Source organism: Cervus canadensis, chromosome 12, assembly GCF_019320065.1.
Source record: "Cervus canadensis isolate Bull #8, Minnesota chromosome 12, ASM1932006v1, whole genome shotgun sequence".
NCBI lineage: Eukaryota > Metazoa > Chordata > Mammalia > Artiodactyla > Cervidae > Cervus > Cervus canadensis.
Window position 1 is genome coordinate 22,325,778 of NC_057397.1, and position 144,179 is coordinate 22,469,956.

At 43.0% G+C, this 144,179-nt stretch overlaps 3 protein-coding genes across 11 annotated transcripts; 1 reads left to right on the plus strand and 2 right to left on the minus strand.

Moving 5' to 3' along the window:
- Positions 1-8,741: 8,741 nt before the first annotated feature.
- PLAG1 (PLAG1 zinc finger) lies at positions 8,742-58,080 on the minus strand. Of its 3 annotated transcripts, XM_043484075.1 has the most exons (5): positions 57,902-58,080; positions 26,975-27,079; positions 18,908-19,006; positions 15,609-15,967; positions 8,742-15,100 (listed from the first exon to the last, which is right to left on the minus strand). In XM_043484075.1, the coding sequence occupies exons 4-5, from the start codon at positions 15,848-15,850 to the stop codon at positions 13,843-13,845; spliced, it is 1,500 nt and encodes a 499-aa protein (XP_043340010.1). In that variant the 5' UTR covers positions 15,851-15,967; positions 18,908-19,006; positions 26,975-27,079; positions 57,902-58,080; the 3' UTR covers positions 8,742-13,842. The 3 variants fall into 3 exon arrangements, with proteins under 3 accessions (XP_043340010.1, XP_043340009.1, XP_043340011.1); XM_043484074.1 differs by lacking the exon at positions 26,975-27,079; XM_043484076.1 differs by lacking the exons at positions 15,609-15,967; positions 26,975-27,079.
- A 397-nt stretch (positions 58,081-58,477) lies between these two features.
- Positions 58,478-71,518, plus strand: CHCHD7 (coiled-coil-helix-coiled-coil-helix domain containing 7). 7 transcript variants are annotated; one of them, XM_043483713.1, is made up of 7 exons: positions 58,522-58,626; positions 59,765-60,009; positions 61,710-61,779; positions 63,125-63,223; positions 67,712-67,748; positions 68,385-68,496; positions 69,165-71,518. In XM_043483713.1, the coding sequence occupies exons 3-7, from the start codon at positions 61,726-61,728 to the stop codon at positions 69,412-69,414; spliced, it is 552 nt and encodes a 183-aa protein (XP_043339648.1). In that variant the 5' UTR covers positions 58,522-58,626; positions 59,765-60,009; positions 61,710-61,725; the 3' UTR covers positions 69,415-71,518. The 7 variants fall into 7 exon arrangements, with proteins under 7 accessions (XP_043339647.1, XP_043339650.1, XP_043339652.1 ...); XM_043483714.1 differs by having other exon boundaries at positions 58,561-58,626; positions 59,957-60,009; XM_043483712.1 differs by lacking the exon at positions 59,765-60,009 and having other exon boundaries at positions 58,478-58,626.
- Positions 71,519-109,260: 37,742 nt separating this feature from the next.
- On the minus strand, positions 109,261-125,548 carry LOC122451358 (epidermal retinol dehydrogenase 2-like). The gene is made up of 7 exons (XM_043484130.1): positions 125,394-125,548; positions 120,872-121,218; positions 115,995-116,126; positions 113,767-113,866; positions 111,717-111,861; positions 110,550-110,675; positions 109,261-109,565 (listed from the first exon to the last, which is right to left on the minus strand). The coding sequence occupies exons 2-7, from the start codon at positions 121,202-121,204 to the stop codon at positions 109,472-109,474; spliced, it is 930 nt and encodes a 309-aa protein (XP_043340065.1). The 5' UTR covers positions 121,205-121,218; positions 125,394-125,548; the 3' UTR covers positions 109,261-109,471.
- Between the last annotated feature and the right edge of the window lie 18,631 nt (positions 125,549-144,179).

The following is a 144,179-nucleotide window of genomic DNA, read 5'->3' on the forward strand; positions in this document are numbered from 1 at the left end:
GAGTAGATCCCTCTCCAGGGATCTTCCCAGCTCATGGATTGAAACTGGGTTTCCTACGTTGTAGGCAGATTCCTTACCATCTAAGCCATCAGGGAAGCCCCTCCATAAAAACAAAAACAAAAACAAAACAGCAAATGTAAAAGAATTGAAACCAAACAGAGTGTGTTCTCTGATCACAGTGGGATTAAACTAGAAAGGAATAACAGAAAGATAACAGGAAAAATCTCCAAATACTTGGAAGCTAAATTATACTTTTCAAAACATTCCATGTGTCAAATAGGAAATCTCAAAGGAAATGAAAACCAACAACAACATAGAACTGACATGCAAATAGCATATGAAAATTTGTGAGACACGGCTAGCACAGTGCTAAGAAGGCAGATTTCACCCCCAAATTTCATGTTAGGAAAAAAGATAAGTCTCAGATCAATAGTCTATACCTGCACCTCAAGAACTTAGAAAAAGAAGGGCAAATAAATTCAAAAGAAGCTTAAAGAAGGAAATAATAGAGATCAAAAAACAATGTGATTGTAAGCAAGGGAGAACATCAATGGAATAAAATCTAGGTCTTTGAAAGGATCAACAACATTGACAAACCTCTAGCAACATTGTCATTTATCAAGAGAAAAGACAAATTCCCAATATTGAGACTGAAATGAGGAATGTTACTACAGACTCTGCAAACATAAACAATATTACAAACAACTCTATTAATATATGTATAAATTTGGGAAATTAGATGAAATAGAACAATTCCTCAAAAAATATAAATGACCATAATTCACTCAATAAAAAGTACATAATTTGAATTGCTCTTTAAGTATTAATAAAATTGAATTAAATTTAAAAACTCTCCCAAAAGAAATCTTGAGGCCCAGATGGTTTCACTGGAGAATTCTCCCAGACTTAAAGAAAAATTAGCACACAGACACAAAAAAAGCACAGATTCTACAAAATCTATTCCAGAAAATAGAAGAGGAGAGAACATGTTCCAACTCATTTTATGAAGTTAGTAGTACTTTGATATGGAAACCAAAGACACTACAAGAAAAGGAAACTATAAGAACAATATTCCTTTCAAGAGTTAATGCAAAAAAATCCTTCACACAATATTAATAAATAGAATTCAGCTGCATATCAAAAAACTGTACATCAAGACCAAAGTGATTTTGATTCAAGGCATGCAAATATAGTTCAGTATTTGAAAATCTAACCATGTAATCCACCATATTGGTCTGAATAGGAAGTCACATCAGCATATCTAAGGACATATAAGTTCTTTGTTGTTGTTTTAGTCCCTAAGTCCTGTCCAACTCTTTGTGACCCTGTGGACTGTAGCCCACCAGGCTCCTCTGTCCAAGGAGTTTCCCAGGCAAGAATACTGGAGTGGGTTGCCATTTCCTCCTCCAGGGGATCTTCCCCACCCAGGGATCGAACCTGTGTCTCCTGCACTGGCAGGCGGATTCTTTACCACTGAGCCACCTGGGAAGCCATGTAAGTCCTTATGTGAGGGATGGCTCTGCCTGCTTCTGGTAATAAAGTTTAACTGCAGCACAACAATGCTGATTGGTTTACATTTTGTCTATGACTGCGTTTGAGTGACAGTAGCCACAATGAGTAGTTATGATAGCAATCAGTTGACCCACAAAACCTAAATTATTTCCTCTCTGACCTTTTTCAGAAAGTGTGTTGACAGAGCTCTAAAGCAATGTCCTGTGTGCTTCTTTAAAACTGGGTCACTTCCCTGCCCTCATTCCAGCTGGTGGGGAGGGGATAGGAAATGTGACGTCGGTCCCCTGCAGCGTGTAACACTATCACTTATGTTTTATTGGTGACAACGTAGCTCCACAGCCAATTGAGCTGCAAGGGGGTTTTAGGGGTGCAGTGTAATTGGCCCCAGCTAGACATGCCATGAGCCCGGCTACTGTTCTTTCACAGTGGTAAGGGAGTGGATTTGGAGGCTAGCTACCAGTCTCCCCATAGCTAAAGAGAGCTTTCTTTTATCTTCTGTCTTTCTCTTTCAATAATGAAGAATTTTCAAGTCCTAATATTTTCCCAGCATAACTTAAACATTGACTTTGGAGGTTTAATATGACACATTCTTCTTTTCATGGCTTTTTTCCCCATGTAATTTCAGTTTGGATTTTTTTGTTTATCCACGGAATATTTAGGATGATGTTTCTTACTTTTCCAGTCGTTACCTATTTTTTAAAGTCATAGCTTTTTAAAAAAATATATATATATTTATTTTTTTGTCTGTGCCAGGTCTTAGTTGCAGGATCTTAGTTGAGGCACATGGGATCTAGTTCCCTGACCAGGGATTGAACCCATGCCTCTTGCAGTAGAAGCGCAGTCTTAACCATTGGACCACCAGGGAAGTCCCTGGAGTTGGCGCTTTTGTAATATATGCATATGTATTTTATTTGCTTACTTATTTGGCTGCACTAGGTTTTAGTTTCAGCATTCAGGATCTTTAGTTGTGGCATATAAGCTCTTAGTTGCAGCATGTGGGATCTACTTCCCTGACCAGGGATTGAACCCAGGTCCCCTGCACTGGGAGAGCAGAGTCTTAGCCACTGGACCACCAGGGAAGTTCCTGAAGTCATATTCTTATTTATTTCTAATTTTATTAGTAGGACGTGGCCTTAACACTTATCCTTTTGAAAATGTGTTTACCTTATTTATGATCACACACCTAAAAGATTTTGTAATACCTGGACATACATATGACTGTTGATGTATTCCTTCAAATGACAAAGTTTTATTCACTATATGCATCAAGTTTGATGGTATTATTTAATTTTATGTCCTTTCTTATTTTTTTCCATCTCGATCTGAAAGGATTACCAATCTCTCTCATTTCCAGGTAGCCCAGGGGTAAAGAATCTGCCTGCCAATGCAAGAAACACAAGAGACACAGGTTTGATTTCTGGGTCAGGAAGATCCCCTGGAGTAGGAAATGGCAACCCACTCTAGTATTCTTGCCTGGAGAATCCCATGGACAGAGGAGCCTGGGGGGCTACAGTCCATGGGGGTTGCAAAAAGTCGGACACAACTGAGCACAAATTGACTCTCATTGTGTGTAGAATAAGCAAAAAAAAAAGGTTCTCCTTGAGTGGTTTTTTACTCACTGGCCTAACTGCTGAGGGTAAATGCAAACTAAAATTTGAATAAGATCTAAGATTTCCAAATAATAATTTCTATTATGAGAACTTATCATAGTACTTGTTACATAGTAACATCTTAAGAACCCTACCTACTTATCTCTAGATAGTCACTCAACTTCCAGAAAGTTTAAACAGAGCTAACAATTCCACAGAGCTTTTGAAGTACAAAGTTACAAGAATTGGAATCATCAAAGGTTCTTCTCTAATTTTGGTCCATTGCAGTGAACATGTTTAGAGTGATTTCTGAAAAAAGGGTACACTATTATAGAATTTGCTTATTTCAATGCAGCAGGGCAGAACAAAATGTGAGGTTTAAGTATGATCACACAGTCTTCAGTGTATCAAATAAGCCTTTCTATAGAACAAAGATAACCCGAGCATTACGACCGTCATATAAAATTTTTTCTAGGATCAAGAGTACTTCTGTTAAGCTATGTGTCCTAATTATTAAGATGGCTGAGAAAGGTCAAAGCCATCACTGCCCTTGAGGTAACAAATATATGTTCATTATCTGCTGTATACAGACTACATGGACAGAGCTTTGAATTCAGGGGCTTAAAAGAATTAAAAAAAAAAAAAACAACAGACACATCCCTGAGAAGATCAAATAAAAGTTCATAGGGAAAATAAGATACTTTTTAGTGGGTGAAAGCTGAGAAGGTACTGTGAATGGAAGAGTGATCATCAAGAAACAGCTAGAGGGAGGGTTTCCCTGGTGGTCCAGTGGTTAAGACTCTGTGCTTCCAGTGCAGGAGACGTGGGTTCCATCTCTGGTCGAGGAACTAAGATCCCATATGCTGTATGGTGAGGTCAAAAAAAAAAAAAGAAGAAGAAGAAGAAAGGGCTCAGTTCAGTTCAGTTGAGATGCTCAGTCATGTCTGGCTCTTTGCAGCCCCATGGACTGCAACACACCAAGCTTCCCTGTCCATCACCAACTCCCGGAGCTTGCTCAAACTCATGTCCATTGAGTCAGTGATGCCATCCAAGCATCTCATCCTCTGTCATCTCTTTCTCCTCCTTCCTTCAATCTTTCCGAGCATTAGAGTCTTTTCTAAGGAGTCAGTTGGTCAAAGTATTGGAGCTTCGGCTTCAGCATCAGTCCTTCCAATGAATATTCAGGACTGATTTCCTTTAGGATGGACTGGTTGGATCTCCTTGCAGTCCAGGGGACTCTCAAGAGTCTTCTCCAACACCACAGTTCAAAAGCATCAGTTCTTCGGTGCTCAGCTTTCTTTATGGTCCAACTCTCACATCCGTACGTGACCACTGGAAAGACCACAGCTATGATTTTGTTGGCAAAGTAATGTCTCTGCTTTTCAATATGCTGTCTAGGTTTGTCATAGTTTTTCTTTGTCACAGCCAAGTCCTTTTCTTCCAAGGAGCAGGCATCTTTTAGTTTCACGGCTGCAGTCATCATCTGCAGAGGATGGTAAGATTCTGGCATGTGGAATTCACAGGCATGCTCATGCTCGGTCGTGTCCCACTCTTTGTGACCCCATGGATTGTAGCCCGCCAGGCTTCTCTGTCCCTGGGATTCCCTGGGGAAGAACACTGGAGTGGGTTGCCATTTCCTCCTCCAGGGGATCTTCCTGACCCAGGGAAGGAACCTGGGTCTCCCGCATTGCAGGCAGATTCTTTACCAACTGCGCCACCTGGGAAGCCCTGGAATTCAGAGGCAGGAGCAGAGAAAGCAGGCATTCCAGGGAGGGATAAGCACAAGGAACAGTGAGTGGCTTCACATGAAAATAACAGAAACACTAAGAGGAGGAAACGGGCAGACCGCTGTCTAGAGTGGGAAAGAATTTTCAGGGTCCCTTAAAGCACTGACTGGTGCTAACCTGAAGCTCTTTTAGTAAATGTCGAGGTTAGGAATAACCACAGAAATAGGATATGAAAGGATTCAGGACAGAAAATACAATAGTAGGTGCACTTTACTCCTGTGAAAGTTAATGTAACTTAGGAAACTGGGAATAGTTGAACTGGTCTGCCTGCATTCTGTAAACAAAATGGTCTTCAAGATGTTTCTAAGGGTGTGTATTTATTACAGCCACTTATCACCACTACGTAATTCTGGGGTGGGAAAAGCTGACATAGCTTAAAATCTGAAATAGGGCATGGTTTAGGCTGTTAACCTACTTACATAATGCACATTCCTAGGACATGAAAATCTGGTTACAGGAGTGATCTTAGAAATGTCACCAGGTGTATGTAGATACAAACAGCAGGTCAATTATGTGTTTTTAGAAACAGCATGAACACCACATTGAAAGGGGCTCCAAGAAAAAGATGAGAGTTCTCTAATTACAGACTAAACTAAAAGTTAAACCTTTGCAAAAATGCTGCCACCTTAAAACAGGAATCTTCCACAGCTTATGTGAGGCACCATTACACTTCCAACTCTCATCTCTCCCGGAATCTCAAGATCTTGACTGAGGTATTACTACAAATGGAACATGTTTTCCAAAGGATTCAATTTATGAACGTTTCCATGTGTGCGTTAGGATAAACATTGGTTTACATGTCAAGTATGCCTCTACAGGGTAAAGCAAGATTAGCCTGCTGACGTTTTTTAAAAGAAAACTGGTTCATTAGGAGAAAACCATTTTCATCTGCAATAACTGCAGTTATTAATAACACAGTCCTACTGTAGGGCACAGGGAACTATACTCAGCATCCTGTGATAAGCCATAATGGAAAAGACTATGAAGAATGTGTATATATGTGTATCTGAGTCACTTTGCTGGACAGCATAAATTAGCACATTGTCAAATCAACTGTACTTCAATAAGTAAAGTTTTAAAAAATCATGGCAGTCAAAATACTAGTATGTAAAAGGAGAGCCGGAGGACTCCTTTATAGGTACAATCTCCGTTAGGCACTGTGCTGTTTCTCTCTTTTCTAAAGCAGTCAGAACTTGGGACCTTTTAACCAGTTTTTCTTTCTTAGCATAGTTCTTTACAATATTGTGTAAGTTTCTGGTGTAGAGCAAAGGGCATCAGCTGTAAGTCTACATCTATCCCCTCCCTCTTGGACCTCCTTCCATCCCCGCCCAGCCCCATCCCCTCACGCCTTCTAGGTCATCAAAGAGCAGAGAGCTGAGCTCCCTGTGGTTTATAGCAGCTTCCCACTAACTATTTCACACGTGGATATATGTCAATCCAATCTCTCAGTTCGTCCCACCCTCCCCTTCCCACTGCGTCCATGTCATTCTTTACGTCTGCGTCTCTGTTCGTACCTTGCCAATAGGTTCATCTGTACCATTTTTCTAGATTCCACATGTATGTGTTAATATACAATACTTTTCTCTCTGAGACTTTGGGAATTTGCATTCTCTGCTATTACAGTGTATCAGAGAGAAAGATGTTCTCATTTCTTTTGAGGTAAAACCAGAACCTCTGAAGAAGAGCAGTTAAACTAGCTGTGTTAGTGTTTTCCAGAGAAACTGAAGCCATAGGATACTGCATAGAGATAAGAGATTCACTATAAGAAACTGGTTCACACGACTGTGGAGGCTGACAAGTCTGAAATCTGCAGGGCAGGCCAGCAGGTTGGAGACTCAGGGAGGCTGGGGACCCATGCAGAGCTGATGCTGCAGGTCGAATCTGAAGCCATCTGAAGGCAGAACTCCCTTTTCCTGGGAGAATTTTTTTTTTTTTTTCTTATGGCCTCCAACTGATGAGATGAGGCCCACCCACATTATGGAGGGCAGTCTGTTTTATTTAAAGTCAGCCGACTATAAATGTTAATCACATCTAACGAAGAACCTCCACAGCAACAGCTAGACCGGTGCTTGACTAGACCAGGCATCCAGTCTGGGTACCACAGCCAAGCTGGGTGTACACGTAAAATTAACCATCACGCTAGTCAGGAGTCAAACATCTTCAGTAGACAGATTTATTATTGACCTCTGTGTTGAGTAGAAAGCAGGTGAAGTCGAGACATTCTGGGCTTGGTTGTTTTTAGTTTTAGCCCGAAACCGCTAATATTTGATCATTTTTGATCTACAAAAAAGGGTTAACTGGGTACAACTCAATACAGCGTTTACACTTTCCCACTATTGTAATGATGGTGTCATCTTCATTCCAACACTTTATCAGGAAACCAGCCTCTTTCTATAAAGCTGACTCCTTGGAAACAGCCCAGGACTTTGCACAAAGAGGTGCCTTCTGCTTAAGAAATGCTCATTTAAGGAAAAGTGGCAGCAAAAACTCAAGCTGTCTCTAGTTAGATTGAAGTTTTCCTCCCCTTAATGATAAACCATCAGTACGAACTTTTCATCTAACAAAAACCGGAATGAAGAAGTCTTTTAGCTCCACTGGATCTATGGTGCAATGCTTATGCTTAACGCTGTACTTAAACTGCACTTCTAATTGCTTTTCCATAAGGGAGAATATACCTTAAATGAATTAACCCCAAACATCCTTTTTCAGAGTATTCTGACTATAAAAAGCAGTAGCATTTTCCCTTCTATAAATAGTCCTTGAAACATTTCATATGTGTGAATTTAAATAAAAATGTATGTAGTGTTAATGCTAAGAATTAACAAAGAAATGCTTTTAGATTTGCTGGAATTAAGTATGTGAAAAGAGGAACTGCCAAATGGGGAGTCGCCGTGTATTTTCTTTACCTTACTGAAGGTAGAGGACCTTAGGACAGGAAAGTCAAAGGTGAAGAAGCAATTTTTCCTATCATACTGAAAGAGGTGCTATGAGAAATCAAAAAAATATTTTTTTTTCCTGCAACTGGTTCCTGGCCAGATTATTAATTGCATTTTCAGAATTAATCTCTTTCTTTCAAAGATGCATCACTGTTTAACTGATGAATTTGAGATGAAATGACATCTGTGAGCTCATCACTCTGGTCCAGGTGTATGGTCAAAGGAGGGTTTTCAGCAAAGTTTTAGACAAGTAGCCCAAAGAGAACGTCTAAAAAAATAATTTACAGGACTGATGGACAGTAAGTGCCAAAGGAACGCTTAATGCCAATTTTATCTCATATGAATAAGAAACATGATTGACCTATACATTCTAACAGCCTTTGGGAGATTCTTTGTTTGAATTCTCGCCTGAATTAAAGTTTTGATGCACAACATTTTGACTTTTTTATTTACAATTTCTATCCTTCCTTTCAAGGTACAAAAGTTTTAAAACAAAACAAAAGAAACCCTAGAACTTTACATTTCAACAACCAAGTATTGTCCTAGAGGAAGCTATTAGAATCTTATATTTATCAAATGAGAAAATATTTAAAATTCAAAGAGAAAAAATGTTATACCAAATAGAAATTTATCATCTGTTAAAATTTCAGGAAGATCTACATTATCTAAAGCCATTCTATAATTTTTATTCATATATTTTTGTGGAGTTCACATATCTTTTTCTTACAGCAAACATAACACTGTAGGCCATGAGAAGCTGCAGTACTATTGTTTAATTAGCAGCAAATGAATATTTTATAACTGGGTAACTGGACAATAAATAGCCTGCTTCTTTGGATGTGGATGTTTAAAATGTAGTCTCGCTGCAGCTTCATAATGTGATTGCTATTTTACAGAGCTTATACACACACAGAAAATATGATCTTTGTCTATATTTTATACAAACACAACAGTAGTTTGTGAATACATTTTAAGTACATGATATACAGGATAAGCCACTTGATTTCCCGGTATCACAGAAGAGCGAATTTTAAATGCAATAAAAATATACATAATGCAGCCTGGAATGCAGTTTCTCTTTTCTATTTTGACTCAAAACTTTATCATCAGAACATTTTTAGAGTACTAGTCCAAACACTTTTTCGTCAGCTAAAAATACAATTTCAGCAGTCCAGCTTATGTTCAGGCATGATGCAATCCATTTCCGAATGGATGCCCAGTTTTTGTTAAATTCAAAGGGCTGTTAGTAACGTACAGCACGTTCTTCACTCCACACCGTATTATAAAGCCCGTGTTTCTTTCCGAGTCACGGTCACCTTTGTGGACAAAGCTGGGTTTGTTCTGGTATAACATTTGCACGTCCAAGGTTTCCTTTTGCAAGTGCACATGAATACATTGTGGTGGGTGGTGTAAAAGTCTTGTTAAAGACAAATGAAGTCACAGTATAAAAATATATTGTACACGTTTACACCTAACGCAGTCCTTTTTATTTTTCCTATGGATAAAAAAAAAAATACGACTGAACGAGACAGAGAAATCTGTAGCACCATGAAGAGTTGTATCCCAAGTTACATTAGCAGCATGATCCAACAGAATATTGAAGGAGTGTTTCTGAGAAGATACACATTCATTCTGGGTCATCTGTACCACTGAAGCTTATACAATGAAGTGTTTTACACATTAGCAATAGTTCTGTCCTTTCTAAGTTAGGTAACTTATCAAAAGACACTGCCTTCCGTCCTCAGAGGGTTGACAATATTGCAGAAGGGCCAGGGGTGATAGGAACGTGCCTTGCCCATTGTGGGTCGTATCATCTGGATGTATATAGGATCAGAAAGGAGCTCTGCATGGGTTCTCAGCACAGAGCTACACAACACAGCTTAACATGGATCTATGGGATCACCACAGACTATCTGTGTGATTGACATGGCTGCTGACACAGTGTGAGAAAAATAAGACAAGGTCTCAACGTAGGCACTCATTTCTCAGAGGTAACAGTCTGCCATTGCTAATGAAGAATACATGACGTCTAAAAGATCTCCTCCAATGTCACCTGGATCTCAGTAGGCTGGAAGCAACTTGGGTGAATATTTTTTTTTTTTTTTTTTTGTATTTTAACTTACATACTGGGAAGACAGTGTGTTTTGAGACACGTAAACCTTGTAAAAAAATAAACCATTGTAAAACCTTATGAAAAGACACACACTGATTCTGTGCAATATAGCAAATTGATAAGAAAACACTGTAAAACTGTACCTGTTAAAATACCGTCTACCATTCTTGAACACAAAGCATTATATATCAAAGGCCTATATATCTATCCTCTAATGGCACTTGAAACAAATTATAATAAGTCTTAAAATAAAAGGCATAACCTATAAGAAAGTTTTTCTGTAAAGGTTTAGATTCGTTTTGAAAGTGCTATATCTTGTAATATGTGTAGTATAGAGGCTGACCAAGCTCTATTTTTTAAAAAAATATTGGCCTATATATGTGTATTGCTTACTAGATGAATAATCCTGAAAATATGTACTTTTTAACATTCATTATTAGCTTAATAAAGCAGTCAGCTCTGGCTCATGTTTTCAGTCAGTATATGGTTTTTAAAAACCGCTACTGTCCAAATTAACACAATATATCACTATGTTGCACAAGTGACGAAGAAGAATAAAACACAAGCAACACATCCGCAAAAATACATAGTTTGGAAGAAACACCTACATGAAATTAACAAGTTGCACAAAGAGTAGCGCGTGATCAGTCAGGACACGAACAACGAAACTTGGTAACAGGGTTGTAAGATGCATGTTGTAGCAGTGACCAGCAGCTATCAAGGTGATGTTTGGGTCCATCCGTGGAGAATATTGCTTATAGTGTCAGTATCCTTCCATGCTCGTAAACTTCAGTATCTGGTGATCTTAATTTGTACAAACACGTGGAAGGTCGAACTGAATGAGGTTCAATATCTTGTCTGAGGTCCAAATTCTAAACTGAGATATTTTTACTTAATAACAATCCCTTTAAAAAACAAACCAACCAACCAACCCAAGCAAAGGCACTACTAGAAATTTCGAGGATGATGATTCTGGCCACTGGAGAATGAAAACGGAATTGGCAATCATTATTTTTAATCACATCCAGTTGACATCGAAAGTGTCAATTTTCTTTTTAAGGAAAAAAAAAAAAAAAAAGAGCCAGTTCGGTGTTACAGCCTTGTCAGACCATTGTGCAATTAAAATAAAATGAGTCTACCTCATGTTTAATAGAGATTCTCTCAAAGGGGGTTTAGTGACCACTACAGTCAGTTTAAAAAATGAATGAGCTGAATTCCCTCTTACTTGGAAGTGTGATTTCAAGTCTGTGGGAAAGCAACAGGCAAAGGGGTGTGTACACGTGAAAATAGAGTCCACAATTTCAGCCCTGGTGCCCTGGAAGGTATGCTGGGCGAGAATTAGGCTAAAAATATATATATACACCTACATGGCGCCATTCCCCATTTCCAAAATGCTTTATTTAATAAATCCTGGTACTCCCTTTTTACTTTTTTATTAGCAGTGAAATACAGCCCACCAAAAGGCCAACATCTCAGTTCGTTCATCTGACTTCTCTTTAAGCAAATTTTAGACAAAAATAAAGTAGTGCTTCCACACTTGTGATTCGTGATTTCTATTTAAAAACAGGTTTTCTATTTATTTGTGCTCTGTCACCAAAATTTTTTTTCTTTTCTTTTTTCTTTTCCTCTCAACGGTGATTAAAGCAATATTGAACACTAATCATTCAACTAATGATTTAAGTAAGCAATCTGTTTCATAGAAACTAAAGCGGGCCGCAACACAGCAGAGCTAAAAGCCTACTTTGAGAGCAAACAGTCTCCTAGGCAAACGCTCAGGAGCAGTTTGAAAAATTTTTAAATGTATTTCCTTATTAACATATATAATTTTAATGCCTTTGGAACACACTTTTTTTTTAATAAAATGTAACTTTTAATAATAAAATTTAAATACATACGTATAAAAACTACTGCTCCTGGGATTTAAAAAAAACAAAACAAATAGGAGCATGATAAAAATACTGGAGCCAAAGCTCCGTACGAGAGCAACTCTGATTCTATGAAGTGCGATACACGTGTGTGTACATATATATCATATATAGTGAAACCCCCATTTACATTATTACAATTTACATCTCTCCACAAATTATACTATTCCCCAATAGTTTAAATAACGCATTATATTCAGTAATCTGCACTCATCTTTAGAACTTCTTGGTAAACATGGAGATCCGCAGTGATAGCTGGCCCTGTCAAAGGGAAGAGAAGCTTCCACACAGGGCTCATGAGTGCTCAGAAATATTTTTTTTTTTTTAAAAGAGATATATACTCTTCTATAAACCCTCCCTCCTCAAACCCACCCCGACAGACAGGGTCCCCAAATAAGGTGTTAACAAGTGCTTAATAAGATATGTTTCTTAGGTTGATGCCCCCAACCGATTATTGGAAAAATAGCATAATAGTTTGACCTTTGAGAAAATGTGCTGGCTGTCTAAAGCGAGGAAAGCCTGTGATAACTACTGTGTTCACGGAACACCACGCTCCTGTTCACATCACCGAAGACAGGGCTTGTTTCACTGTGCTCTCCTCCCTCCCTCTGTGCATTCAGCTTCTTTGTGATGTCCCTCCCACTTTCCCAGGGACTTGTAAAAGTGGGGTTTACAGTATTTTCTTTTAGTCACTTAAATTTTGTGATCCTTCCTCAAATAGTTTTTGAATGCATTTAACTTTAAAGCCTCTGCCCAAAAACAGCAGGGAAAATGAATTAACACTGATGAGAAAGATACCACAGTGCGGGGTGGCGGTGGCTGGAGCGCAGGTTGTTCTCTTTTCTGCTTTTGGTGCTCAGGGAGAGAAAACTGAATCAAAGGGAGCAAGAAGTGATGTAAGTGATATGCTATGACCTGACCCCTCATTTCCACCCTGGCAACAGGGGACGTGGTCCCCACACAAGTCCCTAGCAGAGTGGCAGGCCTGCCTGGGGTCTCTCACCCTAGAAGATGGGACTGCCCCACCCCCGGGATAAGCACACCTGTGTTCCCCAACAGCTCTGGACTCTGGACCAAATGTGTAGTGAGATGCCAAGGGAAATGGCTGGCTGTCCTCGACCTACCCTCTGACCATGAAAGATGGAGAAGATGAAAGAGACGCACCTAAAGACTGACGCTGAAGACTCTTGACGCCATAGACTATTAGCATGAATGCAACAGCAAGACAGCAACAAGGATAAAGCGTGGCAAACATCCTGTGTACTAATTTAAGGCCAACTCTTAAGTAACATGGACTGCCGGGTCACCTTCCTAGGGGGTCTCTGTTTGCTACAAACACTGGTGCGCTTTGTGTCTAGGATCTGTTTTTCTTACACGTGCATGAAAAAGACAGCAAACATTTGAGCCAGACAATAGCAAGTCTTCAAAATATACTGACCTGAAATTATGGTAATATCTAAGAAACATATGCTATGTCCCCAGACTGGATTCTAAATTCATTTGAAGCATTTGCTTATTAATCCATTTAGAGGCTAGTAAAATTTTTTTAAACTCTCAGGTCATTCATGTACATTTTAGAAAACTTACATTCTGTAGCAAAATATTTTTAAGGAGCCAAATGTCAAAAGGTAGAGCCATTGATCTCGGACAAAAATGCAAAGTTTAAGATCCAACAGTAAGTCAGAACATGGGATTCGTAAGACTTGACTGCTAATAATGGCTTTCCTATATGAGAAATCGTCTTAAAATATGACAGTTGGCAGTGAATCAGGACAAAATACCCAGGTAAACATAGCTGAACACAAATGGTTCTGAAGCTCATTTAAAAAGCTAGTTTCTATTTTATACTGGCTTAATGAAAATTGGTACTATACAGAAGCAGAAACTGTGATACTGTCTTAAAGTAGGCACTAAAACCAGAATGGTCAGCTAAGGCAGGGCTGCACGTACGTTTCGGCCATCGATGCGCACGCTGGGACTCTACTGGAAAGCCTGGTGGAAACGGGGCAGGGTTGTGCTCGTGCTCAGACTACTGGTGAAGGCTGCGGACAGCGAGTGCAGAGAGCCCAGCCCTATGGTGCTGGCAGGATCCGGCAGGTCCTGGCTCTGCGGGGGGAGCTGAGACACGGAAGAGTGTGCCTCCTCCTGGGAGTAGCTCATCCCCAGGCTCCCCACCGAGATCGGGTTATAGGGAGGGCCGTTTAACGGTATGAAATTGAACAGCTGAGAGAAATCCAATGCTGGTGTGTTCAGGGGGTCACTGATGGAGATGGAGCTTTTGGACAGGGAGAGGTCCCCCGCGCTGTCCTCCAGGGACCCGAGCTGTGGCTCCAACCCCAGTTTGGACGAGGACGCTGGAGAGTCCTGGGAGGAGGAGGGCATGCCGCCCTGCAGCTCCATCAGGTAGCTCTCAATCTCCCCCTTCAAGGGCTGTTCTTTTTCGGGAATAGAGATGGCGTATGAGGTAGAACTGAACGGGTACTTGAAGGAAAGGTGGTGGGAGGGGTGGACAGCATCCATGTCTATGGGGCACGTCATGCCCAAAGGCAGGGTGGTGATCATCTGGTGGGCAGAGCCCGAGCTCTGCACGGACTGGAACGGAGTGTTGTAGAGGTTCAGCTGCAGCGTGCTGGGGAACGGCTTGGACAGCAGCTCGCTGGAGGGCAGCGACATCACCGGGAGGAGCTCGTCCTTGATGGGCACCGACACGTTGCAGGTGAAGGGATCCAGGAAGTCCACGGGCTCCGTCTTGACCTTCAGGAGCTCCTGGTTGTGGCTCTTCTTCATGTGCCGCGTCAGGTGATCCTTGCGCCCGAACCTCTGAGCGCAGTACTGGCAGAGGAAGTCCTTCCTTCCCGTGTGCACCACCATGTGTCGGCGCACGTCCTTGCGCGTGTAGAAGCGGCGGTCGCAGTGCTCGCATGGGTGCTTCTTCTCCTTCACGCCGCCCGCCGACTTGCCCGCGTGCGACTTCAGGTGCTCCAGCAGCACGCCGGTGCTCTCGAACGTCTGCAGGCACACCTTGCAGGTGAGGTCGCCGCTCGTGGCCGCGTGCAGGGCCAGGTGCCGCTTGAAGCCCAGCTTGGTGTTGTAGCTCTTGCCGCACTCTTCGCACTTGAACGTCTCTTTGTTGGGGTCGTGCGTGTGCAGGTGGTTCTTCAGGTGGTCCTTCCGGTGAAACATTTTCTCGCAATAGTTACACTTGTGGGTTTTCTCGGGAGAGTGCGTAGCCATGTGCCTTGAACACAGACATATTCTGTCAGCGTTATGGTAAGAACGGCCTGGCCTCCCTGTTCAAACGGAAGCTAAGCTGCTAGGCTAACACAGACCGGCCCTACTCACGGACACTCTCTAACTCGCTACGCGTCTGCTACAAAGGGTAGTTAACACACCTAAACACTGCAGACCTGGAACCATCTAAGTCGCCACTTTAGTTCTCGCTGGTTTTTAGTGATTGCATACGCAACTGAGCAAGACAGAATATACTCACGTTAACGTCCATACCCTTCTCTTGCAATTTCTTTGTACAAACGGACATTCTACTCTCGTTTAAGCATTGCATTAAAAAAGATCCAAAAGCACTAACACATAAAAGTCTGTGACTTAGAATGCTAAAACTAATCTACTTAAACATTTCTCTCTGCAAGTCAGCGGAAAGAGGTGGATACAAATATATACGTTAACAATGGCTTCAAATAGCCAACATAATAGAAAATAGAATCTGAAAGACAAATAGAGTTTAATACCTTTGTAATTTGTACTTAGAAACAAAGGCTTTCGTGCAGTCTTGTTGTATGCACTTGTAGGGCCTCTCTCCTGTGTGAGAGTAGGAGTGCACCTTTAATTTCTCAACACTGTTAAAGGCCTTGTCACACAGTTGGCAAGGAAAGTTTTTTCTTGGTTTGGTTTCACCACGCTTACGTTTCCCTGAAGGGACTTTCTGGGTATCTCTTACTTCTGACAAATCACCAGGAATGACAGTGGCCATCGCAGCCTAAAGCAGGCCTTCTTGTTGGACACTTGGGAACTGCCCAACTCCACTAAATGATTTAGCTTTAGGTGGCTTCTCAAGTTTCATGTGGTCGTAAAAGAAAGCAAAAAGGGACTGGAAAAAAAAATAAGAAACAACTAGTTTGTAACTAGATTTAATTTTTAAAAGTTTTACTTGCTATGTGATGCTTTTGAATTAAAAAAGAAAGAAGAAACCATAAAATGGATTCAGCTGGTCTAATGTAATATCTGTAGGCTTCTTTTATATTTGTCAAAATACATATTAAGGCATTGCTCAGAATGAACAGTTCACAGATCCCCTGAGATCCCACCTGACAAACGTCGTACTCAGGGAGAGCAGCAGGGAACCCTCGGGAATTATCAGGACGTGCCACTGAAAGTAGCATCATTAAAGCTTCACTTTTTACAAGGACCCAGAGAACATAAATCTCGCTGAGAACATAAAAATGTTTCCACGTATGTTTTAATGTCTAAAAATCCTCTTAATTTGTGCGAGGTGGCTCTAGTCACAATTTGTGTTGTAGAAAAATAAAGCTAATCAGCCAAAAACTCTTTTAGGCACCTTGTGAACCATTCAGTCCAGGGAAGGAGTTCTCAAGACAGAGACACCAGAGGCCTGAAAGAGCTGAACTCATTGCCCAAGGTGAAAATCAATTCTTTACATCAGTGTCATCACACGCAGAGGGGTTTCTGACTCAAGAGTAGACATGACTTGTCTTCAGGACAAATATGCATTCTTGAGGTGGTGAAATGTTTTGGTGTTATGTTAGGTGAGGGTCATGGCTCCCTGTCTCTTGGGTGGAAGCAATGATTTGGCTGAAGTAACTTTCCCCACCGTCTTTCACATCACAGAAGACGACGCTGTTCATCGGGCACCCAAGGAGAGCGGATGAGCCAGATACAGGGGACTAGTCTCTGACACACCTGTGACCTGTGACAGGGGTGAGCACAATACTTGGGCAGGGGTACATCAGTGTGGAGGTGTCAGTTCGAAAAAGGTGGGTCAGAGTTTCAACTCACTATCAGTGCTTTGAGAAAGAAAGAATGAAATGTATATCGTGTATGGCAAAGCATATGTCTACTTAAAAACTTACATTGACTGAAACCCTTGAAAACTTGTGGACAAGAGATAGTAAATATTATCAACTGTATTTCTCAGAGGAAGAAACCAGTTCCCAAAAGATCCATTTGATATTAAAAAGTTAAACGATTCCTCAAGGTTCGTGAATGCTAGTTTTTAGCAGGGTACTATATTTCTAAGAGACACAGAACTAATAATACTGGCAACCTCTTTCAAAAAGATCTGATTTTAAATTGAAAATTGGCAGGTGGCTAAATGTTATCAACTACTGATCAACTGGATTTCTCATCCTATTATATATTCAAAAAACAATGAAAACCAGTTTTTTTCTATCACTTGTGTTTTGGCATCAGACTGACACTTGCCCTCACTAAAAGTGGATGGATTTAACCTACATTTTTGTAAAATTAAGTGTACATTGCAATTGATCCTATTGTATTTTAATATAGAGGATGTCCCTAAACAGTCAAAATACAGCAATCATCGCTCATGTGACTGAAGTGTAAAGCATGTGCATGAGTTAGTCGGCGTCTGATTCACATAGCCTTTCTTTTTCGGTAGGCAGACACAACAAGGCTTTCCTTCACGCCTGTTTCCTCTGCAGTTTAAACATGACATTAACACTTTTTTCACACAACTGCAGGGTACAAACTCAAGTTCCCACATACTGTGGAATTATGTGAGAAATAAATATCAAAAGATATTGGAAAATAACCCACATATTTTCAAGTACAATGTGACCGTTACCAAGAAAGACCTTAGACTTGGTCATCAAAAGCCACAAGAAGGTGAAGAGACTGAAAAAACACAGAGGGTTATTGCAGAGAAGACAGCATTTGTACCCAGCGATTGTGTGAAAGCTGGATAAATCTTAATTACATTGAATTAGTGCACAGTGCTTTTTGGGTAGACTATATCCTTCTACTTTTCTATCTATTCATTCTATTAATTTTTAAGAGTTTGCTATTTTGAGAAACTCCAACTAAAAATCTTAATTTATCTACTTAAAAGTTGTAATATGTATTAGAACTATATGTAACTCTGTTCTGTATTTTCCAAGTCTATATGTGCTATCATACTTTTCATAATTTAAAAAATAAAAAAAATTTTTTTTAAAGTGACATTAACACAATTAATGCAACTGACATCACTACTGCTAACACAATGTGTTCCCTCTGGTTTTAGATTTTTTTGAATCTTTTTGAATCTTGTTCTTTTCCTGTTACATTTTCATTCAAGACACAGCTTCTCTGCCTCTCTCAGAAATATCTAAACAGCTATTCTGCTGTAACCAGTAAAGACAAGGTAAGTTGGTATAAAGCATTCTGCCAAAGCAGGAAAAAAGAGTAATGTTGACTATCTGATTTCCTAACATGATGCTTTTGTGCATCTATTTAGAATGGTGTGGGAAACAAGCTGTTAAATTTTGCAACTGTTAAGTCAACAGGGAATACAAAGTATCTAAACCCCCATGTATAACTAATATCTGAAAATATTTCAAAGACTGGTCATATTTTGCCATTATCATGTTAGAAGAACCTAACCATAATTGGGCAGAGAATTCCAGTTGAGAAAAACAGTTTTTAAGTTACTGAAAAAAATGTACAAAAACTGCATCATGATGCAGCAAACAATTGATCCTATGAAAATTGGTGACACTCAATACGGAGTAACACAAGAATTCTGTTATCTTTGGATGTACAGACTGAGCAATGAAGAATTGCATATTTCAAATATTACACTTTTCTAAGACCAGCTGAAATTTTTTCATGGCTAACAATATCATTTAACTCAATATATTGCAAAACTTAAATTACTTACAGTGCATTTAAAAACTATAGGATAAAGTTGTGACTCAACATTGTATAAAAATCCAAATTCATAATATGCATATCAACCAAATACGTCAAAGATACATGCATAGAACTGCAGTGATTTTTGTTCAATGCATACCTGATGATGGATGGACGAAGCCTCAGACCTTGATCTTAGCCAGTCCCATTGACTCTTCGTGGAAGAGAGCGGAATCCAGTCCTTCCCATTTTGGCCAACCTATGAAACAAAAAATAAGCATGGACTACACTCTAAACGGAACCAGTCCGTAAGTGATGGAAAATACGGGATCAGAGAATGGCAATTTCATGACACATGCTTTCATTCAGTACTCGGCTGAAGAGTCATGCATTAATTTTCACCAGTTGCAAATCTTTATTAGTTCTGAGCACATTTACATGACCAAATTAAGGCAGAAATGAAAAGTAAGACAGTATTACCTAGATAAATGGCATCTCATGATGCTGAATGACCCCACACTTCTTCCCCAAATTCAATTTTTTAATCCTAACTCGCCTACTCAGAGAAATGCCTATTAGGGTCACTGTAAACCAAATGGATCAAATTTTCATGAAGCTCAGCACTACTCAAGAACAGACAAGCTCGGTTCTCTCTTGGGGACAGTGCACCAGCAGCCTGAGCTCAGAACAGCAGCGGGCTCCCTAAGGAGAGCACCTCCCAAGCTCACACTGCCTGTGCTTGTGCAACACGGGCTTCTCTAAGCTACACGTGTGTTACCTGCAAGAGCCCACTTTATTTCCCAGGATGCTGCAAGCACTGCATGTGACAACTGCTGACATGTGGCAATAACCTTGCACTCCTTAGATTTCAAAAGCATGCAAGGGAAGTTAAATATAGGTTTGCTACAGGAGAAGGGGTGTTTTAAGAGATCGATGTTGAAAAATCTTAAAATATCTTAAAAATGCCTATTAGTAGCAAGATCCTTAGGAGACTAAGAACACGCATAAAAAAAAATCTGCTAATAATTCCTGATTGTACAAGTAAATCTGAAAAGAACAAATAGCAGAAATGGTCAAAGAGAAGGGGAAAAAAAGTAGAATTCTTTATTACAGTGAGTACAGGGCACAGAGAAATAAGTAAACCCTAAGTGGTTTAAAGATAACAATTCAGAAATCATGATTATGAGAATCTGAGGAGAATATAAATCAAATACTTGAAACAAAATAAGCTTCCCCAATGACAAGCTAAATGACAATAATTTTACTTAACATTCTAAGTGAAGTGAAGTGAAAGTCACTCAGTTGTGTCCAAATCTTGCAACCCCATTGACTGTAACCTGCCAGGTCCCTCTGTCCATGGAGCTCTCCAGGCAAAAATACTGGAGTGGGTTACCATTTCCTTCTCCAGGGGATCTTCCCGACCCAGGAATTGAACCTGAGTCTCCTGCATTGCAGGCAGATTCTTTACCGACTGAGCTATGAGGGAAGCCCTAAGATTCTAAACACACATCTAATTAATTCCCCCTGAAATCAAGTTTTCAAATACTTTAAGAATTTGATGATCTGCAGATACAATATTTAATAGAGGGCATTCAAGCATCAATACAAAAATACTACAGGTATATGTGAAAGCAGTTATTATTCTCATAGTTTAAAAGACAAGAGAAAACAAAAATTTAGGCTAATAAAGGATGCTCAACAAAGTTAAAGCAAAGGCTCCATTTTTTGGAAAAGCACAGAACATGCATAAATGGAAGAACTGAATTCTGCACCTCAAAATTGCAAAATGATAAAATAAACTTGGTGAATACTTACTTGCCCAGGGCACATACTGGGTTTTTGGTAGGGTAATTAAGAATATGAAAGCCTTTGTTGCACGTTATGCTAATTCAATAATATAAATGCCTTACATAGTGGAGGGTGTTTTCATCTCTATTACCTCCCTGGAACTCAACAGGTCTAAGAGGCAGATGCTTTTATCACTATGTCCATTTTAAAGTGAGAGGCCCAGAGAAGTTGAACATCTTGACAGCATATATGTGGTCAAGAAGGGGCCAGTGTCCTATGTCGGTCTTATTTTACCGCTCTGTAAAAGGGCAGGCTGGCAAACCAATGTGCAAGTGGATAAATCCTGTCATTACACTTAAAAGGCATGAAGGAATAGGGGATGGTCCTCTTTTCTCTATCAGAGCTGCCAATATGACTCCCAAACAGACACACCTTTAAGATTTAAAAAGCTTGTTTTAAATGATGACAGTTTGTAAAGTAAATTTAAGATAATTTAAATAGCAGTTAAAGTAACAAGTAGCATATCTGTCTCAGTGGATAGTGATTCATAGGTAGAAACAAAAATCTAAAACCAAAGTAGACTAGTGAACAATAAATTTAATTTTTTTCTTTTTCCCCCAACCAATATAAATTTTACTGCATCTCAAATACATCCATAAAATTTTTATTTATGCTTACTGTTCAATGGCATTTGTAATAAAGAAAAAACCCTTTAGAGTCAAAATAATTCAGTACAGCTTAAAATTACATCTATTTTGATTTGAAATGTTACAAGAGTCTACAAATTACCCCGCTTACATATTTTACAGCCTGAAATAAAATAACAGACATCATTTTCATTCATTTTATCACAAAACATAATTCCAAAGTCATGGTTAATTTCCCTGAATTCAGCCTAATTATTTTGGGTTCTTATGAGTGGCTAATTATTTCCTCAAACAAAGGAAACCAGAAGCTGTTTAGAGTTTATAACTATTTGGCTTGGCATAATAAACATAAATATACAGTTTCCATTCATGGATTCCTAACTAAAATGTCAACTAAAATTACCTGTGTATTCTCTTTTATACTGTTAAGAAAGTCTTAAACAAACCATCATGACTCCTCTGAAAAGGCTGCAATGAAATTCGCACTCCAGTTTTTCTTTTTTACATATCGAAGATGGGTTACCATGCTTTTCCAAATAATTAAAGTTCTTTGTCTTGATCTAAAGAATCATGGAGCAAGGTAGAAAACGTACATATACCTATTTTAAATTACCCTAAGATGAAGTAACACTCTTCAGAATACCTGCCCAGTTTTTGCTGGTTTCAGAACAGATGTTATTTTTCCTAGGGCGACTTTGCATACACAAAAACAATAATTAAAGGGAATATAGTGTGTGCGTGCACACACACAGGTTTATTATCTCCCTGTGTTTTACATTCTGAAATGGTGACTCATGCAGAAAAATAACAAGCGAAATGAATCATACATCAGAGGGTCTACTAAAATGAATTCCTATGAGGATGCTGACAAAAGAAAAAGCTTGAATTAAAACTATTTCTGTACTTTGTACTTTAAGTTTCACAGTTCTGATAGTCGTTTCTCTGAGAGCTGTGAGTTTTGACAACACTTACCTGCATCGATAACTCTTTCATGTTTAAGCTAGAAGTCAAGCATATACTTTGCTAATTAAGGGCAAAAGCCATCATAATCAAAGTTTCAGTCTCCTTTATGCTAATCATAAAACACCATTAGTAAACAATTAAGAAGATGTCAACATTTGCTTAAAACATGTTTTTCATGTATAGTAAACAAGTGGGTTGGAAAAGGAAATTTACTAGTAATTAATACTTCATATGTATAAAACACGATAAAGCTTTGAATAATGTGAAAGAAATTACTAACACGACAACATAATTGAAGTCAATTCTGAGGGGCAACAGCATACCTAGAACACTTCTTTGATACGGTATGGTAATGTGCAAATTTTTACAGCATTCGGTTTGTGCAGGTCTGTAAAACCCCTTATTAAGAATAATAACTTATCTTTTAAGTATAAAAACCTAAAACAGAAGTAAAAGTAGACTGTAGGCAGCATTGGGGCAGGAGCTGTGTTAGTTCTATCTACTGCTGTTTCCTATAAAAGGAAGTAAAATTTTTGTTGAGTGAATGAAAATAATTAAAGCAAGACAAGTGCTTTCCAGCAAGGAAGTGAACTTACAGGCTCAATCCCCATGGCAGACGCAGGACAGAATGCAGGTATCTAAGTTCAAGTAAAAAATAATACAGTGTGGATATAACTTGGTCCAATAAACTAAACTTAAGCCACTAGAAAGGGACTTTGTAAACAGCTGTTTGTAAGGCCTTAGATTAAAACAACAGTCAAGTGAAGATAAGTGAAAGTTGCTCAGTTGTGTCTGACTCTTTGTGACCCCATGGACTATACAGTCCATGGAATTCTCCAGGCCAGAATACTGGAGTGGGTAGCCTTTCCCTTTCCAGGGGATCTTCCCAACCCAGGGATTGAACCCAGTAACTGCAGTTAAAACCTGTCTGAAATACTCATTTTGTTTCACAGAACAAGCATTCTCTGACTGACTTTACTGCTAAGAAATCAATTAGTATGAGTGTATAATATCAGTTTGGTCCCCATTCATTCCTAAAGCAAGTTTTTAAAGTGAAGACATGCCTGGAGCCTGCGTCCGTGCCTGGCATGGAGCAGAAGGATGGCTAGACGGTTAGGCGGTTAGAGAGTCTGCGATGCCACACGACAGAATGGAGCAGGGCACGTGCCCAGAAGCAGGAGACACGGCAGTGAGCAGGGCTGTGCCTGACCTGGCCCGCCAAGTTGTTGGCACCCAAATGTCTCATTTTACACCCGGAATACTGATAATCACAGACTTAATCTTCCTATCTTTGATGTCATTAATGAAAATCGGTCAACTATGAGGACGCCTTTTTGAAACTGCTGTATGTGTTATTTTCAACGTTTGAGCAATTCATTAAAAAGCAGTTCTAGGACAACCCTTCTGAAATTTACCACGCGATAAAGCCCTACAATATTTCGAAAGACTTTTACATTTAATATACAAATACTGAAAGCCGACAGAGAAGTGAAAGGAACTGCAGACCTATTTGTGCTTAAGAACCAAGAGGAAAAAGTCAACGAATTCCAAAGTGGCATCAACAAACCCCGATGTCAGTTCTCTCATCTGCACAATGAGGGTGTTCCTTTTGGGGCCACCTTGAACTTGGGTGTGGACTGTTTTATTTTATTTTCTAGAGTCCCCAGAAGAAAGAACAGATAGCTGGATGAATAAAACAGACTTATCCAAATAAATTTTATCTTTCAATTCAGAAATGTCTTCCTTGGTTAATTTATGTGGTTGTATGTGTGTATGTGTGCTTAGTCACTCAGTTGTGTCGACTCTTTGTGACCCCATGGACTGTAGCCCACCAGGCTCCTCTGTCCATGGGATTTCCCAGGCAAGAATACTGGAGTGGGTGGCCATTCCTTCCTCCAGGGTATCTTCCCCACTCAGGGAATGAATCTGGGCCTCCTACACTGAAGGCAGATTCTTTACCATTTGGCCACCAGGGAAGCCCCTTTTTTAAATGGTTGTATATTCATATCAAAATTTAAAAAAAAACAACTAAAAATTACAGATGGGTGCTATATTCGAGCATTTTCACTTTCTTCACCTAGACAATTAGTATTGGCAACAGGAAATGAGCACACAATGATGCAAAAGAGAAGCAAAGATGCCAGAGAAAGAGCGAGAGAGCGCCAAAAAATCTCAAGTACACCTGCATACAGAGTTAAGATTGCTTAATCACAGTTTTATTTCTAGAGGTTTTCTTTTCTTTTTTTTTTTTTTTTGCATAAAGCATTCCCAAAATACTAGTGCTCAGGCTAGGATTATAAAGCAGGCGCCACAGGTCAGCTCAATCTGAAAACTGCACGTGTCTCAAATTGGGATGACTTGTTTCTCTGTTTTTCTTACCACTGACCCCTTAAATTCCTGGGGCAACAAGAAAAATGCTGGACACCAACTATAAAAATGTTCACACTGAACATTTGGAGGGCTGCCTCTGTGCATAGACAGTTAACAGCCTACTGCTATTAAAATGACAAATACAGCATCACCCAGGCTTCGAGTCTGACCCCCCCAAGCACGCACACTCAATCTGTCTATACGTTCAGAAAGAGTACACATGAAAACAAAAGGGGTAAGGAAAGAGTTTCACTAAGCTACAAAAGCTCGTGCAGAGAATTAGCTGTGAGCCATCTTAAAGTCGGGTGCACTGTGGATGTCGGCCTGTGCCGCGATACACGGCAAGGCACAGATGCTGGGAAGTGTGACCAGACAGTGAACCCACCGAGGAACCCACACCCAGGAAGTTTCCACCTGCGCCCTCACCTTGTCCTCCCCAGGTTGTGTCCGTGTGACTGTCTGGGGGCAAAATCACTTCGACTGATTCTTACCGAGTTGAAGGTGAATGGGATTCGTTCCAGGCAAGCCTGTTAAACCAGGGGCGGCCGCTGCCCCCGCCGCCAGAGGACCCCTGCCCTCCCACAGCTGTCACGATTAGAAGAGACCTGACAATTCTATTCCTTGACCAGTTTTACTTGAGATGGGGTGAACTTTTTTCAGAATGAAAATTTTCAGAACTCTATGTCTCTGAGATTCTTATGTCTAACACAGTGGGTCAAGTCCTTGTTGAAATGACCTGTCTCTCCCCCAGGACTGTAAATTCTTCTGCAGGGAGAGACCACAGGTCACCCCCTCCATATCCCTGGCACAATGCCAGATGCTGGATGAATGTGCGTGGACCACACTTGAGTCCCTTTAAGGAATTTCAGGAATCAAAGCAAGCAGGTGAACATGTTGTGGGGTTCCTGAAATTTCAAGTGAGTTTCAAAGCAAGCTGAGAAGACAAGCCCCACAGGAGGAAGATGTTAGTTCTGACGCCGGGGTGGAGACCTAGTGAGCATTACAGCCGCTGGGAAGCCGTGGGTGTGGAAAGCTGTGGAGATGTGGGCACATCCCCTCGAGGCCTGCGGGTGACCCAACGGGCAGGGAGGTGCCCCTGGGCAGCACTAGGTTGGCCTGGACTTTCAGAACGTTTCTGCCATTGAATGTTCGGCTCCATAGCTCTGTGAGTACATGCAACCTGTCTCCACTGTGATTTCCTATTGGGAAATCAATGGTTTTACGGGAAAGAAAAAGGAACCAAGTGAAATTCAAAACCCTTAACAGAGGATGTTCTTCCTGTGATCTTCAATGGGGGGATGACGTTGAAAATGTCAGGTAATTTTTGACTAGTTACAGATTAAGAGAAATGAGAAGGAAGAGAATCTGTGTGAACCGAGCTGGTGAAAGAAAAGAAAGTGAAAAGAAAGTGAAAGAAATGAAAAAAATTTTTTTTCTAATTGCTCCAAAACAGCTTATTCAAAGCAAGTGTAAAAGTTACAATGAAATGGAGGAAAAAAAAAAATCCATAATCCATAACACTAGAAAACCATTAACATCTTAATATATAACTAAAAATATTTACAACATAGGAACGACTATATGTTTATTCTGACTTGATTTTTGTGCTGAGATTGGGGCATTTCAGCCAGATCAGTTTGTGGGCCTTTCATCTGATCAGAGCTCCTTCCCCATGAACTGTGAGACCCTGCCTGGCCCTTGGCCTCTGGCCATGTCCCCCTTTCCCAGGCGTGGCCCGCCTGCTGTTGGTGGAGTTCGGTGACTCAACCCCATCCTCTGGCGCTCGGCATGGCCATCTGTATCCTTCCCATCCCAGGGCTGAGGGCCCGGGCCCCTAAACCTCCATCCTGTATTCAAGGTCTTGCTGACAGACTTACCTGGTACCAAATCCACATGTGCCTCGATTTCCAAGTATGGCTACACCGTGATCTGAGCCACTGAGCTGCCCCTACAGGCTGCAGGCTCTAGCAGCCTGACTGTGTCCTCTTTCCAAGGTCAGCAAACTGCTGCTGTTCCACCGGGGTCCTTATTCTAGCATCTGCCGCATCCCACCTGGCAGGGCCAAGCCCTCTCCCCACCTGCTCGGAGGTACTCAGACCATTCCCAGTGGACAGAGAGAGATACAGTGGAAACTCTGGGCAAGACTTGGAGGAGGAAGAGTTTATCTGTGGGCTATTTGGGGAACGTGGACAAATAAGCTTTTACAGCAGCTCTGCGTTTCGTGCACGAGACAAGGGAAAAATTGCTCGTTGCCAGGATTCCGATCCTTCTGTGAGACCGTAACTATTAACGAGGTCCTGTTGAGCACGATACATTTTGATGGATCTTAGAACAGTAAGTGGCATGCTTATTATGTGGCAGGCTTTCCAAAGCTTTTAATGTCGTATCTTCTATTATGAAGAAACTGGAATAAGCGATCACTTGGAAAGCCATGCCATATAATGATAAAAGCCACCTACCGGGGGCTCTGCTCCCAAGTCTAGCAAGGCAACCTTATTAATAGACCGTCACAGAGTGAGGCATTCTGGGTGCCAGTTACGGCCAACACACCACCAAGAGGCGACCTAAAAAGAAAAGAAGAGTTAGTCTCAAGTTCCAAAAGTCACACCAGCTTGGCTAACGGCACATGAACCACAGTGCTGTTCTTATTCATTACCACTTATTCGTATTTTGATACTTTAGTGGGAAATCTACCTCAGAATCTGTTAGGAACAAATGTGAATCAAAGAAAAATATTTATAGTACATGGAAAATGAAAAGTAAAACAATCAACATGCCTTGACTCATGCACTTTCCCCTTGAACCACCATGAAATTATCTAGGTTGTTCATGTTTTTAATTCAGTAAAATAGCCCAAGTTTACTGCCGTTTCTCAGAATTGCTGCTTATTTTCTTCACTTACATTCTAAACACATGCACTATTTTTGCTGCAACACATTTTTGAGAAAAACCTTTAGGGGTGCATATTTTGTTCCGAACAATAGGTGACGGAGAAATCCTGACGGATGAGTGTCTCCTCGTGGGCTGTGTGTTCTCGGGGAGGGGGGAGTGTTGAGGACAGCGTGCAAACCTAGAGCACCCCAGAAGTGGAGGTGGAACAAGGAGGACAAGTGGCACCCAGCCGCTGAGCTGGTCTTCAAGATCAGATGAGGCTGTCACTGGTTTTAAGGTGAATCTGCAGGTGGCGAGTTCATCATCAACAAAAAGAAAACCCCAAATGAACTCTGAAGCCTCCACTGTGTATCTTGTCCTCAGCTTCATTATACCGTGCCGGTGATGGAGACCTACGTCTATGGTGCTCACCACCAGGGAGAGAGGCACCACGCGCTTCATGCACAAATGATCGGCTTCACTCCCCTGGACCAGCGGTCAGAGTGCAACCATACGTAAGGCGGCATTAGCACGACAGATCGACAGCAAAGACAATATTACATGGTGTAAGCTAGGAACACCGAGGGTCAGAAAAGGAGAAGAATGCTACAGACTTGTGCTTGGAGAGTGTACAACAAAGAAGAAGAGGGGGTGTGGGGAGCACACTGGTAAGCCAGGACTCGGGTGACCAGTGCAGGCTATGTTGCAGGCCAAGGTGATCCCTGGCTGGAGTGGGGCGCAGTCATGGACATCATAAGGGTTCAGATGAGAGAAGTGCAGCGGTGTCCGAGGCCGGGGGCTCTTACACCCATGTACTGTGACGAGAAGCAAGTGTGAGACGGCTCTGAGAACAAGTACCGGGGAGACGGGGTGGATGCGGGGAGCAAAGGCGGTGCGGGGAGGAGAAGGGGCAAGGAGTGCCCGTCCCATGGGCTGCGGGGGACTGTGCTGGATGAGCACAGAGCTGAAAACCAGCAAGCAGCAGCCTCTCCCGAGAGAGGCCGCCTGTGTGCCCGACAGTATCAACACAGGAGATGAATGGAAGGTGGACAGACAAGCTCCTGACACAATGACAGGGTGAAACCAGGCCATCTGTCGGGGCGGGGTGGGGGGGGCGGTCGGGCAGAGCTTTGAGAAGGGCAAGGTGGCAAAACCCACAAAAAGACAGGACTGCTAAGAGTCCCAGAGCCACGCTGTACTCCTGCGCAGAGTTCGCCACTTAGGAATGATGGCATCAAGTTTCAGCAAGAAAGAGGGTGGACCAGGGAGTGAGGAGACTGGGGCCAGGAGTGGGCTCCCCTCAATCTGGGTGCCAGCGGAGGGACAGGAAGTGACCTCCAGGGAAGAGAGACTTCCTTTCAGAGCTTTGTACTGTAAGAGGAGAAAAATGGGAGGGCGGTGGCTGGTGGCGGTCAGGTGCCTGGCAGGAGAGACAGGAGAGAGCTGAGGTGCTGAGGATAGAGGGGAGGGAAGGGAGGGACAGAAGACAAGGCAAAACCATGCATGAGAAAGCAGAGAGGTTTTCATCCAAGGTGATTACAGATGTGGGAGAGACATACACTCGTCCTGGCAAGTTGTTAGGTTAAAGGGGTAAGGGGCGCGAGGAGCTGGCCTAACTTGGTCAGCGTCAGCAGAGCTAAGCAAGCGGGTGCTGTGCGTGGTTGGGATGAGGGAGAAGCAGGGTGCCCGGCCTGGGGACAGTGGCCAAGGTCAGAGGGACGCTGCGGCAGACAAGAAGGGGGTGTCCAGAGCATCCTTGAGGCTTTTATATAAACAAACAAAACCTGCCATAAAAAATTAAATTTCTTACATAAGATACAAGGACGTGATGGACAGGGAGTATAACCAATATTTTATAATAATCTGAAATGGATTATAATCTATAAAAATAGTGAATTGCAAATTGTATTCCTTAACAAAACATTGTAAATCAACTACACTTCAAAAAAGAATTTAAAGATCAATTAAAAAAATTAAGTTTCTTAGCTGTTGCTGTCGGGAGTGTAAATTGTTGAAACTTTTCTGGAATATGTTGTAGAAATAGGTACTCAAAGCCTTTTTAGTGTCCACGTACGCTGATCTGATAAATATTTCTAAAAATGTAAGGAGAAAAACCGAGAAACAAAGATTTAAGTATAAGCATATTTGAAGCATATTTTAAGAATAAAATTTAAAAAAAGATAAATTGATAATGTCTAATAAAAGGGGTGAAGTAGGATATGTCTATGTGATAAAATAGTCAGCCATTAAAAACCTGGCATTTAAAAACAATGAATCACATGATTAAGCACCAATATAATGCTAAGAATTTTTAAAAGCAAGACACAGAATACACTACAATTCCAATTTTGTAAAGTACACACTTAGAACTACTCCCCATTCACCTCAGAATACCCTTATATGTCACCTGCTAAGTTATTTTAAAAAATTAGCAAGATACAGACTATATTCTTCTCTCTTTTACAAATGTCTTACTTTTACAATTAGAAAAAAATAATTTTTACCTTCCCACCAAAAAAAGCTTTTTCAAATAATGATGCTGGGGAAAAAAAAAGAACTTGTATCCATACCTCATTCCATATACAAGTACATCATGGACAGAAACATAAAACCTAAAACTATAAAAATTCTGTGAGGAAACAGAATAAAGATCTTCTGACATTCAGTAAGTCAAAAATTCATTGGCTGCAACACTAAAAGCACAACCCATAAAGCAACAAACTGATCAATTAGACTCCATCAAACTTTAAAACTGCTCTTCCAAGAGACAATGTGAAGAGAATGAGGAGACAAGCCACAAGAAGACTGGAAGAAGAACTCGGCAAATGTTTGTGATAAAGAACCTGTATTCAGGATATACACAGAACTTCTCAAACTCAACAATAACAAAACCCAATTAAAAAAATGGGCAATGTTTGAACGGACATTTCAGCAATGAAGAAATAAGGATGACAAATAAGCACATTAAAAAATGCACACCATTGCTGGATCATGAGGGAAATGCAAATCACACCACAAGGACACACTGCCGTCTACATACTAGAATGACTACAATTAAAAAAACAACAACTGACCATCTGACTTTATCAAGTGCCGGTGAGGATGCAAGACAAATGGGACTCACACCACTGGCCGGAAGGTAAAAATGTACAATCACTTTTAACAAGTTTGGCAGTTTCTTAAGAAGTTAAATATGTGCCCAGCATGTGACACAGCCATTTCACACCTATGTGTGTACCCAAGAGACAAGAAAACACATGTCTGTCTGAAGATCTGAAAATGGATATTCAGAGCAGTCCTATTTGTCAAAGTGAAAAACTAGATACAACCCAAATGCCCATCAGCGTGTGAACAGATAAACAAGCTGCAGTAGATTCAAATAATGAACTAATCACCAGCAATGAGAAGGAATACAGTACTGATACACACAGTAACAGGATGAACCACAACATAATCAGGCTGCGTCAAAAGAAGTCAGGCAGAAAAATGGGGCATGTTACACGATTCCATTTATACACCATTCTAGGAAATGCAAGCCCATCTACAGTGACAGGAAACAGCTCGGCGGTTACTGGGGATGGGATGGGATGGGTCAGCAGCATTCACAGAAGGACATGAGCAAATCTTTGGGAATGACAGTCACGCTCCCTACGTTGTCTGTGCTGCTGGTTTCATGGCTACATCCCTGAGGTCACCACCTGGAGAACTGTGCACCTTAAATGCATGCTGTTTACCAGATACCAATTATACTTCACTGCTGCTGAAGTCGTGTTCGAATTTGTGACCCTATGGACTGTAGCCCGCCAGGCTCCTCTGTCCATGGGGGGGATCTTGCCTGGGATTCTCCAGGCAAGAATACTGGAATGGGTTGCCATTTCCTCCTCCAAGGGATCTTCCCGACCCAGGGATGGAACCTGTGTCTCTTGCATCTCCTGCATTAGCAGGTGGATTCTTTATCACTACTGCCACCTAAAGCTAATAAAAGAAGGCAAGTTTTCATACTGAGAGAAACTTAAAATTGATGAGTCTCAGAAACAAATCATCATATGAATTTGCTGGAGTCTGCAAAAAAACAAAACAAAAAACCTCCACTTTTCTGTGAAATGATAAACTCATCAACTAAATTCTTCATAAATTCTTCCTCAAAATGACTAAAATCCTTCCTTCCCATTCAGAGGGGGGAAAAGAAAAAAAAAAAAGATGAGCAGGATCCTGGGTTAACTGTTAGAGTCACATTCAGTCCTTACTAGAAAGGATAAGATGTCCAGGCGGTTTTCAGAGCTACATTCTCAGCTGTCGCCCTTGGAGGAAGCCAGCGAGGTTCACCTGTTTCTTGCACGCTGGCTGGCACATCACACTCGGTGATTTAGGGCCTCCGGGAATACACTCTGCCTGGAACTGAGACCTACACACAATAAATAGTTTGGGGCAGGTTCCATTTATCAAATACCAAAGGAAGCACTCGGTGGAGAGCCGCGATTCAGCCTGGGGATAGATCTTCTAAATATATTAATTAGTGGTAACCTTAAAAAGAAAGACGTGTCATGCTGACTGGGAGGCCTGCCTTTGATTAATTAAAAAAAAACAATAAAGGAACAGTTGAGCCAAGACAATCAAAGGAGTAGGTTATCAGTCAAGCACGGGCAGGTAGGGGGTCAGGAACTGCATGGTGGGTCTGGGTGACTTCAGGCGATTTGTTGCTTTTGGTAGCCAGGAGAGAAAGACAGGAGGAAGCTGGAGATGGTGGAGGAGTCCTGTACGGGGCTGGACAGTTTAAATTATTCTAATTTAAAATTATCCTCAGTGTGGGTGCCTGTATAACATGTTCCCTCCCATCCCACTCCCATCCCCAGACAGTTTTAAATCATTCAACAAACAGCCAACCTCCGTGTGCTTGTGTGGTTTTCTGAAACAGAATTAAGTGGTGGTTTTCCTATCAGTTGTTTTAGGTTAGCATGTTTTCTTTTAAAGAAATGTGATCTTCCTTACTTAGAAACTCAGGCCGTTGCAGTGTTTGCTGATAGGTATCAATAATTAACAAAAAGAGGTTGACACCCATCAGTGTGAAGACTGAGGGTCCTCTCCCCTGAAGCCGCAGTCAGGACCCGGGGGGCTCCTTCTGCACAGGTGGGAGAGTGCCACCAGGCCCCCCACTCTCTGATAAGGACTGAGTGACCAGGGCTGTGTGTTTCCGTCAGCGTGACCAGTGTAGTCTGACGATCCATCGTCTTCACGATGCTCCTTCAGAACTCTGACTTGGAGAGGCCCTCAAAACACAGACTCTAACCCGGGTTCAGGGCCAAGAGTGTGGGGACCAGAGACACAGGCCCAAATTTCTGAGAGTCAGAACCAGGTCTGATCCTGCTGGACCCTTTCCTAAGGGCAGGATGGGACCATGTGGGCCTGTGAGCATTACCGTGGGGACGCAGCTAGATCTCTAGTGGGGTTCTCAGGGCTCAAGGTCCCTATTCGGTGGGTGACTCAGGAATTGGTGCTGACCCCAAATAGCTGGATGTGCGCTTAAAAATAAGGGTTCATTTTTTTTTTCTCCCTCTTTACTGGCACAGGCTCCTATATAGAATCAGAGCTAACAGAATCTCTGAAGGACAGGCAGGGCAGGACTATGTGTGAAGAACTGTTCCGTCATATGTGGTGTGAGATGCATATGAAAACTGATACCTGTTGAAACAGCTTACTTTTAATTGTCTCTTCTAACTGTGGTAAAAAGATTATAACACACCTGTGAAAACAGTAAGATTACTACAAACCAGAGAAAACACCTACTTTATCCAGGTAAAAACTAAACCCAAATTCCTCACTGTGAACGCTGTGACATGGGAAAGCCTTGGTCACACAGCATCTCGAATTCGTCCCCTCCCCACATCCTCCTGAAACTGAAGCGGGCTTGGCAAGGGTTTGTGAACTGAATGCCATCTTGCAGAGCCAGGCTGGTGGAGGGATTAGGGACGGAGGGAAGGAGACGGCATTCCCATGTGTCCTCAGCTAAGTCTGACACAATGAAGATGGCTGCAGTCTTGGACAGTAACTTCCCATGGTCTCAAAACAAACAACGTGTGTTTTCTGAGGTTTCTAAGTGATCACATTTGCATTATTCTCACACTCCTGCTCACCCTTTGCAGAGGAAATGTTTCTAAACATCTTTGCGACTCCATGGACCACGGCCCATGGGGCTCCTCTGTCCATGGGATTCTCTGGGCTAGAATACTGGAGTGGGTTGCCATTCCCTTTGCCAGGGGATCTTCCCCACTCGGGGATTGAACCCAGGTCTCCTGCATTGCAGGCAGATTCTTTACTGTCTGAGTCACCAGGGAAGCCCTGGTGTTTAGACGCAATTTTAACTAAATGCATTTACACCGGGCTGACCTTGTCAAACAGCTCTCTCCAGCAAATGCGGTGTTTGCCAAATTTATCTACAGGCACCTGCCACAATCCTGGACTTGCTTGTTTTGTTTTTCAAAAACTTTACTGGTATTGATGAATTGGGAGTTTGGGATTAGCAGATGCAAACTATTATATATAGGATGGACAAACGACAAGGTCCTACTGCAGAGCATTTTCAACATTCTATGATAAGACATAATGGAAAAGAATGTGAAAAAGAATATATATACACATACATAACAGAAGCACTTTGCCGTACAGTAGAAACTCACACAACACTGTCAATCAATTATACTTCAATAAATTTTAAAAGTAAGTTATAAAAAACTTTACTGGCACTGATTCTATCATTAATGCCCTGATGACCCAGAGACCTACGCATGGATTTCTCCATGTATTGACCTACGCCATATTAACACGCCTCACGGCCTTTCTGGACCTAAATATCCTTAACTGTAAAAAGAGCACAGTCAGTTACAGATTAAGTAGGCTAACAGGACGTAAGGTCAAAGTGGCCACAGAAACTCATGGTGAAGACAAAACGTGTCACAGCAGTGCCCTGATGGGTGACCCTTCTGCTTTCTGAACTGAAGCCCACTTAGATAACAAAAAAGTCAATCCATGCTGGGGGCGAGGGGGGAAGGAGCCTTCGGGGGTGACAAAAGACAGCAGAGAGACTCTTGGGTCTGCCTCTAGTGGGGTCCCTGGCGAGGCCGCAGAGAAAGTTCCTCAGAGCCAAGATCCCGCCTCTTCTCATCTGTTTCCACATCCCCGCTACCTAGAATGGGGGGTGTACCAAGGAGGTGCTCACGTCTGTGCTGAAGGCATAGGAGGAGGCAGAGAAGGGAGGCGGGGGGAAGCTGTCCTCCTGTTGGCCACGTGGACCTGTGGAGGGGTACGGCTGCCCACCCTACTTGATCTCCCTTTGTGAGCAATGAGGAACTGGCTGAGCATGTAAATGAAACTCCCTTGTGTTCCCTTGGGGCCCAGCGGCCAGGAGCACCTTGCCGGGGTTCCTGGCTGGGCCCACCCTCACCGGACACCGGGACGCTGCAGTCACTGTGCCACCTGGTGGCCAGGCCGAGAACGTCCATCCTCCTCAACAGAGGAGAGTGGCCCCCACCTGCACAGGACCTGGAAAGGGCTGTCCAAACACACTTCCGGATAAACACACCCGACTACATCTACAACAGGTCACCAGTAAGGACCCCCTGGATGGCACAGGGAACGCCACTCAGTACTCTGTAGTGACCTTTATGGGGAAAGAATCTAAAAAAGAGTGGATACATGTATATACATGTGTAACGGAGGCACTTTGCTATATAGCAGAAACTAACATGGGGCTTCCCAGGTGCTGGTGGTGAAGAACACGTCTGCCAACACAGAAGACATAAGAGACATGGGCTTGATTCCTGGATCGGGAAGATCCCCTGGAGGAGGAAATGGCAACCCACTCCAGTATTCTTGCCTGGATAAGTTCACGGACAGAGGAGCCTGGAGGGCTACAGTCCACTGGGTTGTAGAGTCAGAGACAACTGAGTCCGCATGCACACATGTAGCCTATTTTATACATGATAGTTTGTACCTCTTAATGCCTACCCCCGTATGGCCCCTCCTGCTTCCCTTCCCCTATGGGTACCCCAGAGCAGTGAGCCCAGCACGGGCTGACAGGAAGGGCGGACACTGGTCACATGGGCAGAGGAGGGGAGAATACCCCCGAGGAGGACGTGGCATCTCACATCACTCCAGCGCAGGTTTTGTTAAACGTTGTGGTTGTGCCTGGCCCTCAGTCTTGCCTGCGTAGTTCTGCCTCAGGGTGGAAGGACCTCTCTCCACTCATCAAGTCTTCTGCCAGGGAAGCTGCTGTTGTTGTTCAGTTGCTAAGTTGTGTCCGACTCTTAGTGAGCCCATGGACTGCAGCACGCCAGGCTCCCCTGTCCTTCACGATCTCCCGGAGTTTGCTCAGATTCATGCCGAGAAGAACTCCACATAACTCGCATCAGCCTCAACCTGACCGATTCCTTTAGGGCAGTGAGTAAAACCTGCCAACGTGAGAATGGGCACAGGAGACCAGACTGCTGTCCTTGGGGAATTTCAGCAGTTTGGGGCTGTGGGGGGACCCAGAAGGGAGGAACATGACCGAGGCAGGGCCAGGAGCGGCCACACCATGTCACCAAGGCACGGTGGGGGCAGGCCTGGGGCTCAGCTGTTACTTCAACACTACACATGCAGCCGCGGAGTCACCTGGTCGCAGAGGCGAGCAGTTCAAGGAATGATGACACGTGGCAAAGTGTTATGCAAATAGGAGGTATTTTCAGGATGTACTGTGATTTCAGAGTATCCTGATTATGATGTTTGAATATTTCTAATACTTGAGATTTCTAACTGACATCCCCTCCACAGTTAATAATGCAAGACACCAAAAGAGGCACCCATCTGGATCCTTATTTTTTTAAAAAAGGAATTTGGGGTAATGTGAATAATTACTCCCTTAATTTATGTGCTTTGCAAATTCTAACTCAGAATTTGGCAGGTGAGTTTCTCCCACCTCATCCTACCATGAACCTGAAGTATCTTTCATTTAAACCAAAACATCAATGATCTGAAACAAGGGGAGAGGACAGAAAGGAGGAACACAAGTCCTGAGCAGCCCAAGAAGGTGTCCCACATCCTCGCATATCACACACTGCACTGTGGAGGCAGGTGTTGGGCCTTCCCACACTCAGGGCCAATCTCTCAGGCAAAAAACCCCAACAGGTTGGGTTGCTGAGATTTTTGGTGCAGAGAAGATTAGAAACCTCAGGTGTCAAAGACAAATTAATAATGGTTGCAGTGGGGGGACTGCTAAGCATGGGCAAGATAATGAAACATAAATATACACAAGAGAAATAAAAAAGCATAGACTGTGGTCATGACCACGCTGGGCAGAGCTAAGGAAATGACCACTCCCAGGTACTACGGGCAACTTCCAGAAGTCAAACTGGCCACACAATGGCCAAGTAAAAGAAGGCATTTACCATTTTCTCCACTCATTTCACACCTGAGAGTTTACCTGAAGAAAACATGAGACACACATAATGATTTATGCACAAGACCATCCCTCACTGCATCAAGTGAAGACTAGACATAAGCTACCTGGCCGACCACAGGGAAGGCTAAGTACACATGGTGCTCATTCAAAGGATGCTCTGAATTCAAAGACGCTCCTTCAAAGGAGCCTAGCTTCTGAGGTGTATGTAGAAGTAACACAAAAGTATGCAGGCAATAACCTTTATACAGTATTAGCACAGACAATGAAGAAGGTCCCAATTTACAAAAGTATTAACACAGGTTCAAAGAAAAATTATACTAGAAGGAAATATCTGTCAGTGCTGATCATCACTGTTGATGATGTGAATATCAACGTTCCACCAGAAATAAGACAGCACATATCTAGATTTACTATACGTATATCAATGTCATTCTTACTGCTTATAGCACTTCATTCAAAATTTACTTCTTCAACATTCCACCTTCCCCACTTTTGTTTTTCTGGGAGACTTTTTAATGTGTTTGGATGCAGAAAGCAGAACCTGTTTCTCACATAAAATGAGGCACGTCAACCAACAGGGATGCAATTAACAAAATACAGACTTGTGGGAAACTCTACAGGACAAAATCAAACAAAACCCCAAAAAATCAGTTCTTCAAGAAAATTTTAAGGGGAAAAAAAAAGGAAGAGGTAACCTATAGACCAAAATAGGCTTGAGAGACATGTCAACTGACTATATAAACAGGTCTTACTGGATTTGAATCATGCAGATTAAAAAAAAAAAAAAAACTGCGAGAACTGGGAAGAACGGAACACTGTATTTGATGACATTAAGGCATTGCTGTCCTTTTGGAGCATGACGGTTGTATTGTAACTATATCTTTAAAAAGAGTGTACGTTTCAGAATTACTTACCAAAACTATACGAGTGATGGGAAATAATTCTGTATTAGATTAGTGGGCAGGAGAAAGGGTGGGCGTGGGTAGGAGGACCACCCTGTCCCCCACAGAGGTGGTAACTGCTGAAACTGGTCATGGATAGATAAGGATGCATTCTACTGTTCTCCCCACTTTAGATTTTTCAGTATTTTTGACATACTCTATAACAAGTTTTACAAAACATCTCTAAATGCAGCCCTAAACTTAACCTCCACAATAAATCTGTATGGAATGTACTACAAATTCCATGTGCTGTGTGTGTGCTCAGTCATTTCAGTCGTGCCCAACTCTTTGCAACTCCATGGACTGTAGCCCACCAGGCTCCTCTGTCCATGGGATTCTCCAGGCAAGAACACTGGAGTGGGTTGCCATCTCCTTCTCCAGGGGATCTTCGTGACCCAGGGATCAAACCAGCGTCTCTTGTGTATAAACTCTCATGGGTGCTCAATAAAACCCAGCTGACGATGATGAAGTCAGAAAAGATAATATACACGTGCAGTTTCTGACTCACAGCTTCTGTGAAGGAATCGTATCTGAAACCCTGACATATGGTCACAGGCCAACCAGCCGCTCTACATGCGCTGCTGAAGCCAGGCAATTACCACTTGAAGCTTGAGAGGATGTAAAACTAATAGAAACAAATACCTTTATTAGTCATGGCCCTTCAACTGTGTACATTATTTTCCACAAATAAATATTCTGAGAGAGGGTTTTCATGATTCAGTCTTTCAAACAATCATTTAGCATACAATGGCTGGGTCATTTTTAACTGTAATAAGAGTGAAGGCTAAATCAGTCTAGCAAGATCAGAGAACCATGTCTGGCTGGGAAGGGGTTGAACACGGAGGGATGGAGGTGGTGGGCACCTCACAGGGGATGGGCCCCAAGTCACGGAGCGAGTCAATGGACCGGCACCCAGGGGAGCATCACACAGAGGAGGGGGATGGCGAGCACCTGCCAGGCTTGGCAACAGGGTGGGCCTGTGTGCAGGGCGTATGCACGCACTTTCTCACACACATGGGAGCCCGGAGTGGCGAGGTTTGAGAAAGGAGGTGAGGCCAGGAAGGTCTGAAGGAAAAGAGGACAGTTGGATGGAGGGAGGTGGCAGAGTCCAGCTTCCAACAGCCTGGCCTGGAGAATCCTGAACATCTCCACTGGCAGAGAATCAGAACCAGTGGGGTAAACATCTATCCATCTTCAGTGGGACGAGAAAAGAGATGGTGAGCCTCAGGCAGGACAGCAGAGCTGCCCAGCAGCCAAGAGAAGGGATTTGGGGGCAGATAATGTTAGGGGATTCTTTATCACTAGCGCCACCTGGGAAGCCCATACCATAAGGTTGGTGGTAGGGGAACAGGCTGTTGACAAGCAAGCCTGACAGACCAGTCTTCTCGGTGATCTTAGCGTAAAGTTACCTCATGTCTACTATAAATTCTAATAGCAATCTCTATTAGAGTATGAGCTACTAACAGATTAGTATTAATTAGAACATAAAACAGATATTCCTACTCTATCAAATACTGAGTATAAATAAAAGGAAAATACTAATCACTTAATAAATTAATATTAGTTTATTAATAGACTACCAGACTCTTAGAAATAGGTGGCACTAGTGGTAAAGAACCTGCCTGCCAATTTAGGAGACATAAGAGACACAGGTTCGATCCCTGGGTCGGGAAGATCCTCAAGCCACTCCAGTAGTCTTGCCTGGAGAATCCCATGGACAGAGGAGCCTGGCGGGCTACAGTCCATAGGGTTGCAAAGAGTCGGATAAAACTGAAGCAACTTAGCAGCAGCAGACTCTCAGAGGTCCTGGTTCTATGGCAGAACTATTAACACCGTCACCACTACTAGGGAGAAGTCCACAGGGCCGTCAGACAATGAGAGTCACTGGAGCACGTGTGCGAACCAGGGGCCACGCGGAGGCTTCTTCAGGCACTATCTCATTTAGTCTTTGGTTACTTAACTTCTCCCAGCCTCCTCCTCCTCTCCCACTCGGAACTCAGATGAGCTCAGCAACCATCTACAGGGCTGTGATGAGGCTTAAAGGAGTTGCCAGGTGGGAGCGTGCCAGCGAGAGCGCAGTGAGCACTCGGTAAAGGTAACAGCAGGTGATGCGCTCCCCACGGAACCTTCCCACCCCTGGACCACGCTGTGAGGGGGCAGCAGTGCAGGCAGGTGCTCCGGGTGTAGGAGGCCACTCGACCTGACATCAGGAAGACAGGGGGTCTGGCTGGGGGCAGGCATCCAGCCGGGAGGGGAGACCCTGGAGGAGTACTGGATGGGTGCGAAGCTGGACTGAGACCCAGCTTTGATGGTTTCAGCTCAGGAGTGGACATCTTCCAAGAGCTCGAGGGTGAGGGCAGATTTTATGACAAATAAGACCTAGGTCCACGAATGGGCAACATGGACGCCCCTACTCAAGTCCAAGCCCGCTGTGTGCTGGGGCCAGGAGAGGCTGGGACTCATGGGTTAGAGTCTGGGCACACCCAAGATTCTGAATCCTACTCTCAAAACTCGGGAGATGAGTGTGATGACATGGACATTATGCTCAGAGAAAAACAACTTGAATGGGGCTATACTGCAGTTTGGTCCTTTAATGAGAGTTAAAGGACTGAGGTCTGGCCTTTTGCGTGGAGCTGTGACCTGAGGGTGGCCTAGAGGGTCAGGTCCTCTGAGTGGTCGAGAGATAATGTCTGTTCAGATTCTCTCTGGACAAACCCACAGGGCATCAGGACACATCACCCCAACCCTGGAGGTGGGCACAGAGAAGGTGCAGAGGGGGCCTGTGTGTGCCCCTGCTCATGTCTGCCTCTCCCCTCATGGTGTGCGCACGCCTCTCCCCACCCCACCTCCACGTGTGCACGCAGTGTACGGACACGTGTGTCCTGTGCCAACTCCCTTCTCCACTGCTTGTCTTCCTCTCCCGATCGGGGCTGCAGCCACCCGTCTCCACTCCTGGTGTGCGTCTCTCTCTCCCCTCTGGGTGTCCATCTCCTGCAGTGCACGTGTCTCTCCCTGGCTCTGGATGCCGGGGCGGGTGTCCAGCTTCTCCTGGGTGCAGAGGGGCCTCTCCATCCCCATGCCCCAGGGCGGGTGTCTCCCTTCACATCCTGTTGCGGGTGTGACTCCCCCACTTCCTGTGTGGGTCTCCTTCTGTCCCCACAAGTGAGTGCCCCATGCCACAGTGGCCTGTACCCCACCATTTCTGAGTGTCTGTCCCTCCCCCCCACCTGTCTTCTGGACATGTGTCACTAAGTCACTCACCCCGACCCCGTGGGAGCGTGTATCCCTCCCCACCGTATGTCTGTCCCCTCCCTGGCCTGAGCCGGGTGCACCCTCAACCCTCCCCCTCTCCCCTCCTCTCTCTCTGCAGAACTACAGACGACAGTCATAGACATGGAGACACACACCCAGGGTACGTGTCTCCCTTGGACTGCTGTGGGTGTGTGTCTCCCGGGGACTATGGGTCCCCCCGGCTCCAGGTGTGTGTACATCCTCCCCAAGCCTGTCGCCTGTGCCCGTCCTTCTCTGGGGTGCGTGCGTTTGTCTCTGCGGCCTGGCTACAAGGCTGGCCTGCTGGTGGTGGGCAGCGGTCTGTCTGCACACAGTAGGAGGGCCCAGGCGTGGGGCGGGGGGGCCCATGGGTGAGATGGCTGCTTACCGTCTCCTCCCTCCCACCTGGCGGAGTCTGGCGGGATCCCTGGCCTTTGGTGGGCCTTCTGTCAATCTGCGAGCTGAACAGGAGACAGAACAAATTGTCCTGTACGAGGACGTGGATGTGGAGATGGCCTAGGCCTGAAGTCCTGGTGGGGTGAGGGGGCAGGAGACTTGAGGCCGTCCCCACCAGGCTGCGGGGCAGGCCCGGGGCAGGGAGCTTCTCTGTGACTTGGGGAGGGGACGGAGGAAGGGGGCTTGGAGCAGGCCAGATGCTGGGGGTTCACGATGAGAGGACGGAGCAGAGGGGTGAGAAGGAGACCCAGGGAAGAAGGGGCATCACGCCACTGCAGTCCCAGCTCTGAACCATGGGGTTGCTCCATAACAGTGAGGACTGGTCTATCCTGACCCCAGTCTTCCCTCTCAGCCTCACTGACTAGTAGTCCGCTCATTCACCATGCCCTAGGCCCCAGTTCCAGGACAGTACCCAGTGGGCGCTGCAGGCCGAGGCCCTCATCATTCCCTTGTTCTTGGCTGGATGTGCCCCCCCCCGCCCCCCGCCCAAACTCCCTGCTCCAGGACCACTTGAATCCTCCTACTCTTCCCTTACATTTCCACTTGGTTTGGTATCTCTACAACAGAAGTACTAAACCTACAACAGAAGTTCCAACTCAACGCAGAAAAGACAGTTTCCTGACCAGGGGCCTGAAAGAACAGTGGGGCCGTAAATAAGACAACTGAGGTCTGAGATGCCTGCTGGCTAGGTCCAAGCGGCCCTGAGAATGAAGGTCTGGAGCTGGCTAGTGAGAATGGGCGTGGTGATGGAGATCTGAGCCATTCTCGCAGCAGTGGATCTACCACGCCAAATCTGGGTCATATTAACATTTTTGTGACTCTAGTCTCACACCTGTAGGCTCAGTTCATTCTGGGTTCTGAATCGACTTCATTTTCCGAATACCCTCCATTGCTCAAGAACCTGCAGTGCCATCTACAGCGCAGACTGCAGGTTCCTCAGTCTGTGGGCGAGGTGGTTCACGGCAGGCCCCAGCACACCTTTCCAGTTCCACCTGGCCCTGCTCCCCACCATGGCACCCCCTCCAGGTGGACTGGTCCTCTTGGAGACTGCTGACAAGCACACTTCTGCCCCCTAAACCCTCCTGAAACCATTCGCTCTACCGGAATGTCATCCCTCCTTCTGTCTATTCCCAAATCATACCTTGTGCAAAGCCCACCTCCAGGGTCACCTCTCCCCTCCCTTGAAGATCTAGGTTTTAATGTCCATCATTCACTTGGCATTTTAAAACATACTGCTTGGTAGCATCTCTTTCATATATCAACCTATTATCTGAAAGGCAATTAAAAAAAAAAAGACAAGGAAAAAGGAAAGGCCAACATCAGTACCCTTAGAGGCGTAGGAGCTACTCTCCCCACTTCTGGCTCTCATTTAGAGAAAGCATAAAGAAATTTCAAAAAAAAAAAAGAGATGGTTTGAGATGGGACTTAACATTAGAGTAGCTAAGAGGTGGACAGGTGTATGAGAAAAGCATTGCATGGAGACCGGACAAAGTCAAGAAATGGCCACCATCAAAGGTAGCATGTGTCTCTAACTCCCGAAACTTACAGAGATAAGCACATGCTAACAAGATCTGGAATTCGGAATTAACAGACATAGACGAGCGTACATAAGACAGGTGAACAAGGACCAAGGGGGCAGCACAGGGAACTATGATCAATATCCTGGGATAACCTACATGGACAAGAATCGGAAAGAGAATACATACATATAAAACTGAATCACTTTGCTGCACACCTGAATCACTGTTCATCAACTAAATTTCAACTGTTTTTGTGACCCCATGGACTGCAGCATGCCAGGCTTCCCTGTCCTTCACTATCTCCCGGAGTTTGCTCAAATTCATGTCCACTGAGTCAGTGATGCCACCCAACCAACTCGTCCTCCGTCACCCCCTTCTCTCTTTGCCCTCAATCTTTCCCAGCAAAAATTTAAAAAAAAAGAGATTTTGAACTTGACTTGGAATTTTGCAGTAGTTGGAATGGCACCACATATTGCATAACGTTCTTTCAATTCTCCTGAGTGGTAAAATCGTCAGTGACGGTTCTAATCTGGGAAGCTTAACATCTGAAATTAACCAAACTAAACAGTATGTCCAATTATGATATATGATTACATTATTTACTGAACTAAAACTAGCCAAACATTAAAAAAGAGATGTTCATTATTCTGATATCAGAAGGCTTTGCTATAAATGTGTTTGAAAGCAAAGATTAGTAAAACTGTATCAATTTAAGGTCATTAAAAAAGTTTAGGTGTACATCTTTAAAAATCTCCCTTAACTTAGTAAATTCATAAAAAAATTTCCCCCTCATCTATAACTTTTAAAAGTATCTAGACAAGCAGTACTTTCTAATTGAAGTTACTCAGTATCAACTACACGACTGAAAATTTTAGCTTTGAGACAAATTGATTTTTAAAATAAGTCCTCAATATGGAGATAATTCAGGTTTACTCTCTAGCAAATTAATATACTGAGCTTCTATGACCTGTACAGTCTAGAGACTTGCTCATCAAAAGTAACAATTTCAGTTTCTGAAGTCATTACTGTTCCTTGCATACACATTACGCTTGCACTTCCTATCTCACAAGATTGCAGTAAAAATTAAATGAGATAATATAGGTGAAAACAGAGATTGCTACCCAGGTGAACTACTTTATCGCTGGTGTGCAGTATTGATACTCAAAATATTTGGGGTGATATAATTTAAAAGTCATGTTGTCTAATGATTCAGGGAATAATTTAACCAATCAAATTTAGTTTCTTTTTCTTTTAAACAGAAACAGTCTCTTTTGTGCTCATTTTTGGTTTTGCTTTTGCTAGGAAGAACTTTTAACTAAAACTTGGCTAAAACAAAACATCTTATAATATTTCTCAACTTTGAAGGATCAAACCCTCTGCTTTCACATTTCACCAATTTCAAGCTATTTTGAAATTACTAGTACAATCCACCTTGTTTTAGTGAAGTGACGGATGAAACAGATAAAGGTATTTGTCTTTTAAAAATCCCCCAAATTTCATTTTTGGCAACTGAATACCATATTTCTGAATTGTGTAACCTTTAAAAGTCTAGATTTAGTACAGCACTAAACACAGGGCAGAGTATACTAAAATATCTTTAAAATTTATTGTAATATGCATGTTCATTCTCCCGAAATACTTTTGGACACTATCGCTTCATAAAACACACACACACACACACACACACACACACGGAAAATTAGTGCAGACAGGACCGAGGCACTGCCATACACAGGGTGGCAGCACTGAGAGCAAATACGTGCAAACAGCAGAACACTTGGGAGGGCCCGTGCAGGCACACAAGTGCGCCTGAAATCTGATTATGAAAACACTTCTTAGACACACGGGTATTATGGTTTTAATTAAGAAATTCCTTTTAATTCTGGCAGAGGTATCATGCCTTTTAGAAAGGCTCTTATGAGTCAGCCCCTGAATATGATCAACTGCCCTTCTCTCAAAACAAATTGCTTTCTCTTCCTCTTCCTGCACTGGCTGATAATAGGTGAAATGAGTATGATGAAACTGAAGCACCACATCAGATCCAATGCTTAAGCACACCAATTGGATCTCTAGTGTATATATATATATATATTTTTAAACTGTTTTTGCTTCCTATTTATTTCAACTCAAAACCAAAACCAAAAGCAGTTCATCCATTTCTCCCATCTCCCACTCCTTGCCTCTGGTAACCACCAATCTGGTCTATGTATCTGTGAGCGTGGGTTTTTTAAAAATTAATTTATTTATTAGATCCCACATAGGAGAGATCATATGGTGTGCACCTATCTCTGACTTATCTTACACAGACCTCTGAGGTCCATTCATTCTGTCATCAATGGCAAGATTTCATTCTCTTTAATGGATGAATTAATATATATCTCATACATGCACATGCATGCCACATCTTCCTTATCCCTTCATTCACTGATGGACACTTAAATTGTTTCCATATCCTGCCAATCGTAAATAATGCTGCAATGAACATAGGGGTGCATATACCTTTTCAAGTCACTATTTTTGTTTTCTTTGGATAAATACCCAGAAGTAGAACTGTTGGGTCATACAATATTTCTATTTTTAATCTTTTGAGGAAACTCTATACTGTTTTTTCTATAGTGGCTGCACCAGTTTACACCACCAACAGTTCACAAGGGTTCCCTTTTCTCCATATCCTCGCCAGCACTTGTTATTTCTAGCTTTTTTTTAACAGCCATCCTAACAGCTGTGAGGTGTTATCTCACTGTGGTTTTGATTTGCATTTACCTAATGATTAATTATGTTGAGCATCTTTTCATGAACCTGTTGGCCATCTGCATGCTTTCTTGGGAAAAATGTTTACTCAGATCTGCCAATTTTTAATTGGATTTTTTTTTTTTTTTGCTTTCGAGTTATATGACTTCCTTATATATTTTGAATATTAGTCCCTAATCAGATATATGATGTGCAAATATTTTCTCCCATTCAGTAGGTTGTCTGTTAATTCTGTTGATGATTTCCTTTGCTGTGGAGAAAGTTTTAGTTTGATGTAATGTCATTTTTCCATTTTTGCCTTTATTCCTTTTGCTTTTGATGTCAGATTTAAAATAATCATTGTCAAGACCTGTGTCAAGGACCTTACTGCCTGTGTTTGCTTCTAGGAGTTTTATGTTTTCAGGTCTTATGTTCAAGTCTTTAATCCATTTTGAGTTAACTTTTGTGCGTAGTTTAAGATTGTGGTCCAGTTCCATTGTCTTGCATATGGCTTCCAGTTTTCTGAACATGATTTATTGAAGAGACTGTCCTTTCCCCACTGGATATTCTTGGCTCCTTCGTCATGTATTAATTGACCGAAAATGCATGGGTTTATTTCTGAGTTCTCTGTTCTGGTCCATTGATCTATGTGTCTGTTTTTATTCTGATACCATACTATTCTCTTACTATAGCTTTGTATAGTTTGAAACTAAAGAAATGTGAAGCCTCCAGCCTGGTTTTCTTTCACAAGATTCCTTTGGGTACTCCAAGTCTTTTATGGTTTCATATAAATTTCAAGATTGTTTGTTCTATTTCTCTGAGAAATGCCTTTGGAATTTTGATAGTGATTGAATGAATCTGTAGATTGCTTTGGGAAATATGAACATTTAAACAATGTTAACTCTTCTAATCCATGAGCACAGGATATCTTTCAATTTATTTGTGACTTCTTCAATTTCTTTCATCAATGTCTTAACAGTTTTCAGCATACAGTCTTTCACAATTTTAAGTAGGATGGTTTCCTTAATTTCTCTTTTGGATAGTTCATTATTAACATATAGAAATGCAACATATAGATTTTTTTATACAGATTTTATATCTTGCAACTTTACTGAATTCATTTACTAGTTCTAACAGTTTTTTTTTTTTTTTTTGGTCGGGGGAGAGTCTTTAGGGTTTTCTATATAAAGTATCATGCCATCTGCAAATAGTGACAATTTTATTTCTTCCTTTCCTGTTTGGATGCCTTCTATTTTCTTTTCTTGCCTAACTGGACTGGCCAGGACTTCCAATATGTGTTGAATAAAAGTGGTCAAAGTAGGTATCCTTCTTTCCTCCTGATTATCAAGGAAAAGGTTCTCACCTTTGAGTGAGAAAAGGTTCTCACCACTGAGTATGATGTTAGCTCTGAGCTTCCCATATACGGTCATAACTATGTTCAGGTACATACACTTGATTTGTTTAAAGTTTTTTTTTATCATAAATAAATATCAAGTTTTGTTAAATGCCTATTCTATATCTATTGAAATGATCATGTAATTTTTATCCTTCAATCTGTTAACGTGACATATCACACTGATTTGTGGGTGTTGAACCATCCTTGCATCCCTGGAATAAATACCATTTAATCATGGTGTACGGTCCTTTTAACATATTGAATTTGGTTGGCTAATGCTTTTTTGAGCATTTTTGCATCTACGTTCATCAAAGATGCGTGCCTGCTTATTCAGTTGCTCAGCTGTGTCTGACTCTTTTGTGACCCCATGGACTGTAGCCCACCAGGCTCCTCTGTCCATGGAATTTTCCAGGCAAGAATACTGGAATGGGTTGCTGTTTCCTACTCCAGGGGGTCTTCCCAACCCAGGGATCAAACACATGTCTCCCGAGTCTCCCACATTGGCAGGTGGATTCTTTACCGCTGAGCCACCTGCGAAGACCATTCATCAAAGATACTGGCCTATGAGGTTCTTTACTTGCGGCATCCTGTCTGGTTTTGGTATCAGGGCAATGCTGGCCTTGTAAAATAAGTTTGGAAGAGTTCCCTCCTCTTCTATTTTTTGGAAGAGTTTGAGAAGGATTGAAATTGCAAGCATACCTCAAAGATATTGCAGGATTGGTTCCAGACCACTGCAATATAGCAAATATTGCAAAAATCAAGTCACATGATTTTTTTTTTGTTTTCCCAGTACATATAAAATTTATGTTCACACTATCCTGTAGTCTATTAAGTGTGCAACAGAATGTCTTTAAACACAATGTAGTTAAAAAATACTTTATTGCTAAACAATACTAATCATTATCTAAGCCTTCAATGAGTTGTAATTTTTTTTTGCAATAGTAACATCAAAGGTCATTGATGACAGATCACCGTAACAAATACAGTAATGATGAAAAAGTTTGAATATTGTGAGAACTACCAAAATGTGACATAGAAGTGAACACATGCTCTTGGAAAAAATGGCAACAACAGACTTGCTTGATTCAGGATTGTCACAAACCTTTAATTTGTGAGAAACACAATACCTATAGAGCTCAATAAGATGAGGCATGCCTTTAAGTCTTCTTTAATGCTTGGGAGCATTCACCAGTGAAGGCATCTGGTTGATCCCGGACTTCTGATTGTTGGAAAGTCTTGATTACTGATTCAATCTCCTTACCAGTAACTCATTTGTTCTGATCTTCTATTTTGTTATGATTCGGTCTTGGTAGCTTGTTATGTTTCTCAAAATTTGTCCATTTTTAGGTTGTCCAATTTGTTGCTGTATAGCTGCTCATAGCAGTCTCTTAGAATGCTTTGTATTTTTGTGGTATTAGTTGTACTTATCTCTTTCATTTCTTATTCTATTTTAGGAGGGATGAGTCTAGCTAAAGGTTGTCAATTTATTTACCTTTTCAAAGAACCAGCTCTTAGCTTCATTGATTTTTTTCTATTATCTTTTTAGTCTCTTTTTCATTTTTTCCTCTAATCTTTCATGTTTCCTTCCTTTCTTTTTCTAGTTCCTTGACTCTTTTTATAGTTCCTCAAATATCTCTAAAAGTTAGGTTGTTTATTTGAACATGAAGATATAACATCTGTGAATATTCATGTACCCAACACAGGAGCACCTAAATAAACAAAGTAAACATAGGGAGAAATAGACAGCAATACTATAATAGAACAGAACTTTAAAAGCCAACTTACACGAATGGTTAGATCATCCAGAAAGAAAATAAGGAAATATCGGCCTTAAATGACATGTTAGATCAGGTAGACTTAATGCATATTGGCAGAACATTCTATAAGAGCAACAGAACACACATTCTTCTCAAGTGCACATGAAGCATTTTTCCAAGACAGACCATATGTTAGGTCACAAAACAAGTCCCAATAAATTTAAGAGAACTGAAATCACATCAAATATCTTTTCTGAATCACAATGGTATGAAACTAGAGGACAATTACATGAAGAAAACCAGAAAATTTCCAAATATGTGGAGATAAAACAAAATGCTACTGAACAACCAAAGGGTCAAAGAAGACATCAAAAGAGAAATTAAAAAACAAAAACCCTTGAGATAAATGAAAATGGAACATACCAAAATTGATGGGATGCAGCAAAAGCAGTTCTGAGAGATAAGTTCATAGTGATAAATGCCTAACACCAGAAAGAAGAAAGCTTCTAGCATATATTTACAAAAATAACCTTAGCTATGATTAAGAGTATTTCAAGATAGGAACTTCTTTTAAGAATAACATGATCTAGGGAACAGAAATTCTCTTATTAAATAAAAGCAGTTAAAGTTTTGAAATAACTATCTTAAATAGATTATAATGTCCAAAAAGAAAGGGTTTTAAGGAAAACACTGTTACACTACTAGAAGAAAAGAAAAAAAGCCTAAAATATCCCTAAAGTGTCAAATGCTTTAATGATTAATTTCAAATGCAATGAATATGCAACTGATAGAGATATAAGCAACACTAAACCATTCCTCTCCATTTTTCTTTGAAAAATAAGTATAATAATTGAATGTTATAATTATTGAAATAATTTTGCCCATATATTTAAAAAATACATTTTCATTAACTGTCAAATGATAGATGCTTAGGAACGTTTGTAAGCTACCAGACTTTCACATGTGTTCACTTTTGTTTACAAACTTTTGAGGCATACAAAAATAGATTCGGGTACGATAACAACTTTCAATTAAAATTCCTTATATTTCAGCAGTACATCAAGTTATCTAGTTAAATATTTAAAACCATCATTCTATGTCTAATTAAAACAATTACTTGATCGTTTACTTTCATTTTGATTTGGGTAAGTGATTATGATAATATATTTTACCCGTAATATCTTTTAAGATGTGATGCCCACCAAATTATAACTAAGGGACACCTGTCTTATTCAGTTTTCTTATAAGAAAGCTAAAGCAACTTGTATTAAAAGCTAAACCTGATATGTGTACTTTACACAGGGCATAGTTAAATCAGTTATTTATTGCATGACAGTAGCTCTGAGAATGCTCAAACTTTATGAAGCAGAAAAAGAAAACTATAAAATATCACTAACTGCTGTTAGAGGTATGCCTTATACTCATGGGCAGTTTGTTTGAGCCATTTTAAACTATTCCAAATAAGAACTACTAAGACTGCTTCTACCACTCATAGTATAATTAACTATTTTATTATATATCTAGTTCTATTTTACTGCTGAGACACTGTGTATTTGAATAGTAATTTTAGGTAAAATTCTATTAATATTACAAGAGGAATATAATTGAAATTGAAAACTTACCCAATTAAATTACTTCAAACAATAACAAATGAGAAAAACACAAGAAAAATATTTTCTCAGTTTTATTCAGAAAACAATTTTAGGAGAAGGGGAGCAAATTCATGTTTGAGATATAGTTTATAATCAGATATGATAATCATATTAATATTTATGTTTAAGGTTATAATAGATCTTATGTAAACATATAAAGTGACAACTCTCCCATAAACTGCAAATTTAGAGCAAATTTAGTTTTAGAGTAAAGGAGCTAGTTTCTCTTCCTTGGAATGGAATAGTTAAAGAAATTAAATTTAGGAAATGCACAGAATAGTTTTAAAAAGGTAATGTACCCTTATATAAAATAGTATTTTCATTTCATTGTCTAAAGTTGATAAAAATAAAACCTATTAGTGTAACTGTTTTAGAATATGATGAAAAGTGATGTGGGCTCTACGTAATTCCAACATTAAGGCAATACAAGGAAATAAAATCAAGTTACTGAGAAAATCTACTAGTCTAAAATTCAACTGGGGCTATTTTGAACCTGCACATTTGAACTACCTCAAACTTTCAGGTTCAATTTCTTAAAATTCTTCTGATTAAGAACAATTCAGCCAACTTTTTACTAAAATATCTTCAAGTGGAAAAAAATTGATTAAAACATTTTTCTAATTCTGCCTATTAGTCAAAGGGACTAAATTCCTCATTCTCTGACTTCTAGTTGAACAGTCTCCGAAAATGTATCTCAAAACTCAAGGCTCTAATGTCAAACTATTGATTTAAAAGATAAAATTTTTCAAAAAATCGGATGGCAGCCTTGCAGTTGTAGCATTTCATCTGACAACTAACATTTCCATATTCAGAAACTAAAAGATAGGATATCATAAATAATCAATAAACAATATGCAATTCGAACATTGGTTTGAGACAATAATTCAAATATTTAATATCTGAAAGCCTAAAATGAGTCTCTGACTCTCAAAAAAAGGTAGAGCTCAAGGCTCTGCAATGGCAGATAACCACAGTCTGCTGAGACCCTTGAAGAAAAGATGCCTCTTTTACCCTTAAAATATTTTCTAATATTAAAAGAATATTCCACTCTCGAAAACAATACTGTAATAGGTCTAGATTCTCCTTCAGAAAATCAATTGCTAATTAATAAATGGGGAAGAAAATTTCTTTAACTGTCAGCCTACCTCTAAAAACACTTCAGAAATCAAAAAGTTTGTGAGTGTTCTTATCTTTACCTTGTGAAAAGCTTTTAAAATGTTACTGAGTCTGGAAGAAATGACTTAAACTGCCCTGAAAAAAAGTTCAGAAAGTACACTGTTCTTAAACTAAGGTTTTAAAATTTATTTCATTAACTTAATTGGAAGTTTTAAAGTTTCTGAAGAAGAATTAAGAAAATAATTTTCAACAGTTTCTAAGATTTTTCAGAATCTTAAGTACTTCACTTAGGTACACATTTGAAATAAACTTTACTCTCTTAAAAAATAACAAAAAATCATTTTTTCTTATTTAAAAATAAAGTATTCTGAATAACCACTACATATTATTCTTAGAGTTTAATTTAGTTTACTACAAGTCTAAAGATATGGAGGAAAAATTGGGGAGGAATCTGTTTTTAAAAGGTTACCATAAACCAGCAATTTGTATTAAAAATACTCTCTTACAGATTCCCCCAATTATCACTCTCATTTTGGGGGAGTAAATTTACTATTATTTGCTTTATAGTTAGTTATTCTTTATTCACAGAAGTCAAATTTTAAAGTTACCACGACTAAATCTGATCTTCTCATATAACTAGTTCTTTCCCCATTAATTTTGGACATTTTAGTACACACTTAGGTTCTTATAATACACTTTTCCTTACAATTTTTTTTTAAGAAAACAAACAAACAAACATCAAAAAGAACATTTTTGCTTTCTAACACATTCATATTTCTAGGTTTTCTATGTATTTAAATTAGGAAAAAGTTTTCACTTAAAAAAAAACACAGGGAAACACTTCAAGCAAATTGCTCATTCTATTAACCTAGGATACAACTGCCTAAATTCATTCATTCTACATAGGCATACCCATTTCTTGGGTTGCCATCTCAAATTCCCCCCACATACTGTGGTTAGTTTTAAAGCCATGTCCCTGCAGTAACTCTGTTTACAAGACATCCAGGGACTTTTCAATACTAACAATTTTAATGCAGTATCACACCACTTCACTTTTTAAAAATGAGATACTGTTTTCTAAAATTGGGATTTTGTTCTCTGATAAGCATTAAAAAAAAAAAAAAAGAACAAAAACCTTAACACTTGGACAACACACACCAGTGCATACACAAAATCAGAAAACAAAAATACCAAAGCACCCCTGGTAGTTCCTCATCACCATATCCTTGTCAATACCACCCTGGAGGGAGGAGGCAGAGACAGGTGGACACCCAGGGTAGAATGTAAAACTACTGGGCACTAGGCCAAGCGATTTAAAACTAAAAATCAAATTATGCCCCTGCAATAATGTCTACCAGGCTTTCATACCTGTATATTTCTCACAACTTCAAATGTTAATAACTACACATCAATACTTTCAGAAAATGTTATGATGTAAAATTTTGTATTTAATTTCTCAAATTAAATTTGCTAATGAGATATAAAAGTTGCCCTGTTATAAAAGAAATGTAGTAACACAGATGTCAGGTTCAGGCTTTTTCAAAAAAAGAAAAAATTAGGTACTGAAATACACACAAAAGTAAAAATTAGTTACTTCCAAAGTGGTCTTATTGTAAAATGGGAAAGAATTCCCCTGCATGAATTCTAAAATCATAGTTAACTTTCAGTTCATCAATTCACTGTACCCTGCCCTCACATTTAACTTATTTGTAAATACTTTTCCAAGGCTACCTAAACACTTACTAATTGGTTAAATATGCTGCCTACATTAATTCCTGTTACAATTAAAGAAATTAAGGGTCCATTTTTGCTCCTCTGCAGTGTCCGATATATTTTCAAAGTATTTGATGTTTCAGATAAGGTGTTTATCAGGTTCTTAAAACAGTTAAAAAATGGCTCAAGGGACAACTTTTAGCCTTTTTACCTTGAACATATTCACTATCCTGGATTTTGTTGAGCACATTCAGTTGTTCTTGCCTTCTTCTGAAACTCTTCCCTTACTCAAATAACTTAACTAAAGAATCTAAGATGTTATCAATATAAAGAGGAAAATTTTTATTTATTTCCTATACATTTGGAAACACATCAAAACGAACAAGTATTCCAGATTGTGTAAGTAAAGTTACTCAGTAAAACTTTTTTCTTGGGTGTGTGTCTGTCTGTATATATGTGTGTGTAACAGGTAACTTTTCAGACATATTAATTTTCCAAAGAACAAGATTCTAAATAAAGAACATTAAAACATTCCTGGAAGGAACCAATATTTTGATTACACAGCTCAAGGAGCAAATGATTATCAAAACAAAACTTCAAAGACAGCTATAGATACATGGTTTAGTTCTCAAGCTTTTCAAATCTCAAAGACAGCAGCATTATATTTCATTCAGCAAATAACAATTTAATTCTTAGAAAGGAAAATTTTCAGAATACCAAACCAAAATGTATATAGTGACAACCAGGATTATGTTAAAAACAAAGGAAAAAAAAGGACATCTTTGTATGGTTTTAAAACACCAAGAGTACACTTACAACTTCGAAAATATACTGATAAAAACATATTCACTAATTTATTTAGCTATGTCTGTTTATTAAAATATTTAGATATGTAATAAATATGCAGATGTTGAATTTTATCAGAATTAGCTCATATTTATAAATCATCTTCCACAGCAGCTAAATTCCTTATAGAATGTCCAATAGCAAAATTAGGCATATAAATTTCAAATTAGCATCTCCAGCTATGAGGCTTCTCTAATTCTACCTGAAATTATGAGTATACAAAGATTATGAGTATACAACAGCCTTAACTTATTTCTGTTAATTGGTACAATTTAATAGTAGCTTCAGAAAAAGGATGTTCAACAGGTAGTATTTCTTAGTCATTACAAAAACTCAGTACAATCAATTCAAATGAGTAATTATGCTATGTCCTAGCTAAATGAGACTCTCCAAGGAATTACAGGTTTTATACTTGTGTGCTCTGAATGTATTTTCTGATTCAGACAAGTAGCCAGGTGTGTAAAACCCAAACATGGAGAAGGTTTCATACCACCTTTTGTGACATAGGAAAAAAAAAAAATCACAATACCAGCACTTTTATTTAGGATGACAATAAACTAATCATAATGTGAAGTGTCCAAGCAAACTGAATAACTCCATGGTCTCATGTAACTGGAAGAAATACTTTTTCTTCACATTTACAGAAACTAAATTTACTGATACTAGTAACTGGTTTGTCAAAGTGGCAACTATTCAAGATTTAAAAGTCTCACTTATTTTAAATCCATACTGAATTTGACTACTTATACTCAATGTAACTGTCTCCAGCCAAACTACAATGAACATGTAAGATAAATTTCAAAGGTTTTATAAGAATTAATGGCACCATAAGACCTCTGCAAAGATTATTTGGGGGGGGGGGAGTTTCCCTTCTCCACTGACAGTTTAATCACTTTCCAATCAATTTTGATTTAACAGGGATTCACGGGATTAATTTTTTTAATGAGTTCTTAGAAAGTTGCAATTGCTTCCAAAATCAGAAACCACACTATGTGGATGTAACTGCTACTATGGAGGTATTTACAGAAAAGTGCAGGTAAGAGTTCAGATGTGAACACAGGTTAACGTACACCAGACTTCAAAATAATAATTTGTTTGTACAGTATGGCCAGAAAAAATATTCTATATAAGAAGTCTAAAAATCCAGTCCTTATTTTAATCCATTTCTATAAATCATAAAAACAAAGGAAAATAGGTATCTATTCCAGAAACTTCATATACCTGTGGAAAATGGAACACAAGTAAATTCTATTCAAGGTGAACCTTAATGTCCAATAGAGTACAGCATACAACTTACATATTTTCAATTTTGAAAATATTGTGAAAATCTAAGCCATCAGAGTCAATAGTAGTTTATGATCAGTAAACATTTCCTGTTAAATAACACAAATAAATTCAACTTAAAAGATGCAAACCGGTAGGTCACAGGACTTTAAAACCTTTTCATTTCAAAGGCACAGAGTTACTGCACATGTATAGGATGGGGCTTTAAAATGGGTATGTGTAAACTTTTCCATGGTGTTGGTGTATGTGCTTTTTTTTTCCCTTAAAGAAATGCCTACTGCTTACAGAGTAAAAGAATCTCCACCACTCTGTCTGCAGTTTTCAACCAGAAGTCCTCACTGTACCTTAAGCCAAATTGAATATTAGGTATTTTACAGCTTTTACAAAATGGCTGTAAAATCATATTATGGGCATACACAGCTCTTTGATCTCACTGCACAGAATTCATAACTGTTCAATAATGCTATACCATTACACCACACACCTTAAACTATTTCCATTTTTCCACAATTCCTTCCAAAATCAGCTTCCAGAGCACAGCAATGTAACATGCAAAGTTCCTGGGAGGGCTTGTTACACAAAAGAACAGCTTGGAAACAAACTGATCTACACAATATCCATCTTCTGTTGAGCCTGCTTTAGCCCTCCTTTCCCTCCATCACTGCTAAAGGTGGGTGCGTTTGAGTCATGGAAAGAGGAGGCTCTTCCATCACCACACCCTCCCAGCACCTCTGCTGCTGGTCCTCACGCAGGGCTTCTGTGTAGGTGATGAAAAATCATAAGAAAAGAGAAGCTGTCCCTTTAAAATGCCCTGCTCTGTCCCACATCCCACGTGGAAACCAACATCAGCAGCACTTTCCCATTAACTTCACTGTGATGCAAGAGGCACCATCCTTTTCTATACATAAAACCAGAAAACCTCGGCTGGACATTCTTTCCTGAGGATGAGCAGGTGAAGCAAACGTGTCAGGAGGCGAGCAGCTCAGTAAGTCCCCACCCCACCCCAAAAGGTGCTCCAGTCTTGCACACCAGCCTCTGTGTGCACCACCACCTCTCTACCCCTCCTCTGTAGAGCCTAGTTTAAAGAAAGGAGGGAGCCACCAACAAAACCTGAAGCATAAATGCGACGAAAATGCAATTCAAAGCCGAAAGGGTTTATTCTTCCAATCACACATATTAACTCTATTAAGAAAATGGCATCACTTTTTTTTTTTCCACCGGGGGGAGAGAAAAAAAAATCCGCAACGATCATTAAAACAGAGTTATAAAATAGCAAATATAGTGTTTATCTTATGTCAAATCAGCCCACATTACCATTAAGTTTAGCAGTTTCTGCACTACCACCTCCCCCCCCCTCCCCCTCCTTCTCGAGCATCGGATTTTCACGTTTTCTCATTGTCGGTTGAGTTATAAAAGGCTTTTGCCCTTCGAAAGTTTTGAAAAAATAAATAAATATTAACTCCTTGGTCCCTGCAAAGTCAAAATGGACTTCAGGGGAAAGGCGGTTCATCCTTTTACCTTGAGCGAGAAAAGGGGGAGCATCCCGGATTTTTTGGGATTTTTTTGCGATTTTTAAAAAATTTTTATTTGGTTATATGCCTGAGTTCTCCCTCCATTTTGGTTGTTTATGATACTGACAACAAGCTGTCCCTGGTCTGTGCAGATCTCCTGCTTTCATTTAGCACCCCCCTCCCCCCCCGCAGCCACACACCCGGGGCTCACACCTCCTCGCAGACCCCGCACCCCGACCCCGACTCGCCCACCTGAGGAAAGGGCGAAAACAAATGCATTTCTCCAAAAAAGAAAAACCTCTTTTGAAAAAAGGGGCAAAGTTCCCCCCAAGTCACTCCAAGTGCCCCCCAAATATTGCCGACTGCGGGTTTCCGCCAGGCCCTTTGGGGACCCACCTTCCCCCGGGATGTTTTGGTAGAAAATGCGGAGAGTTTACTCTCAAAACCGAATTTATATTAATTTTTCCCTTATTTTTCGGGTCTCTAATGTCTTCCGCTCTCGCTGCTGCCGCTGCCGCTGTCACAATATTCGCAGCACCAGAGAGGAGGCGGAGGAGGAGGAAAACTTTTCAAACTTTCCAGACCCTGAATAAAGGGGTTTTTTTTTTTCCCACCGACCTCACCTTCGGGTCTCCAGCCGCATCGCCCCCTGCCCTGTCAGAAGCGACTTCGGGAGTCCCCGCACCCCCGCCCGATTATTTTTATTTTATTTTTTATTATTATTTTTCTCTCTGGGGTCCTGAACAGGGGCTGAGAGCAGCACAAACTTTTTCCTCCTCCTTTCGCCGCCGCGGCTCCTCTGCCCCCTCAGCGAGTCCCATAATTTAAATAACCCTGATATTTCTCCCGCTAAACGCCTCTCCGCCGCCCCGGACCCCGGGAGAACTCACCGCGGGGCTTTAACATCCTCCCTCCGGCCAGTCCGCCGCCTTTACACCGCCCGCGGAATTTCTAATAATTTTTTTCTCATATTTCGGGCTGGACGCGGCGGGCCTGGAAATTGTTTCCTTACGCCTCTTTCCAGCAGCCATTGTAGTGTATGCGCTGCCCCTGCAGCCCAACTTGCAGCTGCCGCCGCCGCCGCCGCCGCCGCCGCCGACGTCGCGCCCACCGCCGCCTCCCCCGGCCCGCTCGGCCGCCGCCCCCGCCTCCCGCCGGCCCGCCCCCTGCCCCCGCCCGCCGCTGCGCCCGCCCCCCCCGCCCTTCCCCGCGCGCTCCGCCCCGGGGCCGGCCACTGGGTGCCGCCGCCGCCGCAGCTGCGCCCTGCGATTGGCCTGCCGCACCGCCAGTCAAGCCGAAGTGTTAAGAGGAGGGCCGCGGCGCGGGGGGCGCGGCGGGGCGGGGGCGGAGGCGGGGTCGGGAGCACCGCCCCGCCCACTCCTCCGGCCTCGGCCCTCCTCCCGCCGACTGGGGGCGGGGCGAGGCCCGCCCGCCCCCGCCGAGCCGGGACCCGCTCGGCTGTCAGTCAGGCGACGGGGCGCGCTGATTGGGTCGGCGGCCGCCGAGGAGCGGGGGCAGCACGTTGGGATGCGCGCTACTTAAGGCCCAGCTGCGTGAGCCATTGACGTGTTTGGAGCTGGAGACGGCCTGGGCGCTGGCGGAGCGGCCGCCCGAGGTGAGTGGTTTCCCCGCCCCCCCCCCCCCACTCCCCCCACCTCCCCCCGCTTTCTCTCCGCCGCGGCTGCAGGGCTGCGGGAAGAGACTGGCGCGCCCGGGCCGCCGCGGGACCCGCAGTCGCGTCTCTGGCGTGAAGCCGCCTCCACCAGGCCTCGCCTAGGCGCGGGCCTCTTGCTGTTGCGCTTGCTCGTGGCGACACGGGTCTCCTCGGGCCGGGGCCGAGGGAGGTGCCCCCTGCCCGGGAACCCCCAGCCCTTCCTTCATCCTTCCTTCCCAGCCTTTGGAGCGTAATCGGCCCCCCGCCCCCCCGCCCGTGCCCCCAGTTCCCTGTGTTTTCTTCGCCCCCTGCCCTCTGGGTGCCGTCGAAAGTGAGAGCAAGGTGTGTTCACCTGCGCCCACCGCTCACAAGGTTGGACGGGCAGCTTTCTGGAGGCCGCGGGCCTGGGGCTCGCCTCGCTCCGGGGTCTCCTCTGGCCTTCCCCGGGCCCTCCGTAAGGCCACCCCGACTTCCTGATCCGCCGCCTGCTCCCAGACGTACGTTGGAGGGTCAAATGCCTCGTGGGACGCGTTGCAGGTTCCCGACGGCTGCTCCTGTGGTGGGGAGGCCCGCAGCCCTGCCTGGGCTCGGACAGCCTGGGGGCGCGGGCGGTGGTGGTGGCAGGGGACCTTGGACCGGTCAGCAGCGTTCCCTTCCCTTGCAAAGCTGCTCCAAGTGGGGACGTGGAACCAGTGGATGGAAAGTCAAGAAATACTGTTTAAAGCAGCTTGCCCTTTGCAGAAAGCGTTGAGAGCTCTTCCTCAAACGTGCTGTGCTTTTTTGCGCCCCCTCCCTCAAATCGTTGGTTTCTCTCTGACTGTCCTCTGCGGACAGAGAGCTTAGGCATGTTTGTTTGTTACCTTCAGAGAGTAAGTAGATGAGGCCTCCTTAGCGGAACAGCCGCTTTCAGCCCCGCTCCTCACTGTAAACTGACATTTCCTCTTCATTTCCAGTTATTACATGTGGGTTCGTGCAGAGCAGGTGACAGTCGGAAATCCAAACTTAGATTGACTGGGATTTAGAACCCGGAAGGGAAAGGAAAGGAACGATGAATAAATTCCTACAGCAAACCTGATTCGGTATATATGATGTTACCTAGGTGGTCCGACGATGGTGATAAAAAGTAGAACACTTTCACGGAAGGGGGGCAACCTGAGTTCAGTCTGCGTCCCATCATTGTTGAGATTACATCCAAGGAGTGTGAACAGCGGAGCAGAGCTCTGTGTTCAGAGCACGGGACACATGTAGACAAGAAAGCCGTGAGTTCATTTTGTGCCCTCACCTGTCTTAGGAAGAAGTCAAGCCCGCAAAGAAATTGTGTTCGGGAGAGGAAGAAGCTTCTAGGTACAGTTGAACAGCATCTTGAATTTTCTTCTTGCCAAGAGATTTGTGTTAGCTAGGTGTACTCACGTATTGGTCAATGAACATCATAAAATAGATTACTTACTGAAAGGACCTGGAAGGGTTAGACTTTTTTCCATCCTTCTTTGCAAAGGTTATCCCTTTTAGCTTGGACATCCTGATCTTTCTTGTAAAAGAGAAAGGGAACTAGTTGACTCATGATTCTAGAATACCTCCACTTTTCAGGAGCTTATGGGGGTTTGATTGTTTTACCTGAACGTACTTTAAAAATATTTAAAAATATGGCTCATATTTTTTGATGGTCCCATCTTGGGGAAGGGAAGTAGAAACCATTTTGTACAAAAGTTCAGAGCTCTGTCTAGTTATACTGACGCAGTTTTTTATTCATTGGTGTTTTGGGTAGGTCATCCTACATTATTTGCTGTCTAATTTGATCTTTAGGTAAAAGTTAAGCTAGAGCGGGATTCAGGGGTAAGTTCCATAAAGTTAGCGCTGAGCATTTAAAAATATTTGTGGGTGGCTCATTGATAATATGCCAATATGTTGAAATAAAGAATTGTGTTGTTACAAGTAGTTGAGTTTTTTTTTTAAAAAAAATTCTCTTTTCGTTCATGTCTATGATGTGTCTTTGAAGATAACAAGCATACCAATTTCAGTTAGATTCATTAGAGAGGGCAGTTGTCCTGGGATAATATAGGTGACCTACTTGTAATAAGAGTATATGATTTGACTTGGAATCCCTAATTGGCTCTTAGAGAACTGTGATCATCTTTAATTGATAAAGGCTCCTTCAAGCTGTATGCCTATAGGGCTTTAGCCAGAAGATGAATGTGCCGCAGTGGTGTTCCCTCACTTCCCTTTATCCCTGGATGTATCAGTTAAATAGAAAATGCCTTTGGGAAGTTAAGTTTCAGATTTTTTTTTTTTTTAACTTTTCAAAATGTCCACTGAGCAATAACTTTGGTGTTTTTTTATTTATTTATAAATTTTTTGGTATATTGGCCAGGACAGGCCACAGAGTAGACATTCAGGTACTTTAGTTGACAAATTTTTCCTAAGTTGTACTAAATTATTCCACCCGTATTTTGTGTGCTAATCAGTGTATAATAAGGAAGTAGTCAGTAGAGTGCATGCTGTATTTTTGTTTTGTTAATACATTTAATTGTTTAGTTTATAGATATTGTTGTCTTTTAGTCACTTAAAGTCAGTCTGACTCTGCGACCTCATAGACTATAGCCTGCCAGGCTCATCTGTCCGTGGAATTCTCCAGGCAAGAATACTGGAGTGGGTTGTCAGTACCACCTCCAGGGGATCTTCCCAACCCAGGGGTAGAACTCTTGTCTCCTGCATTGGCAGGCAGATTCTTTACCACTGAGCCACCTTTAGAAATAGGAGTAAACTAAAACTGAATTTTAGCGGAACTTTCTCTCTGAACATTGTAGTCAGATTTCAGTAGAGGCACTTAAACAGTTTAAACAAGGCCTTTGTGCTGAGGCATGAGTCAGGGTAGAGGAGAATCACATCCAAGTCTTCATTCTGAAAATACAGAGCGCGCGTGAGTTCCTCACTAGAAAATCTTTATGCCAGAGTTAACTTTTCCGGTACTGTATTTGCGGAGTTGATGAGGCTTCACTGACTTGTGTGCCATCCACTGTGTTACCCTTCCCAACCTCTGCCTGCAGGGAGAAGACACTTAGGATGCCCATGGTGATGCGGAGGCTGAGGGATCCTGACATAAACCCTTGCTTGTCGGTAAGCTGGTTGGCTTTGAATTGTTACAAGTATTAAGTTGGAAAAATAAGCGTCTTCTGATTTTGTGGGCATCAGTTTTCTGCAATTCTTGAATAAAGTTATTCCTGTACAAGAAACATTCATGGCCTGCGTATCCTTATTTCACAAAAGCATTTTTAGGTATTCATCATTTAGCTGACAAAGACTCAGCTCTTTTTTGAGTTTCCCTAATTTGTAGAGCATACAAGCTTTTAGTTGTCACTCTTAACACTAGACAAGCATGTGCATCACTGAGGAAATTCTTGAGTCCAAACATTCAAAGTTGGAAAGTAGGTATTTTTAGATGGTTACTGAAATTTATGTTGTGATAGCAATGATTTCATCATGTCCCTGAGACCACCTCGCTGAGAGTGAAAGGCTGATAACTGAGTTAGACTATTTAAAGCCTGAAGGTTTTCACAAGGGTACCACGTAAACAAAACGTTTTGTTGTTAAAATCGTTTATTGGCATTTATTTGGTACAGTTAGCAGTTCTTAACTTGTGGCATTGTCATCCTTGAATAAGGCAGCCATCGAACTGGTGCTATGAAAATTATATTTCCCGATTCACATGCATTTTCCAAATATACACATTTGTTAAATATTTGGCATGGAGTATTGGCTTTGTTCTACTTGAAATCTATTTTCAGCAGCTTTCCTAAGTTGCTTTAGATAAACCATGTTTCTCAGATCTGTGAAGCAAATTACTTGCCCTTAATTTAAAGTTTTCCTTTAGATGACTTCTCAGAATCATGCCTTTCACTTTGAAGTTTGTTATCCAATCTACTTCCAGTTCAGACAGCTAAACTTTAATTCCCAAATGGCAGCTACCCTCCTTTGAACTTGTAGCCCTGTGTGGCTCTCTTCAGTTTTGAAGTGATATTAATGATACCTATTAAAATTACTGACATAATAGTGTATTTACTTGCGTAATGGAGTGAATGATAGCCAAACTTACATTGAGATGAATGTCGTTACTTTACTTTACCTTGTTGTAGAGCAGTCATTAGCTATTTACTTAGGGTCTTGAAATCACCTTAACATCAAACGTTCAAGTCCAGGTGAGAACTTGGAGGAGTGGAGAGCTGCCCTGTGAGTCAGGAGATGGGGTTTGGCTTCTGCTATGCAGCAGTGAATTTTTTTTTTCTTTTGGCCCCACTGTGCAGTCTTAGTTCCCCAACAGGGATTAAACCCAGGCCCCTGGGAGTGAAAGTGTTTGAAACTCTCTCCGGTTATCTGCTCGGGGGGACGCAGCTTCAGAGGTGTGTGTATCTGTTTTTTAGATGCCACTCTGCCTCCTAAATGCTGGCTGTTTTACATATTTAAGGAATCGGACGCGTCTACCAGATGCATGGCCGAAAATAACTATGACAAGGAGAGCTGTTCCTCTCACTTCTTGAAGTACAAGAACTGCCGGAAGTTCTGGGTAAGCTTGGCTTGGTCACCTCTGTTAGAACTCATCTGTTAGGCATGAGTCTGAAGCCTGAGGTTTGTCTGAACCCACCACCCTTCCTTAGATGGCTGTGGGAAGCCCACCTTTCCGACCACATCCCCCGTGTGCCCTCAGGACCCTCAGGCACTCTCGTTGGCTGCCTCACCCCCTCCCATGTGTGAGGATGTAGCTCCAACCGAGGTGGGTCTTCCTACGTGGATCAGTATCTTGTCATCGTGTTAGTTTTCTAGAGGTGGATGGACTGGCGGGCTTGCCCTGTCACCACATGTATCCGGCTTCTTTTTCTGCCTCCTACTCCCCCACCACTGCCCATGGTCCCCATTTTCTCATATATATTGTAATTTCTGCTTCTCTGAGCACTGGCTCCAATGGCTTCCTTTCCCTCTGTTCACTCACCTGTTGTGGTCACCTGTTGGCTCCTTTGGGCAGTTCCTGAGCTCTTGGTGGGCTGTGCTCCTGGGCTGGTAGTTCAACACTGTGTCCCCATCCTAGTAACAGGTGACATATTCTTTTGGGAATATTGGGGCTTCCCTGGATGCACAGTAGTAGAGAACCTACCTGCAATGCAGGAGATGTGGGTTTGATCCCTGGGTCAGGAACACCCCTGGATAAGGAAATGACACTCCAGTGTTCTTACCTAGGAAATCCCAGGAACAGAGGAGCCGGGCGGGCTACAGTCCATGGGCTACATGGCGGGCTACAGTCCATGGGGTCACATAGCAGTTGGACAGGACTTGGCAACTAAACTACCACCACCACCAGGGGAATAGTCACTTCTGTTTAATGGATAATAATCTCAAAACGTTACCTAGAGTCCTAGAATATATTTTTTGTTTTTTTTTAACTTGCCCTTTTATGTTTCCTTTTGGAAGACACAATAGCTGATTACTGGCAGTTGATTGGCATTTAGTATGTGACTGATTCTAGTTTCTTCTCTCTTGTACATACTTGTAGAACTCTGTCATGATCCAGAGAAGACAGAACGGAGTGAAGCCGCCCATGCCCACGGCCGCAGAGAGAGACGAGATCTTAGGAGCAATGGGGAAGATGCCCTATTGAGTGTTTGCATTAAAATTGTTTATTTAACTTAGGCACAGATAAATATTTTTAATAAGTGGTTACTGCGACTTCATAAGACCTTTCAGGCCTTACGCAGACAGAGCTCGGATTCCTCAGGGGAAGTCCCGTGTCCTCCACTTCTGCTGTCAATACCACGATGAGAGAGGGCCCCTCCGGCTCTGCCACGTCCCCGACTTCACAAGACTTGCTGAAGGCAAGGGGGCCTTAGGAATAGCTCGGTGGAGAGTTGAGCTTTTCCGCTGGGTCTTGAGAGAAAGAAGTAAGATGTGAACAAGGGAGGGATTAATGGGGGTGAAAGGGAGGCAGCGTCTCCGAGGAAGGGAAGTGATGTGTGTGACAGCACCACAGAGGGCGGGCTGGAGCCGCGTGTGGAGAGCAGTCTGTGGACTGTCCCCCTGGAGGGGTGGTGGGGAGCAGACTGGACGGCAGGTCCAGGGTGGGTACCTGATGGGCCTCAGTCCCAGGCATGTCACTAAGGTCTCTGCCCTGACATCACTCATGTACCTTGATTTAAAAAGCCTTGGGGAGGCACAGGTGTCTTTAAATGACGTACAGAGAACTGGTTTTCTTTATGTTTCCTTAAGGATGGGCTTAGTCAAAGGATTCTGTGACTGAAGTCTGTGATTACTGGACAGCCTTCTAAAGAAAAGGTGATGCTTTCAGAGGTGGGGTTTCTACCTGCAGGATGAGATGGACAAGGAGGGGCTGGGGTTCGTCAGGTGATTGCAACACAGGATGAGGCTGGAGCTGAGCTTCATTTTATGATATAAAAGCGAGAATATTCAGTATCATGACTGGGGTGGTGTTGTAAAGCAGGTCTCAAACTCACCGCCTTTTAAAATCCAGGGTCTTTCATTTACAGGATTGCTTTGTAAAAGACACATTATTTGATCAAATTTCATGTGTACAGAAAGTGAAAACAGATAGTTTGTGTCCCTTCTCTTCGTCTGGTCCTGGTGCGGGAATATTATGACAGCCGCTGACACAAACGGTCTAGCTCGTTGGTCCTAGTCCAAACCTAGTCCAGGTCAGAGGTTTTTAAACTATGGAACCTTTATTTTCAAATATGATTCTATTCAAATAAAAGGTAGAATTGTTTCAGAAATTCTTTGATTTGTATTGATTGCAAAAATGATGGATTTAGATAGGAGCTGACAAGAAACGAATACTTACTGTGTAAGAAACATTTCAGTACTTCTAGGTGTATTTAAGAGTGGAATTTTAATGTCACCTTTTTAAATGTACATACCAATATCCACATTTATTTGTCCTGGCCTAGCTCTTTTTATTTTTAAATAGCAGGTTTATCAACGTGCAATATGTATACCATGTAAATCATTTGTTTAAAGTGTACAGTGCAATGGTTTTTATCAGTAGTATATTGACAAAATTGTCATCCATCCCCACAGTTGATTTTAGGAGGCATCACCCCAGAAAGAAAGCCTGTACCTGTTAGCACTCTTGATCTGCTTCTAACATACACCACCCTTCGTCCCCACTTCACATCCCCAACACTCAGGCACCTACTCACCTACTTTCTGTCTCCAGAGTTGCCTGCTCTGGACATTTCCATAAATGGCGTCATGCACCTTGTGATCTTTGGTGACTGGTTTCTTTCCCTCAACCTCGTGTTCTCAAGGTTCAGTCCCGCTGCTGATATCAGTGCTTCATTCTTTTTGTTGCTGACAAAGCTTCCATTGTGTGAATATACCACATTTCATTTATACATTCATCAGTTGACAGGTATTTGGGTTGTTTGCGTTATTGGCCTTTTTACAAGGTGTGTTGCTTCTTGAAACTTGTGTGTACAAGTTTTTGCATAGACAGCGTCTTTTTGGATATATGCCCAGCAGTTGAACCGGTGTGACCATACTGGGTCTTGTGGTAAGTACATTTAGTCTTTTGAGGAGCCAGCGTGTTTTCCAGAGTGGCAGCACCTCTTGACAGCATATCATCAGAGTTCCAGTTTGTTCACATGCTCATTAACATTTATTGTAATACCCACGTTTGATGACAGCCGTCCTAGAGGGCCTGAGCTGGTACCTCATTGGGGTTTTCATTTGCATTTCCCTGATGTCTGATGATGCTGAGCATCTTTTTACATACATATCGGCCACTTAGAGATCTTCTTTGGAGAAATGTTTGCTCAGATCCTTTGCCCATTTTTAAATTGGGTTTTGTATCTTTATCACTGCTAGAGTCCTTTACACACACTAGATACACGTCCCTGATAAAATACATGGTTTGTAAATTTTATCTCCCATTCTGAATATGTTGTGTTTGCACTTCATGGTGTCTTTTGAAACACAGAAGCTTTTCATTTTGATGTAGTCCAATTCGTGGTGGTGGTTGTAGCTTTTGGTGTCATGTCTCCAAAAAAGTCCAAAGGTTAACATCTGTGTTTCTTCTAAGAGCTACATGGTTGTAGTTATCCAGATGCTCTTGAAGGATGGAAGCAATGTCATCCACTATAATGGACGTAGCAATGTCACCTACTCCAAGAAGCAGTTCTGTCCATAACACCTCCCTAGGAAGCTTCTAGTATATAATAAATGATCAACAGCTCTGCATGTGTTTGGGGAAGGCAGACTTTTAAAATTGAACACATTGGAAAACAGGGCAGATTCAAACAATGTGAATGGGTATACAATGTAAATAAATCTGCCCAGAAGCAGCCAATGTCGGGGGTTTTCAAGGTCTTGCATGCAAGTACAGGCACATCCCAGTGCTTCCCAGGTGACCCAGTGGCACAGGTTCGATCCCTGGGTCAGGAAGATTCCCCTGGAGAAGGAAGTGGCAACCCACTCCAGTATTCTTGCCTGGGAAGTGCCATGGACAGAGGAGCCTGGCAGGCCTACAGTCTGTGGGGTTGAAAAGAGTTGGACACAACTTAGCAACTAAACAGCAGGTATAGCTGTATATTTGGTTTGCAAAAGAACATGGTAGTGCGTGAGTGGAGGCGCTTGGCCTTTTCCACTGAGCAGTGTAGTTTGGAATAGTTCTGCATGGCTGGTTACAGGTCCACTGTAGGTCTTTCCTTGTGAGATACTAGGTCATGGACCCATTTCCCACAGATGGATTCCTTTCCTCTTAGAAGTAATGTCAGCTATGAGTGCTTTGCCTGTTCTGTCTTTTATCTACATGCTACATTTCTAAGAGTGAAATTTCTAGGCTGAAGGTTTCATTAGTTTGAATTTTGTAGTTACTCCTTCCCCCAGGAAGCCTACCTTCACAGTCCTGGATGAAAAGCCTATGAGTTCTTCCTTGTTCCTCAGGCCCTCATTCCCGCTGGGCACTTTAAAACTTCCATCCTTATCATTGATGAGTGAAAAATGGAATGGGTGTATTTATTTCCTTTGCCCTTTTTTTTCTTCTTCTTAGATTGTTGCTGTGAACCAGTTGGGGAATGCTTGGCTTGGTAAGAAAATTTATTAATACCTCTTCGTCATATGTATTCTATGTATTTTTCCCAGTTTGTCTTTTAACTTTGTATTTTCATTTCGGAGCAGTATTTTATATTTTAAGGTAATTAAATGGATCAGTCTTTTTGCTTATGGTTTCTGCTGCTCAATTAAGTATTAAATGAATCCAGCTGCAAGCACTGCAGTTTGATTCTACTCCACAAGCCTTAGCAAAGTGCCCACAGTGTGCAGAGCGCTGGGGTAACCATCGGGAGGAGCAAGGCACCACCGGCCTCAGGAGACTTTGAGATGGTCCCTGGAGGATGGCCCCCTGGGAGGGGCAGAAGCAAGCTTCCCAGAGGGTGAGTGGCCTTGACAGACACATCCTCTTACTGGCTGAAAGAGCAGATGAAGGCAGTGGCAGGGGCTGTGGACAGGTGGCTTAGGATCACATTGTGTGTGGCCTCGAAGGCTGTTCCAAGGACTTAAACTTGACTCTCTACAGAAGGGAAAGCTCTGCAGGGTTCTGAGATAAAGAAGGTCAAGTCAACACACTTGACTTGTGTGTTGAGAAGGGTAATTAAGGAGAGGCTGGTTCAGAGGTTATGGTGATGGTCCGGGATCCCTTCTACCATCTACACTGTCTCCCGCAGGAATCCTGGTCCACTTCAGGCCCTCCTCGGTACGGCAGCCCAGAGAACCCTCCCCAGATGGAAACCCAGTGACCCCCTCCTTGAACTTCCCGAGCCCTGCCGTCACCTTAGGGTAAACATCCACAGTCCCTCCTCTTGTTTACACGGTCCTGGCCATCCAGCACCACGTGTAAAGGGTGCAGGCTTGAGCAGGGTGGGGAGGGTGTGTTTTTGGACACACAAGACCCAGGCTCTGTCCTCAAGGGCCCTAGTCTTCAGGGAGGGAGACCGACAATACAGCTGCCTCCTCCCAGACACGGGGTCTCCCGCACCCACGCAGCTCCCTGAGCGGCCTAGTCCTCCCAGCCAAGCGCCCCGGCCTCCTGGGCTGCAGTCGGATCTCCCCTGACCTTCAGCCCCTGGCTGTGTCTGCAGCCTCTGTACCACCTCATCAGAGCCCATCTCACTCCCCAGCTCCCAGCTCCATGGTGCCTCTCACTTTGTGAGTTCACATAGTCAGATGTCATAGAACCTGGAAAATAAAGTCACCTGTGCATGCTCAGTCATGTCTGACCCTTTGCAGCCCCGTGGGCTAAAGCCCACCAGGCTCGTCTGCCCATGGAAATTTTCAGGCAAGAATACGGGAGTGGGTTGCCATTTCCTTCTCCAGGGGATCTTCCTGACCCGGGGATCAAACCCAAGTCCCTTGCGTCTCCTGCATTGGCAGGAAGATTCTTTACCACCAGTGCCACCTGAGCCGACTTTTTAACTTCACCTTTTTGGTTTTGTATTTTGTAGAAGAAGAAGTGTGAAATGCTCTATTCTGAAAAGGAAATTGAATGAGGTGGACTGGGTCTGGTCTGCAGTCACAACCCCAGAAACAGCTTTCATGGATGGGCGCCTGCATCAGGACCAAGTGTGCTTGACGCCTGAAACGGCAGGGTGGCCGCTGTGGCCCCCCGGCCCCAGGCAGGTGACTCTCAGGGCCACCAGGCTCTGCCTCTGCCCTGGATGGAGCTGTTGCACAGCCAAATGTCAAGTCCACGTCTGAACACCTGCTCGCTTCTAGGAGACCTCCTGGCTTACATTCTGCAAACCTGCTGGCTTATAGGACCAGCCCCATTCACAAACATTCCCTTGGGCTGTGCGCTCAGATTCACTGTGTTTCATCACTGTTTTTCTCTTCTCAAAATTTTATTTATTTTGGCCACACCATGCGGCATGTGGGATCTTAAGTTGTGGCATGTGAGATCTAGTTCCCCAACCAGGGATCGAACCTGGGGCCCCTACAGGAGGCAGATTCTTAACCACTGGACTACCAGGGAAGTCCCTTCATTACTGTGTTTAGAGACCACAGATTAGCTTGATACCAACTCGGACTCCTCCACCAGTCCTGATGGTCGTCCTGGAGAAAGAAGAATCAGGGTGGGCTCTACCTGTCTTCAGGGTGGGTGGGGTGAAGGAGGGGCAAGTATAGGGTGTTGAGATGGGAGGGGGGGAGTGGGGTTGTCGGGGAGGAGAGAATGACCTGCCCAGCGTGGTGAACACTGAGGAGAAAGGTTGTTCACAGTGAAAATAAAGCTTCCAGCAGCAGAAATCCATGTAATACCCGGAAGCCAGACCCAAACTTGGTGTGAAAATGGCACTGCATTTGGAGTCAGTTCCTAGGAGTGAGTTCAGGCTCTGCCACTTGGTGCCATTACAACCTGAGCAAACCACTGACTCTTTCAAAGCCTTTTGTCCTGGGAATATGTCTTTAAGAAATGCCATAACTTCCTGTAGGTTGTCCCACAGCAGGTTTCATGTGTGGCATGCAAGTAGGTATGATTAATATTTCAAATGCATTGATAAAAAGATAGTGGATTTATAGGTAATCAGTGAAAGCCTGGCTAATTCTTGGTCTACTCTGAAAACTGATACCAACTACAACAATCTTCTTACTTGACCCCCTAAACCCATCTCTGCTGGAGAAGATTGCAAGAAGTCAAACTGTTTCATTTACTGCTTTACTTTTATAGTTTTATTACATAATTTGGCCCAGAATGTTGTCCTTATAGATTTCTTCTCACACTGTTGTTCAGTCGCTCAATCGTGTCCAACTCTGTGACACCATGGACTGCAGCACGCCAGGCTTCCCTGTCCTTCAGCATTTCCTGGCATTTGCTCAGATTCATGTCCTTTGAGTTGGTGATGCCATCCAACCATCTCATCCTCTGTTGTCCCCTTCTCCTGCCCTCCATCTTTCCCAGCATCAGGGTCTTCTCCAGTGAGTCGATTCTTCAGATCACGTCAAGAGTACTAGAGCTTCAACTTCACACTCTACACCCCCATCCTAGTTGCTTCATGTATACCCGAAACCTCTGATAAGCAAGGACAAGTAAAAAACTTCATTTTGGGGTGGGGGTTGGGGGCAGATGATAAGAACAAGCCATTTACCACATCAGTCAGAAGTTTACTGTGCCTTGGTGCTTAGGGCCTGAGCTGCATAAACAGAGCTGATTGTTCCTGCCCACGGTTGGGAGCATTTTGCTGCTGCTTTTGCAAAGCCATCCTCTGCTCCGTTTAGGAGCAGACTTGTGGTGGGTCAGCTCTACTTCACACCAGTCCTTACCCTATTTCAGAAGTAACTCTGCCATCTGTACCCTCCCAGTGCCCGAGCACCCCATGCAGCACTAGTCCACTCTGTAACTAGATGCATGTTCTGTCACGTGCCCAGGTGTAGACCTAGGTTGTCCCCATTACATCTTGTGCTAAACTGCAGAAGCAGTCTGTCCTGACACTTCTGTTTGTGTGGCACCTTGCAGTTTTTAAGGCAGTGTCAGAAACGTCCTGTTAATTGCACAGCCCACCCCATGGGAAGCCAGGCATCTTCCTGGGTCGCAGATACAGGAGCAAAACTTCTACCCTATAAGCTGTGATCCATGCAAATGCCATGCATCTCTGACCTTCACATTCCTCATCCCACATAGACATGGCCTCACAGCATTTTACATTTTCTTTGCAGCTCCTGACTTTGCCTAGTGTTCCAGTTACTATTCATTTCATCATTTAATACTGAGTCTACACAAATAAAAGGCTTCCACGTGTGATGTAAAAATAAGGATTCATACAAATAAATTTACAAGTTAGTTTGTGTGACCATGTGACTGACTTCACCAAACCTCTAAGAAATCTCCCCAAATGTTTGGTCCTGGCTGCCTTGTCACCATGCCTGTGTCTTCTGCTCCGGAGATGTCAGAGGAACATGACATCGATGTGATAACCACGCTGTTTGTCGTGAAGAGCAAGGAAGAGGAAGGCCAAGGTCTGGGTCATCTGCAGAGAGAGGAGGCTCTCCTGGATAAAAAGGTGGACTTCGTCAATCTGGTGTGCTGAAGTGCTTCCTGACACACACCCGGGCTTCTTAGAGACTTGGGGACTCATGGCCGGGGTGGGGGTGTTTCCACTTTGCGGTTCATGGGCTTGGTAGCTGGAGCTGTCATCTTGTCTCTCTTGAAACATAGATGATATCCTGTAGAACCGCATTCCAGACCCTTGACAGCTTCTGTATGTAATTCCCGCTTTTGAAGAATGTCTTGCACAAGCTCTGTGGACTACATTTCTTGAGAAAACAAGACCCAACAACAATTCAAACAGCAGCACACCCCACCTTGTTGCAGCTCCTGAGTTTTGTTCCTGGTGGGGGCATGGCTCCAGCCCCTCAGGACACAAAAGGGCTCAGAGCAGTGTCAGGGTCACTTACCTGTCTGTCTCTTCAGAAGCCCCTTTATTTATCCTTTCGGGCTGGGCATGGGGAGAAGATGTGGAAAGCGGAGGAAATAAGGGACAGGATGGGAGGGGTGCGGCTGGTGATTGAAGGTAGGGGCAACCCTACTTCTTTCTAGCTGTCCTAAGCAGTGGGCTCTGGATAATTGCTTCAACGTAGACGTCTCAGTTCTGCAACTGTGAAATGCCAACATTTTACAGTTAACCTGGGCCAGGAGTCAAGATGATGGCTGTCAAAAGCTTAGCACGGTAACTGGACCATAGGAAGCACTGATAAATCTCACTTATTTTTATTCTGTGTCCCTCCCTTTTGAGGAGAAGGAAAAGCAAAATATACCCATGAACTCTATATTCCAGGAGATTACATTTTGAAAATCAGAGATCTTAGACTTTGTTTTTTCTTCACTAGACTAGTCTTTAGATCAGTACCACTTCCTTCCATGTTGTTGAACTTGTCATCTCAAAAACAGTATCCCGGTCGTGAGTAAGAGTTCTTTGGTGCTGAGTGATTGCAAAACTAATTATAGTAATTCTACTATCTGGGTATCTCTAAGGGAGAGGGCCAGCTGCGCAAGATTGTATGATTTGGCAGTAGTAATCCTCAAGAAGACAGTAGCATGTTTGCAAAGATAGACAATTATATTAACTTGAAGAGGTTTTTTTCCCAGAAATGTTTATGTTTCTGAAATTTTGAGTACTTCTCTGAACAATAAAACAAATAATGGGATGGATTTAATTAGAAGAGGGTGAACAACTGAGAATTTCTTACTGAAGCATGGGGTTCTTTGGAGAATAGGGTCAGACTGGACCAAGGAAATGGTTGTGTTTAGATGAAATAAAATTTCTGGTTTACAGTTGTGAGAGGAGGTAAAGAGAGTAGAAGAAAGAATGGCCAAGTTTTAAAATTTTGCTGAAGCTTTGTACGTAGAGATGAGATTAAGCAAGGAAAAGATTTAGCACTCTGAAGGGTATGTGTTATGACCTGAGCATCAGACAGGTATCTGTCATTCGACATTCATTCATTTGTACAGCAAATACTTCTTTTTTATTTTCCAGCAACTATTTATTGAATACTTACTATGCCTTATACTGTCCTTGGAACTTAAGATTGATTACTGAACAAGATAGGCAAAAACCTGTGCCCTCACGGGACTTATATGATTGGAGAGAGAGAGAATGAGTAAGCAATAAACACAATGAATAAACTATTATTAGGTAGCTTATTAGAAAGTTGTAAGTGTTGTAAATAAAAGGACCGTAAAGGCAAGAGAAGAGGCACGAGGAGCAGTGGATGTGGGATGGGAAGGGGGTATGGATGTACTGATTCAGAGGCAGCAAAGCTCATTTCTCTGACAGCAGTTGGGGCCACCACCCAGATGGGTGACTTTCCTTCTTGCTGTTCTGACCTCGTTTTTCTAATGATCATCTCCTGGTTTAGGACGTGGGAGTAAAATAGGTCATACGAATGTCCCAGGGAAAGCAGGAATAAGCATTTAAGAACCTGATAATCATAGCTAATGGAGGTGATGGAAATGCACAGCGAAAAGCACTGTCAAAGCTCCCCAGGGCCCAGGCAGCCAAAGCCCACAGGGCGCCCTGAACTTGTAAACCCCAGGCAGCGAGGACTGAGAGCACTTGTGGAATACACAGAGGCTCCGCAGGAAGGTTTGGGATTCAGAAACACTTCCGACTGGGGTCTACAGAGCGCTAAACACCTTTGAAGAAAGAGATCTCTCCCCACAGGAGATCCTAAGACCGAAGTGAGAAATGCAGTTAACTGCCCGCTGATGTGACCCCCAGCACTTGCATGACTGCCTCAGTTTCTCTCTTTCCTCCAGGACGCGGCCCGGTGCACCTGCGGTCAAGCTCGGAGGTGTGGCCAAGAGCTGGTGAAGGATGAGCAGGACACTCACTTGAGGTCGGAGGAATGTCACCCATAGATAGAAGGTAGAGGGAAGAAAGGCTTCCTTCCTTCGGAGGAAACAGGCTGTCTTGGCCACTGATGTGCATACTCAGTTGCTCAGTCATGTCTGACTCTGTGACTTGATGAATTGTAGCCTGCCAGGCTCCACTGTCCATGGGATTCTCCAGACAAGAATACTGGAGTGGGTTGCCATTTCCTCCTCCAGGGGATCTTCTCGGCCCAGGGATAGAACCCGTGTCTCCTATGTCTCCTGCATTGCAGGTAGATTACCCGCTACTGGGGGCCGAGCTAACTATTTATTGGACCTTCACCTCTGACAGAGGCAGACAAAGCCTGATAAACCTGTCTCAATTGCGGAGGGCCCCTCTAGGCCAAAGGGAGAATAAACCACCTCTGACCTACTGCTCTACGTTTGTGTTGGAGGGTGGGGTCCTGCTCCCCAATTCCCACCCCTGGGATGCAGAACCAGGTCAGAAGTGGAGGAGCAAGGCCTCTGTGGCAAATTCCGAGACCTTCCCAGGGCCACCCCCTTACCTCTCCTGTCACTACGTGATGGCTGAGTGTCTGCATATCTCAGGACATGACACAACCAAGAGTGCTCTGACCACCTGCCTGGTTCAACAGGGTTTTTCCCCTTATGCTTCAAGCTAGCGCTTGAAATCTCACCAAATGATGAAATAACCTATCGCTTCTTAGAATATGCTAGAGGCAGTGGTGTCTCTCTAAATGAGCCAAGTGAATGAGACAAACTCACCTCCGTGCTTCAGAACCCCTGGCTGTCCCACCCACACAAGATGTCACTCAAGACAAAATATTTCACAATATAACACCTGAATTGAAGCAATGGAGACAACCTGGGAGGGTCACAGGAGCTGTGCCTCAGCAGAGGAAGAGAGGGCAGTTTGTGCGCCCTCAGAGTGCTCGTGCGTGCTCAGATGTGCCTGATTTTGTGACCCCACGACTGTAGCCTGCCAAGCTCCTCTGTCCATGGGTTTCCCCAGGCAAGAAGACTGGAGTGGGTTGCCTGCCATTTCCTCCTCTAGGGGATCTTCCCGACTCAGGGATGGAACCCTCATCTCCTGCGTTTCCTGCATTGGCAGGTGAGGTCTTTACCTCTGAGCCACCTGGGAAGCACACCCTCAGGCATATCAGGGCAAAAGAGGCAGCCGACATTTCTGCAGTTTTTCCCCAAATTTGGGAGATTCTTTTGCAGTAGATAGAGTTTCTGCCCATCAAAAGGAGGGCTACAGGAAGTGTAAGGGACGTGTGTGAAGCGTTAGAAGGACGTGGAGCGGGGTGCATGTTTTAGTCGCTCAGTTGTGTCCAACTCTTTGTGACCCCATGGACTGAAGCCTGTCAGGCTCCTCTGTCCATGGGATTCTCCAGGCAAAAATACTGGAGTGGGTTGCCATTTCCTTCTCCAGGGACTCTTCTCGACCCAGGGATCGAACCTGGGTCTCCTGCATTGCAGGAAGATTCTTCGTCTGAGCCACTGTATATTCCGTGGTTTATTCTAAACAAATTTGCTTCAGCACCCAGGTATTGCTCAAGCAGCCAACTCAAGCACTTATTTTTAAAAGTGTATTTTTGACTTTAAAACACTTAAATCCATTGTGGTCTATCATGTCAATATATATTCTGGCTTGCACACAGCCCTGAGACAGCCTGGTTACATTCCTTCAAGCAGTCTGGGAAAGGCTCCTGCTGTCGTGGCTTCCCTGTCTGCAGCGCAGATAGGTGAGCATCCAAACACCTTCCAGCAAGTTCTGAGTCGGCCTGTCTCCATTCCTGAGAGCCAGCTTCAGGCCCCAATGGCGGGGCAGATGTACCAACCACGGAATTTGTTTTTCAGTTAGCATAAATAGAATCTGAGAACCAGTGTTTGTGTAGGGCAGTGAGCTCACATTTTGAAATATGAACAACTTTTAAATTTGTACCACTTCAATTGCAATTATTGGATCCAAGTTTTTCCTCATCTCATCTCCAATAACAACCTTGGAAGACCGGCAGGGCAGCCACTAAGGTTCCTATTTTCATGGATGAGGAGACGGATGAAGAAATGAAGAAATAATAAGGGATGACCCAGGGTTGTGATATTCTACCCAAGCCAGTAGATGGAGGAGTATTTTGCATATAACATGTTTGGTTTTGTTTCAACTTGGGCTTCCGCGCTGGCTCAGACAATTAAGAATCTGCCTGCCAATGCAGGTGACCCAGGTTCGATTCCTGGGTCTGGAAGATCCCCTGGAGAATGAAATGGCAACCCACTCCAGGATTCTTGCCTGGAGAATTCCATGGACAGAGGGGGCTGGCAAGTTACAGTCCATGGGGTTGCAGAGAGTCGGATACCACTGAGCAATAAGCACAAGCACATAAAATCCAGTGTACATACCTTGAGAGAATAAATTGACTTCAGGTAAATGCTTAAGATGCTCTGAATATGAGGCCAGTGAATATTTTTGTATTATAAATATTGGCAGGGATTTTTATTGTTTTTATTAGTATCCCAACGATTAAAGCAGCTGAAGAAAGGTTTTTTTTAATAAGTCCAATGGAACGGTTCAGGAAGGAAAAAAATGTTTCTCTGTCTACACATTACTGGATGGTGTGCCCTCCCAATTCATCCAGGACATTCTTTCAAAGGTTCTTCCTCTGTTCAGAGAAGATGGTAATTTGTAATGAGCTCCAGTCAAAGATGGAAATATGAATTCTGCCAAGAACATTTTTCAGAGATATTCCACTGTTATTAATTACAAGTTGTCTCCCAAATAAAGCGATATTGCTGTTACTCCTGCTTGCCATGTTGCTGCCACTGCATTTCCACTAATGGCAATAACTAATATTTTTAAAATGCTTACTACGCACCAAGTGCTGTGCTGGGTACTTTTGTGAATATCTTGCATTTTCTCCTCATTTATTATTTTCTTTTCTACGCTGTTGGTCAGATTTATTTATTTACTGGCTTCCCTGGTGGCTCAGATGGTAAAGAATCTGCCTGCAATGCGGGAGACCCAGGTTCAATCCCTGGGTCGGGAAGGTCCCCTGGAGAAGGGAATGGCAACCCACTCCAGTATTCTTGCCTGGAGAATCCCATGGACAGAGGAGCTTGGTGGGCTACAGTCCATAGGGTCGCAAAGAGTTGGACATGACTGAGCAACTAATACATTTTTCCTTTAGCAACTGAACCATGGAGCAATTACAGTTTTAACTCTCAACTTTTACTAGTAGTATTATTCATTACATTTGAGTTTGGCTTTCTCATGGAGAGAGAAAAAAAGAAAAACCCAAGCATAAGCTTTTATACTATCCACCTTCTAGTCCAACAGCACAATTTCAGTAAGAAAGTCTTACTGATAATTGAACAATTTGTATGATGATGGAAGAGAGAGATCAAGAGTGATGGTAAAGTGGCATTCTTATTAAGTCAAGAACTAGGGTCTTTGACTCACTGCTCAATCCATTTCAATATCTGATTGGTATTACCCTCTAGATCTTCCAGTTTATTGTTTGGCAGCTAATGCACTATTTCTTCCTTGTAGGATGCTAAGGCTTCTTTATAAAGAACTAGAAAACTTTCACACTGAATATTGTCTTTTAGCTTCTTCTCATTGTAACCCCTAGTTTCAAGTGTCTTGTACAAAACACTTGTCTGTTTTCAGCACAAATACTATATGAAACCAGCATTCAGAGAAGAAATCACAACCATAGTAGTCAGCAAGACCTTCACCTTCACTCATTTGATTTTCTAACTTATCAACTGTTCTCTCGTCTAAGATGGGACAGTCAGACTCTTCAGTATGGTCATTGTATAACTGCCTAGTGAGCAGGAAGCAGCATGGTCCTCAGCGTGCTCTTTATTCATTTATTCTTCATAGCAGCCTTCATCCATAGAGAAGAAAAACCTTTGACTTGAGTGGTTAAATAATGTGCAAGCATGCTAAGTCATTTTAGCCATGTCCGACTCTTTGCAATCCTATGGACCATAGCCCACCAGGCTCCTTGGTCTGTGAGATTCTCCAGGCAAGAATATTGGATTGGGTTTCCATTCCATTCTCCAGGAGATCTTTCTGACCCAGGGATTGAAACTGGGTCTCCCACATTACAGGCAGATTTTTTTTTTTTTTTTTGATGTGGACCTTTAAAAAAAAGTCTTTATTGACTTTGTTACAATATTGCTTCTGTTATATATATACATATATATATATATTTTGGCCAGAAGGCGTGTGCGATCTTAACTCCCTGACCCGGGATTGAACCTGCACCCCCTGTAATGGAAGGCAAAGTCTTAACCACTGGACCACCAGGGAAGTCCCTTGCAGATGAATTCTTTACCGTCTGAGCCACCAGGGAAGCTCGTGTACTGGGCTTTCAAGTGTTGCAGATTTCTAGACGGCACGCTGATGGAGATATAGACCCCTGGAGCCAAGTGGAGCCCTTCACCTACTGCTGTTGCAAGAGTTGGAAACACCTGGATGGTCGCCAGAGGGACCCACAGCAGGGAGGTAGAAGGTGTGCATCTTGGACTCCATCCCAGAGGGCTGGAATGACTCCCAACACTACAAAAGGTCTCCTTGTACACAGCCTACCTAAGCTGACAGCCTCAGGGGTAAAGTGTGTACAGGGGTGAAGCGTGTGAATCAGTGTCAAAGGTGACGGTTTCAATAAGAGCCCAGAGACCAGCACCATACTAGCTGGTGAGAAGTGTTTGATGGACGAGGATGCTTAGCAGTGGGGTACCCCGCCCAGCAGACGTTCTGGGAGTGAACCTCCATTCTGTGTGACCTTCAACAAGTCACTCAACCAGCCTGGTCTTTACTTTCCCTGTGCACTGACTTAATATTGGGCTTGTTGTCATCAATCCTTCCCTTCTCGTTTGAAATGCTCTTATCTCTGGTCTAAACTTGTGGAACCATTGATTTAATAACCTAAAAAACTGACTCTACTTTTCTTCCCAAGCTACTGAAAGTATAAAGGAAGAAAAGCTTACTCATAGCTAGAATTTGGTTTCTGATCTATTTAATTATAGCATTTGGAGACGTGTCATTCATCCATAGTGGTAAGTCATGGTCAACTGTTTTATTAAGTCAGTAACTGTCCCATTGTGAAACCCCCAGTCTCTAATTAGCTAATTCTATTCCACCAGTATGTGTGAGGAGAGTCTGATTCTTCTATCCTCTGCATCTAAGAATAAACCCACGTTGTTCGTAATCATCTTTTATTATGCTGTTTCAAAATTTTTCTGCTTCTGATTTTCTGATTATTTCTACATTTCCTGGCTATCGAATCATGGATCATAGTCTTTCAGAACTAAAAGTGATTTTTAGAAATTATTTAATCCTGCCTTTGGTTGACTTAATTGAAAATTGAAAACAGGAAAGATTATAGCTTGCCAAAGGCCTACAGCTGGCTAGTGGCAGATGCCTAACACTTGACCTGCTGATTTTGGTTAGACTGGGGAGGCTCTGGCTCACTTGGAGGGCAGAGCCCAGTCTGATCTCAACTGAGAGGTGTGAACATCGCCGCCTGGCCTCAGCAATGCCCTGGTGGAGAGTCATGCATGTATGTGTGTGTGTGCTCAGTCACTAAGCCATACATATCTCACTCCTTGCCATTCCTGCCCCCCCCCAACCACCCTGGCCAGGCTCCTCTGTCCTTGGGATTTCCCAGGCAAGAATACTGGAGTGGGTTGTCATTCCTTCCCCAGGGGATCTTCCCGACCCAGGGATCAAACCCACATCTCCTGCATTGGCAGGCAGATTCTTTACCATCAAGCACCTGGAAAGCTCATGCATGTAGTGTGAGATAAAGACAGCCGGGAGGAAGAACAAAAGTGGGGTTGGGGTGTTTGGTCTCCTTTTCAACTGGGTAGAAGATGAACTCTGGGGATGAGTGAGAGAAGAAGGGATTTTACTAGGATTAAACAAACCTCGAATGTCTTCAAATGCAAAAATATTCAGCCACTCGCTTATTATGTGCCCAAATACATAATGTATTTTGGTTTTTGGTGAAAGTGCACAACTTTGTGGAAAGTGCCAAACACAAAAGGGCACACCTTAGCTGCTCTGGTAAGATTAAGTGGGGAAGGGGACAGGTAGAGGTGGGGGTCCAACCTTCAAGGGGAGGTTGTAAACAGGCGATGGGGACGGAGAAGGGACAAGAGATGTAAGGGTAGTAAGGACAGGAAGAAATCTGTAGTCGTGGGAACACCTGCAGGTTAGGGAGGTGGATTTAGGGCGATTTTACTTTCTTTGTAAATATTCTATTTTTTCACCTCTGTATACGTTATTCATTAAGAAAAAAAGTAAAAATTGTCTTGGGCTTCCCTGGTGGCTTAGTGGTAAAGTATCAACCTGCAATGCAAGAGACACAAGAGATGTGGGTTCCATCCCTGGGTTGGGAAGATCCCCTGGAGAAGGAAATAGCTACCCACTCCAGTATTCTTGCCTGGGAAATCCCATGGACAGAGGAGCCTGGTGGGCTACAGTCCGTGGAGTCTGCAAAGAGTCAGACACAACTTAGCAACTAAACAGCAACAACAAAAATTGCTTTACTGGATCTTAGTCTGGAACGACTTTCTGGCTGTCATGTTTTTCTTAACAAGTTACTTTTAATTTTGAAAAATTTCAGACTAATAGAAAAATTTCAAGAATGGTCCAAAGGACTCTGACCTACTCTTCACTCACACCCACCAGTTGTTAACACTTTCTGTGTTTGCACACTCTTTTCCCTACCCATGAAAATTACATGTTCTCTCTGAGTCTCTTGAGAATACATTGCCCTTTATCCCTAAACACATTAAGTACATATTTCCTAAGAACAAGGACATCCACTTACACAAACGTGTACAATGATTAAAATCAGGAAACTTCACATCATTGCATTATTATCTATTCTATGTCTACGCTGTGCTCAGTCGCACGGTCCTGTCCGACTCTTTTGCCACTTCATGGCTGTTGCCTGCCAGGTTCCTCTGTCCATGGGATCTTCCAGGCAAGAATATTGGAGTGGGTAGCCACTTCCTTCTTCAGAGGATCTTCCCGACCCAGGGATTGAACCCTCATCTCTTTCATTGGTAGCGGATTCTTTACTACTGAGTCATCTGAGAAGACCATTGAATCCATAGACCTTATGCAAATTTCACCAATTTCCCCAATAATGTCCTAGCTAGCAATTTCCCCCTCCCTGGTTCAAGCTGGAATCCTGGATTACACGTTGCATTGGGTTTTCACGTCTCTTCCATTTTCTTTAATCAGCATCTGTTTCTCCTTTTGCCTTTCATGACTGACATTTTCAAAGAGTACAAGCCATTTGTTTGTAGAATGTTCCCCAGTTTGGCTGATCTTCGATCTTCTCGTAATTAGGTTCAGGTTGTGGGTTTTTTTGGACAGAGTCCTATATAAGAGCTATTGTGGCTTTTCCAGTGCCTGATACTAGGAGACACATGATGTGATTTGTTACTGTCACTGATAAGGTTAATTACCGGTAATATTAACTTTAGGTTAAAACTACATATTTCAAAGAGTCGATGTTTTGGTTGTCTTCAGCTCAGTGTAGTGTCATTATTAATAGGTAGTTTTGGAAATATGCTAAAAATTAATGTAGACTTACAATTAATCCACATTAAGTTTAGTCTCAAAGCTTCCCTGGTGGCTCAGTGGTAAAGAATTTGCCTGCCAATGCAGCAGACACAGGTTCGATCCCTGGGATGGGCAGATCCAGTGGAGAAGGAAATAGCAACATACTCCAATATTCTGATCTGGTAAATTCCATGGACTGAGGAGTCTGGTAGACTACAGTCTGTGGGATTGCAAAGAGTGGGACGTGACTTACTGACCAAAGAACAACACAGAAACAAGAGATGAGAGCATAACTACAATACCAGGCCAGGTTCTATCACAACAGAAAGGCAAACTAGAGGAAACTTTCAAGTACAAGTAAACATTGACATAAGCAAGAATAACGTGTCTTCAACTTCTGCATAATGTGTAGTTCCTAGAGAACCATTTGGATACATATCTATGTCACATCTGCTGACAAAATCTAAGCACCAAATGTAAATTATAGCATTTGGGGGACATCATGTATATGTGTGAAATTCTCCTTGAATGACTTGGCCTGAATTTAAAATGAATGGGTTGACTGACGGTCCTACAGTATTTTAATCTTGGATAGATCACTGCAATGCCATTCCTATTGGTGGCTATAAAGGAAAATTATTTGTTTGCTTAGTTCAACAATGAAAATTCATAAAGACCTTGGGTTTGAGGATGCAATATACTTTATTTGTATGAACCATTTAGAAGCAGAAGTAAGAGACTCAGGTTCATTCCCTGGGTGGGAAAGGTGCCCTGGAGTAGGAAACGGCAACCCATTCAGTATTCTTGCCTGGAAAATTTCATGGACAGAGGAGTCTGGTGGGCTGCAGTCCATGGGGTGGCAAAGAGTCAGACATGACTGAGCACATTTAGAAGTTATTAAGTATCTGGCTGGATGGCATCACCGACTCAATGGACATGAGTTTGAGTAAACTCTGGGAGTTGGTGATGGACAGGGAGGCCTGGCGTGCTGCGATTCATGGGGTTGCAAAGAGTAGGACACGACTGAGCAACTGAACTGAGCTGAACTGAAGTATGTGGAAATTAATCTTAAAAGATGTTGATGGCAGAAAGCTTGACTTTTCTGAAGAAAAGCAATTGGATTTCTGTGGCGTCTTTATTTTTTAACTACTCTTGTTAAAACGTGGTTTGCCTCTTACCAGTGGTACTGTTAAACACGGCAAATGGTGTTTTGTTTTAATAAAAGTTTTAGCCATAGCTGAACCACTATGGGTTTAGAAAGAACAGCAAAAATGCTTTATGCAGAATGGACTCAGCAATTCTTTAATTTGGAAGTAGAATGATGCTTTTTTTTGGAATAAATCAGATTTACTAGTAATCCTACTTTCCCAGTGACAGCAATAAGAAAAGGGGGAACGAGGGAAAGTGAACAGAAGTGGGATTCAGGAGCATCAGTGCTCAGGTCTTGGGTAGTGCAATGAAAGGAGTCTGGCTAGAATAATTCCTGTTTCCATAGCTGTGAGTCCAGTCCTTCTTTGAAACATTGTATATAGTTCACTGGGGCTTCCCTGGTGGCTTAGTGGTAAAGAATCCACCTGCAATGCAGGAGAGAGGGGAGAGGGTGTGTGAGGGGACGACACTCCAGTATTCCTGACTGGGAAATCGCATGAACAGAGGAGCTTGGCGGGCTACAGTCCATGGGGTCTCAAAGAGTTGGACTCGACTGAACAACTGAAAAACAAAAAATAAAGTTCAGTTTCATGAAGCGGCAATGCGGGCCAAGGGTGAAGATGGCAGTAGCTCTATGCTGCCATCTGGTGGTGAACTGCTGCAGTGCCTCCCCAGTGAGTCTGACTCACCCACCCTCCCTCCGCGGGCTCACCAGATAACAGGCAAAATCGGAGGTTTAGCCTGTTGGTCCACTCTGCGCCATAGGAACTCCTTAGTTCTTTTGCTTTTCTTTTCTTCTCTGTGGACAACGTCTCGCCTCTCCTCAGAAAACTTGGTGCCCTTCCTACTCTCTCCTCTTTTCCATCAGTACACTGGAAAAGACTCTGATGCTGATTAAGATTGAAGGCAAAAAGAGAGGGCGGCAGAGGATGAGATGGTTAGATAGCATCACCAACTCCATGAACATGAATTTGAGCAAACTCCAGGAGATGGTGAAGGACAGAGAAGCCTGGTGGGCTGCAGTTCGTGGGGTCTCAAGAGAGTTGGTCACGACTTAGTGGCTAAACCAACGTAATGTTGGTCATGTTCACACATGACTGAAGGGGTAAATACTCATTTTGTGATTCATTTGCATCAACTACAATTTTTTTAGCTTGGAGAATAAAAACTCTGACTGATTTTAATGCAGTATTTAATAAATATTATATTTGGTATTTTTTTTTATCATAAACTTTAACCAAAAATAATAGCCAACCAACCAACTATTCAACCATCCAAATACAGATTCTTATTAAACTTTAACGACCCTGATGCTGTACTAGTTACCACATTTTCAAGAATTTCTTTCTGGTCTGGTTTTTAAATAGACAAATGTTTAAAATTAAAATATAGACTTTAATATTTTATTGAATGTATTTAATATCACATAATTAAAATATGGATTTAAAGTTTGTGGCAAGTGGTGGTGGTTTAGTTACTAAGTCATGTCCGACTGTTGGGACACCGTGGATTGTAGCCTGCCAGCTCCTCTGTCCATGGGATTCTCTAGGCAAGAATACTGGAGTGGGTTGCCATTCCTTCTCCAGGAGACCTTCCTGATCCAGGGATTGAACCCAGGTCTCCTGCATTGCAGGCAGATTCTTTACTGACTGAGCTACAAGGGGAACCTGTGGCAAGCGTTAGATATTCCATAAATCCTCTGTCTGTAGCACTGTGTTCCTGAAACCCTGTTTCCATCCACTCTGTCCGGCTCTGCCCTTTTGATTTGTGAGGATCCCAGAGTGGGATCCTGAGCTATACCCACCTGGAGGTTCAGGCATGTCTGGAGGTTTCTGGAAGGACCCCCAGAGAGCAACTATCCTGAGATGCTGGAGAGGACATTGGAAAGAGTTTCTTGAAGAAGCCTGCTTCTTTTCAAGCTTCAGAGTAAGAATGAAAGGGACCATGGGAAAGTCAGTGGAGAGAGGTGGTGTCGCTGGTTGTTCCACAGTGTATTGTCCCCAAGGTTATTGTGAGTGCAGGTTTGTGTGCCTGACGCACCATGAATCCAAACACGCTGAAACATTGGAGTGTGGAGCAGAGACAGGTTTGTTGCAGGGCCCTTCAAGGACACAGGTGATTCGTGCCCTAAAAAGCTCCGAGGTCCCTGGAGGGTTTCAGCAAAGCATTTTTAAAAACCACGTGGGGCGAGGGTGTGGTTGCAGAGTTTGTGATCAGCTTGAGCACAATTCTCTGATTGGCTGATGGTGAGGTCACAGGGGTTCACTCTGTCGGTCCTTAGGCTCCAGGAGGCCTGGGGTTGTGTGTTCATGGTCCTCAAATAGTTAATATCTTCCATTCGATGGAGGGCTTTCATATCTGCCGAGCAACTCAGGAAATGTGTGTCCAGTAATGTTATCTTGGTTCTTCAGAGAAGAGCTGCAACAGAGGATATGGGGGAAGGCTTGTCCTGGGAAGAACCCATGGGGTCCTGCTCTGTTACATTTTGAGCAAGGAGGTTGTGACACACACACTGAGCAAGGCCAGAGGGGCCTGTGGAGACACGTCCAGGTGGGGCACCAGCAAGATGGCGGCATTGTTTCCACCCAGACAGACCATGGAGACAGCATGTTGGGGAGTGAGTGGAGCACAGGCCCTGGGTCAGATACTGCAGTTTGGCTGCTCCCAATATCATTCCCAGGTGGCATTAGTGGTAAAGAACCTGCCTGCCAGTGCAGGAGACTTAAAAGATGTGGGTTCAGTCCCTGGGTCAGGAAGATCCCCTGGAGAAGGAAATGGCTACGCCCTCCAGTATTCTTGCCTGGAGAATCCCATGGACAGAGGAGCCTGGTGGGCTATATAGTCCATGGGGTCGCAAAAAGTCGGACATGACAAAAATGACTTCACTTACTTAATGCCATCCCAGGTTCTTTCCCTTCCTCTACACAGGCTGAGGCTTACCTACTCCTCTTTCTAGGTTCTTTCACAGGAACGGTGGCCCCGCTATTCATTTCAACAGTAAAATGCATTTGTCTCCATAACAATTTTCTCAGGATTTTCTACACAGAAGTTGGCTGATGTTGAGCAGATTCTCCAGGCCAGTTCCTTTCTAATGCATGGAACTCCCATGGCAACATTTCTGAAAGCAAGTCCTGCTGACCACCAATTCTTTTGGAAATCTCCAAGGGGGAAAAAAAGAAAAGCAGCATTAGGGGTAAATACATTTAGAAAGCACTGAATTTCAAAAGTTAAGCCAGTTTCTCTGTCTCATATCCAGTTACCTGAACAACTAGAAATCTGCAGATTGGTCATTTGTTGTTCAGTTGTCGTGTCTGACTCTTTGAGATCCGATGGACTGCAGCACACCAGCCCTCCCTGTCCTTCACCATCTCCTGAAGTTTGCCCAACTTCATGTCCATTGAGTTGGTGATGCCATTCAATCCTCATCCTCTGTCACCCTCTTCTGCCTTCAATCTTTCCCAGTATCAGGGTCTTTTCCAGCGAGTCAGCTCTTTGCATCAGGTGTGCAAATGACCGGAGTTTCAGCTTCAGCATCAGCCCTTCCAATGAATATTCAGAGTTGATTTCCTTTAGGATTGACTGGTTTGATCTCCTTGCTGTCTAAGGGATTCTCAGCACCCTTCTCCAGCACCACAGTTTGAAAACATCATGTAATAATTATTTAACATTAGAATGATAATGTATTAGGTATTATAAATAATAATGTATTATTATTATTTATTTCCCTTTGGTATCTAATACCTCTTCAAGTCCTATTCATTTTACTTCCTAAATATTTCTACATTTTTGTCTGTCTCTCTCTATCCTAATTCCCCTACCAAATATCCTATTTCAGGTTTTGGCTGCATTTCCTAATCAGCCTCTTCCAACCCCACTGCCAGATCCTATTTAAAAACATAAATGTCACACATCATGCCCTGCTTACAACCAATCCACTCCTTACTGGTGATTTCTAATTGGTTTTCACTGGGATGTTCAAAGAGGTGCAAGAAAAATTCAGCAGGAAGCCTTGGATAAGCCAGTTTAAACAGAGTTCTTCACCTCTCAGAGCTCTTAAATATTGACTAGCGGGATTTTTGCTGAAACCAATGCCTGCAGGTGGTGATGTTTATTTTGGTTGGCCAAAATTTAATTCTGTTATTTCACTAATACTTTGATGGTTATTACAGTCAATAGTTACACCTGACACACCTGTAAAGTCTTCAAATTTACATGAAATGTTGTCTTCTATACACTCTTCTGTTGATGCAAAGGAGCATTCTCCAGTACTGTGGGTTTCATTTTAACTTTTCAAGTCATAATCAGTTTCTAAGATTTTTTTGCCTTTTTGTTGGTCTAATATTCACATAGTTTGAATCAACACTATATTCTGAAGCAGTGGCCACAGGACTGGAAAAGGTCAGTTTTCATTCCAGTCCCTAAGAAGGGCAATGCCAAAGAATGCTCAAACTACTGCACAATTGCACTCATCTCACTCGCTAGTAAAGTAATGCTCAAAATTCTCCAAGCCAGGCTCCAGCAATACGTGAACCATGAACTTCCAGATGTTCAAGCTGGTTTTAGAAAAGGCAGAGGAACTAGAGATCAAATTGCCAACATCCGCTGGATCATCAAAAAAGCAAGAGAGTTCCAGAAAAACATCTATTTCTGCTTTATTGACTATGCCAAAGTCTTTGACTGTATGGATCACAATAAAGTGTGGAAAATTCTGAAAGGGATGGACATACCAGACCACCTGACCTGCTTCTTGAGAAATCTGTATGCGGGTCAGGAAGCAACAATTAGAACTGGACATGGAACAACAGACTGGTTCCAAATAGGAAAAGGAGTATGTCAAGGCTGTATGTTGTCACCCTGCTTATTTAACTTCTATGCAGAGTACATCATGAGAAACGCTGGGCTGGAGGAAGCACAGGCTGGAATCAAGATTGCTGGGAGAAATATCAATAATCTCAGATATGCAGATGACACCACCCTTATGGAAGAAAGTGAGGAAGAACTAAAGAGCCTCTTGATGAAAGTGAAAGAGGAGAGTGAAAAAGTTGGCTTAAAGCTCAACATTCAGAAAACTAACATCATGGCACCAGGTCCGATCACTTTATGGCAAATAGATGGGGAAACAGTGGGTGACTTTATTTTTCTGGACTCCCAAATCACTGCAAATGGTGATTGCAGCCATGAAATTAAAAGACGCTTACTCCTTGGAAGGAAAGTTATGACCAACCTAGTTAGTTAGTTAGTTAGTTAAGTTGCTCAGTCGTGTCCGACTCTGCGACCCCACGGGCTATACCCCACTAAGCTCCTCCATCCATGGGATTCTCCAGGCAATAATACTGGAGTGGGTTGCCATTTCCTTCTCCAGGGGTTCTTCCCAACCCAGGGATCGAACCCGGGTCTCCCGCATTGCAGGTAGACGCTTTAACCTCTGAGCCACCAGGGAAGCCCATGACCAACCTAGACAGCATATTAAAAAGCAGAGACATTACTTTTTCAACAAAGGTCTGTCTAGTCCAGGCATGGTTTTTCCAGTGGTCATGTATGGATCTGACAGTTGGACTATAAAGAAAGCTGAGCGCCAAAGAATTGATGCTTTTGAACTGTGGTGTTGGAGAAGACTCTTGAGAGTCCTTTGAACTGCAAGGATATCCAACCCGTCCATCCTAAAGTAGATCAGTCCTGAGTGTTCATTTGTAAGACTGATTTTGAAGCTGAAACTCCAATACTTTGGTCACCTGATGTGAAGAGCTGACTCATTTGAAAAGACCCTGATGCTGGGAAAGATTGAGAGCAGGAGGAGAAGGGGACGACAGAGGATGAGATGGTTGGATGGCATCACTGACTCAGTGGACATGGGATCAGTTGGACTCCGGGAGTTGGTGATGGACAGGGAGGCCTGGCGTGCTGCGGTTCTTGGGGTCGCAAAGAGTTGGACACGACTGAGACAACTGAACTGAACTGAACTGAACTGATATTCTGAAGAACTATCATCCTCTGAGACACTAGTATACATATCACTTAGACAATCAGAGTAAGTATCTGCATAAAATTCACTGTAAAGTTCTTCACTCAAAGTTTCATGATGCGTCATTAAAAATTTTTTATATATATATAATATACACAGGGCAAGAGGAGAAGGGGACAACAGAGGATGAGATGGTTGAATGCCATCACTGACTCAATGGCCCTGAGTTTGAGCAAGCTCCGGGAGATGGTGAAGGACAGGGAAGCCTGGCCTGTTGCAGTCCATGGGGTCGCAAGGAGTCGGACACGACTCAGTGACTGAACAACAATAAAGGTTGGAACAAAAGCCTAACTAAGCAAATGTGAGTGATAACGACAAGCATAAGTTGGCTAATGAACACTTGATCAATTTTAAGCCCTAGCAAGTTTACCTGGTGATGTTAATTGTTGTTGTTTAGTCGCTATGTTGCTCAGTTGCTAAGTCTTGTCGGACTCTTTGCAAGCCCATGGACTGTGGCATGCCATAGTCATGTTAATACATAAAGTTAATTGTATCACTCTCTGAAACATATTGATACGTATCTGGGCAACGACATTCTGGTAACAAAAGACATATCTTCAGTCAGTAACGTGTTGCAGACTACTGACCTTTGTGACTCTTGTAAGAGAAGATGCGCGATAGAGCCTTTCCTAAATCTAGCTGCATGGGCCCCACCCTTTCTCCAGGGAAGCACAACAGTGATTAGGATTACAAGGTAAATCTTTTGAGAAACACTTCCGATAGCAACTGTGAAGAATTCAAACCAGTGGGGATTCACTCCACTCTGCCTCCCCCATGTAAGAATTAGTGTCCCTTTTGATGTCGCCCCTAACCATTTTTCTTGGCTATATTTTCTTCCTCACAGCCCTGGTGAGAGAAAATGAAATAGATTTGAGGGTCAAAGAGGTTGGCTTTGCCATTTCAACCAGTTACTAGACCTACCAGCTGGTGTAAGCTTCCGTTTCTTTAGGCTCTCCTCCATCATTAAATTCTGTATAAAATCTTCCTCACAGGAATGTTTTGATTAAACAACAAAAGTGGTAATCATCCAGTTGTGTCCGACTCCTTGTGACCCCACGGACAGTAGCCCACCAGGTTTGTCTGGCTGTGGGATTTTCCAGGCCAAGGACACTGGAGTAGGTAGCCTTTCCCTTCTCCAGGGGATCGTCCCAACCCAGGGATCAAACCCACATTTCCTGTATTGGCGTATGTGCTTGTTTCCGACTCTTTGTGACACCATGGACTGTAACCCACCAGGTTCCTTTGCCTGTGGAATTTTCCAGGCAAGAATACTGGAGTGGGTTGCCATTTCCTACTCCAGGTATCAAAACCTCATGTTGACCCAGGGATCAAACCCACAACTCCTGTATTGGCAGGTGGATTCTTTACTGTCTGAGCCACCAGGGGACCAACTGATTAACCAACACACCACCTATACAGTAAAAAACTCAGTGACTGGCATATAGAAACTGCTCAATAAATGTTATTTCTACTTATGTTTGAAGGGCTTCACTGGTGGATCAGTGATAAAGAAGCCCCCTGCCAGTGCAGGAGATGTGGGTTTGAAGATCCCCTGGAGAAGGGAATGGCAACCCACTCCAGTATCCTTGCCTTGGACATTCGATGGACAGAGGAGCCTGGTGGGCTCCCATGGGGTTGTAAAAGAGTCAGACATGACTGAGCAACTAAACAGCAGCAATAACCACGTACGTTTGAACTTTCAGGGGATCTGAGCAGGAAGGTCGTGAAACCCTATTTGGTCCTGCCTCCACTCCGAATAATAAGTATGTCTCTTGTGTATGAGGAAAGCTCTTGAGAAAATACCTTATGTGATGTATAGAATATTATTCATACAATGAGTACAGGACCTAAAGAGTGGGTTTCGGTCTCTCCACTGTCCATGTGCACTCATCAGCTTCATGAAGCACGGTGCACAGATGCATCCTCCAGGATGTACGGTGAGGACTGCAGTGCCAGGCCAGGGATACCTTCTTGCAGAGGCGCCAATGATGCATTTAACTGCACATTGTTTGTATTTGTATTAAATAAGGTGAACACATCTGGCCCTTGCCTTGTGTCAAAAATTCTTTCCCCTCTCTGTATTTATGAACAAAATCATTGGTATCTTTTGTTTGTTTGTTAAAGATAAATAACTGTCTAGACTTTGCAGCTGTGCTATCCACTAATTTCTATTTTAAAAAATTTGATTTAGGACATTAGGGAAAAAAGCACACACTAAAATTTTAAGGAAGATGTGAACAACATTTAAAAATAGTCATGGGGTATGTGTGGAGGTGGTGTAATGTTTTCCTAAATAGTAATGTGCTTAAAATAATCTAGAAAAAGACTTGATTAAATATGCAGTGGACAGAGTATGAAATTAGGTAAGACAATTCCTAGGAGCAATGTGAAAATAAGAAATCACTGAAGCTATCACGTCTCTTGTTATTCTCCATTTTATCGGTAGATGGCACCCTTCTCCTACCTTCGAAGCTTTTATTTACACTAAGGTGTAAAGGACTGACAAGTCCGTTACAACAGTAACTAAGTCCTCTTTGGGTCACAGCTAAATACATACATAAAGTCCTATAACGCTTAACAATACTTGCACATAGAATGAATTGCATGGCTAAACAAATATTTTAAGAACAATAAAGAATTCTACTCCTGTATTTTACTTGAATATATATGCAGATTCACTTTTCCCATTCATCTTAGTGATTCACAACCATAGTCCCAAATATCCTCCTCTTTCCAATACTCTAAATTCACCCTGAGCCTGGTGGGCTGTATACTCCATAGGGTCGCAAAGAGTCAGACACGACAGAGCAACTTCATCCTAGGCCTCTTAGTCTAGACAGATAACTCACCTACTATTTTATCAAAAAGATGAATCCCTTCATTTTTTCCATTCATTTATTTATTCAATCCACAATCATTCATTCAGTACCTATTAGATGATAGAAGGGGCTTTCCTGGTAGCTCAGCAGTAAAGAATCTGCCTGCCAATATGGAAGATGAACAGGTGTGATCCCTGGGTCGGGAAGATTACCCTGGAGAAGGAAATGGCAACCCACTCCAGTATTCTTGCTAGGAAATTTCACCAATAGAGGAGCCTGGTGGGCTACAGTCTATGGTATCGATAAAGAGTCGGATATGACTTAGTGATTAAACAAAACAACAATGATATGTCAGATACTGCTAAGTTCAGAAGGATGCAAAGATGTATGGCTTATGGGCTTTGCCTTTAGCTCAAAACTTATTTGGACTTCCTAGGTAACACTAGTGGTAAAGAACCCACCTGCCAATGCAGGAGACATAAGAGACACAGGTTTGATCCCTGGGTTGGGAAGATCCTCTGAAGGAAGAAATGGCAACACACTCCAGTATTCTTGCCTGGAGAATCCCATGGACAGAGGAACCTAGGAGGCTACAATCCATGGGCTTGCAGAGTCGGACGCGACTGAGCGACTGAGCACCAAAACTTATTTGGAGGAGACAGAGATAATTATTATAATATTATGTACTACATAACTTACTACAATAGTAGAGATATGTACTCAATGTCATAGGAGCCCAGAGAGAATGGACCAAATTCAGCCTGTGGGAGGGAGTGTGGGGACGCTGCCTGGGGTTGTCAGCAGTACCTATGGCTAGTCCTGAGGGATTAAGAGGAATTGGTTCGGCAGACATCCAGGCGCAGGTCCATCTAGGTGAGGAGGGCTGTGGGCAAAGGAATGGAGATGAGGCACAGCATAGATGTGAGGGTACTTTTCTGAACAGCTCAACCCTAAATGCTACCAGTGGTTCTTGGTCCTGGGTCCATATCAGATTACTTGGGGACTTTCTAAAAAAATACCAACCCTGGACTTCATTCCCAGACATTGTTCTTTAGTAGAAACTAAAGTCATGTCTGACTCTTTGTGACCCTGTGGACTGTAGCCTGCCAGGCTCCTCTGTCCATAGGATTTTCCAGGCAAGAATAGTGGGGCGGGTTGCCGTTTCCTTCTCCAGGGGATCTTCCCAACCCAGGGATAGAACCTCTGTCTCCTGCATTGGCAGGTGGATTCTTTACCACTGAGCCACCAGGGAAGCCCCTAATTCCCAGATAGTCTTCTTTAATTCATCTGGAGATGCCTAGGTGTTAGTATTTAACAAAATAACCCCCCCTAGGTGATTTTAACAAGCATCTAGGGTTGGGAAACACTGTTTTTGCTGCAGAGAGTGGTGGAAAATGACTCAAGAGGGTAGACAGGAGGCTTCCCATTTTACATCTGGGGACCTTGTTAAATATGGAGATCCTGGATCCCCTCCCAGCAAACTTAACAGGTTTCAAATGAATGTGGTAAAAGTGGTCAGAGGTCGTATCTGAGAAATACCAAAGTATATCAGGAAAGCTGTGAGTGTCTGGCGAAGGTGTGTGAACTTTCCCTGTTGCTATTGTGGTACCATTTGAGGGGTTTATTTTGTTCTGCTTGTTTTTTGAGTTTGTTTTTGCAAGGGACTGAGATGGTTTTGAAATTGCTTTTTCAAGGAGCCAGCATGGTGGTCTTAAGGGAAGGATGGTATTTCAGGAGACAGGGAGATAGTGCAAAAAGCTCTTATAAAACTCCAGTTGGGAGGATAAGAGCCTGCCCAAGGGTAGTGTCAGTTAAGGATAAAGGTCTGGATGTAGGAAGGGGTAGATGTAGAGATACCTGGGGCTCCCAATTGCCAGGACTTGGTGATGAGTAGCAGCAAGCTGGAATCAGGATTCCCCAGAGAAATAGCGACAACCTCAGATATGCAGATGACACCACCCTAATGGCATAAAGTGAAGAGGAACTAAAGAGCCTCTTGATGAAGATGAAAGAGGCGAGTGGAAAAGGTGGCTTAAAACTCAACATTCAAAAAACTAAGATCATGGGATCTGGTCCCACCACTTCATGGAAAATAGATGGGAAAAAAATGGAAACAGTGGCAGATTTTATTTTCCTGGGCTCCACCACCACTTAGCGACTAACACTAAGTATTATCAGTATCTACATACTGCAGATGAAGACGTGAAAGATTAGTAGAAACCTCAGTGAAATAGCGCCAGGAGACCAGCAGGCGGAGCTCTCACGCCCTGTGACAATAGCGGAGCCAGACAGGAAGGACTCAGCCAAAGACAAGCCATGTGCTTACCGAATCCCTCACCGCTTCTTTCCCGCTCTAAAAAATCCTCCCTTGCCTGCAGGGACTTGCTGTGGTTGCCAACCCCAAGTTGCAAGGCTCTGCGGGTCCCGAATAAGACCCTCTTTGCTTGAGAAGCATCGGGCAGTCTGTCCGCTTCAAGTCTTCATCCTGGTGGCCCACGTGGGGTCCAGAGAAGACCCCTGAGGGTGCCGGGCTGGTGAGCAAGAAGGTCCGGGAGCCACGTGGAGCGCATCAAGCTCACGGCTTCTCTCAAGGAACCCTGGAGCTTGAAGGTAAGTCTTTCTCTTCCACTGCTGCCTCCACCCTCTTTGCGTTTGGAACTCTCTGGGCTTAATTTGGGATCTTTAAAGTTCTGGTTCCCCCCCCCCCCGCCCCGCCCTTTTTTTTTCTGGGTGAAATCCTTCTTCTGTATGAGTGTACTTGTTTGGTACTTTGGTCTGATTTTTTTTCCTTTTATTATTATTTTTTTTCTTAATTAAAAAAAAACTTTTTCTTTTATTATTTTTGGCTCTGCTGGGTCTTCATTGCTGCACGTGGGCTTTCTGTAGTTGTGGTCAGCAGGCTTCTCATTGCCATGGCTTCTTTGGTACTTTGGTCTGATTTTTTTTTCTTTTATTATTTTTTTATTTTTATTTTATTATTTTTGGCTCTGCTGGATCTTCATTGCTGCACATGGGCTTTCTGTAGTTGTGGTCAGCAGGCTTCTCATTGCCGTGGCTTCTCTTGTTCTGGAGTGCTGGCTCTAGGCCACTCCAGCTTCAGTAGTCTTGGGGCAGGAGCTTAGTTGCTCCGAGTCATGTGGGATCATCCTGGACCAGGGATCTAACCTGTGTCCCCTGCATTGGCAGGCGGATTCTTAACCATTGGACCACCAGGGAAGTCCCTGGTCTGATTTTTGCAGTATATGTTTCACTAAAACCATTCCCGTTCAGCTGTTCCTCTGTTCCTTTGGAAGAGGAGCTGACCTATAGGAACTGCCTGAAAAGCCTGACTTGGTTCCTCTGGGACCTAGCTGTTCTGTTAGAACTGGCTGTTTTTAGCCTTGAAGGTTGTTTGGGATGTTTGAACTGTTTGAATTGTCTGAGCTGTAAACTGAGCTGTTTAGATTGTTTCAAATTATTCTTTTACTCTAGGGGGAAAAATGAGAAATGGGATCCTAGTTATCTAAAGAGTTTGAGAGTGTACCCTCTGCAGGGATTTCAGCTGATTTTATGTTTAAAAACCAGAGTCCTGCCTTGTGCCCATTTCTAACTAAGCAGACCCACCTGACCAAAGGAGGTTAGCACATCAGTGGCCATGATTCGGACTTTGGAAATCCCCAAAGCTAATTTTCTTAAAACCAGATTGGACCTCTAAAAGAAAATCAACCCTGAATATTCAATTGGAAGGACTGATGCTGAAGCTCTAATACTTTGGCCACCTGATGCAAAGAGCCAACTCACTGGAAAAGACTCTGATACTGGGAAAGATTGAGGGCAGGGGGAGAAGGGGGAGACAGAGAATAAGATGGTTGGATGGCATCACTGACATAATGTATATAAGTTTGAGCAAACTCTGGGAGATGGTGAAGGACAAGGAAGACTGATGTGTTGCAGTCAATGGGTCACAAGGAGTCAGATGTGACTGGGGGACTAAACAACAACAGTTCCCACCAGAAGTAAATTCCTTATTGTAACTGATTGATGCAGTGCATTCCTAGGTATCCAGCTGACAAACAACCTCTTACCTTTTTGCCTTCACTTGGGAAGAAAAGCAATTCTTTTGGGCAGTAATGCCTCAGAGTTTTGCTGAGAATCTTCCAATTTCTCACAAATCCTGGAGGGCGATCTGGATAATATAAAGTTCCCTGGAGATTCTACTTTGTGGCAATATGTATGTGATTTTGCTGTTTTGCTTTCCTTCTGCAACCACCTTACAGGGATACAGCATCTACTCAAGACTTTTAGCCTTAAAGGGACCTTCTGTCCCCAAAGAAAAATAGTAGTTTGCTCACACTCAGAGTGACTTTTTGATGATAGCCATTCTGACGGGTATAAGGTGGTATCTCATCGTGGTCCTGATTTGCATTTCTCTGATGGTTCGTGATGCTGAACACCTTTCCATGTGCCTCTTGGACATCTGTGTATCTTCTTTGGAAAGATGTCTACTTAGGTTTTCCAACCATTTCTTAAAATCAAGAGTTTTTAAAAAAATATTGAGTTGTATAAGTGGCTTATACATTTTGGGTATTAGTCCCTTGGGCTTCACCAGTGACTCAGCAGTAAAAAAAAAAATCCTCCTGCAATGCAAGAGATGGAAGAGACTTGTTTATGATCCCTGGTTGGGGAAGATTCCCTGGAGGAGGGCATGGCAACCCACTCCAGTATTCTTGCCTGGAGAATCCCATGGACAGAGAGGAGCATGGCAGGCTACAGTCCATGGGGTCACAAAGAGTTGGACACGACTGAGTGACTGAGCATATTACTCCCTTATCGATCATATCATTTGCAGATATTTTTTCCTATTTAGTAGGTTGACTTGTCATTTTGTCAGTGGTTTTCTTTGCTGTGCGATGTTTTTAGGTTAATTAGGTCCCATTTGTTTTTCTTTTGTTTCTTTTGCCCTTAGGAGACCAGCCAGGGAGTGTGTGTCATAGTGAGAAAGGAAGTAAAGACAGGATGCTGAGAAGAGCAACATGTAGCAAGATAGTGTTTTAGGGACTGAGTGTGTCTCTCCTGGCTCCCAGTTCATATGTTGAAATTCTGACTTCTCCCAAATGTGATGATATTGGAAGTGGGGCCTTTCAGAGGTGACTAGGTCATGAGGGTGGAGCTCCCATTAATGAGGATTAGTGCCCTTATAAGAACAGACACAGGGAGCCTCCCTACCCCACCCTCTCTTTTTTCTCCCTCTTCCACTCCAGTATTCTTTTTTTTTTTAAATAGTTGTAGAATGGTATCCCACTAGGTTTTTTTTTTTTTTTTAAATTGTAGAATAATTACTTTACAATATTGTGATGGTTCTTGCCATACATCAACATGAAACAGCCATAGGTGTACATATGTCCCCTCCCTCTTATACCCCCTCCCACCCCTCTAGGTTGTCACAGACACTGGGTTTGAGCTTCCTGTGTCGTACATGAGACTTCCACTGCCTATCTGTTTTGTATATGGTACTATGTATGTTCCAATGCTATTCTCTCAAATCATCCCACCCTCTCCTTCCCCTACTGCATCCAAAAGTTTGTGCTTTATCATCTGTGTCTCCTTTGCTGCCTTGAACATTGGATTGTCAGTACCGTCTTTCTAGATTCCATATATGTACATTAATAGATGATATTTGTCTTTCTTTTTCTAACTTCAGTATGTATAATAGGCTCTAGGTTCATCCACCTCATTAGAACTGATTCAAATGTGTTCCTTTTTATAGCCCACTCCAGTACTCTTGCCTGAAAAATCCCATGGACGGAGGAGCCTGGCAGGCTACAGTCCATGGGGGTCAGAAACAGATGGACATGACTGAGCGTGTGCACACACACACCACTCTTTCTACCCTGAATCAAACAAACCCAGGCCCTGAAGATGTGGATTGGCTCAGTCAGGCAGGAAGGAGCCTGGGGTGAAGATTCCAAGTATCAGCTGCTAGGAATCCCTTGCAACAGCTAGGGTGGGTGTATTGGGGCAAAAGGGATCTGGGTGGACTCCACTAGCATGTTTGATATCCTCATTATGATTTGAGAGACACAAGAAAGAGAAGTAAAAAAAATATCACCCCGTCACATTACCTGTGAAGGCTTACTGACATAAGCTTTTCTCCAAATGATTTTAAATTGTTTTAAGTTTTCCTTTATGTAGTTATGATTATGCACAATTTGTTTTCCTCCTTTTTAAAGCCCTGGATCAATTGTGAGAAGCACTTCTCAATCATCATGAGTTTTTAGAAACACAATTTTTAATGTAATACAAACATAATACTTCTCATCATGATGAAAAGTTTAAGAGTAAGTGGTACATCTCTGATTTCATGTGCTATTTAAAACATAAAAGTCTGGGTAGGGGTTGTATGAGTATCCAGGTTGACAGCTGTCACTGGTCAGGGGTGAGCAGAGAGCAGTGGTGCTGGGTTGGTAGCTTCGGATCTGTGGGACATGGAGGGTTTGTTCAGAGAATGTTACGTTCTCTGGTGATGCATCCATCAAGACAGCAAAGTGACCATATTAACAGGCAATATGGTGACTCAGATGGTAAAGAATTTGCCTGCAATGCAGGAAGCCGGGGTTCAATCCCTGGGTTGGGAAGATCCCCTGGAGGAGGGCATGGCAACCCACTCCAGTATTCTTGCCTGGAAAATCCCATGGACAGAGGAGCCTTGTGGGCTACAGACCAAGGAGTCACAAAGAGTCGGACATGACTGAGTGACTGACATACACATATGCCATCAGAATCCAAGTTTGTGCGTTTATGTGGGAAGGCAGGTAATGCAAACAGATAAATATCAGGTGAAGGGAAAGGGGAATTGCCAAAGCATATTATTATGCAACACCTTCTGATTGCTTCAGCAAGGATCCAGAAGAGAGAGTCCATGTGTGTTTAATCTTAGTAAAAGAAACTTTTGGAAAATTAGGAATAAGAAGCTCTTTCTTTACCTTCTGGTATTCCAGTTATGCACATGATACACATTTGAAATTGCCCCATAGTTCTTGAATGTTCTGTTCTGTTTTCTCTCTTCATCTTTTCCTCTTCGCATTTCAATTTGGGAACTTTCCATTGAACTATCTTATAAATATCAATTTACTTTTATTTATTTTTTTTCAATTTACTTTTAATTAGAGGATAATTGCTTTACATATTGTGTTGGTTTCTGCCATAAATCAACATGAATCAGCCATAGGTGTACATATGTCCCCGCCCTCTCACCTCCCACCCCATCTTACTCATCTAGGTTGTATCAATCCATCTTTAATCTCATTGATTCTTTCCTTGGCTATATCTAGTCTACTAATGAGCCCACCAAAGACATTCATTTCTGTTATGGTGCTTTGAATTTCTATCATTTTTAAAAAAAATTCTTTGAGTTTCCATCTTTCTGTTTGCATCACTCTGATGCATGTTTTCCCCACCAACTGCATTGGGAAGACTTCTACACTCATAACACTTCCAACATCAGATGTGTGTGTGTGTGTTTTTTTAATCCCCACATAAAGCAGTTTTGCAGTTCTCAGTGGACACTGACTGAGTGTCTTATAAATGGACACAGTTCAGACACTATCTACCTGGAGCTCGAATCTGCTTCTACAGGTTAGGGCTCAGTCCCATCAGACTGACCCCACTTCAGATGCCAGTTGTAAGCACAGGTTGTCATCAGTGTTTCTGACCTACTGGCTTGAAATAGAAGTTCCCATGCCTCCTTTTGTCAGCCTGAGTAATTTGCTGGAATGGCTCACAGAATTCAGAGAAACATTTACTTACATTTATGAGTTTATTATAAAGTGAAAGTGAAGTGAAAGTGTTAGTTGTTCTGTTGTGTCTGACTCTTTTGCGATCCCATGGACTATAGCCCTCCAGACTCTTCTGTCCATGGGATTCTCCAGGCAAGAATACTGGAGTGGGTTGCCATTTTCTTCTCCAGAGGATCTTCCCAACCCAGGGATTGAACCTGGGTCTACTACATTGCAGGCAGATTCTTTACCATCTGAGCCACCAGGGAAGCCCTACAGAAGACAGAGAAACACTTACACATTTAAGTTTATTATAAAGGATGTTATAAAGGATACAGATGAAGAGCCAGAAGAGATGAATTGCGTAGAGGTGGGAAAGGTTCTGAGTGCAGGAGCTTCTGTCCCTATGGGACTGGGGGTGCCCATCCTCCAGCCGTGGGAAGCATTCACCAACAGGGACACTTTCTGAAGCCTGTCCTTCAGGTTTTACAGAAGCTTCTTACATAGGCATGACTGATTGCATCATTGGCCTTTGGTGACTGATTGAGCCTCCAGCCACTCTTCCCTTCCCAGAGGTTGAAAATTCCAACCCTGTAATCATGATTGGTTCCCCTGGCAACCAGCCTGGACCCTTTTTGAAAGTCCCACCATTAATCTAAACTCAGGTGTGAGTGAAAGGGACTTGTTAGGTGAGTTCTAGGACATCCAGTTTATCTTTATCGCTTATCACTTAAGAGTTGTGAGAGTTTTAGGAACTCCGTGCCAGCACTGGGGAAGAGGAATGTGTATGTCTTAATACAAATCACAATATCACAATTACCTGTCTATTTGTGCATGTTATCTACTATTTCCATGAGAGCCCTTAATATATTAATCTATTTATTGTAAATTTCTTGCCCGGTAATGTGAATATCTGTGTCATCTGTGAGTCTGGTTTCAATGATTACTATGCCTCTTCAGACTGTGTTTTTTCAAAAAGCATGCTTTGCAATTTTTGGTTGAAAGCTAAACATGTTTTATTGGGTTCTGGGAATGGGAGTAAATAGGCTTTTGGTGTGAGGGTCTTTCCCAGTGATCCCTCTTCCCAGAGCCAGGAAGGGATCTTTCTCAGACCTTTACTGTGAGAACCTACTGGGATTCCTGTTGAAAAAGCCCATTGAAGTGTGGGGGTCCTTAAGATTTTAGTTTTCAAAAGTTTCTTGTTGTCATGCTAGTTCATCATCATTGTTGTTTAGTTGCTTGGTCATGTCTGACTCTTTGCAACCCCATGGACTGTATCCTGCCAGGGTCCTCTGTCCATGGGATTCCCAGGCAAGAATACTGGAGTGGATTGCCATTTTCTTCTCCAGGAAATCTTCCTGACCCAGGCATTGAACCCACATCTCCTGCATTGCAGGCAGATTCTTTACCATCTGAGCCATCAGGGAGGCGTATCTATAACTACCTATATTGTTTTTTTTAGATTCTTTTCCTTTATAGGTTGTTACAAAATACTGAGTATAGTTCCCTGTGCTATACAGTAGGTCCTTGTTGGCTATTAATTTCTATATAGTTGTGTGTATATGTTAAACTTCTAGGTTCTAGCAATGTGTCTGGTACCACTTGAAATTCTTTTTTTTTTTTCTTTTCTTTTTTTTTGGAAATTCTTTATAACACATTTGCAATGACGTTTTAAAACCTATATGTTAAGGGTATTTTAGTATTTCACTGCAGAAAGTGGAATTATTTACAGTTACGGATTTCTACAGAATATTCTTTTTCAGACTTTTAACTTTTTACTTTGTATTGGAGTATAGCTGATTAACACTGTTGTGATAGTTTTAGGTGAACAGCAAGGGGACTCAGCCATACATATACCTTTATCCGCTCTCCCCCCAGCCCCGTCTCATCTAGGCTGCCACATAATATCAAGTAGAGTTCCCTGTGCTATACAGTAGGTCCTTGTTGGTTATCTATTTTTTAATATAGCAGCAGGTACCCAACCTTCCCCAAACTCCCTAACTCTCCCTTCCTCCCAGCAACCATTAGCTTGTTTTCTAAATCGATGAGACTCTTTCTGTTTTGTAAGTTCGTTTGTATCACTTCTTTGTAGATTTCACATATAAAGGATATAGTGTGATATTTCTCCTTCTCTGTCTGACTTACCTCCCTCAGTATAAAACTCTCTAGGTCCATCCATGATGCTGCAAATGGCATTATTTCATTCATTTCTATGGCTTAGTAATATTCCATTGTATACATGTACCACATTTTTTCATCCATTCCTCTTGTCAGTGGACGTTTAGGTATAGAATAGTCTTTTAATTCTTTGTAATTAAAAGAATTTGCTATCTTTTGGAGTACACACACACACACACACACACACACACACACACAAAGAAAATATAATGTTCTACTTCGATGTTTTTACTCATGTTACTATTCACTATTCTCTATGTAGGCCACTTATATTGATATAATTTTGGATAAACTTTGGATCTTGACTGTCTTGTTATGATTCCTATTTGTTCTTTCTTTCCTCCTGACTTTCTCCTTTGTAACGTCTCTCTATCTCTTCCTGTCTTCCTTTCAAAAATATGTCCTGAATGTCCATTTTGTTTCACTCTGCAAAGTACTACGTGTACAAAATGGATTAGGTGTGCAAATGTATGCTATAGGCTCTTTTTAAAATTTTTATTTATTTATTTTTGGCTGTGCTGAATCTTCATTGCTGCACAGACCTTTCTTCAGTAGTGGCAAGCAGGGCTACTCTCTAATTGTGTTATGAGGGCTTTTCATTGCAGTGGCTTCTCTTGTTGTGGAGCACAGGCTCTAGGGCACATGGACTTCAGTAGTTATGGCACACGGGCTCAGTAACAGGCTCAACAGTTGGGGCACACAGGCTTAGTTGCCCCGCAACATGTGGGATCTTCCTAGATCAGGGATCAAATCAGTGTTTCCTGCATTGGTAGGTAGATTCTTTACCAATGAACTGCCAGAGAAGCCCCTGTTACAGGCTCTTAACTGGAACGTTTTCTTGATACCTTGAACTTCTGGCAGAAGCCACAAAGCTGAGGATGATAAGGATCATTATATTCTGAAAAACCATGTTAAACATAGGCATGCAAAACTAGCTGATAGATGCCAACTTCTGGTTTCAGATTTCATCTTCTAAACATCAGGTTTCATCTCTGACATGAAGTCATCATTCCAATCTTAAACAACAAAATCTGTATAAAATGAAAACAAATGACTTTTCTTTGACCCATCAGAAAACTGAAGGCAATAAATTAGGTGTTTGGGATTAACATAGGAGACACAGTAAAAATCTGGTGTGTATTGAGCATTGTGTGTGGGTATGTTCATGACTCAGTTGTGTCCGACTCTTTGGGATCCTGTGGACTGTAGCCTGCCAGACTCCTCTGTCCATGGGATTCTGGAGTATTGAGCATTAGTAGGTACCAAACCATATGTTGGCATTTTATAACTGTCAGTTCATTTACTCCTTATGAGGAATTCAGTTCAGTTCAGTCACTCAGTCATGTCCGACTCCTTGTGACCCCATGGACCGTGGTATACAAGGCTTCCCTGTCCTCCACTATCTCCCAGAATTTACTCAAACTCATGTCTATTGAGTTGGTGATGCCATCCAACCATCTCATCCTCTGTTGTCCCCTTCTCCTCCCACCTTCAATCTTTCCCAGCATCAAGGTCTTTCCAGTGAGTCAGCTCTTTGCATCAGGTGGCCAAAGTATTGAAGTTTCAGCTTCAACATCAGTCCTTCCAATGAATATTCAGGACTGATTTCCTTTAGGATTGACTGGTTGGATCTCCTTGCAGTTCAAGGGACTCTCAAGAGTCTTCTCCAACATGACAGTTCAAAAGCATAAATTCTTCAGTGCTCAGCTTTCTTTATAGTCCAATTCTCACATCCATACATCACTACTGGAAAAACCATGGCTTTGATTAGATGGACCTTCATTGGTAAAGTAATGTCTCTGCTTCTTAATAGGCTGTCTAGGTTGGTCATAGCTTTTCTTCCAAGGAGCAAGTGTCTTTTAATTTCATGGCTGCAGTCACCATCTACAGTGATTTTGGAGCTCCCCAAAATAAAGTATCTCACTGTTTCCACTGTTTCTCCATCTATTTGCCATGAAGTGATGGGACCAGATGCCATGATCTTAGTTTTCTGAATGTTGAGTTTTAAGCCAACTTTTTCACTCTCCTCTTTCACTTTTATCAAGAGGCTCTTTATGAGGAATTACACATGAGGAATTACAGTCATCTGCAGCATTGCAAAAGGGTTTCAGAAAGCTCACATCACTTGACATAAGTTGCATAATTCAACTGATTTGAATTCCCATATATGATCTGAGGGAGCCTGTGACCAAGATCACTGAGACCCAGTTTCCCATGTTTAGAAATCTCTGCAGTTATTAAATGGAATCATGGCTGCTATAATAAAAGCAACAATCCTCAGTCTCACTTGCATCTGACTAATAATGTTTGAAGAGCGTGTTGTGTGGCTGTTTCTAGAAATATTCTTAAAAGGCAAATTGTGCCTGTGTCTTTTTCATCCTTATCCCTTCCTACATCTGCTGCCTGGAGGGGTCTGTGACAGCTGCCATCTTGCTGGTAATGCTGTTGCCACACTATGGGCATGACCAAATGAGGAACTGTCTGTGGCCCAGGTCACTGGAACTTTATGGAGCAGAGCCCACATGGAAGGCATGCTCCACCTACCTTCAGACTTTCCCATGACAGAATACACTTATAGTTCCTAACTCTCTGTTATTTAGTCACTGTTACAGCTGAACCTTATTTTAATTTTTTTGTAATTTATTTGTTATACATAATTTTGTTTGAGTTATATTCATTGTCTTAATATCACTCTTAATTTTTTTCTCATAAAGCATCTAGGAAATAAATGTGAAAGTTGAAGTCCTAAAAATTTAACAATCAACTTACAAAGTTTTGTTTTCAAACTTTAGAATTATCTAAACCACTGATAGGCTTCCTTGGTGGCTCAGATGGTAAAGAAAATGCCTGCAATGTAGGGCCCGAGTTTGATCCCTGGTTTGGGAAGATCCCCTGGAGAAAGGAATGGCTACCCACTCCAGTAGGCTTCCCATGGGGTGCTAGTGGTAAAGAACCCACCTGCCAATGCAGGAGACGTAGGAGATGTGGGTTGAATCCCTGGGTCACTGACCTTGTTTTTAAACTAATCTATAACTCAATACCTTGGTCCTAGGAGGAAAATCTATGACAAACCTAGATAGCATATTAAAAAGCAGAGACATCACTTTGCTGACAAATGTCCACCTAGTCAAAGCTATGGTTTTTCTGTTAGTCATGTACAGATGTGAGAGTTGGACCATAAAGAAGACTGAGGGCCGAAGAACTGATGCTTTTGAATTTTAGTGCTGGAGAAGACTCTTGAGAGTCTGTTGGACAGTAGGGAGATCAAACCAGTCAATCCTAAAGGAAATAAACACTGAATATTCATGGGAAGGACTGATGCTGAAACTGAAGCTCTAATACTTTGTCCACGATGCAAAGAGCCGACTCATTGGAGAAGACCCAGCTCATTGGAAAAGACCCTGATGCTGGGAAAGATTGAGGGTGAGAAGAGAAGAGGACCACAAAGAATGAGATGGTTGGATAGCATCACTGACTCAATGGACATAAATTTGAGCAAACTCTGGGAGAGAGTGAAGGACAGGGAAGCCTGGTGTGCTGCAGTCCATGGGGTCACAAAGAGTTGGACATGACTTAGCAACTGAACAACAAACGATAACTCAATACCATGTTGAGCAATGCTGTGTATGGCAGAGATGAAAATATGTGATGTAAGTTCAAGTTCTCAGGTGGGAGGTAGCAAGGGCTCATAATCATATGGACTAGAAATTTGGTGATCCTTGTCTGGCATAGAACATTGGGTTCACATTGACCTTACTCTACCTTGAAAGCTCTGTCACCTACTAAAGGAGACTGCAGTGTGAGGGGGAAAGCTAAGACAAATTCAAAACTTTGCTACAATTTGGATGATTCTGCTGCTTTCAGCAGTCTTCTGGAATTGAAGACCGGACAGCATCCATGTGCAAGTGGAGGTTTAAGAGGATGAAAGTCTATTCCCAGAGGCCCGCTCTACCTGCAGAGCAGAGCCTGGAATGGTTGAAGCAGCCAGCACCCTCTGTGTCTGATGAGAAGTCCTGGGAAGTGTGGATTCCAGACAGTGGCCTTAGCAGAGGTAAGACTGTGGTCCTAAGTCTTTCCCTAGCAGCTTCCATTAAAGCTTGTCTTCTAGAACATAGAATCCAGCATGGCAGCAAATATCACCTTTTACCTTCTTGGTCATCAGACTGAGAAGATTCATTTCTGGACCTGATGCAGAGTGCTGCCCTGGTCCAAATGTCCTGGACTTTGCCTGAGATGCAGAGTGGGAAGGTTTTGAAGGCAGAGTGGGTCTGTGGTTTCCATCTGAGAAGAGGATACATAGCCATTTGGGGAAGCAGACTGTGACAGAGCTATAAGTTGACATCAACAGGTGTCTTTATCTTTTTCCATAGTGCTGTAACCCCTGATGTTTAACTAGCTCTTGCAGTGCAAAACAGGGAACACACTCAGCCTCCATTGCAGGCTAGTTCAGTCATGTGACTAATTCTGGCCAATAGCATGTGGTGTTGGAAACCCTAATTCCTAGTGTGATGATATGTGGAGATGGAGCCTTGGGGAGGTAAGTAGGATCAATTAGATTGTGAGGGTTGGGCCCTCATGATAGCATTAGTGCCCTTATAGGAAGAGCATGATCTCCCTCTCTCAGTGATCACACACAGGGGAAGGCCATGTGAGGACAGCGAGAAGAGGGCTGACTGCATGCCAGGAAGAGCCTTCACCAAAACTGCACCCAGCAGCACCTTGACCTTGGCCTTTCAGCCTCCAGAACTGAGAAAACAAATGTCTGTTATTTAAGCCCTTCAGTCTCTGCTATTTTGTCATGGTGGCCCAATCTGAGCTGACTAATACGACATCACAATGTAAATGCCAAACCACCCTGGTGGCCCATTGGGTAAAGCTCCATGCTCCCAGTGCAGGGGGCTGGAGTTTGATTCTTGGTCAGGGAACTAGATCTCACATGTCCCAACTAAGATCCACCACAGCCAAAGAAATAAAAAATAAAAGTAAACATTAAGATGATTAACAAAACAAAACAAAACAAAACAAGCCAAAAAGCTGTCCCAAAACCAAGGTCATACATATCTTGCCCAGCCAAACTCCTTCCAAGATCAAGAGTTCTTCCTCATCCTTGAGCGGTATGCTGACTGTAGGATGTGAGGTGACGCAACCTGGAGGGCAGGGTGCCCACTCCTGGGGACAGCTTTTGTCTCCAGCCTTTTGAGTCTTGAGGCCTCTTTGGGTGTTGGGCTCTTGATCGTGGATTCATTAGGATTAAATTTCAGATGGAAACTGCCAGGAAACACTCTCTGAGGATGCTTGTTCCCCAGAGGTGTTAAATCACCTTGGTATTTTTTCTGGAATTCTCTAATTTACATGTGGTCTCTTCTCCTCTGAGTACTTTGAGTAGATCCAAATTCATTTAGACAATTGTATGGGTACTGTAAAACCACAATTGAATTTCAGGACTCTGTAGTCTTCCAGCCAAGATGCACTCCAATTACAAATAATTGCTGTTAATGCTGTTACGAGGTGGTGGGTGTCTGCTATGCCCCAGGCCCTTGTTCTACAAAATCTCCTTAGAGTCTCTTCTTTATTCTTCAGTTAAAGAAACAGACCCCTAGAATCTACGTGTTTGGAATCGTAATATGGGAGCAATATTGTGCCTCACTCTTAATTAACCTTGTTAGTCAAGGATTTGGCACAGGAGTTGGTAGATGTTAAGTGGTTCTTTGATCCTCTGAATGCAGGTCTCTGGTTGAGGAGGATGTCACCCTTGTGAAATAAATGGTATTTTTTCTTCAGCATCCACCAGATACCTTTATGATTCTCATTTAATGAAATCGTGTGTATAAAGTGGCATGCTTTGTGCCAGGCTTGACAAATATGAGCTATTGTTTTTATGATCATAAAATAAGTTTTTTTAAAAATACATAATACCTATATTGTTAAGGCCTATATTTTTGCAAAATCCTTACTTTGTTGAAGAATTTTCTTCTCCAAAAAAACAGTAAAAAACATAACATTTTAGCCCAGCACTTCTGCAGTTTATATAATCACTGACATATGTGTGTGTGTGCTCAGTCGGGTCCAACTCTTTGCAACCCCATGGACTCTAGCCCACCAGGCTCCTCTGTCCATGGAATTTCCCAGGCAAGAATACTGGAGTGGGTTGCCATTTCTTTCTCCAGGGGATCTTCCTAACCCAGGGATTGAATCCACATCTCTTGCATCTCCTGCATTGTCAGGTGGATTCTTTACCACTAGTGCCTCCTGGGAAGCCCAAACAAAGTATTTTAAACAAGGAAGATGCAGTTGCTTTAAAATATTGAAAATAATCACCCATTTTTGCAAAAAGAAAACATATTTTCAAATGTCTTTGTGGGCTAATTTTATGAAAAATGAGGTTTTAAAAAAGGCTTTCTGAAGGGAAAGGGAATACAGGGGCAGAGTTGTCAGAATCCTATAGGCGGCTCAGGAGAAATCAGTCCAGAATGGATTCTAGACGCCACATTTCCTGAGACGGCCGCCCCTCTAAGAGCATCTTACCCCGAAATGACTCTCACAGGGACTCCCAAGGTCCTCCTCCCCTGTCCTCACTCTCCAGTGACAGACAGGAGACAAAGGCTGCTGTTTCTCTCGCAAGGCAGGTGCTTCCACCCACCCAGGGAGGGAGCTCTGGGGCTATGGCAATTAACATATTTCTTTTACTCTTGTTTTTATAGTTAATCTCCAAAGCGTGAAAAGAGTTGGCCAGTTGATTAAACCCTAAGCATGCAATACATCTGAAATGAAGGCAGCCCTGATGAATATAAATGGATAAATTTGTTCCTTCTGTAAAAAAAAAAAAGTACCTTACGAGAAACCCAGTTTGAACTACTAAATGAAACACTTGAAATTACCCACAGGAATGGTTTCTGGTTTAATAGGGAACAGTTCATCTAACTCTGGAGGAGATCATTTCTTCAGGGTCATAAGCAACCACTCTTTGGTATCTTCTAGGAAAGCAATGTGATCCTATTTAAAGTTTGGTCTAGGATCACTGGGACTTCCCAGATGATGCTAGTGCTAAAGAACCCGCCTGCCAATGCAGGAGATGTAAGAGATGCAGGTTCAATCCCTGGGTCAGGAAGATCCCCTGGAGGAGGGCATGGCGATCCTACTCCAGTATTCTTGCCTGGAGAATCTCATGGGCAGAGGAGCCTGGTGGGCTACAGTCCATGCGGTCGCAAAAGAGTAGGACACAAGTGAAGTGACTTAGCACGCACGCCAGTATCACTGGCCCTTGGTCATACAGGAATATGCAGGAAAGCTCCCTGACACAGTGCCCCTGGGGAGCCTTCAGCAGGTCTGGCAATTGCTCTCGGAATACCCAGGGCTGTAGAAACAAGCATCTTTGTGGGGAGGAGGACGAGCATCTGTGTGAGGATGATGTGGGAGGCTGACCTTTCTGTGCCAGACGGCACAGTTTCAACAAGGCCAAGTCTGAGAACAAGGTGATGGGGAACCCAGAGCTCTGTGTCCTCAGGACACCCCACCTCCGCAGGCACTCAGGCTTCTTCTCAGCCCTCACTTCCCCTGTCCAGTGCAAGTTCAGCCAGACACCCGACCAAAATGATGGGCAATTCATAAGAGAGAGAGGATTATCTCACGTCCACACATGGGGTCACAAAAGGTCGGATGTGATATAGTAACTAAAACAATAACAATAACAACAATCACTTCCACAGCAGTTGCAAGCAAACAACAAAAATGGACTTTTTTTTTTAAATTTAAAAAACTTAACAGAAAAGCAGAGAGCGACATTATTTTCAGAGGCACTGGTTGCAAATAGCAGACAAAGAACTGTGCTTATGGTCTCCATGTACATTCTGTCAACAAAGACACTTCTTCATTGAAACAGATGTTGTGTAACTGTGGGTATGTCAGCCACAGAAGCAGTCTTCAGTTTTTCTTCCTGGAGCCAGTGAAGCCATCCATTACATTAAAGGCCCCCAGGTACTCACCCAAAAGCAGCCCCAGCTTGAGGGGCAAGAAGCTAAAGAGAACACAAGAGGGAACATCTTGGTTATCATTCATGGAACATCTTTACGAGCTCCACTGAAAAGCAGGGCCGTTGACTTGCTGCAGAAGACGTGAGTCACCCATGCCCACCTGAACGTCCCTGTCGTGGGTCACTCAGGGCTCATCCACCACGTGGGATGACACTGGCCCAGGGTCTCTGTGTCTCTCTTTGCTTTATTTACCTTATTCACTCACTTCCGTGTCAGTCTCAAGGCCTGACTACATTCTGTAATGATGGACAGGAAGCGTGCAGCCTTGAGGAGTCTTGATCCTGCCTTGCAACCTCGCTCTGTTGCTCAAAGTGCTACTGGGCTGTGATTGAGGAACAATCAGTTCCTCCCACTGTCCAAAGAAGTCATTGACCTTTCTTTCCTGGACAACTGAGAGAAGTCCATGCAATAGCTCCTCAGAGCTTTGGCAAGACCCAACTAAGACTGTCCATCTTCTCCATCCCCCTTGCCCCTCCTGACACTCTGACCCTGTCCATCATGACGTTCACACCGCAGGACGAGAAAGGGCACAGTCAGCCAACTGAAGACTTGTCCTAGGAGTGGGGACAAGAAAAGGGCCCTGGGCTCATGGTCCCTCTGGGGGCAGCCCGAGATATCCAGGGGGTCCCTGCCCTTCCCAGTTTCAGGTCTCTGATCAAACATTATCTTCTCCATGCGGCCATCCTGACACTTACATCAGGATGCACCCTAGAGCCCTTGCCCCACAACAGGAAAAGTCGCTGCAGTGGGGAGCCTGCTCACCACAACTACACAGTGGTCCCCACTCACTGCAACTAGAGAAACGCCCACACAGCAATGAAGACCCAGCACAGGCAAAAATAAAATAAATAAGTAACAGTTATCCCCCCCTCCCGCAGTTATCTTTTAAATGGCTGCTCTTTGTTGGCTCTGGAGTAAGCTGTTGACTGGACTGGCACATTGAGAATTAATAGGAGCAGAAACATTACCTTTTTAAAAACACGATGAAGTATATAAACTTGGGCATATACAGGTACAGGTTTTCTTGCAGGATAGCATCTACTATCTTCCTGACTGCATATTCTGGCTCCAGAATTGGTAAGAGAGAAGGACAGCTGGTGGTGGGGGGAAGGGGGGGGTTTAAAGAAAACAAATAAGAAATTAGAGAAAACAATTCTTAAAAATTACAATAAAACAGTTGTAAGCTTCCCAGGTGGAGCTAGTGGTATTGAACCTGCCTGCCAATGCAGGAAACATGAGACGTGGGTTCCATCCTGGGTTGGGAAGATTCCCCTGGAGGAGGAAATCACAACCCACTCCAGTATTCTTGCCTAGAGAATCCCATGGACAGAGGAGCCTGGCAGGCTACGGTCTATAGCGTCACAAGAGTCGGACACAGCTGAAGTGACTTAGCAAGCATGCACACACAAGACATCATCATTTATTGCTTTCTTTTCCTTCCAGATTTGATATTTTTCTATACTTGCTCTCTTATTATCAATATGGTGAGTAATAACATAACTAGAATTTGAAGTGGAAAACAGGGATTCTAATTAACACAATGATGTTATAATAGGCACATGTGTGAAACCACATTAATCAAATGGCCTAAATGTTGCAAAGCGCATCTTTGAAAAGTAACTGCCTGTCATCTGACAAGTGCAGACTGGGTATTTAGACCTCTTCATCAACTTCTCGTCCTTCTGTGGAATCAGGGGTGAGAGCAGGGTAGAGTTGGTGGCAGAAAGGGGGTGTGTGACAGGAGCGCCAAGGAGATGGGGGAGCAGGTCGCGGCCACAGGGTGGCCTTGAAGACGTGGATATAGCCTTGATATTTGTGTGCTGTGTTCATGCTTGGCTGTGTCCGACTCTTTTCGACCCCATGGACTGCAGCCCACCAGGCTGTTCTGTCCATGAGATTTCCCCGGCGAGAATACTGGAGTGGGTTGCCATTTCCTTCTTTAAGCCTTAAACTGTCATTATTAAACCCAGTGTCTTAATCACTAACACATCTAAGGAAATAAATTCTAAAACCGTTTATAAAGTAGGCTGAATGCTGGAAAAGTCTTTTCAAACAACATTAGCCAGAACAAAATAAAATCGATGGTCAATCATTTTTCAAAATACAGTTCCTTTGAAATCAAATGACATGCTTACCCAGTAGTACATCCTTCAAACATTCCGGTTTTTATAAAAAATGGACACACGATAGTCGTTTTGATCCCCTTCTGTCCCTTGGCAAATGTTTCTAAAAATATTGATTCAGCAAATCCATTGGCTGCAAATTTACTTGCACAGTAATCTGAAAAGACAAATGATACTATTATATAGTGTAAAGTTTTAAAATGGCATTATAGGGAGATTTCCTTGTAACATGAATACTGGCAGAGACAAACCATTTCAGAGTTCTTGTTTTGCTTGATTTTGGTCTGCTCTGCCTGGAAGATGACTGGGATGAGTGGGTACAGCCCAGGGGGAGGGAACCTGCATTCCAAGTAGCAGCCCCAGAGGTTCTGATTCCAGGGAGTTGCTGCCCACGCCGGGAAAACTTGTTTCTAAGGGAGCCAGGGAGGAGAGACCTGCATCTGAAGAGAGAGATGCTGTGTCTAACAAAAGGATTTAACAGGAGCTGTAAATACACTTGTGGTATGTCAAGGACCTGTGACTTCTCAGATGTACGAGAGAGAGGGGTAATAATAATGCCTGATGGATTCTGAGGAGGACAGAGGCAGGGAGACCCAGGCTACAGGGAGACGTGTACAGACTGCTAATATTGGGGTGACAAGTGGTTCTGGAAACCTATCTGGCAGCTGAGAGGTACTTGCTGAGACCAGTGCTATGAATCTGGAACCAGCTGTCAGTCAGCCAGCTTGCTGGTCTGCTACCTGAGTGTTGCAATTAGGGTTCTGATGGATGAGCCTCCAGGGGACACCCTGGGGGTGGGGGAAGGACAGGACTTCCTAGAGCCAGCTCCCCGGTGGGTCCTCTTCACCGAAGATCTTGTTGTATGTCTTATCCCCTCCCCACTGCTAATGTCAACTCGGTTGCAAGGGACATGGAAGTGACAACAAATTCCTGCCAGTCTCCAACCAATGGAACAGCAAAAGAAAGTTAATGTTAAGTTTCCCTGGGTGAAGACATTTTCTCCAAGTTCCCAGCCAGGGGAGACCACTTAATGGAAAATTCATAGAGCAGAAGGGGCCTCTCTTTTTTTGGCCGCGCCGGGTCTCCATTGTAGTGTGCAGGCTTTCTCTGCTTGCAGTATGTGAGGGCTTCTCTAGTTGTGGAGCACAGGCTCTAGAGCGTGCATGGGCCTAGTTGCCCTGAAAAGACTCTTGAGAGTCCCTTGGGCAGCAAGGAGATCAAACCAGTCAATACTAAAGGAAATCAACCCTGAATATGCACTGGAAGGACTGATGCTGAAGCTGAAACTCCAATACTTTGGGCACATGATGCGAAGAGCTGACTCACTGGAAAAGACCCTGATGCTGGGAAAGATTGAGGGGGTGACAGAGGATGAGATGGTTGGATGGCATCATCAACTCAACGGCCATGAGTTTGGGTAAACTCTGGGAATCTGTGGAGGACAAGGAAGCCTGGTGTGCTGTGGTCCAGGGGGTCGCAAAGAGTCAGACATGACTGAGCGACTAAACAGCATGTGAGATCTTAGTTCCCTGACCAGGGATGAACCTGCACCCCCTGCATTGGAAAGCAGATTCTCATTCACTGGACCATCAAGGAATTCCCAGAAGGGTCCTCCTTAACCTCCTGATGACAGTGCCAGGTGAGTTTAGGGGAAGGTGACTATGCTGATCACTGGTGTAAGGAATATATAAGTAGGGTCTCTTTCTTTGATAATTGCTTTACAATGTTGTGTTAGTTTCTCCTATACAACAACATGAATCAGCTGTAAGTATGTGTATACTCGCTCTCTCCTGAGCCTCTCTCCCACCTCCTTATCCCACCCAGCTAGGTCTTTTATTAATTCCAGGGGATTGCATAAGACCTAATGATTCTAAAGTGCACAGTTCAACTTCGTGTAAGTATAGCAGCTGGGCAGTTTTGCTGGCTGATAAAGTTCTCAACAGCTTACCTTACTGAATATATGTCTTCACCTATTACCATTTATTATTAGTGCACCAAGTCAGTGCTAATTATTCAGAGCTATTGCTCAAGCTGCGGTTGTGAAATACCATATTTCTCTTACCTGCCAGTCCATTTATTCCAATTAATCCAGCTGAACTTGAAATGCACACCAAATGTCCATGGTCGTTAGCAATCATAGCAGGTAGAAAGGCTTTATAAGTCTAAGAAGATCAAGGTAAAACGTTTAACATTTTATAGCACATTGTATTTTTTTTCAGCTGTTTATGCAATCATGATTGAAAAAAGTTGTTCAAGTTCAAAAAAATACCTGAAGGAAATGGGACATTCAAACTTAAATACCTGGCAAGTAACCATCTGAACTTGTTTAAGCTGTGGATCAATATTTTGCTGGTGGTTATTCCAGTATTTCAATTGGAATTTCAATTATTAAAAATAATTTACTCAAACTTACATTTGCTCACATTTGACTTTTAAAAACACAACAAAAACAGCAATTGAAACAGTACAGGAAAATCTTAATTGTGGCATCCACAGTCCACAAACCAGTAAGACTACTCAAAGATATGGTTATTTAGATTTATCACCATAAATGATAAATTTATTTTTATAATATAAAAATGATAAATTTATAATATAAAAATGATAAATATAAAAAATGATAAATTTTTCCTCCCTTGGCTTATATTTGAATTTCAAATTTTTCTTCAACTTTGTTCACAGGACATGTGGCTGTTGGTTTCAGTTTAAAAATATCACTTTGTTTTTAAACTCATCTGGCCTGTCAGGGAGATGTGGTCATGAGCAAGAGCCAGGAGGGGCAGAACGAGGGCGTGTGCATGGCTGGAGAGGCTGATGTGACTGGTCTGTGCAAAGGCTAGGACAATGCAACTTGAGTGTGGGCACCTCTCCTTGCGAGTCAGGACCATGCCTTTTAATGTTCAAGGCATGTAGTTATCAGGCTGCTGGTGGGCACGCTGTCCCTGGAAGAAAAGCTATGACAAACCTAGACAGCGAAAGGGAGAGACATTACTTTGCTAACAAAGGTCCGCATGGCCAAAGCTATGGATTTTCCTGTAGGCATGTATGGACATAAGAGCTGGATCACAAAGAAGGCTGAGGGCTGAAGAATTGCTGCTTTTGAACTCTGGTGCTGGAGAAGACTCTTGAGAGTCCTAAAGAATATCTGTGCTGTCCTTGATTCATCCAATCAATCCTAAAGGACATCAACCTTGAATATGAATTGGAAGGACTGATGCTGAAGCTGAAGTTTCAATACTTTGGGGACCTGTTGTGAAGAGCTGACTCACTGGAAAAGACCCTGATGTCGGGGAAGATTGAAGGCAGGAGGAGAAGGGGGTGAGAGAAGATCAGATGGTTGGATGGAATCACTCAGTCAATGGACATGAGTTCAAGCAAACTCTGGGAGATAATGAAGGACAGAAAAGCCTGGAGTGTTGCAGTTCATGGGGTTGCAGAGTCAGACATGACTTAGCAAATGAACAGCAACAACAAAGTTGACTGTGCATCTTAGTGTGCCCCCAAACAGACCTGGTGGATGTTTGCTTATTAATTATGCCTCCTTTCACTTCAAGGGAGTTCCTGCCTAGGCAAATGATGAGGTCACCTGGTCATGTCTAAGCGCGGTCACTTTTAACTTCTATGAGCCCTTATCTCACTGGGCTGTTTGAAGGCTTATTTATGAGGGGCCTGGGATGGTACCAGACAGGACGCTGGCCATCTGTACATGACTAGGACACAGGGCAGCTGTGTCCTTGCAGGATTCCCTGAGCAGAGGTGTGGGGAGGTAGAGCTTAAGTTGGATCAGGAGAGGACAGCTTGAGCTAGAACTGAGAAGTCTGTGCTTTACTTAAGACCAGTACTGCTGGAAGAGTCCACCCTGATGGTAAAGAATCCGCCTGCAATGCAGGAGACCCGGGTTCAATCTCTGGTCAGGAAGATCCCCTGGAGAAGAGAATGGCAACTCACTCTGGTATTCCTGCCTGGAGAAGCCCATGGACAGAGGAGCCTGGCAAAGAGTCAGACAGAGTGACTAACACTTTCACTACTGTAAGAGAACAAGAAGAAGTCTAAGTCGCTTCAGTCGTGCCCAACTCTTTGCGGCCCCATGGACTGTAGCCCGCCAGGCTCCTCTGTCCTTGGGATTCTCCAGGCAAGAATACTGGAGTGGGTTGCTATTTCCTTCTCCAGGGATCTTCCTGACCCAGGGATCTAACCCACATCTCTTATGTCTCCTGCATTGGCAGGTGAGTTCTTCACCACTAGCGCCACCTGGGAATGACGTTTATAATGAGAAGAAAAAATACTTACCCATATATGTGCTTTGAAATTCACGTCAAGAGACTTTTCTATAAGCTCATCTGGGCAGTCCATGAACTTTCTGCCTGTTACGATTCCGGCATTGTTGATCAGGATGGAAACATCACCAACTTCTTTCTTCACCTGAATTGAATACAGAAATCAGCACCACCAGGGCAGCACAGGCAGACCCTGGAGATACACGGGTTCAGTTCCAGACCACCCCGCAGTAAAGCTGACACCAAAACATAGTGAGTTATACAAATGTTTTGGTTACTGGTGCATAGAAAAGTTATGTTTACACTATACTGTCATCTATTAAGTGTGCAATAGCTTTAGGTTTAAAAAACAAGCTGCCTTAATGAGAAATGCTAACCATCATTTAAGCCTTGACTGATCTGCAGTAACAAAGATCACTGATGACAGACCACCCAGAGCAAATATAATAATGAAAGTGTGAAGTATTGTGAGAAACAATGTGATGCTGAGACACCAAGTGAGCAAATGCTGTCGAAAGAAGGGTGCCATTAAGAGTTGCTTAAGGCAGGATTGCCACAAATGTTCAATTTGCAAAAGAAATCTTCAGATGGTAGAAAAAAATGCAATATCTGTGAAGTGCCATGAAATGAGGTGCATCCATAATTCTTTTATGTGAACTGGATTTATTTTCCTGTGGTTTTAGATGCTTCTGTCCTTGTTAACTCAGACTGAGTTGCTGCTGCAAGGCACTCTAAAAACAAAGCGTGTCTATTTCCTTGGAAGAGTTCATGGCACATCAGAGATCTAAGTCTAATGCCTTTCTACTCATCTTCCCCTCTTCTTATGATGTAACGCTCCTTTCCTACAGGGAGAGTTATTCTCATACTCAGTAGTGACATGGTTAGTGACTGTCCTATGCTAAAATGAAGTATGAGCAGCACGGCCTTTATTTATTTATTTTTTTTGAATTTTTTTAAAAATTTTTATTTATTTATTTTTTTGTCATACATTGATATGAATCAGCCATAGATTTACACGTATTCCCCATCCTGATCCCCTCTCCCACCTCCCTCTCCACCCAATTCCTCTGGGTCTTCCCAGTGCACCAGGCCCGAGCACTTGTCTCATGCATCCCACCTGGGCTGGTGATCTGTTTCACCATAGATAGTATACATGCTGTTCTTTTGAAACATCCCACCCTCACATTCTCCCACAGAGTTCAAAAGTCTGTTCTGTATTTCTGTGTCTCTTTTTCCATTTTGCATATAGGGTTATCGTTACCATCTTTCTAAATTCCATATATATGTGTTAGTATGCTGTAATGTTCTTTATCTTTCTGGCTTACTTCACTCTGTATAATGGGCTCCAGTTTCATCCATCTCATTAGGACTGATTCAAATGAATTCTTTTTAACGGCTGAGTAATATTCCATGGTGTATATGTACCACAGCTTCCTTATCCATTCATCTGCTGATGGGCATCTAGGTTGCTTCCATGTCCTGGCTATTATAAACAGTGCTGCGATGAACATTGGGGTGCACGTGTCTCTTTCAGATCTGGTTTCCTCAGTGTGTATGCCCAGAAGTGGGATTGCTGGGTCATATGGCAGTTCTATTTCCAGTTTTTTAAGAAATCTCCACACTGTTCTCCATAGCGGCTGTACTAGTTTGCATTCCCACCAACAGTGTAAGAGGGTTCCCTTTTCTCCACACCCTCTCCAGCATTTATTGCTTGTAGACTTTTGGATAGCAGCCATCCTGACTGGCGAGTAATGGTACCTCATTGTGGTTTTGATTTGCATTTCTCTAATAATGAGTGATGTTGAGCATCTTTTCATGTGTTTGTTAGCCATCTGTATGTCTTCTTTGGAGAAATGTCTGTTTAGTTCTTTGGCCCATTTTTTGATTGGGTCATTTATTTTTCTGGAATTGAGCTGCAGGAGTTGCTTGTATATTTTTGAGATTAATCCTTTGTCTGTTTCTTCATTTGCTATTATTTTCTCCCAATCTGAGGGCTGTCTTTTCACCTTACTTATAGTTTCCTTTGTAGTGCAAAAGCTTTTAAGTTTCATTAGGTCCCATTTGTTTAGTTTTGCTTTTATTTCCAATATTCTGGGAGGTGGGTCATAGAGGATCTTGCTGTGATTTATGTCGGAGAGTGTTTTGCCTATGTTCTCCTCTAGGAGTTTTATAGTTTCTGGTCTTACATTTAGATCTTTAATCCATTTTGAGTTTATTTTTGTGTATGGTGTTAGAAAGTGTTCTAGTTTCATTCTTTTACAAGTGGTTGACCAGTTATCCCAGCACCACTTGTTAAAGAGGTTGTCTTTTTTCCATTGTATGTCCTTGCCTCCTTTGTCAAAGATAAGGTGTCCATAGGTCCGTGGATTTATCTCTGGGCTTTCTATTCTGTTCCATTGATCTATATTTCTGTCTTTGGCAGCACGGCCTTTAAATGGACGTGGTGATATATCAGGCGTGATGCCATGCCATGTAAATCAAGCCCTGCCACTTGTAGCAACGGGGCTGGGGCAGGGAGGGAACGGAGGGAGTATGATCGTCTTATGGATGTTTCAGACACACAGGAGCTCAGAACCCGTCCATCCTGTTTTCATCTCTTGGCTGGTTCTCTTCTCCCCAACACCAACGTTTAGGTGTAAGGTCTGTGAAGGGAGGATCAGAGGGGCCACCATCTGTTGCTGTCCCACCGGCACTGGCCAGACTAGATACTTAATAACTTTAAGAAATAAAAATCCTGGGAGTGCCACTGGAGCCTTCCCTTTAGAGCAAACAGTCAGCAAGTGACCCAGGCTCTTTGTCAGATTTTTTTTTTCGCACAGGGTTTTCCAGGCTTGATGGCAGGCGGTGGGGCCGTCCCTTGGTGTGCCTCTGTGTTTTGAATTTCATTCCTGTAATTTGTATCACATAGCAGGGGCCCTGTCCCCCCCGAATTAGAGGGAACCCCTGGCTGCAGCACCACTTACATCTGGCTCTGGCTCTGTGTGTTGTGTGCACACTCGTGTGGGTGTGCAGATGTGGGTGTGAACCTGTCTGTGTGGGTGATGCAGCTCTGGAGAGGGAGGCTGGATTACCGACGAGCCGACACTGCCACTCTCCTTATGCCTTCTCCCAGAACGCATGAGCCCCAGCAAGGAACGTGACGTGCTCGGTATCCACTAGCCGATGAGATCCCTAGCCTCGGGGAAACTGAGGATTGCAATGCAGGCCAAGGAAACCGCATGTTTCATGTTGAAATTTTCAGATAGAAGTGCTGGAAACAATCTAACTTGAAGTCTGATATGGAGAGTGGCTAAAATATTTAGTCAAAGCAAAGCTGAACAGCAATCAAGGCATTCTTCCCGGGGCAAAATCACATGCTGAACGGGGCTGTGTGATTCTGAACAATAAATGACTCAACCAGGATGCTAGGTGGCAAGGATGAACTTTCTGAACTTAGTCCCAAGCTATGATCTAGGGACACAAGATTTCGAAGTTACTGGGGTCTGTGGAAATAAAACACTGTCATATCAGCTGTAAAAGTTTGCACCTTGATTATTCCTCTATGGGATAAAAATTTCCTGCTTACCTTTCCTCTGTCAAGAACAAGAGGTAGAAATGGCTGGTTTATAGTATGAATGTCTTAAGGTCTTGTGTCTTTAAATGTGAACCAGTCACTGCTTTAAGACTGGCTCATAGCCAGAGAAGTGGCTCATAGCTGGGGAAGTCAACCTGGCAGGAGATTGTGTTACAAGTGCAAAGAGCTTAGTTTGCAAAAGTAGCTGCAGCAGACCCTCCTGCACTTTGAAAGGTGGTCCCCACACAAGCCCATGCCAGCTTGTCTGGTCTGGATCCCCAGACTTGCCAGGCAGCCTGAGATTGGTGATGGTGGTGGTCACGGATGTATAAGATGTAAAGACAAAAGTCACAACTTAAAAGAAACTCACTGGCCAGAGACCTGCACACCCCTCCACTGGGGAGTCAGATGAGAAGCTGCAAGCAGAGCCCAGTTAGAGCCTACACGCTGGGCAGGAAACTTCCAGCAGGCACATCTACTTTCTTCCTTCTCCTGAAACCAGGGAACTCTGAGAGCCACAAAAAAGTAGTCCAGGAGAGTGCTGTGTGCAGTGCTCATGCAACGAGCAGGCAGAGAAATCCTTCTGAGGGAAGAGGAAGTGGCCACCACATGGGCATGTGCCTCCTCGGGCTCTGCGAATCCACTGGAGCCCCGGGCTCCTTAAAGTGTTCTTTATACATACTTCTCTACCGTCACCAAAGGGGCAGCTGCAGTTAAGAGTCTTTAGGATGAATAAAATATTTGCTTTTCATATGACCACGTGAGGGAAATGCAGGTTGAATGGAAATGACTGTTGGGCGTGGGGGAAACAGGTGGACTTGCAATCAGACTAGTTACAGGTTCACCTCCTTGCATGGTCATCCCCTAGCTCTGTGACTCCCAGCAGGTTATTTATAGCCCTGTTTACCAGTTTTTGTTATGCCTCCATGAAAGGTGCTATGGCCTTTCTTTTACACGGTAACGGGGGGACCGGGCAACCAGCACATGAGCTGGCTAGAGGGCATTCTTCAGAGTCAAGAGACTCGTGTCCCACCTGCAGCTCTGCTACTTATTACCTGCACTTGTCAGGTAAGTCACCTGAGAAACTCACCTGCACTGTCTCCATTTTCTTATTTGTGAAGTGGAGATAATAAGAGGCCTGACTTTATAGGAGCATAATTCAGAGGGTGCCAAGCATGGTGTGTGGCACATAGCAAGACTCAAAAATGCTAACTCCCACGCCCTGATATTTTTTAGAGAGGCAAATTAGCAGAGGAAGGCAAATAGAGAAACTGATGGATGTCAGAGACTACATAAAGTCCTTACTGCCCATAGGAAGAGCAGGCACACAGGTTTACCTGATTGGCCACTCTATACACCTCCTCCTTCCGGCTGCAGTCACAGGTATAGGCACAGACCCTCCTGGCTCCAGCTTCCCCAGCCATCTTGCAGGTCTCCTCATTACTCTCCTGATTGATATCCCAGAGCACAAGCACCGACCCAAGCTGGGCAAATTTGAGGGCTAGGAGCCTTCCGAGTCCACTTCCAGCACCTGTTATAAGTACGATTTCACCAGCAACATTCTTCCGTGGCTTTGGGATTATAGTAAAAACTACAGTCTCCAGAAGAGCCAACAATGATCTTCCTAAGAAAGTGAGCAATTTCTTGGCTGACTTCAGCTTGAGTGCCATGTTCTGGCTGACACCTATAAAGCAAGAGGGACTCCGTAAGGACCTTATTCCATGGGGCCCATACTTCCTTGCAGAAGTGAAAGAAACTAAGAATCGTGATGTAAACATCCCTGTGTAGCAGACTCCGGACTGAGAAAGGGGGGACAGGGTCCACAGGGACCATCTCGACCAACTTGCATCACAGTGCCGAGCTCATCACATCCCCACATGCCTGTTATGTGTTCTAGGTGACAGAAATGCTCGTTACCCAGAAACTGTAACCCCGGCTACATTTAACCCAAAGCAGAATTCACTCTCTCATAGCTAGCTTTTCTCCATAATAAGTCCTGTAGGTTGATTTCACCTTCAAGGTCTTGACCCTATTGTGTTGATGACACAACTGCTCCCTCCTGGTTTTATTTTTTGCCTCCTTTGAGGCTTCTGTTTTCTCATTGCACTGTTGTTCTTTAAAATCTGAGATTCAAGAGGAAAATGTGAAATCCTGCTTGGATTAATGTACCTGAAGAGGAGTAATTAGACACACTAAACCTTGGCCCCTAGAACTTGCTGTCAGCACAGGATACACGTTTCCCAGGCTCTGAGGCTCCCACGCCACATCCCTTACTACTCGGCCCTGCAATTGTACGACATCTGGGGAGAGGGTGAGATAGCTAGGCCCTGCGCCTGTCTGGCTGTGGAGCCTGCGGCAGGCCACGCAGCCCCTCTGGGCCTCGGTCTCCTCCCTTCCTGGTGCTGTGGTCTAGGGTGGTTTTGCAAGTAGGATGAGAATGTTTGTGCATGCGTGACCACAATGCTGGCTCGAAGCTAGTGTTTTATGATGTTAGCTTGTTTCTCAGACTCACAGCACTGCCCACAGGAAGGTACCCGATAGGTTTGCCGAATGAATAAAAGGCAAACTTATACAGGGCTCAGTGGCTCCATCCTATCAGTCACTCACACTTTAGTGAGAAGGAGCTTATAAGATGCTTTCCAAACAAGCACCTGAGAAAGAAGGGAATGTCTTATTTCCTCCAGATGAGGAGAGAAGGGGCATACTATGCTGTGGGTGGAGGTTTCCCTGAATGGGGTGGCCAGCTGAGAGTTGGACGTGAGGACAGATGATGGACTTCATTAGTGAAGTGAAGCAGTTCCACACTGACTTTGACGCTTGACTGAGGACACACTAGTTCTCATAGATTTATTAAAGGATGGCTTGAAGTGTGGTCAAACCCTTAGGAAGTGGCAAACTAAATTGTTGCTTCTTGGCTCTTTGTATAGATGGGGCCTGGCAGGTCATAGTCCATGAGGTTGCAAAGAGTCGGACACGACTGAATGAGCATGCATGCATGTGTAGATGGGACCAAGAACCAGAAAGAATATGTGTGTGGCTTAGCCAGGATCCCTGTCTAGTTTGTTCAGGCCAGGTGAGCTCATTGTCACATTTCCTAGGCGTGGATTCTATGCAGGTACAATGCTGGGCCCTGGGGCTGAGTGGGTGGGCAGCCTCCCATAATCTCTGCCCTGGGGAGACAAGAGTCTAATGAAGGAATGAATACATCAGTACTCACTGCAGTGTTATAAAGGAACATGTGTGTGGGGGGCACTCTAGAGAGTAGCCAGGAGACCTGATTTAGATGGGAGTTGATGGAGGAGGCAACAGGGGAGATCTGTGGAAAGTGACCTTTGATTGAACATGCAAATGATAAACCGGGCCAGGGAGGGCTTGGGAGCGGCTTGCCCAACACAGGGAAGGAACAGTGTGAGCCTTGAGGTAGGTTTGCTCTGCGTGTCCAAGGAATAGGCATGCTGGTGGGGGTGTGGGTGGGGGAACGGGATGTTCTGGTGCAACAAGGAGTGCTCCCTGCTGTGGAGCACTTGGTTTTACCACACTTTGGATGAAATGGCTCTCAGACTCTCTGTCATCTTTGCTTCTGGATGACTGATAAAATCTCCCAGGCCCACAGGACTTGGAGAGAAGGTAGCTTAATGGGTGAACAGTGGTCTTCAGTGTCTCATTTTAAACACACTGTAAGGGGATGGATTCCTTCAGATCTGAAGGAAGAGGGTCAGACTTCCCACAGGGATGCCACACCTTGGGCACCCTCCCCAGGTGGCAGCCTCAGCATTGTGCACACTCCTTCTGTGAGAAAACCCACACCTGCCGGTTTTGCACAACTCCTTTTAGGGACACCATGATGTATGTCCTCGCCAGGGGGACAATGGTCCACCTCTCTCCTCAGTGTCTCCAGCACCATGAAGATAGCTGGAAGCCTCACCACTCTCCTGGTTGACGTGAAAGTTATTCGTTTCAGGGGTTCTAGACTTCAGTTTTCCCTCGTCTCCGAGCTGGCATGACACAAGCTCTAGGACAAGCCACTTCTTAACCCGACCCAGCAGATGCTTCCCAGGTTCTCTAGAGCTGGGCTTCCTGAGGTCCCCCGCATTTGGGGGTTTAGGGTGTCTGCAGGGTACCGGCACAGGTAGTAAGGTCTATAGATTGTGGGTTGGAAACCTGGATCTGCCACCGACCTCTCTGCACCCTTGGTAAGAACTGTTGCATCTCTTGTGTTTCAGTTTCCTTCTCTGAACAGGGGGATTCTATTAGTACAAGCCAACATGTATGAAATATGGAAGGTGTGGAAGCTACATGAGGTTAATGCATGCTGCACGCTAAATTGCTCCAATCGTGTCTCACTCTGTGTGACTCCATGGGCTGCAGCCTGCCAGGCTCCTCTTGTCCATGGGATTCTCCAGGCAAGAATACTGGAGTGGGTTGCCATGCCCTCCTCCAGGGGATCTTCCTGACCCAGGGATCGAATCCTCAATTCTTACGTTTCTTGCATTGGCAGGCAGGTTCTTTACCACTAGCACCACTGGTATTAAGGAGTGTAATATGATTTCTACTGCTCCTTATGAAGGACTTCCCAGAAAATAATCTGTTACAACGAAGGAGACCCAGGTTCGATCCCTGGGTTGGGAAGATCCTCTGGAGAAGGAAATGACAAGCCACTCCAGTATTCTTTTTTCCCCCTCAAACTTCATTGTTGTCTTATTTTAAGAAATTGCCACAGCCACCCCAAACTTCAGCAGCTATCACACTGATCAGTCAGCAGCCATCAACATCAATGCAATTTTCTTTACCAGCAAAAGGACTATAGCTTGCTGAAGCCTAGGATGATGGTTAACATTTTTTAGCAATAAAGTATTTTTTAATTTTTTTTATTTACACTCCAGTATTCTTGCCTGGGAAATCCCACGGACAGAGGAGCTTGGTGTGCTTCAGTCCGTAGGGTGGCACACAACTGGAGTCGGATACAACTTGGCGACTAAACAACAACAAACCCTTTGTGAAACTTCTGAGCAGATCGGAGGGGGAAAAAAGGTCCCCATTGTGCCAAGGAGCACAGCCCTCTCCAAGAGGCAGAGGGTGAGGGTGGAAGGAGAGGAGTTGGGCTAGATCTGGGTGCTGCCAGGTTTAGCTCCCATCCACACTCACCTACTATATGCCAGAAGAGTGCCAGGCACATAGTGACAGCAAAATAAATACCAGCTAGGACTGTGATTGGTGCTCCAGCTAGCCTATGAATTACAGATACTCAGGCTATGCCAGAAAAAGAGGCCAATAGTAACTTTACTGAGGAACACAGGTAAACGTCTGGCTCTCTCTTAGTGTAAAGACTGCTCCTTAGGAAGTCAGGGAACATATGTGTTAAATTTCAACAGGCTGAAGACTTCTTTGGCGTCTTCATCCCATGGCTTACCCACTTAGTCCTAAAGCTGAGCTAACTTGGTGCAGCATAAACAGATGAGGCCTGCCTCCCAGGCCAGGGCTGTGCTGCCCTGCTAAGGGGGCACGGGGTGAATTGTGTGTGTGTGTGGTGGGTGGGAGTCTGGAGAGGGACAGCGACAAGCCAAGGCCAAGGTGGGTGCACGGAACAGGGGAGAGTGGGGCACCTGGGCACAATGCCCGGAAGGAGAGGAGAACACCCAGGAGGAATCCCGCCCTGCTCTGGCAAGGGGCGGGAGGCTGGCAACTCGGTTCTTGGGGACCGGGGAGCGTGGATCGCCGACGCAGTGGGCGCCTCGGGAACCCTGCACTCAGCGCCGAGTCTCCCCAAACGCGCACGGTCAGCGCCCCCACCCCCATTAACCTTAACGCCGCGGGCTGGTCTCGCACGACCCCGGCCTCCCGGAGACTTTGGTTACTCACCAGGGACAGTTGCCGCAGAGAAGCCCTCCTGGTCGGCCGCGGGAACCGCACCTCTGGCTTCAGCCCCGTGAGGTTCCGGGTTTATCCCGAGCGAGCGCAGCCGGGAGACCAAGACCTAGGGCGGGACGGCCGCGCCCGCGCGGGGGTGGGGCGCCCGCGGGGCTCTGCGCGCCCCAGGGGCGTGTCCGTTGCTAATTTTTTCTTCCCAAGCTGCCAGATTTGGAAACTTGCAATTCTGTCTCGTGGACCCGACGTGTACCTAGATTCCGGGCAAGTGCATCCCCCGGGGTCGTTTAACATTTGCGATGCCCATGGCTGCAGCTTGGATTATCAAGTCAGAATGGCTGGGTTGACAGGGGGCCCTGGCACCAACAATTGAAAAGTTCCCCAAGCATTTCATAAACGCAGATAGAGGTTGGGACCCTTGGAGAGGAGAACACGGGGGAGGCAGATGCGGGGTCCGTGAGGGGAGGGAGCCAGGTACTGTCCGTGTGGCCTGCAGTGCGGAGCAGAGGCTAGAACTGGGCTGTGTTTGGCTGCTCGGATTCTGGCCTGGGCCTTGGTATGTGGGCATGGCACACTGCGGGAAGCAGGTGGGTGCGGAGCTGGCAGGGGGCCTGGAGAAGTCGGAGAAGTTAATAAACACTGACCCGTGTTTATTGAACATCCTCTCTGAGTACAAATATCCAGAGACATAGCAATGCTATATCTGTCGGGAAGAAATTAGAGATAATAATGAGCGGATAGCCTTAGGTCATCATTTACTAGGTCACCAGTGAAATGAGTGGGGTGGAATTTTATGGGTGGCATGAGCAGGAATATCAGATTATAGGGTGCTAAAGGAAGGACTGGGAGTCAGGACAAGATTGCTTTTGGAGTTTACTGAGGGTTAAGTGGGACACCCAGGAGCGCCCAAGGTGCACAGGAGAGCTGCTTAGCCAACATGTATCTGGGACAAACCTGGCTGTGTGATTAACTCAAGTCCGTGTGCTGGATGCATGGTGAGGCCAGACGCACTGGCACGTTGGAGTCTGGAGCAGAGAAGTGTTTACTGCAGGGCGCTGCAGGGAGATAAGGAGGCTCATGCCTTGAAAAGCTTCCGGCAGCTGGAAGGGTTTTGGCAAAAAAAAAAAAAAATTATATATATATATATAATTATATTTATTTATATTTAATTGGTTGATGATTGCTTTACAATATTGGCTTGATTTCTGTCATGCATCTTTTGGGGGAGTTTGTAATCTCTTTGGTTCTGTCTCATTGCAACGAAAATTTGAAGTGACGGATGGACTGGTGTTACTGCCCTAGGAGGGACCAGTGTTACTGTTGTAGCCACGTGTTCTGGGAAACAAATTCATTCAGAAGGACAATGCAGATAGGACAATAAACTGTGAAGTACAGTTTATTACACCAGCACGCTGAAGGTAGAACCTCCTCTTAGTCAAGGACCCTAACCAGTTTTTGTGAAAACCTTATATACCCTAAGTGTACATGCCCAAACCCACCTCCCCAAATTTCCTGAAAATAGTCTGAACAATTGAAAAGAAAGATACAATCAAAGTTAACCCATGATTCATATGCCTTAAGCCTAGGTAGTTAACAGTGGACAATTATCAATAGGCCTGTGGTCATACGCCAATAAGCGTAATAGAATGTATGATTCTATTCTGTTACACAGATTATTAGGGCATTCTTTTAGACAATGCGGAGTCTAGGTAGGAGCCCTGGGGCTCTTCCTTCTGGGGGCCTGGTTTTCCAGCTGGTATGTCATTTCCATAGATACTGGGCATATAGCTCAAAGTCCACAGTCCGGCCCAAGATGGAGTCTTGCTTTCAAGACAGAGCCTGTTCTGTCTGTTTCCTCCTTTGTTATAGCTCAGTTTTATTTAGAAAGCAAAGAACTACATCCTTGAGTCATGAGGGTGGGCTAACCCTAAAGATGTGAAGAGAAGCCAGACCAGTTTTGGCTCCTCTCTTTATATGTTTTTTCTCCTCCCCCTGAGCCTACCCTGTGTAAATTTGGCTAGCCAGGAGTGCTGTTTGTTTTACCTGAGGTTCTCACTCCTGTCCTCGGACCATCCTTTGTTCTGTTTTCCTGGGCTTTCCCCTTCTTTGCCTTTTAGCCACCGCCCTTCTGGACTGCTTTTTCCTATTCTAACTACCTAACACATCAGCATGAATTAACCATAGGTGTACATATGTCCCCTCCTTCTTGAGGCTCCCTCCCACCTCCCAGCCTTTCCCACCCCTCTAGGTTACTGCAGAGCCCCAATCTGAGTTTCCATTGGCTGTCTATAAGGGCTGGTGGGGAGAGGGGTCCCAGGATGATCAGCTTGAGCACAATTCTCTGATGGTGGGCGGATGGTGAGGTCACAGGGTGGTGTCACAGAGGTTAGCAAGATCAGTCCTTAGGTTCCAGGAGGCCTGGGGCTGTGTGCTCCTGGTGGTCAGGTACTTAACATTTTCTATTTGGTGGGGGTTTTCACAAATGCAAAACAGCTCAGAAAATTTGCATCCAATACTGCTGTCTGGGTCCTTCAGAGGGGAGCTACGGCAGAGGATATGGGGGAAGGCCTGTTCCAGGAAGGCTTCATGGGGTCCTGTTGGGTTACAATGGGAGGACTTGCACATTTGTACTTTCTTTGGCTGTGAGAAGAGTGAGGCAGGTGGTTTAAGCCTGGAGGAGTAGGTGTAGGGGAGAACCTTGAATGCCTTTTCAGCTCGTAGGGGGGAATGGTGTGTTCCGGAGGTGGTGAGCTGTTCTGTGTGAGGGTGAATAGGACAGGTGTGTGTGTTGGTTTCATGTTGGCAAGCGTCACTCAAGGACATGTTGCTGTGGGGGCCTCTGTGTGGCTGGGGGAACCACAGAGCTTTTGGGGGGGGGCAGTGAAACACAGTTAGGAAGTGCACATATGCAGGTGATAGAGACAGGCAGGGAGGTGGCCCAAGTGCATGGAAGAGGGGGCCCCCTTAGCCTGGAGAGGAGAGGGAGCTGGCCAGAAGAGCCTTCCTGACTCAGAGACAGAATGGGTCAAATGAGGGGCTGACTCAGTGGGGAGTAAGAGGGGGCTGTTACCAAGTCCAAGCTTGCTCTGCTTGCTGCATGGAAAGTCAGTGATTCTGAGACGAGGCTTTGGGACTAGGAAGAGACTTTATACGGGAGCCAGTTGACTGAGAAGATGGCAGGCTAGTGCCTCAAAATAACCATCTTGTTGGGGCTTGGTTGCCAGGATTTTTATGGATCAGAGATGGAGGGGTGAGGAAACAAAGTAAAAAAGACTATTCAATCCTTGCCAATATCCCCTAGAATGGCAAGCTTCAGGCAGGGGAATGTGTTAGTTTCACTTCCTACCAGTCCTTCACAGGTGAGTGGCTTAGGTTATCTCCCTGAGGCAGGCCCTTATGTATGCTTACAGTGACAAAAGTGGCAAGATGAGGGTAAAGGTCACAGAAACAGATTCAACATAAAATCAAAATTAACCCTTCCAGCTTACAGACCAGGGCACAGAAAAGTTGGGTGATGGACTCCAGGTCACATAGCCAGCCTGCAAGAGTTCAGATGGGGGTGAAAGCACTGGATGGCATTTCAGGGGACTCGAGCCCTTGGTCCTCTATGTCTCAGCACAGAAAGAATTTGGCAAGAGGCAAAGTGATAGATAAGAAGCAATTTATTAGAATAGGATGCTTGAGAGGCCTACAAGTAGGTGGGAGAAAAGGTATCAAGCTGAGAACTTACAGCATGACAGTTCTATAATCAAAGGAAAAGGAAGGGGGGAAAAATTTCTTTGACTTTCTTCAATAGATGTCATGCTTCCATCATTAGCTTCTCCTCCCGGTTGGGCAGGGAAGATTTCTTGGACCTACATGGTCAGGCTAGGTACGCAAATGATTGTTTTTTAATGTGTTCAGGAAGCGTGTCCTAAGTTACTGAGCTCACTGGGCAGGATGTGGGGCTCATGTCACCATCGTTTTATTGTTTGGAGGTACATCCTGTGCTTCTATGTCATGGTTTTGTTGGTAAGTAAAGGCAAAATGATAGGATACTGAAAGAGGAACTCCCCAGGTTGGTAGGTGCCAAATATGCTACTAGAGATCAGTGGAGAAATAACTCCAGAAAGAATGAAGGGATGGAACCAAAGCAAAGACAATACCCAGTTGTGGATGTGACTGGTGATAGAAGCAAGGTCCGATGATGTAAAGAGCAATATTGCATAGGAACCTGGAATGTTAGGTCCATGAATCAAGGCAAATTAAAAGTGGTCAAACAGGAGATGGCAAGAGTGAATGTAGACATTCTAGGAATCAGTGAACTAAAATGGACTGGAATGGGTGAATTTAACTCAGATGACCATTATGTATACTACTGTGGGCAAGAATCCCTTAGAAGAAATGGTGTAGCCATCATGGTCAACAAGAGTCCGAAATGCAGTACTTGGATGCAATCTCAAAAACGACAGAATGATCTCTGTTCATTTCCAAGGCAAACCATTCAATATCATGGTAATCCAAGCCTATGCCCCAACCAGTAACGCTGAAGAAGCTGAAGTTGAATGGTTCTATGAAGACCTACAAGACCTTTTAGAACTAACACCCAAAAAAGATGTCCTTTTCATTATAGGGGACTGGAATGCAAAAGTAGGAAGTCAGGAAACACCTGGAGTAACAAACAAATTTGGCCTTGGAGTATGGAACGAAGCAGGGCAAAGGCTAATAGAGTTCTGCCAAGAGAACGCACTGGTCATAGCAAATACCCTCTTCCAACAACACAAGAGAAGACTCTACACATGGACATTACCAGATGGTCAACACCGAAATCAGATTGATTATATTCTTTGCAGCCAAAGATGGAGAAGCTCTATACAGTCAGCAAAAACAAGACCAGGAGCTGACTGTGGCTCAGATCATGAACTCCTTATTGCCAAATTCAGACTTAAACTGAAGAAAGTAGGGAAAACCACTAGACCATTCAGGTATGACCTAAATCAAATCCCTTCTGACTATACAGTGGAAGTGAGAAATAGATTTAAGGGACTAGATCTGATAGACAGAGAGCCTGATGAACTATGGACAGAGGTTCATGACATTGTACAGGAGACAGGGATCAAGACCATCCCCATGGAAAAGAAATGCAAAAAGGCAAAATGGTTCTCTGAGGAGGCCTTACGAATAGCTGTGAAAAGAAGAGAAGCAAAAAGCAAAGGAGAAAAGGAAAGACATTCCCATTTGAATGCAGAGTTCCAAAGAATAGCCAGGAGAGATAAGAAAGCCTTCCTCAGAAATCAATGCAAAAAAATAGAGGAAAACAACAGAATGGGAAAGACTAGAGATCTCTTCAAGAAAATTAGAGATAGCAAGGGAAAATTTCAGGTAAAGATGGGTTCGATAAAGGACAGAAATGGTATGGACCTAACAGAAGCAGAGGATATTAGGAAGAGGTGGCAAGAATACACAGAAGAACTGTACAAAAAAGATCTTCATGACCCAGATAATCACAATGGTGTGATCACTCACCTAGAGCCAGACATCCTGGAATGTGAAGTCAAGTGGGCCTTAGAAAGCATCACTACGAACAAAGCTAGTGGATGTGATGGAATTCCAGTTGAGCTATTTCAAATCCTGAAAGATGATGCTGTGAAAGTGCTGCACTCAATATACCAGCAAATTTGGGAAACTCAGCAGTGGCCACAGGACTGGAAAAGGTCAGTTTTCATTCCAATCCCTAAGAAAGGCAATGCCAAAGAATCCTCAAACTACCCGCACAATTGCACTCATCTCACACGTTAGTAAAGTAATGCTCAAAATTCTCCAAGCCAGGCTTCAGTAATACATGAACCGTGAACTTCCAGATGGTCAAGCTGGTTTTAGGAAAGGCAGAGGAACCAGAGATCAAATTGCCAACATCCGCTGGATCATCGAAAAAGCAAGAGAGTTCCAGGAAAACATCTATTTCTGCTTTATTGACTATGCCAAAGCCTTCGACTGTGTGGATCACAATAAACTGTGGAAAATTCTGAAAGAGATGGGAATACCAGAACATCTGACCTGCCTCTTGAGAAACCTGTATGCAGGTCAGTAAGCAACAGTTAGAACTGGGCATGGAACAACAGACCTGTTCCAAATAGGAAAAGGAGTACATCAAGGCTGTGTATTGTCACCCTGCTTATTTAACTTATATGCAGAGTACATCTTGAGAAACGCTGGGCTGGAAGAAGCACAAGCTGGAATCAAGATTGCAGGGAGAAACATCAATAACCTCAGATACGCAGATGACACCACCCTTATGGCAGAGAGTGAAGAGGAACTAAAAAGCCTCTTGATGAAAGTGAAAGAGGATAGTGAAAAAGTTGGCTTAAAGCTTAACATTCAGAAAACTAAGATCATAGCATCTGGTCCCATCACCTCATGGGAAATAGATGGGGAGACAGTGGAAACAGTGTCAGACTTTATTTTTTGGGGCTCCAAAATCACTGGAGATGGTGCCTGCTGCCATGAAATTAAAAGATGCTTACTCCTTAGAAGGAAAGTTATGACCAACCTAGATAGCATATTAAAAAGCAGAGATATTACTTTGCCAACAAAGGTCCATCTGGTCAAGGCTATGGTTTTTCCAGTAGTCATGTATGGATGTGAGAGTTGGACTGTGAAGAAAGCTGAGCACCAAAGAATTGATATTTTTGAACTGTGGTGTTGGAGAAGACTCTTGAGAGTCCCTTGGACTGTAAGGAGATCCAACCAGTTCATCCTAAAGGAGATCAGTCCTGGGTGTTCATTGGAAGGATTAATGCTGAAGCTGAAACTCCAGTACTTTGGCCACCTCATGCGAAGTGTTGACTCACTGGAAAAGACCCTGATGCTGGGAGGGATTGGGGGCAGGAGGAGAAGGGGATGACAGAGGATGAGATGGCTGGATGGCATCACCGACTCGATAGGCATGAGTTTGAGTAAACTCCCGGAGCTGGTGATGGACAGCGAGGCCTGGCATGCTGTGATTCATGGGGTTGCAAAGAGTTGGACACAACTGAGCGACTGAACTGACTGAGTGACTGAGTTAAACAAATCTGCTTTTTTTGAGTAGTCGTTAACTTACAGGTGTCTCCCATATTTTTTCTGCTGCTAATCCCCTAGTGGGATCACTTACGCGTGTTAGTCGCTCAGTAGTGTCCAACCCTTTGCGACCCCACGGGCTGTAGCCCACCAGGCTTCTCTGTCCATGGAATTCTCCAGGCAAGAAGACTGGAGTGGATTGCCATTCCCTACTCCAGGGGAACTTCCCAACCCAGGGGTCGAACCCTGTTCTCCTGCATCACCGGCAGGTTCTTTACCATTTGAGCTACAGGGAAGTTAATGAGTGGGATCACTCACTTTGTCCCTTTACTCTGTCCCTATCAGGGGGACATTGGGAAACGCCAGCCTTCTATCATCTTCATGGTTTCTCTGCACTGTCTGTCTTCTTTCTGGTCAGGAGTTCACAGTAGACCTCAAGAAAGAAGTTTCCAGCATTATTAGAAAGCTCATTAAAACAACGTGAATGTGAAGCAGTGGGCTCCCCTTATGATGCCCTTCAGGGAACTAGAGGCACTGCCTTTGGAAAAGGCCTCCGTTTGACTTGGTATGGGAAGCACTCATAGGTGACCAGAAACCTGAAAACTATAATTACCTTTAAAGGGTCCTTTGTGGCAAAGTTTAGGAACAGACAGTTTCTGATGGTGGATGTAGAATGGTTGATGAATACATGAAAGAAAATGCTCTAACTTTATTCTTAGAAAAATGCATATTAAATTATTTCTTGCCTTCCAAATTGACAAATATTTGAAAAAAAGAGAGAATGTCTTCATATGGCAGTGGTGTAAATGAAACATTTCTGGAGAGCAAGTGTGTATCAGGAGCTAGAAATATATGTAACCTCTCATCCAGTTCCATCTATGACATTAATCTTTACAAAATAATTGGATATCATTTGTTGACTCCAGGAAGGAAAACTGGCCACTGGGAAGAGCATTTTGACTGCTTTGACACGTGGAAATGTATTACTTTTTGTGGAAACACATATATTGCTAAAAATAAGTTGATTTTTAATTTCTAAGAAATATGTGCAGATGGAGTACTTATAGTCATTTTTTAAAATAAAACCCTATTCTCAAGGATATAGAAAAATACTCTTCATGTGATATAAGTTTAAAAATCATAGTATAAGACTCAATATATGATATGACCCTATTTTTCTATGAAAACCTTATCTACATGCATTAGAAATGCTGGTAGTGAATTCACCAATGTCTTAACATTATTTTTATTGTTATTATTGAATAGTGGAATTTTGATTGATTTTATTTTTTTCTTTGTGTCTTTTTGTGTTTTCCAAATTTTCTATTATGTGCTTTTATTTCACAATAAAAATTTTTCTTAGAACAGACACACACAGATGTTTCCATTCAAGATGGCAGGATGAGTATAGGCATTTATCCCTATTTTCTTCCAAAATTCCTGTGAAATGAAGGGGAAGATGTTAAAGTGAATTTGAACATAATAGTGTTAGAAAAAAAGAAAGGCTGTCTCAGTGAGGACTGACTAGAGGTCAGTAAGCAGATGGATCCCATTTCCAGAAACCAGAGCAAAAAATACCTTAACCTAAAACACACTCAGGGAAGGCACTGGAGAAATGAGTCATTCTTCCCAACAAAATCCCCGAGTAACTGCAATTCAGTAAATAAACACAAAGAGTGGAAATAGGATATAGATCATCCAGATGGAGTACGAGTTTTGATATTACAAGAAAAACAAAGCACTAAAAGTACTGAAATAAAATATACAAACATTGTGTTGTTACTTCTGCCACTGGAAACCATCAGTTTTTTTTTTTTATCTGACTCCATAAAGAGTATGAACTATCATACAGTAAAAAAAAATATAAGCAAAGTAAAATAGCAAGCAATAGACTATGGGAAAATATTTTCACATAAAGAATTGACAATTATCCATAATTTATAGACTTTCTATAAATCACTGTGAGTAAGGCAGTAGAGAAAATGGGTAAAGATATGCACAGAAAACTCATAGGCCAAAAAACAAGTGACTGAAAACTTCTGAAAAAATGCTACATTTCACTAGTATTCAGGAAAATGCACATTGAAAAAGAATATCCTTTTGTTTCATCCATTGGTATGGAGACATTACAAAGTTAGGTGAAAACCCAGAAGTGATGCTGGTGTGGGAACACAGGTATGCTTATGGATTTGGTGTGAGGGCAGATGCTGATGTATCCTTTCCAGGAGGCAACTGGGCAGCAACTTTCATGCCTCTGATCCTGTTGTTTCACATCTAGGGATCAATCACATAGGAGTATTGACACTTGCTCAGAAGGAATTCTCAGTGAAGTTTGTTTGCAGTGGCAAAAAACAGAAACTCCTTAAATGCACATCTTTTCCAATAGTTGTAGTGCAGTCATATAATAGAATTCTATGAGGCAGACAAAAAGAATGAAGTTATCTTTGAGAAGATAAACAAAACTGACAAACCTTTAGCCAGACTCATCAAGAAAAAAAGAGAGAAGAATCAAATCAACAAAATTAGAAATGAAAAAGGAGAGATTACAACAGACAATGAAGACATGCAAAGGATTATAAGAGATCATTATGAACAACTATATGACAATAACATGGATAACCTGGAAGAAAATGGATAGAGTCTTAGAAAAGTTCAATCTTCCAAGACTGAACCAGGAAGAAATAGAAATTATGAACAACCCAATTACAAGCACTGAAATTGAAGCTGTGATAAAAAATCTCCCCAAAACAAAAGCCCAGGACCAGATAGATTCACAGGAGAATTCTGTCAAACATTTAGAAAAGAGTTAATGTCTATCCTTCTAAAACTCTTTCAAAAATTGCACAGAAAGGAATACTTCCAAACTCATTCTATGAGGCCACCGTCACCCTGATACCAAAAAACAGACAAAGACAACACAAAAAAAGAAAACTACAAGCCAATATCACTGATGAGCATAGATGCAAAAATCCTCAACAAAATTTTGGCAAACAGACTTCAGCAACACATCAAAAAGCTTATACACCATGATCAAGTTGGGTTTATCCCAGGGATGCAAGGATTCTTCAATATACACAAATCAATCAATGTGATATACCATATTAACATGAGACAAGTGCTCAGGGCTGGTGTACTGGGAAGACCCAGAGGGATGGGATGGAGAGGGAGGCAGGAGAGGGGATCGGGATGGGGAACACATGTAAATCCATGGCTGATTCATGTCAATGTATGGCAAAAACCACTACAATATTCTAAAGTAATTAACCTCCAACTAATAAAAATAAATGAAAAAAAAAACAAATGGAAAGATAAAAACCATATGATACTCTCAATAGATGCAGAAAAAGCTTTTGACAAAATTCAGCACCAATTTATGATTAAAAGTCTTCAGAAAATGGGCATAGAAGGAACCTACCTCAACACAGTAAAGGCCATATATGACAATCCTACAGCAAACATTATTCTCAATGGTGAAAAACTGAGAGCATTACCTCTAAGATCAGGAACAAGACAAGAGTGTCCACTTTCACCACTATTATTCAATATAGTTCTGGGAGTCCTAGCTACAGCAATCAGAGAAGAAAAAGAAATAAAAGGAATCCAGATCAGAAAAGAAGAAGTAAAGCTCTCACTGTTTGCAGATGACATGACATTGTACATAGAAAACCCTAGATAGTATCAGAAAATTACTAGAGCTAAAATTTAGCAAAGTTGTAGGATACAAAATCAATACACAGAAATCACTTGTATTCTATATACTAACAATGAAAAATCAGAAAGAGAAATGAAGGACTCAATCCCATTCACCATTGCAACAAAAAGAATTAAGCATCTAGGAATAAACTTACCTAAGGAGACAAAAGAACTGTACACAGAAAATTATAAGACACTGATGAAATAAATCAAAGATGACATAAATAGAGAGAGACTCCACGTTCCTGGCTAGGAAGAATCAATATTGTGAAAATGACTATACTATCAAACACAATCTACAGATTCAATATGATCCCTATCAAATTACCAATGGGATTCTTCACAGAACTAGAACAAAAAGTTTCACAATTTTTGTGTTCATATGGAAACAAAAAAGACCCTGAATAGCCAAAACAGTCTTGACAAAGAAGAATGGAAATGGAGGAATCAACCTTCCTGACTGTAGATTATACTACAAAGCTACAGTCATCAAGACAGTATGCTACTGTCACAAAAACAGAAATATAGACCAATGGAACAAGATAGAAAGCCCAGAAATAAACCCATGCAACTATGGGTACCTTATTTTTGACAAAGGAGGCAAGATTATACAATGGGGGCAAAGACAGCCTCTTCAGTAAATGGTGCTGGGAAAACTTGGTAGCTACATGTAAAAGAATGAAATTAGAACACTTCCTAACACCACACACAAAGATAAACTCAAAATGGATGAAAGACCTAAATGTAAGACCAGAAACTATAAAATTCTTAGAGGAAAACATGGGGAGAACACTCGATGACATAAATCAAAGCAAGATTGTCTATAACCCACCTCCTAGATTAATGGAAATAAAAACAAAAGTAAAATGTGGGACCTGATTAAACTTCAAAGCTTTTGCACAGCAAAGGAAACTATAAGCAAGGTGAAAAGACAGCCTTCAGAATGGGAGAAAATAATAGCAAATGAAACAACTGACAAAGGATTAATTTTCAAAATATATAAGCAGCTCATACAACTCAATGACAGAAAAACAAACAACCCAATCAAAAAGTGGGGAAAAGGCCTAAACAGACATTTCTCCAAAGAAGACATACAGATGGCTAACAAACACATGAAAAGATGCTCAACGTAGCTCATTATTAGAGAAATGCAAATCAAAACAACATGAGATATCACCTCATACTAGTCAGAATAGCCATCATCAGAAAGTCTACAAACAATAAATGCTGGGGAGGGTGTGGAGAAAAGGGAATGCTCTTGAACTGTTGGTGGGAATGTAAATTGATAAAGCAACTATGGAAGACGGTATGGAGATTCCTTAAAAAACTAGGAATAAAACCACCATATGACCCAGCAATCCCACTCCTAGGCATGTACCCTGAGGAAACCAAATTTGAAAAAGACACATGTATCTCACTGTTCATTGCAGCACTATTTACAATAGCTAGAACATGGAAGCAACCTAAATGTCCATTGACAGATGAATGGATAAAGAAGTTGTGGTACATATACATAATGGAATATGACTCAGCTATAAAAAGGAGCACATTTGAGTCAGTTCTGATGAGGTGGATGAACCTAGAACCTACTATACAGAGTGAAGTGAGTCAGAAAGAGAAAGATAACTATCATATTCTCATGCATATATATGGAATCTATAAAAATGGTACTGAAGAATTATTTGCAGGACAGCATTGGAGAAACAGACATAGTGGATAGACTTATGGATGAGCGGGGAGGGGAGGAGAGGGCGAGATACATGGAGAGAGTAAAATGGAAACTTACATTACCATATGTAAAATAGATAACCAATGGGAATTTGCTATATGTCTTAGAAAACTCAAACAGGGGCTCTTTATCAACCTAGAGAGGTGGGATGGGGAGGGAGATGGGAGGGAGGTTCAAAAGGGAGGCGATATATATGTAGCCATGAAATTAAAAGACACTTACTCCTTGGAAGGAAAGTTATGACCAACCTAGATAGCATATTAAAAAGCAGAGACATTACTTTGCCAGCAAAGGTCTGTCTAGTCAATGTTATGGTTTTTCCAGTGGTCATGTATGGATGTGAGAGTTGGACGGTGAAGAAAGCTGAGCGCCGAAAAATTGATGCTTTTGAACTGTGGTGTTGGAGAAGACTCTTGAGAGTCCCTTGGACTGTAAGGAGATCCAACCAGTTCATCCTAAAGGAGATCAGTCCTGGGTGTTCATTGGAAGGATTGATGCTGAAGCTGAAACTCCAGTACTTTGGCCACCTCATGCGAAGTGTTGACTCACTGGAAAAGACCCTGATGCTGGGAGGGATTGGGGGCAGGAGGAGAAGGGGACGACAGAGGATGAGATGGCGGGATGGCATCACCGACTCGATGGACATGGGTTTGGGTAAACTCCGGGTGTTGGTGATGGACAATGAGGCCTGGTATGCTGCAATTCACGGGGTCGCAAAGAGTCGGACACGACTGAGCAACTGAACTGAACTGATGGCTGATTGAAAACAACAAAATTCTGTAAAGCAATTATCCTTCAATTAAAAAATAAATAAATTTAACGAAAGAAAAAAATTGGGAAAAAAAAAGCATACACCAATTTCATATCTCAAAAATTTCCACTAGGGTAAGTCTCCTCTCCACACACAAGGATATTTATTTCAGCCTAGGTTAACAGGAGAAAACTGGAAACAACCTAAAATATCCATTAGAAAGAAAAATGTAGTTTGAAAGAATGCGGGAAAACATACACATAATGATGTATAAATATTTCCATGATATATTGTTGAATAAAAAAGTGATGTAAAGATAAAAAAAAAGGAATGAAGTTAGAGCTCTAGATACTGGCAGGGAGCGATCTCCAGGGTACATTACATGAAAAAAAAATAGTCTTATTCCATGAAATTTAAATTTAAGATGGCACTGTTTGTGTGCATGTGTGTGTGTATGAATACAGATGGAAACACATATAGGAATGCGTCTGAGAACAAGCATCAAACTGTTCACAGTGGTTTCCCCTAGGAGGGGACCAAATCAAGTGAGGGCCATTCAGGGAGGCTTTCTGAGTTAGGGTATATGTTTCTTTCTTTTTTTAAATTACTTTTTATTGGAGTATAGTTGATTTACAATGTTGTGTTAGTTTCTGCTATTCAGCAAAGTGACCCACTTATATATCCTTATATATCCACTCTTTTAGATTCTCTTCCTATATCAGTCACTACAGAGTCCTGAGTAGAATTCCCTGTGCTATACACTAGATTCTCATTAGTTATCTATGTTATGTAGATAGCTATGTATGTATATACATATAACGAGATATATATCTCATTATATATCTATGTCTATGCAGTAGTGTGTATATGTCAACCCCAATCTCCCAATTTATCCTCCTGCCCTTCTCCCTTGGTAACCACAAGGTTGTTTTCTACATCTGTATGTTTCTTATCATTAGACTTTCTACAAATGCTGTGCATTACTTTGTAATCTTAAAAACCAAAATAATGGTTGAAATGAACATACTTTCTGTTTAGAAAAGACTCATTTTAAGAACAGATTGCCCACCCAACACTGTAAATCAACTAAGAGAGAGAGAGTGATAGTGTTGGTCATTCAACTGTGTCTGACTCTTTGCGACCCCATAGACTATAACCTGCCAGGCTCCTCTGTCCATGGGATTTCCCAGGCAAGAATACTGGAGTGGGTAGCCCATTTCCTTCTCAAGAAGGTCTTCCTGACTCAGGGATCAAACCTGGGTCTCCTGCATTGTAGGCAGATTCTTTACCATCTGAGCCGCCAGAGAAACCCCAAATCAACTATAATTTGGAAAAAAAAAAGTTTTAATTCCAAATCTCCAAAAAGAGAGAGAGAAGAGATTGCCTTTGGAGATTAGGTGACACATTCAAAATTTATTAGTATTGCCAAAATGTACTATTTTGGGATACTGCCTGGAGTTGGTTGAAGGAAATTATAAAATTCTCAGAGAACAAAATTAGCTTCTAAATACATTGGCTTGTTCCATGAACAGAGAAAAGCAGTGTCAGCCAGGACAGAAGTAGGAAACAAGTACATTTGACTCAGTGAATGAGTAGGAAGAACAATACATGTGGATAAGCAGTCCAAGACGGAAGGAGGCGGGGGACAGTTGTTCTTGCTTCTGGCTGGGCCGAAACTCAGAAGTTCCAGAGAGCCAGGACTGGGGAAAGACGTGATAGAACAGACACAGGACTGGAATCCTGTGGTGCCAGATTTCTCAGGAGAATTACCTGGTGCCACGTTTCTCAGGAGGGCTGATCACACAGCCAAACACTCCTCAGACCCCTCTCCCAGAAAAAGACAAAGAGAAGAACTGATACCAGTTTGTTTCTGCCCTTCTATTTATCCCAAGGTCATAAACACCTCCACCCCCACTTTCTTTTCCTCTGAGTAAACATAGTATGGGTGGCATTGTGATGAATTTATGTAGATTTGACCTGGTTTGCGATGCCAAGGCCTCTTGAGTCATGTTGGAAGGCAGTTCAGACACAGTCAATGTCTCATGACACTGATACGTCTTCTCCTTTTCATTGTGCTGTTCTCTTCTTGGATTTCTTTCCCCTTTTGATTCTATCTGTGGTCAGGAAACTGCTAGTGAAGGGCATTAGCTGCCTGACTTGGCTATAGATGGCTCCCCAAGTGGCTTAGTGGTGAAGAATCGCCCCTCAATGCAGGAGACCTGGGTTTGATCCCTGGGTCAGGAAGATCCCCAGGAGAAGCGAATGGTTACTCCCTCCAGTATTCTTGCCTGGAGAATTCCATGAACAGAGGAGCCTGGTGGGCTACAGTCCATGGGGTCACAAAGAGTTGGCATGACTGAGCAACTGAAGTTGCACGCAGCTCTTTCCTAAAGCAATCTGCCCCAGACTAGCCTGTGCTCTGCTGGGTCTCTCAAATCAAGCTGGCCCTGTTGCATGAAAAGTGGGGGTACTTCTCACCCTCTCTGAATTGTACTCATGTTTTGCCCTGGGATGCTGACCCTTCTGGGGTGACAATTGGATAATTCTATAATGGATAGCCCCAGAGGAGGAGATGCTCAAGGGCACAGGAATGTTAGCACAGTGCAGAAGGGGGCAGTGCCTCTTTATCCAGGTGCCTGACTCCTGATAATGCTTCCTGCCTTCTCTACCTTAGTGCTAGAATTTAGAAGTGAGGGTTTTTGTTTTTTTTTTTAAATTTTAGTTTCATATTGGAGTATAGCTGGTTAACAATGTTGGGTTAGTTTCAGGAGTACAGCAAAGTGATTCAGTTACACGTATACAAGTATCTATTCTTATTCAAATTCTTTCCCATTTAAGTTATTACAGAATATGGAGCAGAGTTCCTTGTGCTATATATCTGGCCCTTGGTTATCTATTTTAAATATAGCAATGTGTACATGTCAATCCCAAACTCCCAATCTATCCCTCCCCCTATCTTTTTCCCTCTGGTAAGCATAAGTTCAGTCTCTGAGTCTATGAGTCTGTTTCTGTTTTTTAAAATAAGTTCATTTGTGTATGTATATATATATTTAGATTCTGCATATAAGTAATATCATATGATATTTGTCTTTCTTTGACTTCACTTAAGATGATAATTGCCATTATCATCTATCATCATAATCTCCATTGTCATCCTAAGTGAAGTAAGTTCCTTCAAGGCTGTATGTTGTCACTCTGTTTATTTAATTCATATACAGAGTACGTCATGTGAAATGTTGAGCTGGATGAATCACAGGTTGGAATCAAGATTGCCAAGAGAAAGATCAACAAGCTCAGACATGCAGATGATACCACTCTTATGGCAGAAAGTGAAGAGGAACTAAAGAGCCTCTTGATGAGAGTGAAAGAGGAGAATGAAAAGTTGGCTTAAAACTCAACATTCAGAAAACTAAGATCATGGCATCCGGTCGCATCACTTCATGGCAAATAAATGAGAAAACAATGGAAACAGTGACAGACTTTATTTTCTTGGGCTTTAAAATCACTGCAGATGGTGCCTGCAGCCATGAAATTAAAAGACACTTGCTCCTTGGAAGGAAAGCTGTGACAAACCTAGACAGCACAGTAAAAAGCAGAGACATCACTTTGCTGACAAAGTTCCATCTAGTCAAAGCTATGGCTTTTCCAGTAGTCATGTGCAGATGTGAGAGTTGGACCTTAAAGAAGGCTTGCTTTCAAATTGTGGTGTTGGAGAAGACTCTTGAGAGTCTTCTGACACTTGAAAGTCAGGAGGGAGATCAAACTAGTTAATCCTAAAGGAAATCAATCCTGAAAATTCATTGGAAGGACTGATGCTGAAGCTCCAATACTTTGGTCCCCTGATATGAAGAGCTGACTCACTGGAAAAGACCCTGATGTTGGGAAAGATTGAGGGCATGAGGAGAAGGGAGTGACAGAGGATAAGATAGTTGGATGGCATTACTAATGGACGTGAGTTTGAGCAAACTCTGGGAGATAGTGAAGGACAGGACAGCCTGGGTGCTGCAGTCCATGAGGTCGCAAAGAGTCAGACATGACTTAGTGACTGAACAACAATCTCCAGGTCCATCTGTGTTGCTGCAAATGGCATTCTTTTATTTTTTTAAATGGTTTAATAATATTCCACTCTATATATGTACCACATCTTCTTTATCCATTCCTCTGCTGATAGACATTTAAGTTGCTTCCATGTCTTAGCTCTGGTAAACAGTTCTGCAATGAACATTGGGGTATGTGTATCATTTTGGACAATGTTTTTCTCCAGATATATGCCCAGGAGTGAGTTTGAAGGATGGAAACTCTATTTTTAGTTTTCCGAGGAACCTCCATACTGTTCTCCAGAGTGGCCACACTGATTTATTTTCCTGCCAACAGTGTAGGAGGGTTCCCTTTTCTCCACACCCTCTCTAGCATTTATTGTTTATGGATTTTTTTTCACGCCCATTCTGATTGAAGTGAGGTGATATCTTATTGTAGTTTTGAATTGCATTTCTCTAATGATTAGCAACGTTGAACATCCTTTCATGTGCCTCTTGGCCATCTGTATGTCTTCCTTGGGGAAATATCTATTTAGGTCTACTGCCCATTTACCTGAATGATAACCTTGCCAGGGAGAGTATTCTTGGTTTTTCCCTTTCTTCACTTTATTATTTTTTTTCTTTCATCACTTTAAATATTACATGTCACTCCCTCCTGGTCTGCAGATTTTTGCTGAAAAGTCAGCTGATAATATTATGGAAGTTCCCTTATATGAAACTCATTTTTCCCTTGCTGATTTTAACATCCTGTCTTTATTTTTAATTTTTGCCATTTTAATTACAATGTGTCTTGTCGTGGTCTTCTTTGGGACTCTTTGTGCTTCTTGGACCTGGATGTCTGTTTTCTTTTCTTTCCCAGGTTAGATAAGTTTTCACCTATTACGTCTGCAAATATGTTTTCTGCCCCTTTCTCTCTCTTCTCTCCTTCTGGGATCTTTGCAATGTGCATGTTAGTATGCATGATGTTGTCCCAGAGGTCTTTTAAATTGTTGTCATTTGTTTTTATTTATTTCTCTCTTTTCAATTCAACATGAGAGATTTCCACTACTCTATCTTCCAGTTTGTTGATCCATTCCTCTGTATCATCCAATCACCACTGATTCCTTCTGGAGCATTTTTCATTTCAGTTATTGTATTCTTCTTCTTTGGTTCCTCTATTTTATAACTCTTTGTTCGAAACACAACTTCTCACTCTGCTCATCCCTTGTTCTCAGGAGTTCTTTGAGCACCTTTACTATCATTGCCTTGAACTGTTTGTCAGGTAGATTGTTTACTCCATTTAGTTCTTCTGTGGTTTTATCTTGTCCCTGCTCTTGGAACATATTCCACTGTTGCCTCCTTTTGCCTAATTCTCTATATTTGGTAAGTTGGTTATCTTGATCTTGGAGAAGTGGCTGTATGTAGACGTCCTTTGGGGCCCAGTGGTGCATATCCCTCTGGTCATCAGAGCTATATGCTCTAGGGGTGCCCTCTGTGTGGGCTGTATGGACCCTTCTATTGTGACAGGCTGACTACTGTGAACATGCTGGTAG

Excerpts from the sequence above, each read along its gene's own strand:
- PLAG1 (XM_043484074.1), bottom strand. The coding sequence starts at position 15,850 with ATGGCCACTGTCATTCCTGGTGATTTGTCAGAAGTAAGAGATACCCAG. Across the intron at positions 15,101-15,608 it reads TCTAAGTACAAATTACAAAG|GCACATGGCTACGCACTCTC; the intron begins GTATTAAACTCT and ends TCTGTGTTCAAG.
- CHCHD7 (XM_043483712.1), top strand. The coding sequence starts at position 61,726 with ATGCCCATGGTGATGCGGAGGCTGAGGGATCCTGACATAAACCCTTGC. Across the intron at positions 67,749-68,384 it reads GTTGGGGAATGCTTGGCTTG|GAATCCTGGTCCACTTCAGG; the intron begins GTAAGAAAATTT and ends TGTCTCCCGCAG. Across the intron at positions 68,497-69,164 it reads AGCCCTGCCGTCACCTTAGG|AAGAAGTGTGAAATGCTCTA; the intron begins GTAAACATCCAC and ends ATTTTGTAGAAG.
- LOC122451358 (XM_043484130.1), bottom strand. The coding sequence starts at position 121,204 with ATGGCACTCAAGCTGAAGTCAGCCAAGAAATTGCTCACTTTCTTAGGA. Across the intron at positions 116,127-120,871 it reads TGTATAGAGTGGCCAATCAG|GTGAAGAAAGAAGTTGGTGA; the intron begins GTAAACCTGTGT and ends TATTCAATTCAG. Across the intron at positions 109,566-110,549 it reads TTCATCGTGTTTTTAAAAAG|CTTCTTGCCCCTCAAGCTGG; the intron begins GTAATGTTTCTG and ends TGTTCTCTTTAG.